The sequence below is a fragment of the Cupressus sempervirens genome, chromosome 8 (genome assembly GCF_028749045.1).
Source record: "Cupressus sempervirens isolate cs-2001-9-10 chromosome 8, ASM2874904v1, whole genome shotgun sequence".
Taxonomy (NCBI): Eukaryota; Viridiplantae; Streptophyta; class Pinopsida; order Cupressales; family Cupressaceae; genus Cupressus; species Cupressus sempervirens.
The window spans coordinates 45,370,312-45,514,490 of record NC_143125.1 but is presented as its reverse complement, the minus strand read 5'-3'; the positions used below and the strand labels follow the sequence as shown (position 1 = coordinate 45,514,490).

The following is a 144,179-nucleotide window of genomic DNA, read 5'->3' as shown; positions in this document are numbered from 1 at the left end:
GTTGTGAGTGTCTTAGTTTGGACCTATGTAATTAAGTGTACGTTGGAGAAGTTCTAACATGTCAATCTAATTACTTATTTCAAAAAATGTCCACCAGTGATCCCAAATATTTTTGCACACATCGCCTCATTGATGCATCATTTATGGATAATTTGGGTTTTTTGGGCTCAGATTTTAGTGTAGTTTTAGGGTTTACAAATATGTATGTTATTTATGTTTTGATAATGTTAAGGGTTGCATCCCTATCATAATTAAAACCACCATCAAATTGGGCATGCATCTCCTTACACCAACAAAGAGGAGCATTATACTACTCGAAAAGTATCTCTATATTATCATAATGGTGTTTAGGGTGGATAGTATGGGAGTCAATATAGAGATATTTTTATGTCTCTTAGAAACACCTCAATCAACCATTTAGATTGTTTTCAATCAAACCTTCAAATCAATAAGGGTTTTGAGGGGCTAATGGTTTGGAGTGGCTGTGGAACATTTGATGGTGGTTGTGGAATGTTTTTAGGATCATTATTTTTTGGGGCACAATTTAGAGATTGGTTGATGTTAGCCATGCTTGATTAAATTGCAAATAAACACAAAGAAACAAATTGAATTGGTAAATTATAATAATAAACACAAATAGATATTCATTAAAACCCTAAATTTCAATTAAAAATGAATAACAACAAATAAAAACAAAAAATGAACTTATTGGTGATAAAATGCTTAAAATTGATAAAAAAATCGATCGTATACCTTATAGAGTTTGAGCACCCAAAATCTATAGCTAGAAACAACAAATAGGTATAAGGAAGAAATGAGGAGAGTTGCATTCATATTTAATATTATATGTGTAGGTTTTTGGTCCCTGTTAGCTATTAGGTACCTGATATGGCTTGACACTTTCTTTTTCTTTAGTAATAGTATTGGTGGGAAAAAGTTAGCACAATTTTTATAGCACTTTTGGATATTTCAAAACTTGTTTCATTTTTATATCACCACTTTTTGGGCCCTTATGATCTTGCACATACCCATTTAAGAATAGTTTTGAAGAGGCATTTGTGTAAGAATTTTACTTAGGGCCCAAGATCAAGGAACTCAAGCACAAGCACAAAAATGGATCAATAAAGTATGATCACAATAACAATATGAAATTGTATTCATGTAATGTATTGTTATGCATATATACACACTAGGAGTGCCTGTATATAAATGCATCTAGGATGCTTCTAGAATGTCTCTAGAATGAGCTAGAAGATAAGCATTACAACTAAGCACACATCCACCAGAAGTGGATTATTCTCCATTGTGCATGAGAGGATAAGTATGACAAGGTGTATCTTGTATAGAGATGTTGTAGACACCATGTGATTAAATTAGATGCTAACTCCTGTGTTGTAGATACCATGTGCATTAAAGAGTTGCTAACTCCTATGTTGTCAACAAGACAACTCATATGAGTATGCATACTCCTAGGTGTCTAACTAATAAAATAATGCATTAACCTCAGTCAACTTAAGTAAAGTGTAAATAGTAAATACTTATTCACACCAACACCCTCCCTTAAGTGCAACTTAGGGGAATGCACTTAAGCTCACAAAAGCTAGGATGAAAATGCATGATGGGTCCCGGCTACTAGGCCATGTTAGGTACCCATGTAACAAAACAATGCAATGAAATCTCTCATAAAGCAAAGAAAGAGAGAAAACCTCATGGGAAAATCCCTTCCCCAAAAAGAGAGACGAAAAGACAAGATGCATGGATGGATGGAGTAATCAAGACCCCCTATTACGACATACACCATGTATATAAAATAGAGAATTATGAGAAGAACACAGTCCTAGAAGAGGAAAAGGTCCTCCCATAAAAGAGAAGAAGAAAGGAGACAAGGAAGTCCCCCCCTCCCCCAAATGTAGAATGCCGATTAGTGATAGTTGCTCCAATGTAGAAGTTGATCCATGACTGCTAAATAATGTTCCTCCCTTTGGGAAGAAACAATATCATAGGTACATATGACATGCTTCCCAAATGTATAGAAAGAATCCTGAAGGTGAATGGTGTCTCTTGAACCTTCTCAATTGTCCCTGTGTTGATACTAATGGTCGTCTCTTCCAATACTGTTGAAAAGAATTAGTGTAGTTCTAGCAAGGATGGATGTAGAACATATCCCAAAGAACCAATTGTCTCCTCAAATGATAAAGAGACCTCCTGCAACTATTGTACATAAGGATTCACAATCATATCAACCTGGTAAGACTGATCATGTAGAGAACAAACAAGAGGGCCAGAGTATTCCCTCGTAACAACTGAAGAAGGATCTTCATCATCAAAGAAAAGATGTATATCATCAATGATATCTCCCAAATCTACTATGTATGACTCCACAAATAAACCTAAAATATCTATTCTGTAGTCATCCCTTGATGTTGAAACTAGAAGACAAGGTGTACCCATCTGTACTGAATTACATGGACTATCACTGTAGCAATGTATGCATGTGGAATGTGTTGATGCTATTACCTTGTTTTGCATCTTTCAATAGGATCCCCCATATCTAAACTTTTTGAATCACTATCACTGTTGTCACTATCAGTTTCCACAATGTATGAAGTACAGAGAGGATTAGAGGATAAGCTAGGTGAACTTTCCTCAAAGTGAACATTCTTCTCTATGAATATCTCATCACTCTTGGGATCCATAAGTCTATATGCCTTAACACTTTTTTCATATCCAATGAAAGTACAAGGCCTTGGTGGTGAAGCCTTACATTCCCTTGAAGATATTTGTGTCCATGTTGGACAACCAAAAACTATGAAGTGTTTCACAACTAGTTTTTTTTCTGCACCATGCCTCAAAATGAGTCTTTCCATCTAGGACATAATGAGGAGACCTATTAAGCATGTGATCAACACTACTTATAGCTTTAACTTCAAGTGATGGATCAAGAGACTTAGTTTGAATCATGCAACTTGTCATTGGCTTAAGAGTTCTAATCCTCATGGTTGCAACATTTGTCTTTTATGGACTAAATGTTATTGGATTCTGAAGATGAATATCCTCAATTTCATAAAAGTCTATAAGTCTTGAATTCATATATCTACTTTCATTGTCCATACAAAGAACCTTGATGGCTTTCCTTGATTGCTTATCAACATGAATCTTGAAGGCTAGAAACTTATCAAACACTTCATTCTTGTGATCAAGAAAGTAGACCCATGTGTAGCGTTGAGCATCATCAATGAAAGTGAGAATATAGCGACCCTTGCTAACTGACGTCATTGCAAAAAGACCTACTAGAACAACGTGAACCAACTCAAGAACAACTAATTCTCTTGAAGACTTCCTTTTGTCATACTTTTTGTCTAGATGCATATCCATTGAACAAGTTGAACATTCACCCTTAGAAAAGTTGATTGTAGGGAGACCTTTGACCATATTTTTTGAGCTAAGTTGATGAAGATAGTGGAAGGGAAGATGTCCATACCGCTCATGCCATAATTTTATTTGTGCTTGAGATTGTGTCAACAAGGCATGTGAAGGAGACTTAGGCACAAAGTGGGAGAAGGAATAAAGCCTTGTGTCATGATTGACTTTACCCACTACAACCAATGAATCATCTTTAAGATTGCACACCATTACTAAATCATGAAGGAATTAAAGTTTATTTCCACCTCCATAGTGAGTGATTTGGTAAATTGAAAGGAGATTAGAGGTAAGGTTAGGAACATAGAGAACATCTTTGAACTCTCCATTTTCCATCTCCACTTGTCCTTTCCCTTCAACTTCCATTTTTGTATCATCCCCTACAAAGATGTGAGGTATCTTAGACAATTTCAATGAAGAAAAGTGTCCTTTTGAAGAGCCCATATGATATAAGGCACTTGAGTCAAGAATCCATTCCCCTAAAGAACTTGAACTTTCCATAAATGCTTTCCCTTTTCCCTTTGAAGTGGATGGATGTGAATCCTTGGAAGGATTTGGCACATTGATTTTGTTCTTCCTAAGTAGGTTTTCAAACTCATCGATTCTCTTAGTCTTGAAATGATGCTCATCATGATTCGGTTTCTTGTAATAAGCACAAAATAGTTTATCCTTATTATTGTTGTTTCCCTTCTTGTTGGAAGAAGAATTTCCTTGTTGTGAGGAGGAGGATTATTGTGTTTGTGATTGTGATTTTTGCTTCCACTACTTGTTCTTACTATTGGTAGAACTTTTTCCACTTTGATTTGTTTGGTTCTCATTGCTAGCCACCAATGGTTTGGTCTTTGATGATGTGAGAATTACCATATCTATCAAATTGGATTGTTCCAATATCAACATTTTTGCAAATGCATCAAATGTAGGCTTAGTGAAGGCACTTCCCATGGTCAACTTGTGAGTGTTGTAACTTGAAACAAAAAATGCATACTCTATAGGTAGCCTCTTCAAGATGTGATGAATCAATCTATCATCCTTCATGGGATTACCACAATCTTTTAGTAGTGCTCCCAATTCATTAGCTTTGTTGACATAGTCTTAAATTGTGTCAAAATTCTTAGGATCTGAGAGAAGTATATCATCCTCAATTTGGAATCCCTTTTCCTCATCCACCTTACCATACAACCCTTCAAGTTTGTCCCAAGCACCCTTGGCATCCTTAAAGCTAGAAATGTGGAAGAAGAAATCTATATGAACACAACTCCTAATAATTCCTAAAACCTGGTTGTCTTTAATTTGTCAATCAACTTGTGCAGTAGCATTAGTGGGTTTTGTAATTGTACCATCAACATATAGATTTAAACCTTTTTCCATTAGTCTACTCCATACAATATCTTTTCATGTAGTATAATTGTGTGAAGTTACAAGTACAAGAAAGAAGACAGACACAAGAACCTCTCCCCCCCCCATTCACTCAATCAAAGAACCAACCCAAAAATGATGCTTTTGGCACTTTATATGTAGTGCATTTACAATAGACCACTTATCAAAATGGACAAAAGTGGTCTTCTGATTTTGCTATTTACAACTATCTTTTGAAGTTCAAATCTGGTACTAAGCATTGTAGCTCAGATGTACAACAATTTTGAAGTGTAGTCAAGGCAATACAATGGAAAAAAGGACCTAATTTTGAAAGTGATATTTCTGTCCACACAAGCCTATAATCTGACTACACATACCTCTTTAATATTTTTATTTAATTAACATTAAAGTATTGTTCAAATTTTATTTCTATGTGTTTAGAACCTTCTCATCATTGTATTTAAAAGGTAGCCCAACTTGGAAAAGAAACATGTTGATGTCCTCACTTATAAGATTAAAACTTAGAGATTAAAACATGTTAATGTCCTTACTCATGTAAATTGGAAAAGATAAAGAGAAAAAATAATTTAACATAGTAGCAATCTCAAACATACCAATGAGATTCCACTTTTACATTGGTACAACTATCATATTGTTAATGATGGTGATGGATATTGTAAAAGTGTACAAGAATAATCAAAGCATAGCACAATTCTAGTCATACAAATCATCATTTCTAGGCATGATTCTTATTGAACATTAAATGTGAATTATTACTATCAAGTTTGTATCCATATACGAATATTTCTACACACATAAGTGAACTTAAAGAATCAAATGCATTCATCTTAGTGAACCATATAAATATAGAATATTGATAAATTAGTTCCTAACATCTTCATTTTTTCATTACAAATTAATGAACTAATTATCTAGTCATATGAATAGTCATTTCTAGACATGATTCTTAGTGATCATTAAATGTGAATTATTACTATCAAGTTTACATTCATATAAGAACATTTCTACACACATAAGTGAACTTAAAGATATAAATATAGAATATTGATAAATTAGTTCCTAACATCTCCATTTTTTCATTACAAACTAATGAACTAATTATAGAACTATCACATGTAATTCATTTTAAATTCACGCTCAACTATCACTATTTCAATGTGATTCTTGTCTCTATGAAATAGGCTAATTGATTTCTACTTCATTACATTTTTAAAACTTACTTAGAAATTATTTCATTGTAACGCCTTGCCAAGGGATCCAAAAGAATTAACCAAAAGTTTTACTAAGTTTACCAATATTTTTTAAAGAAATAATAACATACACATCAAACATAAAGTAGCAGAAGCAATAACATGCAATCATACATAAGCAACCATAATATATTACATTCCTTAAGGATCCCAAGACGTTGAGTCACATTTAAATTTAATTAATACTAAGTATAACAAATACCACGTCCACATGAAAGAATAATTAAAAATCCAAAGTCCATTTAAATAATATACATTTGTTTCGAATGCCACCTGGCAATAAAATTTGGAATGCTCAATCATCCATTGTACACGTCACAAGGTATGAAAGGCTAAAAGAATATACATTTATAAAAATAGATTACATCATTCCTTTCAGATCCATGAAACAAAGTACAATACAGTAAGTGAAATAATCCATCATAAAGATATAACCATCCATCATAATATGCAAGAATAGAATGAAAGGAAAAACAGACAAGGAACTCCAGCCACAATATCAACGAATGGATATCAATGGTAAGAGTAAAAAGGACTACCACCCGACTGCGTGGTAACCCAGAAAGGCCCTCTCACATCACGCTAAGGAGATAATCTCAAGTCCCAAACATGATATCAATCCAAAACTAAAAGTAATCTCTAAGTCCAGTAAACCCTAAAAGTAATTTAACTAAAAGGTTCCAAGATACAATGGACATCTAGACCCAGAGGCACACAAATACACGTAGGAAATCTATACTGTTAGTGGGCAAGTGTCATCACACCAATCAATGCTAGGGTTACCTAGCTAGTCTTTTAATCCTCTGGCCCCCTAGTGACTCTATGCAACACTAGTATCCTTTCATACTAACAAGGCATACTAACGAGTCAAATCTAACCTGGTTAGTCTTTTAATCCTCATGCCCTTTAGTGACTTTTTGTGGTACCAATATCTTATTAATTCATTTTAAATCCATTTAATGAAATGTTATCACTTATTAAACTACTTACAATGGGTTACCATGGCAGCCACTTTTGGCCCCGGCCTCCATTGCAAGCCACTTCCCAACTTAACATACAGATTACCTACCCTAGGCTCATAAAAGTACATGTAACACCCCGCCAAGGGATCCAAAGAATTAACCTAAAATTTCACTAAGTTTGGTAGCATTTTTTTTAAAAAATATCATGAAAGTAAAAACCATTTACAACTTATCCATAGCAACAGAAGCAATAGCAACAATCTAAATGAAAGTAAACATACTTACGTAACAGATTACATTCTTCATGGATCCCTTAACGTTGAGTTACATCTAAACTAATTATTAATCTAACATCATGTCCTCATGAATTACTAATGATTCCAGCTAATACTACATCCACATAAAATAATAATGAAAAGTCCAATATTCATAAATTACATTTCCGATTGCTCCATCATCCACTGTACATGCCACAGGGTATGAAAGGCTTAAAAAAATATACATATGTGAAATAAAGTACATCATCCTATTCTAATCCATGATGCAATAACATAAATGAAGCCACTAATTATACATGATACATCATCATAAGAGTTAACCATAAATCACAACATAACTAATTAAGTGCACAGTTCCTTCCAACAATTTAGCATCATTAGACCATCATGGGCCCTATCCATCCCTCCGTGTGTAATATTCCAAATCATCGAAGAGATCATCGGTATTAACATAGTAGGAATGTCACTCCTAATCATACTACATCATATGCAGAAAAATAATCTAACATGCAAAGTAAAGCATAAGATACCATCATCTAACATATGCAAATCATCAATATAAGGATACATGTCCACCATCATAATCAAGAATGCATCAGCCACGGTGTCTCAAACGGATCTCAATTGATAAGAGTAATAAAGCACTACCACCCAACCACGTGGAACCTAAGTGATCCACTCCCACCGCGTTGAGCAGATAATCTCAAGTCCCAAACAAGCTATCAAAATCACATAGCATAAATACTCTCTAAGTCCATGAATCCTAAAAGTATACTAACTCAAAGGTTTCAATCAAAAACTGACATCTAAACCCAGAGGCACAACAAAGACATGTAGGAAACCTACTACACAAGCAGGAAAGTGTCATCGCACGGATCATGCTAGAGTTACCCTGGTAGTCTCCCAATAGACCCCAGCCCCCTGGTGATCTCTGTGTGGCCACTAGTATCCTCTCATACAAACGAGGCATAGTACGAAATGCAAGCTCGCAACCAAGCGTTCTCTCTACTCCCATCCTAGTCTATACTAGCACTCGAGGCATGGGTGAGAACAAAACAATTATCTTTTTAAGTTCATTAAGTCAGTATTAGGTGTGAATGTTTTCACTTATTAAGAAAAACTTACAATGAGTTACCCTGGCAACCTCTTAGGGCCTCGGCCCCTATTGCAAGCCACTTCCCATCACTACAAGTAGATAACCTACCCTAGACTCATGGAATCATAAATCACAAAATACCAAAAGATAATCCACAATATAAACATCAAATCTCCATGAGTCAACTGAAAAGCATCCATAGATAATCATGATCACAACAGTTCTGTATTGGAAATTGAAGGTATCCCTGATAATCACAATAATCATTGGTTCTCAATAAGCAACCAAAAAGCATCTCAAAATAATACTGATCGAAGACTCCAAAATGGTTGAGTCAAAACATGTCACAACATGACATCATCAAGATCAGATAACAATTTCAATTCCATCAAATGACTGAAAAATAACTCAAATATAATTGATCGATGACTCAAAATGGTTAAGTCAAGTGTCTCATACATATGATTCTCAGCTTCACACAAAAAGACTGAAAAGCAATAACAAGCAATAAATACAAATATCTCATAGAGCATTCCATCACATAACCATGGTTGGGTTTATAAAGATCAGAATCAAAAGACATCATCATGACATCACAATCATAACCCCTGAGCCTCTGGTAGACGTCCTATAATTGGTCAACACTAGTCAACCCAAAAACGCAAAACAGATAGCATAGAGAATACACACTGCAAGCATATGTTTTGGTTTGCTAAAGTTACATAAATGAATTAAGTGTGGAGGTCTTAATTTTTTCGTTTTCAAATTTAGATATTGAGTGAAGGAATTTGTACATTTACCTAACCCATGTAATGGTTTCAAATTCCCATAAGTCTAAAATCAGATTTTCTAATTTTTCTAATGATATATTGTTAATTGACAATGACCCCCATCGAATTTACATTTTAACATGAGAATTTACCAATTCTTTTCATTATCATCTTTTCTTCATAATTCAAGTCAATTTAAAATAATTAAATTGAACCTATATTACTAGACTATATTATTATAAAATAATTTATCGTTTTTAAAGAATGATCCATTAATTCAAATCATTTTTTTAAAAATATAATAATTATTTATTATTAATAACATATATATATATATATATATATATATATATATATATATATATATATATATATATATATATATATATATATATATATATATATATATATATATATATATGTATACATACATAAACACACACACACACACACACACACACACACAACATTTAATTACAATAACATTTAAAAGCATTATAAAATCGAAATGCAAAAATCATTTTTCGCAACTTATTTTTCCACTGGCTTTTTATATATATTAACCTGTGTATGCACCTGTCGTCACTGTTAACAGCGACAACGCCGTAGCGTAGGGTGTTGTGCAGTCTTGTTGACGCAAGCTTGCGACAGTACACTGTCGCAGAGCCTGTGGCAGCAGTGTCGCCGGCCACTGTCATTCATTAAGAGGGGGTGGGGGTACGGGTTTGTCCCTCCCCGCCCCATTATAATTCACAATTTTTTTTTTAAAACGTTTTAAAAAAAACGTTACAATCATATGCAATTGCGATTCAGATTTAATTTTTTTTTAACTGCAAATCAATATTTGATTTTTTCCCCAGTATATATATATATATATATACTCGCAAAATTTTATATTAAACATCACAACATATTAATAATAAACACACACACACACACAGATCTGAAAAATATAAACATGTATATTTCTATGGAATATATACACAATTTTTTTAAAAAGGGTTTCAAGAAAAAAATTTGTTCTCTAAATTTACTCAATAATCCTTTTAATAGGTTTGACTAAATTTTTTAATCCTAGCCCCATAATTTCCTTGGATCTATGCATGAGGGGTTTTCTCACATAAGAATTGAATATTCATGACTAGATTGAAATAATTGGAACAATCACACATAGAATCCTCAGAAAGTATTCAGAAGACAAGAAGAAGATAGGAAGTGCAAGAAGCGGAAATAACATAAGCAAAATCACAAGTGTCTACCCGAATACTAATGCTAATTCACTTCTCCTCAGAACTCCACAGAGCAAGCTCCTTCCTTCTCCCACGTTCCCGGGTCTTCGAAACATGCTCTCCAAAACACTCCCCCTAAGCCTCTAAGAAAGCCTGAATATAAAATTTTTTTAAGAAGCACCTAGAATGTCTCTAGAAACAACCAGAAGGTGTTGACAACTAAGCATGAGCCTTTTCCAACCTTCTAGATGAGTCCTAAGGTTGTAGACACCATGTGCTTAATTTGTGCGCTAACTCCTGTGTTGTTGACATATGTGCAATCTTATAACTTTTATTCTAATTCTTTTATAACTTTTATTATTATTATTTATTTATTACTTTATTATTATTTTTATTATTATTAATTTCTAATTTCTTTTATTTAATTATTTTTCTCAATTAATTCTCATTTAATTAATTATAATCAAAATATCAAAGATCATGATATTATATTAATTTTTTCCAATTAATTAATTAATTAATTAAATCTATTTATTTAAGACTTAATAAATAGAAACTTCACTATGGACCTCCAAGATAAAATATGAAAATCCATCATAGAACAATTCATACAAAATCAGTCTAAAGGGTTAAAAATCATGAATTATGTCATCTGACACATTCGGAAGGTAAAATATCCAGATACTTGTCATACTCACTACACACACAACGTACCCACTACACTCACCGTAGTCCATATTCACCTCAGTGTACGATAGTCTCACCAGTACGATGTCATCTCCACTGTACGGTGGACTCACCCTATGGTGAGACATTACTTCCTAATTCCAACAATTTGTATCTCATGCATTAAATTGTGTCACTATTAATGTCATGATCAGATTAAAGATTTGTATTTGTATTTCATACACGTTATGTTGATAATCATATGGTGTATATTATGATAAAGAGATACTCTAGTTGTTGAAAAAATCCTTCATTGATGCCCAAAATTCTTGTAAAACATTTTACGCTTCTACATATTTCTTCCACCATCATTTTTGTCTCCCCCGCCACCAAAATGCAAGCCAAGATGCTAGAGCTGAAGCCAAGAATTTTTCTGATGACGTGGACGATTAAGTGATGTTTGTATCGAGACACTTGGTGGTTGTCACTAGCTTTGTCTGGATATAAAGTAGAACGTAGAAAAATGAAATTACAATGCTTCCTTGTAGGGTTTTTACAACTGGAGAAAAACTTGTGTGATGCTTCCGTGGAGTGCAGATAAATAGGTGTCTAAAATACTTCGTGGTTGTAGCAAATATGACAAAATTACTAGAGAGCCCTAGCAATCTATATCTTGTAACATCTAATATATTAACCATTTGAAACTGAATGACTTAAACATTATATATTAAAACTTAATTCTTAAATTAAAAATGTTAAATAATTAAAATTGATTAATTTTCTTCAAGTTTAATTTTTCCTTTATATATAATATTTAAAAGTAACTAGTTCTAACACTGAAGATAGATGGAATCAGAATTATGCTAATTTAGCCTCTTTGCTTAAGATTGCAACTTCAACTTTTCATGCTCGTGAAAATAATTGTTAGAAATAGTTCCAAAACTCACTACATCATTTTTTTTGAATGGATGCTGTCCTCTCTGATACTCATTTGATTGTCATCATAGAGTATTATTTTTGATTGTCAAGAAATATATCTCGCGTTAGACAATATGTGGAGTGGTTTGTATGGTCTCTTATTAAAGTCCCGTCAAAGTTAAAAAGACTGAACAAAGGAGTTGAAGGGCATAAATCAAGCGACACCCCAATTTCTTGAACGAAACTATCACATACCCACTTAACAGTCTTGTTTTCCTTTCAAAGGAACAATAGGTGTGTGTGGTGAATCCACCCACATGGACATGTACAACAACTCTGTTAAACTTGCACATGGATTAGTGTCCATCGTGTAGTGATGCTCTCAGCCAGTGACTGAAGCATCCATGTCACCGAAGGAGTCCAAGTGACTAAGGCATCCGTGTGACCGAAGTGTTTGTGTCACCAAAGGCGTTTGCGAGACGTATACCGAAGGGAGTGATAGGATATTCGAAGGTCACTGAAGTAACTGATGCCGGTTTCCATGGTGGCTGACAGATAGTAAACAATTCTGTAATGTAACTATTTCTTTACCGAATTTCGCAATGAATTGCAGTGTGCATAAATGGCTGCAAGTTTTGTGAAGAAAGCAGTTAAAACTGGGTTGATTGTAAAGGCAATTTGAGCCTGTGCAAAAATCAGGGTTTTTTTTTTAAATGTAATTTTTTTTATTGTAATATAAAGTTGCTCGGGTTCTTTGTGGTCGTATCTTTTTTCCGAAAGAGTTTCTCATGTTAAATCTTGTTTTTTCTATATCTTTTGATATATTATTTATCTGCACATCTATGCAATTTTGTTCTTACATATTTTCCTATTAATTTGACATTTAGAAAGCATTTCCGTATTTTTGCTTTCCTAACACAAATGCACTCTGAACAACACCACCACATTATACATGAAGCACATAGTGTTTAAATCGATAACCTTTGACTAGGGTTAATCCAACATTGATCATGGATGGAGAACTCAAACTGCTTGCGTGATGTCTTTCATCTTGAACAAATGCACACAAAAAATGAATGTGGCTGTAACTAACAATAACATATGACAGTCACGATGTTGAGACGACATGAACAGTTTCTATTGAATCATAAATATACAACAATCATACTACCACAAACGACATTTATAAGATTTATTCAGAGAGAAGATGAATGCTTAAAAATAAAGAACCCATCATAGCATTACCAATTGAAAAATAAAATTATAAGATGTGCTCTCCTTTGACATCATAATTTAAAGTTTTATTCTAATCTAATAGTAAAGACCAAACCTTAAATTCTCCACACTAATTAACTTCTAATGCTACCGGTAAATTTACTAATTCTGATCATTATACTATTGATGCAGAACAACCCACCATGATTCCAAATATGACCTCCAGTTATATTATATTGTTCTTTTGTAGATTTATGGACTCTCTTCTTTCATACTTTCTCAATTGGAGGTTGACATGTCAACAAAATCTTTTGCGTGCTAGGAAAAATTATGAAGACAGTAGTTTTATATCATTTTAAACGAGTTCAATGATCCATCTGGGAAATATTTCCCATCTTCACGTATTTAATAGACACAAAATAGCTTTTGTCACTTCAAAAAATTGATTACAATAAAAGAAATTTGTTAGTATTTAGGACTTTATACAGAATAAAAATTTAACAACTTAATAGATTACACCTATTTACTTTCAAATAGTGTAAATAAAATATCGATAATATTAAATATAGTCTCCAATTAAATAAATTAAAATAAAATTATATACAAATACTCACAACTGAATGAAACAACAAATATCAAGTTCAAATTATTATATAGTCATTAATCAAAGCTCTTAAACAAGGTTGTCAATCATAAAACATATACTAGTGTTTTTCAAATTATCAACTTACAGACTGCAAACTTATTTTTCCTAATGACATCCCTAACCACATGAGAGGCAGTGTTTCGTTACACTACAATATTAGATTACTATTTCCTTAGAAACAATCTATCTATACTATACAATATGAAGCCAATGCATCTGACACTATTCTATATTACTGTCTGATTGACAATATATTTACAAAACCTGCGACATATCCATCCAGGATTCGAATGTATATCATTCGCCATTTCTTTTTCAGAAAAAGAACTCCAAACACTCCCCAGAATCCAGCAGCAAAGCTTGCCATCCAACTAACATACCAATACCATGGGATTTCTTCTTCCTCTTCTTCCTCTTCATCTTCTTGGGAAACCGGTGGCATACCCGCAGATGAGCTGTGCTCACAACTACATGACCTCTTGTCAACTGGAAACCCACACAGACCGGGGTTCTCTGAAAAGTAAGTAGAATTGAATGTGGCGAACTGACGTCCTGTTGGGATTCTTCCACAGAACTTGTTGTTGGACACAATGAAGAAACTCAAGAAGGAAAGTTGTACCATCTGATTTGGGATTTTTCCATGTAATTTATTATTTGAAAGATCCAATGACTCTAACTGCTCTAGCGAACCAAAACTTAAAGGAATCTCTCCTGTAAGACTGTTACCTGACAAATTCAGGACATGCAGATGCTTGAGGTTTCCAATTTCTGAAGGAATCTCACCTGAGAGCTGATTTGAAGAAAGATCAATGGCTGTGATAAGTAACAGAACAGAATCTTCATAGGCGAGGTTCAATTTCTTGTTGCTCACATTGACCTCTTCCTTATAATAGTATCGACGGCCATAAATGGACTGACCATTTAAAACATTTGATTCTCCCGGTTGTCCAGCAATAATGGCCTCAAATCTCCCCAGCTCTGGCGGGATAGCGCCAGTCAAATTATTGTGGGAGATATCTAAGACATGGAGACTTGAAAGATTGCCCAATACATGTGGTATCCACCCTTTGAAGCTGTTGGACCTCAAAACAAGTATCATCAATTCAGGAAGCTGCCCTAACCAAAGAGGTATGTTCCCTGACAAGGAATTATTGGCCACGTCTAAAATCTGCAATTTCCAACAGTTTTGGAGACCAGATGGCAAGTTTCCCTCGAGCATGTTGTCTCTGAGATGGAGCTTTTCGAGTTGGCTTAGGCTTCCAATCTTGGATGGGATCTCCCCACTCAATTTATTGTTTGCCAGATTTAGTCTTTTCAAATCTGAGCAGTTGGTGATGCTTGATGGTATTTCACCTTCAAAGCTGTTGCCTGAGAGATCCAGATCCTGTAGGTATTGGAGAAGACCAATAGAGGCAGGAATATCACCTCTTAAATCATTTTGAGAGTATAACAGGAACTGAATGAAAGGAAGAAGCGAGGCAATCTCTACAGGGATAAAACCGGTGAATCTATTCTGGGACAGGTCCAATATGTCTAAATTTGATGCGCGCATAGAGGGAATGGGAAGAGATCCAGTCAACATATTGTCACCCAAATATATCTGCGAATAGTAACTTATATCAAAGGTGGAAGGGAATTCACCTTGCAAGTTATTAACTGACAGGTCAAGACATGCCAAAATTGAAAGGTCACCTAACCAACCTGGAATGTTTCCAAAAAGACTGTTGTTGGAGAGATCCAATTGGCGCAAGCTATATTGTGTTGAAAGAAATGAAGGAATGGGACCCCCGATATTACAAGAACCCAAACCCAAATATTCAAATTGCATTGGAGGTATCCAATCGGGCTCAATATGAACAGTCAATTTAGTGCTGGAAAGTGAGAGCTCAACAAGCCTGCTAGCATTCTGAAAGAAGTGAAGAGAAATGTAACCTTCTAAATTGTTGTCATCGAGATTAATTCTAGAAAGTCGACTAAGACGTCCAAGAGAATTAGGAATGGTACCGTTAAGCTGATTGTCGTCTAGATAGAGAACTTCCAAAGAGGGAATCCCACCTAACTCAGAAGGCACATTGCCGGTGAGCGCGTTACTAGAGAGTCTGAAATAAACCAAGGCTGAAAGGAAGCCAACTGAGGCTGGAATTTGTCCATTCAATGAGTTTCCTGCAAGATCAAGGTATTGAAGGGCAGACAGATTCGCAATGCAAGGTGGCAAAGTTCCAGTAACATTGGAATACGAAAGTGTAAATTTGGTAATCTGAGGCCACGCATCACATGACAATATTTGTCTTATGTCTCCAGTTATATTTTTGTTGCCGACCAACATGAGCTCTTTGAGACGAGGCAAACGGGAAAGACTTGGAGGGAATGGCCCTGCGAGGTGGCAGTTGTCAAACTGGATGGAGACTAGAGCAGTCAAATTTCCCAACCATTTTGGCAACATGGAAGTAAAATTATTCCAGCCAAGTTGGAGATGCGAGAGGGAGGTGAGGTTTTGTAGCGCATTGGGGATGTGGCCCGATAGACCACACGCTTTGAGGTTGAGATGGTGAAGATTATGGAGCACAGAAAATGGAGCTTCCAATTGCTCCCCCGTCATATTCAGCTTGACCCCTTGAAGCGACAAATGCTTTAACTCCCGCACATTCGCTGTCCACTCCAATGTCGAACCGACCAAGGGTCCGCAAGAATAAATGTAAGTGAAAGACTCGCCCTCGAAGAAAATCCTGCTGGAAAGATCTAGAGCTTGCAGTTGGGAAAGATTTCCCTGATGCCATTCAATACTACCGTCCAGATCAGGACCAGCACAGGACAAGTTGAGGTAAGACAAGCTGTGAAGGGAGGAAATATGCTTCAAATTCTGGCCTTGAAAATAATTGAAGCTGAGATCGAGATGCTTCAGTCGGTGTAGATCAAAAAGCTCTGGATGTCCAAGACCAAGAAAACAATTGCATTACAAAAAAAATGAAAAAGCATAAGCTCAAAAACAAAAGAATACTGCAAATTAGAAGTGTCTATACCAGTGGGGAGAACGCCACTCAAGTAATTGGCTCTCAAATCCAAATGCTCCAGATGCTTCAGTTTGAACAGTGCTGGAGAAAGTATGCCATTTGTCAGATAATCTTCATGGTAGTCAACTGAATATTGAGAATAGTTGGAAAGATGAAGTTTGATGACGTGGGACGTCTCTCTGCTGCATTCAACGCCACGCCACTGGCAACAATTAAGCCCATTCCATGAACTAAACCTAGGTGAAGGATACAACTCGTCCTTGAAAGCAACGAGGGCATCTTTTTCTTCTTTTAAGCACATAGCGTTGCAACTAACCATCACCCAACACCATGTCAATGTAGAAAAAAAGCATAAGTCCCACAAGTATCTCTCCATCAAATCTAAAAACAGCACTTTCACCTGTAACCACAGATGTATTAACATACTTATAATTGACTAAATGTATAAAAAATTCAACTAAATAGAAAATCCCAGGTCTTTTCAAAAGTTTGTTTGATTCACTGCAACCACATGGATCAATATACTCAGAATTTGATGTCATTACAATAAGGAATCCATGTTCCAACACTTTCTAATTTGAATCCATTTCGTGTCAGGAAGTTCTCACTATCTATCTGACAGATAAAGTGTCTAATATACAATCCCCTAAATGATGAATCTAGACTGCCCAATCATCGGTATAGTAATTTTGCAATCAAGGATAGTCAGTTTATAACTGACCGGGTTCCATTTATCATTTTTGATCACTCGAAATTATGATTAAGCATAGTCATCTCATCTATATCAACAAATCCAGGATTTTGTTAGCTGTAATCCCAAACTATCAATCAAACTATATAGTTATTGTCCTAGACCTTTGAAATGATGCATCCTCGACTATTCAATATTTAGGACCAAACAATTCACAAGGTATCGTTGTATCAACAGAGTATTTTGGAACTGATCTTCGGACAGTTGTGCTTTTCTGTTATGGACAAGCCTCAATTTTGGTTGTTTCTTAATTTAAAAAACAGAGTATTTAGAACAAATCAACAATGTCATAAAATAAATACATATGGGTAAAATATCCAAGTCTCACATCGCTCATCATTTTAGATCTCCACTCAGATCTACACAAGATTTTCCATGTCATAAAATAAATACATATAGATAAAACATCTAAGTCTCACAGCGCTCATCATTTTAGGTCTCCACTCAGATCTACACAAGATTTTCCATTAGTAAATGAGTGATGTATAAATTTAAAGTAAACCAATAATTCTCAACAATTCTTTGTTTGTATCAATCTTTATCATGGTTATACACATGTAATATCCAAAGGACCATCTTAACATTTTTCATTGTATTACTTCAAGCCAAATATTCGCAACATACAACATAGATTTATTAGTCCCTGCCTTACCTATAAGGCAGGGAACTAATGTTCCTGGTGGTGGTGCATAATTTATTTTTATAACACAAGTCACTACAATACTAAAGTTAAAAAATGATTTATTTTTTAATTAATTTTTAATCAATTATTTCTGTTTTTTCATTGTCCAGCCTCTTTTTTGCTAGAGGTAAAATTGATTTGCTGAGATCAAAAATCTAGAAAAATAAAACTCTAGGTTGATAGCAATTTAATAGATTGTATGTGGCTTCCTCCATTGAACTGAAATCAATTTAGTCTATAAACACAATACCACTTACAAAGATCAAACATAAACCAGAAAAATAATGAGCAGCAGCAGCCTGGACACAAATACCTCAGAAACGACATTCATGGAAAAAAATCATTATAAATGGGCAGTCCTGAGATAAAACCCCGTGATTACTATTCATAGGAAAAGAATCAAAGATTTTTTTATTTTCCCTAAAAATGGGCAGTCCTGAGATAAAACCTCAAAGATTTTTTTAGCTACAGCTCCGCCCGCCTGCCGTGCCAACCTCCAGCTTACAAACCCCACAAGCATTCAACTATAAAAAAATAGTTAATAATAAAATCAAACATTGTGCTTTCTCACAAACTCTCATCAAATTTCCCAAGAATAATTCAAAATAGATTAGCGTCAAATCTAATTCTCACAAAAAAACGAAGCAGATGCCGCTCAAATTCATTCCTTCCCATGCTTATCAGGTTTGAAAGAAAATCCATGAAAAAACACCAACAATATTTTCGTAATGATTTTAGTGCAATGAACATACAATAAAAAACGATAAATTATCGCTGGCAAGTGCAGATGAGACTGCAACACACAAAGAAAGGCAGTAAATTCGGGGAGAGAAAAAAAACAGTAAATAGGCCTATGACATGGAAATTAATTTAATGGAAGTGTTTTTCTCACCTGAAAACTATGAGAAAAAGGACATGCTAATAAAGATCATTTAGTATTTGTCAGTACAAAAAGACCTGCCTTTAATTTTTTGGGGGCAATATAGAATAAAATCTATAATACTAAATATAAAACAGTTAACAAAACTTTAAAAATATATAGTAACTAAAAAATATAAATTTAGTAATTTACAAGTATGGGTGATGATAACAATGACAACCATCACAACTATTTTCTACAAACCTAAATCTATATTCTACTTCTCACAAAAAGCAACCTAAATTCATATTCTACTTCCCACAACAGACAAAGACTCTAGCTCCTTCAGAACTCCTGTTTACTGATCTTTCCCCTAAAATATTTTTTACCCAACCCATTATAATTGAATAAAAAACCATCAGCAAAAACCCAAAACAGAACTTGGAACACAAACCTCAATGATAATGATTACAGCTACTAAAACAACTAAACAAAAAAGAACAGTGAGTCAAAGATTAAACTAACAAAAATTTTCGAACACAAGAAAAAACTACAGAAACAACAAACCAGTACCGAAGAGCACCGAAGATAGGACTGATAATTTCAGCAAGGTAACTCAAATTCTCACCATGATTAGAATTATACTCAACCAATATTGCTCTGTAAACCGAAAAAGAAAATCAAAATAAATATCAAGCACACATAATCACCTTATAACCCCAATTACGTACTTATAAGCCTAAACAACATTATTTGTTTTCAGAAGATCCATACTTATCTTTTCAAATATAACAATTTATTGTTCCAATTAGCATGCTCGGATTAGATGAAAGCTTAAAAATTAAATGATTCACTGGCTGAAACCACATGCAGTAACATACTCAGAATGGATAAAATTTACTTCAAAAATCAACAAGATAGCAAAACAAAACTTAAAAATAACTTGCCTCAGTTAAACCTGAATTTCATCCAAGGTTTGAGCAGGATAGAAGGGATGCGTATGGTAATGAGATTATATAGGCATATGTGGAACATGGAAAAAAAAAACATTGTTCTGTGTGAATAGAAATCCAGGTTGGAAAGTAAGTGGAAGTGTTTACAGTGACTTGACTTGGCATTTAGTGGTATGTTCTTTCACTATTGACTTCATGTATTTCATTTATTGGTATGTTCTCTCACTATCTACTTCTAGTATACTTACATTTGTTATAGAAAATGATGATAAATGCAATACACATTCATGTATCATCATTTTCATTATACCAATAGTACTTATGATTTATGTAGATTTTAAATTAATACATTTAACATATGACAATTAATTTTTATTTTCAAACTTTTTTTTATTCTTGGAAAAAAAATTTGTTCGAAAAAACTTCAAATCATTTATATTAGTTTTGCTTAAGAATATTTACATAGATTCTTAATAAACATTAGTAGTTCCTTTAGATTATTTATCTCATTTCATTTGTTTAGAATTCAATTAAGATCTAATTTTAATAATTTTATTAGATTTTATCAAGATATTTGATAATTTAATCAAAATTTTAAATTTAAATTAATTGAAAGAAAATAGATTTGTAGATAATCATTTTACAAAAATAATTTGATTACATTTATACTTGCGATATAATACATTTATTTAAAAATAAAATTAGCATATACTTAAGCAGTTTATAAAAAATGTCAAAATTATAATATAAATATATTATTAAAAAGTAGTTATGTTTTTAATGCATTATAAAAATAACATTTACTTCAATTTATTTTAGATATTTAGTAGTAATTTTCCTCTCATTTGATGGCACCTAGAAAATCACTAAATACTCTCCAATTCACTTTGGTTAGACTACTCTCAATGCCATTTTTTACATGGTAGATGTGGTTCATATAAACATATAACAATTAATTTATCAGCAAAAACTTTTTATTTATTGCATTTATATATTTTTCTAAATATACTATGAGAAAATGCATAATAACCTTTTTACTATTGCAATTGCCAATATAAAACAAAATTTTCAAAAATCAAATTTGTAGTTTAAGTGTATACCTCATACAATAACAATATGTGACACTTTGACTATAAAGTTTAAATCAATTTCTACGTTGGTAGGAACTAGACACTATGTATCCTTGTTTCTCAAAGGAAATGAAAGTTTCTTGTTTTCAATACCAAACAGTTTTCTTCTTTCAAACTACTCTTGCAAGTGTTTTTGTTGTGATTTGCTTCTTTATATCTTTTCACAGTCTGATTTTGGGTTCATATTTATATCATTTCAAGGCAAAATTATTTATATATCTAGGTGAGAGGATAAAATTTCAAAGGTATTTCTTTTGTGCAAGATGATTAATTTATTGCAAAACTAAAATGAAAAGATACAATTTCTTCTTTCTGTATAGTCACTAACATCTTCTTTTGTGTTGATGAAACATATGAGGGATATTCTCTTTAAAGAAATAGATGATAACCATTAGAGTTTAATAGTAGGGAACATTTTGTGTATAGATTTTTTGATTTGTCTTCTCTCATTTCAAGCAATATCAGGTATGTATCTTCAGCAAAACTCCAGTCAAGCTCCTGATAAAATTGTACTCTTGGAAGCAAGAAATAGTGAAATATATTTTCTTTCAGTCAGCTTCTAAATTAAAAAAGTTGTACATATTTTATCATAGTATTGTAGAAACATGTGATTTTATCTTCTCATAAAGAAGGGCATTCATAACAAGGGCAACTTGTTTCAGCAACATGATTAGTGATTGTGTTGCATCCAAAATGATCTTTTTTCACTAGTAGAATGTTATAAAGAAGCTTGACCATTTTTTGACAGTTTGAAAATTGGATGCTTCTTCAATTTTATTTTAGTTAAACCTTAATAGAGGGTTGAGGCTACATATGAAAGAACAAGTCTTCTACTTTATGTAATATAATTTTTTAAGGACAATATTTTTTAGTCCCTGTTTATCAGGAAGAATGATTAGTTTTTTAAATATTAGTTTGTGAATAAATAGTTGGTTTCAATTTTCTTGAAAGTAGTTGCACAAAGCAACCTATATTGTATAATGAATGAAAAACATTATGTCTATATGTCCCTATATAAAGGAATGTGTCTATGTAATAAATACAATAGAGGCATATTTCTTTGTGTATGGAATACTTGACCGGGATATTGAAAGAAAAATCTTAAAGTTATTTATGTGCATAAGTGTGTGTATATGCTACATAAAACTGTGTAAGTGATTTGAATGAAAATACTTTGTGAAGCAAGAAGGCTTGAAGCCTAGGCAATTGAAGTTGCTATTGTAAATGGGAATTGTTACTCAATAAAATTATAGGTTATATGGAGTGGTTTTTCTCCCTATGATGAAACTGTAAGGATTTTTGAGAGTTTTCTACTCGACACAAATCTTGTGTATCTTTTGTGAGTTGTGATTTTTCCTATTGTTACTTGATTTGAGTTCATGTTTATTACTTTGAAATGAAAGTTATACTTGATGTTTAATTATGCATAAAAGGGTTAAAAAGGAAAAATAATTTTAGTGTTTTAATTCACCACCCACACCCCCCGCCCCGCCTCAAAACAACATCCACTTCCAACAAGTGGTATCAGATCCTACGGGTTCCTTTCTAGGTCTACCTATAGGAACTATTCTTGGGATTCTTGGAAGTATAATACTCAAGCTGAAGGTGCCTCTCTTAATCGGGCTCCATTATTTAATGGAAATGACTATGTTTTTTGGAAGGTTAGGATGGAAGCCTTCATACATTCTTTAGATGTCAAAATGTGGGATGTTGTTGTTACTAAGTATATTGTTCCAAAAATAGTACCTACTAATCCAAATGATAAACTTACATATGAGTTGGACAAAAAGGCAAGATATGTTGTTTTATATGGTCTTACTAAAGATGTGTTTGCCAAAGTAGTATATTGTCAGTCTACAAATGACATTTGGGTTAAATTAGAGACCATATATCAAGGAGATGAGAAGGTAAAAGAATAAAAAATGATAACTCTTAAAAATCAGTTTGACAATCTTAAAATGAATGAAGATGAAAACATAGTAGCCTATTTCTTGAGAATTGATGAAACAGTTAATGCTAGAAGATGTTTAGTAGAAGAGATTAAAGAATGAGATATAGTTTCAAAAGTCATAAGGTTTGTCCTACCAAAGTTTGAAACCAAAATCACTACCTTGGAAGAGAAGAAAAACTTCTCTAAAATGACTCTACATCAGTTACAAGGAACCTTAACTGCATATGAAATGAGAATTAACAATAAAGCTAGTTCTAAATCAAATGAGACAACCTTTAAGGTTGAGAAACAAGAAGAAAGTGATTCAAATTTAACAGAAGCCTTAGAAGCATCACTGGTTAAGAAAATAAAATTAAAAATATCAAGGAAGACGAAAATGCTTTAGCTGTGGTCAATTAGGACATCTTGCTACAAAATACCCCTAAGTTTTTGAAGTAATTGATAACAGCCAAAAGGATGGGGGTCTGACCCAAAAATGCAAAAAGGCCAAACAGTCAGCTGGAGGTTACCTCTCAGTCATCTAACCGATGCTAGATCTAAACTTCAAAAAACATATAATAGCCAGAGCCAATTAAATATATCATCAGTCCTGAGACTAGCAAAAAGAAAAAACCAAAAAAGTTCTAGATCCAATCAAACAACTTGTTGCTATCTATCCCACATATCAACATAAACATAAAATGTAAAACCCCGTAGGGTATTCAGTTCATAGTAAGAAACATCATCATCAAAGGGAAAGAAAATTAGACCCAGGGCTAGGTACCCTCCTTCTTCCCAAGATCCTCATCCTTGTCCTCCTTAGGTGTGTCCTTGTTCATGTCCTCCCCCTCCACCTTGATTGGTTTGTCCAGGAGTGTCTTCAATCAGTCCTCTGCTAGGAAACCATAAATAGATCGGGTTGTCTCGCTCTCCTTGCCCAGGTCCTTCTCATCCTTGTTCACCTGTAAAAAGTTAAGGGTGCTGGCCGTAGAATGCATGACTTTGGTGGAGAATTCCACCAAAGTTTCAATTTTTTGACAAATACTAGTGTGATTATTTGCTAGGTCCCTCATTGACTATTCAAGCCTATTTGGTCTAGCCTTGTTGTGGCTCTGGCCATGGCTATGCTTACCCTTCTTCCCTTACTTTTAGGAGTATCTTTTTTGGGGGAGGTGATAATGATCAAGATGATAATGACATGAGAAAACTAAAAAAATTTCCAAAAAGAAGCCTTGGAATCAAAACAAAAAATTTAAGAACTTTATAAAGAAGAGTTTCTTGTCAAAAGAAGACTCAAATGAAGAATTAAGTGAACCAAATGAGGAAGAAGAAATATTATTTATGGCTAAAATAGTCAATATTCCCAATTTTCAAAATCAAGCCTATGTAAATCGTCATTTGATTTAGTTGAAGAAGTTGACCTTAAGGAAGAACTTCTTCAATCCTTACAAGAATTGAAGAGATTAAAGAAATTAATCTCAAATCATGAAATAGATAACAAGAAACTTCTTGCAGATTTGGAGGAAGCAAATAAGTCAGTTGAAAACCAAAAGTTGTCACTTGATGAAAAGGATAAGAAGCTGATTTCTTTGCAAATTTTGATTAATGAATTTGATTTAAACATAAAAGAAGAGGAGGCTTCAAAAGAGAGGACAAAATATACTTTTAAGGGTCATTGCTTCAATTGTAATATCTTTGGCCATAAGGCATTTAAATGTAATATGTAGTGCCTCTCCCATTTGATTTCTATAAGTCATCCTGATGGATGCAACCTTGTCAATCCTTCCTTGTGAAGTGATTGTGATTAGGACCATGAGTGGTCTGCACCCTTGAAGTGATTTGATTTATGTTATTGTATCAGTTGTTTTGATTATGCTTATGGTTGATTTATGAGATTATAATGTCTTAGATGGTTTCACTGAGGTTTGTGTTAATGGTTACCTAGATAGATGTGGTATCATGAGGTTGTTCCATGTTTACCCTGAGATGTGTGCAGAGATTGCACTGTGTATTATTATCTTGCTACACTGGACTAGTTTCCTATAGTAGTGTTTAGTCATGTATTTGACCATGTTCACTTATGTGTTCAAGTTCATGTTCATGTTGTTTAAACAATCATTATTAAATGCTTAAATAATTAGAAATGAATTGTCCATGTTGGATTCATTGGTTATGTGCTACAGATATTTACCTTGTTCATTTCAGTAATTTATGCAAAATGGGTTGTTTAAATAAATGATTTTAATGTGGTTAAATAAATTATTATTTAATGTGATTTAATGCAATTATCACTTCAATTATATTATTATATGCAATTACACTTGATCGTGTTGTTTATTGTGCAAGATTTATATCCCTGGTAGTGACACATGGAGTTAGTGATTTAGCTATTCATATTTAACCAATGTTTTCCTTGTATGGCCGATGCATCATATTTAATTATTTAAATTAAATCTTCCAATAATCTAATAAATCTAGATTCATTTGCATTATGTGATTAGACTTGTGAGCATGTTTGTGCATTTAGAGGTTCGCATTGTTGCAAAAGTTATTAAGGAATTCTATGATTTTGGTTTAAGGCTTTTCAGGCTTTAATTGATTTAATTTAATTCATGGCAGCTTTACCATAGTTGAATGCCAATTACTTGGAACAACCTATTTTCATTTGGGTTGCTTTAGGGTTTAAATATGTTACCTAGTTATTTACCCTAATTCATTATTCACTCGTAAAGTGAATATATATCCAAAAAGGAATTTTATTCCGAATTTCTCACTTTGGAATTAGAGAGTAAAACCCAAATTCCTCTTCATTAGAAATTATTGTTCTATTCATTTTGGGTGCTATGGGCATGAGATCACTATGAGGATGGTCTTGTTGGATCCAACACGAGGAGACCTTGGATTTTTGTGATTTTTGGCAACTTCTGTGGGATTTTTATTTTATGGTTCAGATCCCTACTTTGCCCCTTTTGGCTATGAGGTAGTGCTATCCTGTTTTAATATTTTTGCTTCATTTTTGCTTCTATTTTTGGTAGACATTTCTTAGGAGGTTGAGAACTAGTGTTCCTCTTCATTTCTATATGTTAGCTCTACCTAGTTAGGTGGGTATGAGCATTTCCCTATTTTTTGGGATAAGGGTTTGGGGTTTTACACTGTTATGCTAGTTATTTTTGCATACAGATTCCAAACCTAGATTTTATTTGATATTCATGGCTTTTGTGCCCTACGACCATATGGGTTTTAATTTCAAATTTTTTGAGTTTTGAGGTTTTTACCTTGATTTATGTGCCACCTAGTTTTCTTGAGTTTTCTTGGCATGATGTTGGTCATGGACTTGGATTATCTGTAGGATTTTAGCTAGGCCATTGTTGTATCTTTTGTTTGCATTGGGGTGCATGCCACATCTGTACTGCTGATCTTGTGTTCAGTTGAGTGATCTTTAACCTGGTGTTATTATTTCTAGTTTAACCCTTGTTATTTTGTGGACACTAGGATTCATGTGGAATCCATACTCTCAGATTTAGGCCGGTTGAGTGAGCTCATGGTGTTTGGTTTTGTTGCATCATTGGGATTCGTGCATAATCTATACTCTTGGATTGAGGTCAATTGAGTTAGTTCATGATGTGTGATTTTGTGTTCTTTGAAATTTGTGTAGAATCCGTCCTCTCAAGCTTGTATTCAGTTGAGTGTTATTTTGCTTGTGTTCTCATATAGTCCTTGTGTTATGATCTTCGTGATGGTGGTGCACCACACACGAGTATGTGCACATGCATTTGTCAGGTGACTTGCAAGGCTTGACCTCCCATGGTATTTTTGGGAGTTATGATCATTGGGGTTGGGTTGGGAATATGCATGCCTATGAGCACTCATCGTTGGATGAGCATGGGTAGGGTAGGGTAGCACCATGGAGGGGGCTTCTATTTTTGTAGCTTGGTGACTATTTCCTAAGGGTTGGTGTGTAGAAGTTTTAATCAAGTGATAACTAAATAAAATATTGGGTGGTAATAAAACTAAGATACTTAAAGACTCTGGATTTTTTGCTTCCGTTAGGAAGTGTGAGCTGCCAAAACTAGCTTGGGCTTTCCAATGGAAGGCGACTCTTCATGTAGCAAGCCCCTACATAGTTATCCATAAAGTGTCTAACCAGGATCAAATCCACTTCCATTATCTCATGATCTTGGTTACAGTATTCCTCTTTATTGTTTGGCGTGAGTGTTAGCCATGGATGTTTGCTTTATGTGTGTTTGTGGCTAGATCATTATCTCCATCAGCATGACGGGAGTGGACCTATGGGTTCCACATGGTTGGGAGGCGTAGCTACCTTCACCACTACTAGGGACCGATGTACATAGATGGTCTATTTTCCAGTTGAGATTGATGCTTGATGTTCACTTGGTATTTTGGGTTTCTAGAGTATGTTTTCTTGTGATTTGTGCTAGAGTATGTTTTCTTGTGATTTGTGCTTTCATTAGAATGTATGGATATCATTTTTAGATGATATTAGTTTTATTGGTGCTTTCCTTTATTATGATTTTATATCATATGGCTAGATGATGCCATTCAGTGCTAGTTGGAATATCTATGCTTTGTTGGATTAGCGTGTTAGATCTGCATGTTCTTTTGATGTTAGTTACTTTTGTAGTAGTAACACCCTCACAAGACAATTCCAACTATTTGGTTGGTAGTTTGGGATGTTACATGTGAGGGATGACTAGGACCTTCAAGGTCTCATGATGCTATTATGGCTGGGAGGAACCATGCATGAGTTTTAGTTGTGTTGGTGCTTAGATGTTCATGATTTCCTTCATATGATGTTTGGTTTATGAGCTATGTATGTGCATTGCAATATTTCTTTTTGCATGTTTTTTCATATGGTGTTATGGATTTGATGGGTAGATGTTATCTCCTTGTTGCTTGGTGTCTTGCCTTTTATGCTCTCGAGTGATCATTCCTCAATTTAAGTGGATCTAGTACTCCTTGGTGTGGAGGTTTTATGTTGTTATGTGTTCTCATCTTATTTTCTATCTTGTTGTTGTAAATCCTCATGCGAGATTGTACTTTCTCATGTGAGAGTGCAAAGTCTCATGTGGTGTGTTGAGTTTCTTCGCATGACTTATGGTGTTTCCTCACGCGAAACTCAACACTAGTGTAGTGTGTTTTGCTACTAAACAACCATTTCCTCATGTGAGTGGTTAGTCCCTCACATGGTATGGTGAGTTTTCTCATGCAAAGAGGTACTTCCTCATGCAAGACTATCAGTTATATTTTTTCACACGAAAAATAGGAGTCATCTCTATTATTTTTTGGAGAATGCAATTTGGTGATTTGTGTAGCCTTTTGAATTGCTTAATTTTCTAGGCTTTGACAGATTAGATATTTTATGTTCTATTGTTGCCTTTGGTTTTTGTCTTTCGTAGTTTTTCGTTTTGGTTCAGTAGTGGCATTTGGAGATCCATTAGTGTTTGGATGTTTGTTAGTCTTCTATTGCAATCTTTTTTATCCTGTTATGGTGATTGTCATGTGCATCTATATTTGTTTTTAAAAAAAATTATCTTGATTTATATTTATTCTTGTTCCAAGGATCTCTGGGCAGGGCATTACATAAGATGAGCAGTACTTGTTATGCTTTGAAGAAAATTGTCAGGTGTTTCAAATGTTTCCATTATGGTCATTTTGCTAATCAATGCAAATTGAATTTAAAGTCTAAATAGGTATGGAAACCTATTGTCAAGAAAATTGAAAAATCATTAATTGTTGAAACAACTTTATTTGCTCATAAACCTGCAACTTGGGTTCTTGGCAACAATTGTTCTCATCACATGACTGGCTGTAAAAGTAAGTTCAAAACTTAAAGGATTTTGATGGAGGATTTGTTCATTTTGAAGATAATTTAGGTGCATATATTATAGGTTTTGGTTCAATAATAATTAATAAAGAAACACCTTTTCGTGATGTGTATTATGTAGAAGGTTTACATAATCTTCTAAGTGTCAGTTAATTTTTTTTTATAGTAGATACTTAATCTCCTTCAATGCTCAAGGATGCTCAATCAAAGATGAGAAAAATAAAGTCATTGCTAATGGTCTAAGGACATGAGGAAATCTTTACAATTTGATTGATTCTATAGTTCAGGAATCTCTATTAATCAATACTTGTCTAGTGAGTCAAGTTGAAGAAAATCGGTTATGGCATAAATGATTGAGACATCTAAACTTTGATAATCTTACTAGAATTAATAAGAATAAGACACTGGCACATTTTGACTTATTTTTTGATGAAAATTGGTCAAATGTTTTACAGAAGTTGGTCAACTTTTTGACCAAATGCTTTATGACCATTTTTATCATTGAAAATTCAACCAAGTCTTGTAGGTGTTAGAATTGTGATGATCTAGTTGGTCAAAAATGATGTCCCTTGTGAATAAGACCATTGGTCAAAATTTTGACTAAGTTTTATCGAAATATCTACCAAAGCATTGACCAGGATGGAAAACCCACGATGACATCCTAGTCAATGCTTTGGTTGAAATTACCAGCAAAGATTGGTCAAAATTTCGACCAATGTTGGCTCTTAATTGACCAAGATGCCAAACCCACGATGACAATTTTGACAAATATTTGGTGGAAATTGCGACCAAGATTAGTCAAAAGTTCCACCAATGTTGGTAAACATTGGTGGAAATTTTGACCAACATGTTTTTTTGAAAAAATAATTAACTAGAAGATAAATATGCAAAGTAATCACTGATGAAAGCCTAGTTAGTGATTAGTTTGGACATTTATCTTTAGGTCTTTGGTGGGTCTACAACCACCTTGAGATAAGATTTCACATACCTATATTGATGGCACTGCAAGTAGCTATAGATGGATGAGGTTCCCACCTATTAGGGTGTCTCATTCCCTACATCTAGACTATGGAGAGGGAGAGAATATATGTTATTGCTTAATTAAATGAATCTAACTACAAGACAATTGCATTGCCTCAAGTAGTCATTTCTTGAAGAGATGTAACCTCAAAATCACAAGTAACCTTAACACATCATCAAGTCATTCACTTTATTCCTCTGAAATAGTACATAGTATACAATTGTAGTAAGAACTTAGAGAATCAAAATCAAGGAAAAATTTAAGTATATCACATGTGCATTGGCTGATCTACCAACTATTGGCAAAATTGGACTTTATACATAGTCCAAGAGAGTGGGCTTAGTTACATCTTAAATTCTGCTAGGGAGAAATGTCACACCTCCCTAACATTGACAGTGACTTATTCCTTTATGAAACTAAAGGACCTCAACTAACTAATAGGTGTCTTAATCATGTTTGAACTCTTAATCAGTAGACAAAAATACATGAACATGCAAGAATCACTACACAAGTTAATGAAACATGATATTATCACCCTACAAACTCCTCTAGACCCTATGGGTGTTAATTCTATCCAAGATAGAGTCAACAATTTTTTTTGGAAATTGCATTTGGTCTGTGTCCTCTAATTTATTCCACATAGGTTACAAGGGTCCTCTAAACAAATAAGCATCCATTCGCATTATACCATTAATAACAATATGATAGAATACTAACCATGGACAATCACATTCCATAATAATTCATTATATATAATATATATATCATAATTAAGTGAAAAAATTGTCCACACATTAAAGTTTGATGGAAGTAACGATTATAATAAAGAAGCTAAAATAGTACCAATTTTTAAGGGTTTCAATGTTTGCCATCTCATCATCAACATCTTTTGCCTCTTCCCGTACATCACAATTCTCATGGTCCTACCAATACACAACTTAACTTAGAACATTTAAAACCTCATATCAGGAACTACTATTATTTCAACCTTACATGGAAAAAATGAAAATCAATCATTACCTCATGTTGATGTCTAGAAAATAAGCAAGAATTTAGTATTTACTAGTTTATCTAAAACAAAACTTATAAAAATTGAACTAGACTTGCACTAAGCAACATATCATTGTTGGACAAGTCATATTCTAAAGCAATATCATGATTTCCTCTTCCTATCACCTGCATCTTCTGCCCAATGAAAACTCATAATTTCTTGCAACATCAATTTATCATTCCCTAAATATCTCATACCAAAATGTATTGTGCCCTTCAATTGAAATAACTCATTGTATCTACCTTGATTATTTCAAAGACTATTTCTAACATGGCTAATAGATGTGTATTGTATGTCAAAATATGAAACAATATGGCATGTTCTCTAGAACAAAACATACTATGGTTGTTTTGGGGAAGAAATCATTAAAGCGAGTGCTCTTCTTTGTAAACACCGCTCATTTGGAAGTTATCAATTTAGGAATTGGCCTGGTAATGGGTTCTGAAAGACCATCTAGCTATAATGAATTCCCCTTCTTTGGAAATAAAGATGTAAGTTAAATTATATTGGCACCTCCAACCTTTACCTTAGAGATTTGACTCAAAATCTGGAAAAATTTTCCAACCCCATTCCAAATACTTGTGCCAAATAGAAGAGAATAAGATAACAAAATCAAACTTGATTGCCATCAAGTAAAATATATCTAGGATAATACAATCACCAAAAGAACAAGAAATATATGTACAGGTACATTAAAAGTGAGGTAGTAGTAGCCTTGTAGTATTCTCTTACCAAGTATGACTCTCTAGGACACTTCTTGGGTGTTAGGATTTAAACCTCAGACAGAAATAACAATTACATGCAAATACAAACAATATTAAAAATAATAGATCACATAGAAAAGAACACAAGACACCAAGATTTAACATGGTTCACCCAATCCCTGGGCTACGTCCACCAAATAGCAAGTCCAATATTATTACGATCTAGTGATTACAACTTGATTACAATCCATAATCCCTTACAACTCAATACTACTATAAGAACCAATTTTCACATCACACCTTATGAGACAATCCCTAACCCTAAGCCTTTTTATACAAGTATTTTTGCACCTATAGGGTTAAAATTAGTTACAACATGTCAACCATAAATTGGTGAATAAATAATAGCCAATTGTCAAATATTAGCCATTGGTGAATAGTAGTCTAAATTTTTTTTTTCGGGCCGATGCCTCAAACTCCAAAGAATTTATGAAGTATGTATAGTACTTCCCTATTCAGTCACCACAAACTAAAAATCTCCCACTTGGGGACCAATCAGACTCCACACTAGACAATAATCTCCCACTTAGAGACTGATCCTATAGCAATACCACTACCACATGGGGCTTCTACTGGATCAAACCACCTTGGACTCTACTATTCTTTTATTTTGTTTAGTCTAGAAGACCAACCGAAGCTAAAGAGGAATTCAACTTCTCCCTTGTCACTACCTTTGTAAACATATCTACTAGATTTTCATCTATATGTATCTTGTCTAACTTTAACTGTCCATCATCCAAAACTGATCGAATGAAATGGTACCACAATTGTATGTGTTTTATCTTTGAATGCAAAGTAGAATTCTTTGCAAGATGAAAGAAACTCTGACTATCTGTAAACAAATAATTATCCCTCTAAGGGTGTGCCAATTCTTCCAAGAAGAATTGAAGCCATATCATCTCCTTGGCTACCTCTGTAGCAACAACATACTCTACCTCTGTAATGGATAAAGAATTAAGCTTCAGTAACCTAGAAACCTAGGTCACTACTGCCCCACCAATAGTAAATAAATAACTTGTAGTATTTTTCTTGGTATCAATATTCCTTGCCAAATCTGAGCCAACCCTATAAGTCAGTAGTAAAGTCCCCAAAATATAAATAGTTACTAGATGTTCTTCTCAAATATCTGACAATCCATTTAACTGCATTCTAATGCTCAATTCCTGGATGACTCATATACTTGCTAACGACTCCCACTGCATGTGCAATATCTAGCCTTGTACATACCATAGCATGCATCAAGATTCCTACAACTAAAGCATAGGGTACCTTGGACATCTTATCCTCTTTTCCTTGTGTCTTTGGATACATCTCCTTAGTCAACTTCAAATGACTAGGTAAAGGTGTGCTGACAACTTTAGTATTCTCCATAGAGAAACATTGCAACACCTTCTCATTATAATCAGCCTGAGATAAAGTCAATTTCATGTTCTTCCTATCTCTACAAATCTTCATTCCAAGGATTTTTTTTGCTACCCCCAAATCCATCATAGCAAATGCATGTGCTAACTAGCGTTTCAACCCCTTAATATGATCTATGTTAGACCCAACTACAAGCATATCATCAACATATAAACATAAAATAATGTAGCTATCATCATCCAACCTCTTAAATTAAACACAATGATCAGAATGAAACTTATTATATCCATGCTCATGCATAAAATTATCAAATTTCAGATACCATTGCTGAGGTGCTTGCTTTAAGCCATATACACTTTTCTTCAATTTGCACACTAAGTTCTCCTTACCTGTAACCTCAAATCCTTGTGGCTAAGCCATATATATCTCTTCATCCAAACCACCATGAAGGAAGACTATTTTAACATCAAGCTGCTCCAAATGCAAATCTTCAGTAGCCACAATACTTAAAACAGTGCAAATAGAAGTCATTTTAACAACAAGACATAATATCTCATCAAAATAAGTACCTTTTTTCTGTGCAAAGTCTTTTACAAATAACCTAGCTTTAAATATTTTCTTACCTCTATCTTCTTCTTTCAACCTGTAAACCCATTTATTCTATAAAGCCCTTTTACCTGCAAGAAACTTCCATAAATCCTTCTGATAAAGATAATCCTCCATTTGCATCTTCCATAACTGAAAGTTCTACCCATTAAATTTTTCAAGTCTAACAGTAATTGGTTCGTGTGGTATTTGTTGTTGTGGTTTTTGCACATCATGAAGAATTGCTAGAACATCAACTTTTGGAGTATCATCCAACACTACATAATCATCTTCTTTCTTCTCATGTTGCTACAATAGATCTTTGTACAACACTTTCTCATTGAATATGACATCCTTGCTTCTTACAATTTTACGATTGTCAAAATCCCAAAGCCTATAACCAATTTCATTAATGCCGCATCAAAAAAATACATATTTCTTTGACTTAGCTTCCAGCTTGGTTCTATTTTTATAATTTATATAAGATAATGCTTCACAACCGAAGGTTTTGAGAAAAGAATAACTCACCTTCTTACCAGTCCATACTTCCTCTAGAATACTACAACCCAAAGGAGTAGAGGGACCTCTATTAATCAAATATACAATAGTATTGGTAGCCTCTATCCACATGTATAAGGGCAACCTAGCATGCAACCTCATGCTCCTTGCATGCCATTATAGTCGTGTTCATGTGTTCAACCACTCTATTTTTTTGTGGAGTCCTTGGAACAATTTTCTATCTACTAATACCATTAGTTGAGCAATAATCTTCAAATTCATGACTGTAATACTCACCACCATTATCAGATTTGAGACATTTTAATTTCTTACTAGTCTCATTTTCAACCAAGCATTTCCAATTCTTAAAAGTTTAGAATACATTAGATTTTTGTCTAAGGAAATAAACCCATAATTTTCTAGTTGCATCATCAATAAATGTAACATAATAATGAGACCACCAAGGGAAGATACTTGAGCCGGTCCCCATACATTTGTATGCACAAGCTCTAATTTCTCTCCTTTATTTTTCTTCCTAGTCTTCACAAAGCTCACTCTCTTTTATTTTTCATACACACAACTTTCATAGAATTTCATATTAACACATTTTAGACCTAGTAAAACTTTCTTTAAATCAAGTACTTTCATACCTTTCTCACCCATGTGCCCAAGTCTTTTGTACCATAGCACTATATCAAAATCTCTAGCAGTTATTTGTTCTCCTTGCTTAATTGTAGCAACTATTCCTAAACATTCATGTTTCTATGAAATAATTAAAGTAGAAGGAACAATATGACCCGTAAAAAGATATAAGGTGCCTAATTTGACACCTTTTGCTAATACAAGGGAACCTTTTGAAACCTTCCAAATTTTATCATTAAAAGTAACTATACAACCCTCATTACTGAGTTACCCTACTGAAATTAATTCCTACTTAGCCTTCGAATATGCCTTACCTCATGTAGTAGCCAATGATTCCCATTTTTCAACTTAATCTTAACTTTTCCCTTTCCAACAATTTGACAAGGTTCATTATCCCCTAAATAAACAAGCCCAAAATCCCCTTGGACATAATCAATGAAATAACCTCTATGAGTTGTAGCATGAAATGAAGCACCAAAATCTAAAACCCATAAATCATCAACACTTTCTAAAGACAGAAGCAAAACATCCTCTTTGAATTTGTTACTTACCACATTTGCCTCCTTGTTCCATTCTGGCTTATCTCTTTCATTGTTCATTTGAGTCCAACAATCTTCTTCTTATGCATTGTTTTACCATAGTACCAACAATCTCTCGATCCTCTAGATTGAGACCTCTTCCCTTTTGACTTTCCTCTTGATTTCCCATGATTTCTAAAATTATTTCCTCTTTCAATTGTTTTGCCTCTTCTTTGTGCATTCAAAGCACTTCCTGTTGTAGATCCACCTAAGGTTTTCTTACGAGTTTCCTCACTCAAAATAACACCAACCACATCATCACATTTTAGGGTATTAGATCCAAAAACAAAATTATTCACAATCATTACCAAGCCATTCCAACTTTCAGAAAAAGAACACAAAATTGAGAGAGCCCTAATTTCTTCATTAAAATTAATATGCACGGAAGATAACTAACTAGTAACAGTATTAAACTCATTTAACGGATCAGCAATTGATGCACCTTCTGCCATTTTCATATTAAATTAATACTTCATGAGAAATACCTTATTTGAAGTGGAGGGCTTTTCATACAATTTCTATAGGGTTTCCATCAACTCTTCTTTTGTCTTTTCTTTTGTTATATTAAATGCCATAGATGGTGCTAGGCATAATCAAATGCTTCCAAGTGCCTTTCTATCTAAAATATTCTAGTCGTCATTTGTCATAGATCCCTGATTCTTGGTTTTTCCTTCCAACAACTTCCATAAATCCTTGTGATAAAGATAGTCCTCCATTTGTATCTTCCATAACTAAAAGTTATGCCTATTAAACTTGTCAACCCTTAGCTTACCCTCATTTACCATCACTCCCACTCAACCATGAGACTTTCCTGGAGAGAATAAGTGAAAAACAACCTCACTTTGATACCACTTGTTAGGATTTAAACCTCAAATAGACATAACAATTACATGCAAATAAAAACAATATAAGAAATAATAGATCACGCAGAAAAGAACACAAGACACCAAGATTTAGTGTGGTTCACCCAATCCCTAGGCTATGTCCACCAAACAACAAGTCCAATATTATTATGATCCAGTGATTACAACCTGATTACAATCTGTAATCCCTTACATCTTAATACCACTACAAGAACCAATTTTTGCATCACACCTTATGAGGCAATCCCTAACCCTAAGCCCTTTTGTACAAGTATTTTTTCCGCTTTAGGGCTAAAATTAGTTACAACATGTCGGTCATAAATTAGTGAATAAATAATAGCCAATTGGAAAATATTAGCCATTGGTGAATAGCAGTCCATTTGTTTTTACCCCAAAGAATTTATGAATTATGTACAATACTTTCCTACTTAGTCACCACAAACTAACATTGGGTTGCTACTTCATTTTATGTTTATTAAATTATAACATAGAAAAATTAAAATCAATCCCTTACATTGTCTGGGCTATTACTTGGGCTACTGTACACCCCAATGGATAATTTTTTTTTCTATTGAGAAGTCCACATTATAAAAAATAATGTCGAATATGATTTTAGAGTTATGTGGTGGAGGCAATCTATTTCCATATTTCTACTAGGCCTTTAGAGATGTTGACTATGTTGCAGAGCTTGGCTATATTCAGTTATAGCCTACAAAACTCTCTGAATATGACCTCACATTCATCTACAAAAATTTGGGAGAAGTGTCATTCCTTAAGATTCAAAGGTTGATCCTTTCTATTTGTGTCTCTATTGTGAGTTTTCTTCATCATAGTAGAGGCTCATTCAAATATGTGATAATATTTTAAAACTCTCTAAATACAGATGAAATGTATTGACTTTTTGTATAGTCTTTTCTCCTTCTTCCAAAAAGATGAGGATATTATTTAGTTGATGGAATAAAGTATGACTAAAATCATCTTCTTTCCTTTTTATTAAGTTACTTTAATGTACTAAATTTACTAAATTTCTTCTGAACAAATCATTGAAACAGTCATAGAAATTGATTCACATTTTGGTGCAGGAGCACCTAGGGTTAAAGGTGAAACCCTAATGAAAATTTTGGTTTGTAAATTTTCTAGCCAACCATTAAGGTAATAAGGAATAGGAATAAAGTCCCAAGGTGAGTTTAGATAGTTTTAATAAGTAGGATTTGGAATGTGAGTCAAGTTTTATCAATTAGGTCCTGATAGGCAAAAATTGCTCAATAAGGAAAAATGTGGCAAAAAGGCCTAAAAGGAGACAAGATGTGTTGGAAAGTAGAAATTAGGAATTTTAAGTTCATTTCCTAATTCTTGGGAAAAAATTAGTTAGGTTTAGATGTCCCATTTGCAAAATTGCAAAAGTTTAAAAATGTTGCATTGACAACTTTACAATTTTTGCAAAATTGCATAGCAACTTTTTGCACTATTTTGAAGAATGAACTACATGGGTAGTTATGGTTTGGACCAAATGCCAAGATGGAGGAGGGAATCTAATTAAAAACTTTTCAACTCATTTTCAGGGGTTGGATACTAAGTTGTATGAACAACACATTCTGAAGGAGACTTTTATGTGACAAAAAAGGTTTGAAGGTTTGAATGAGATTTTTTGGATGAGATGGTGCTTTGCAATCATGCTTTGAATCTATGCATGCTAGTTTTGGTCTTAAGCATTGATTTTGTAGGGTTTTAAAAAGTACTTAGATTTTGCATTCCTATAGTCCAGTTTAGTGTTTCTAGCACTAAAATGGCTATGGCTTGAACTTCCATGGTCAAAACACCATGGATCTTGTAAATCATGTAATAGCCTTTGTATATAGTGTAAATAGTGATTTTGGGGCTTGTGGAAGATGAGTAGCTATTTTTACAAGCGAGCCCTAGGCAAGCAAGAAAGTTTTGGCAAGGTGCAATGAAGGCTTGTAATGAAGTTTTGTTGTAAACAAACGATTGGCATGTGCCAATATTGCTCAAGAAATGAGGGAGTAATGTACTAAGCGTCCAAAATATAGAGGAGGATTTTGTAAGTGTATTTTGGAATAAGTTGTGGAAGATTTATTAACATTTCCTTTGAAACCCTTAAAATGAAGGTTTTTTGAAGTTGTACTATATGGTCATCATAGGAACCTAAGACCTAGAAAATCTTCAAGTCTAGGTAATTAGGAATCAAAGTACTGAAGACACCAAGTGGCCTTGTTAAGATTTTTTTGGAGTTATAGCTTGTTCCTTATTTTTAGGAGGGCTAATAGGGGCTCTTAGGGCTACAAGGCGAAACAGGGTAATTTGGAGTTGTGAGTGTGTGCAACTTGAAAGAATGATGCAAAATGGTAGGTGATGTGTCAAAAACCTCATAATGATGGCCCAAACTTAATTTTTTCCCTTAAGGTGTACTTGGTGAAGATTTGACATTCTAGACCAAATAGTACAAAGTTGGTGAATTGAAGGTATATGATAGAAACTTGAATTGTTGGGTGAGTTTCTTGGTGAAAGGGGATTGGGAAGGGGTCCTCTAGGTTAGGGTTTGGAATAGTAACCCTAAGTAGGCTAAGAGTAGCCTTGGAAGAGCAAGATATCTTTGAAGTAAAGAAGCTCCCCATCACATTTGACATAGAAAAAATTTAAAAATATAGTAAACCAAAAAATAGAAAATAAATATTTATATAACTTTATGATGGTAGCACATTAAAACATTTAGATTTAATGGATATGAAGTAGGAATAAGATCATTAAGAATTAATTTATGAATAAAATAAAATGAATTGTTTATCACTTTATTTAATATTTGATTCTTCCTAAACAACACTAATATATAAATTTGAGACAATTCTGAAAAGAACATATAGGATCATCATCTAAAGCGATTATTGATTTTTTCTAAATTAAGACATCACTATAAAACAAAAATCACTCCTCTAAAAGTATTGTTCACAAAATCACCCAAGTTAAAAAAAAACATTTGCATTAATCAGTTGGAACTGCTATGAGTAATAGCAATAATAGAATGCTTATTTATTTAAAAAAAGCACACTCTTTTCAGAATAAGATATCATTTCTAATGTTTTTTCAATACCTAATATAATGACAGAGAAGATAACAATTTTTCTTATCAGGTCAAATATACGCATTAAAAATAGTATGGTTTGGTATAGAACACTCATTCATAAAAATAATAGGAAAAACTTTCCATTTTCGATGACTTTGCTGGCTCCAAACATTCTATTTTCTCTCTCTTTGGGAAATTCATCATTTTAAAGTCAAACCAATAAAGATTGGGAGGTCTTTTATCTGGAGATAGTTATTTTTGAGACCACTAATATACCTGATCTTCTTCAACAAATTGTAAGAGTATATTCATATACTATTAAGAGACAATGGTAGTGTCTTTGTTAGTGAAGATAACATTTCACAACCTACAAAAGTTAGAACTTCCAAGTGCATCAAATGACTAAGAGAATTAGGCAACCTACTCAATTACTTGCAAAAGCTCAAATAAAAAATTTTCAAGCTTGCTAAATTACAAAAGCCATTAGGTAGTGAAGATAGCATTTCACAATATCCATTGATCGATCTAGGTCTTGTTCCTATTTGAATTCATGAAGATATTCTCATTTATGAGATTATAACTATAGCTATAGCAATGAGGCATTAGATGTCGAGGTATCTTTCAATGATTGTAGTTTGGGTAGCTTGAAGTAGGGTATGCTATTGCTATAGCATATAGCAATTGGATTCATCACTGTGTGGAGAAGACTCATTATTGATATGGCAATGAGTGATGGAATTGAATTATCACTATAACTTATAGCGATATATCTCATCGGCGAGCAGAGGATATGGAATTTTAGTATAGCAATGAGCGATAAGTCTTCATATATCATTGTATGTAATAGAAATCATGATCTATCACTAAGCAGCGAGAGTACAAAAAGGATTTAGAGATTAGAAATGAAACTTGAAGATTTCTATAACTTATAATAGCGATAGATGGTTGTATTATTAAAATGGCATCATTGTGAGTTGGTGCGATAAGTTGAATGTGATTTTTGATCGCATTTTGTGTTATGGAGATATAACAATCAACGATGAGCTGTAGAATATTGCTATATGTTATAGCGACATTTGAAGTGCCAATATTGAAGGCTGAAGTTTTGATATCACCATACCTAATAGTGGTAAGGTGTATTGGAGATTGCAAATGAAGGGTTTCTGGCATAGTGATCAGAGACAAAGTTTAGAGATCGTTGTAACTTATAGCGATGGATGGTTGTATTATTAAAAGGGCATCACTTTATGTTATGACGATAAGTTGAATGTGATCACTAATTGTATTCTATGTTATGGAGATATAGTGATCTGCGATGAGCTATGGGATATCACTATATGTTATAGCAACAATTGAAGTGTTAATATCAAAGGGTAAAGTTTTGATATCACCATACCTAATAGTGATAAGTTGTATCAGAGATTACAGATGAAGGGTTTCTAGTATAGTCATTAGTGATGAAACTCAGAGATCACTGTAACTTATAGCGATGGATGGTTGTATTATTAAATGGGCATCGCTGTGAGTAATAGTGATAAGTTGAATGTGATCGGTGATCGCATTTTGTGTTATGGAGATATAGAGATTAGCGATGAGCTGCAAGATATCGCTATATGTTACAGTGACATTTCAAATGACAATATCAAAGGTTGAAGTTTTGATATCATCATAACTAATAATGAGAATGTGTATCGGAGATCACAGATGAAGGGTTTCTATTATAGAGATAAGCGATGGTGATATCGCCATTGCTATAGTGATAGACATGAAGTTAAACACAATTTACTATTTGTGAGAATAGGCTATAGCAATTAGAATTTCATATATTTGTATCGTGGAAATAAGTGCATGAAATGACTTTTGATAGCCAATTCATTTGCTACAATGATAAAAAATAGCTTTATGTTTTGATTCGTGTGGAAATTAAATACATGAATACATGATATTTGGTAATAAAAGACAATCATTACTGGTTTGAGCTCATGAATTCTTAAAGGAAACTTGTGAGATTGTTATTTGTATTCATTTTTAACAAAGACTTGTACTCAGAGAAAGTTTCAAAAGGTGTGATGGAGAGTTCTAATTCTACATAGAAGAGGAAAGTTGAGAAAGTAAAAAAGGGTAAAGTTGATAAGAAGTAGAAAGTAGATGATGAAGTGCCACCAAGGAAATTGAATGAGGATCTCATTAACCAAATGGATTTTGTAAGTCCTAAGTCAAGAAGAAGAGAATTCATATCACCAGACAAAATTGAAGACAAGTACAATGACATTGGAGATGTATGGACTAGGAGTAGGGGTTGTGAGCTCTTTTATATATCATTATGTGAGGAGAAATCACAAGGCACCTATTATGATCCTTGGGAGATGAATTCAAGAAAGTTGATAGTGGAAAATGTGTTTGTGAATGTGGAGTTACTCAAGGTCATTATAAGACAATATAACACTGAAGATAGATGCATATACGACAAGGATGGGGAAAAATTCATGGAGATATCTATTCAATTTTTAATTGAAGATTTTAGACTCACTAATGGTCTAACTAAAAGGTTGTCATTCATAGAATTGAAAAATGACTATCAAAGGTTAGATATTTCATATATGCAATAGAAATTGATGTTGCACAAAATAAAAAAGGAGCCTCTAACTGCAATAGATGGACCTCCATTCAACATCAAATTGTTTAAGGCATACTTAGACATGACATACCAATCACATGGACATGTAGGACGGATGGAAGTTGCACCTAATTTAATGGAAATTGAGCCGATGGTGTTAGCATCATACATTCAAATGCTGGAGCACAGACCCTATGATTACACAGAGTATGTTGTTGCTAACATTCATACTTCTTTTGTTACTTTTAAAGATGTTGAATACCCTACTTTTAAACATTATTCCTTACTTATGCATATGGTTTTATATTTTGGGGAAATGAGAGTACTGTGGGGTCAGGATTTGAAATTGAATTTGAGGGAGTCTAATGGGGAAATGAAGCCTATTCAAATGTGGACACCAATATGAGATTATACATTCAGTGCTTCTTGTTACCTTACATTTGAAGGTCATTTTGTTCAACCTTTGTACACTTTGTTTGGACACCAGTATTTTCCCTCAATTAGGCCTTATATTAAAAGAGTTTTAAGACCTAGGGACAATGGGTTAGGAGAGAAAATTAAACACAATTGGGGAGACTGGTATGCATATGATTACTTCACTTGTATCCGAGTATTTGGATTTGAAGGAAGGCCATACCGATTACCAACATCAGTGCATGATAGAATTACATATCTAGAAATTATAAGGTAGATGTCTAAATCTAGAAAACAACATTTTGGAGGTAAAAATAGAAAGAAGACTTTCCTTCCAGCAACTTTGTCTTTTGGAAACTTTATTATTTGTGCAACTAAGTCATATGACAAGATTGGATAGAAATTGTAGAATGAATATCACATGTGCACCATGGATTCCTGACATCATTATGATCCAGAAGGATCATTCATGCCCATAGGAAATCACAAAAATTGGGTGATTATATTCAGCAATGCATTGAATATGAGGAAGGTTTCAAGAATTTGGAGTGGGAAGAATTACTACAAAAGATTCAGGAACAAAATAGGGAACTTAAAGAATAGAGGGTAAAAAGCCAAAGAACAGTTTAAAGAAGACATTTAGAAGATTCCAGATTCCCCTGTTCTAATTTCGAGAACTATAAAAAGTTGATACTTCATCCCTTGGAGCATGATGTGCAGATCCTTGACAGGATAAGTGATGAGAAAGATGAAAGACTTTTGCAGTCAAGAAAATTTGTAAATGTGACGCTTTTATCAAATCCAAGGAGTTTATGGCTGTTTTGTATAAACACAAATGCAAATTATTGAGATAGAATATCAAAAAATCTCTCCTAAGAATGAATGAGAACTAATGACAAATTTGAAGGAAGATATCAAAAGGGAAATTGAGCATATGACTCTGGTGAGAGGAAGGCAACTATTGAATGAAGTAGGGGTCATGGTTCTACCTGGTTGAGATTTGAGTGCATCATACATTTTTGATAGTTTAATTAAATCTGTTGAACATGATATGAAACTTGATTTATAGGAAGTCAAAGATATCATAATTGGTTCAAGATTTGTGGAAAATGAAAAACCAATGTTGTTGTCAGCCTTATAACCCCCCACACAAAAGGCCACAAATTATTGATGTTGATTAGGCTTTTGGCCATTTGATGACATTGAAAGCAGGGGTGATAGACCCTAACAAGGCTACAAATATGCAAGTGGATATGACATTGTTTGATCAAGCAAGTGTGAAGAAATTGACATTTGAGAGGGATAATTGGAAGACATTAAATATGAAAATATTTTAAGTTAAAGCATCCTCAAGTGCAACCAATGATACAATCATCTACTAATTCTTTGAGAATTGAATTAAAGAAATTGCAAGAAGAGAATGTAAAATTGAAAGATGTTTCAATGATTAGAAGAGAAGTCTCTGACACTCTGATAAGAAATCATTTTAAGAAGTTTCTTGACAAATTAGTTTAGGTTTGAGATATTTACAATACTTATAAACTCCTAGCTTTGAGACATAATGAGATATATAAGGGCTTGGTCAAAGAAAAGAATACCCTCAAAGAAGATGAAGATATTTAGGAAGTAGAAAGGTTGATTGAGGTTCATACTGCATATTCATAGGAATTTAAGTTTTCTCTTAGGTTAATAGAGGAATCTATTGAAGAACACAAAGTTATATCTTGGCATGATGAAATAAGGGACACCATTGACCAAGAGAGGTGGATGGATATGTGTTATGTGATGTAGGAATGAGCCCTAGAAGCTGCATAGAATGATGACTTGGAGATGTCAAATGCCAACATGCAGATGGAGCAAATGTTCAAAATTGAGATCAAGGAAAGAGAAGTAATTAGTGATGTAGATTTAGTGGAAGATATCAAATATGCAGAATACATCAGTCAATGAAATGATTTTTTTGTATCACAATCATCAGACTCAACAACATAAGTCTTTGTTCTATAAATTTGTTTTATGTGCATATAGTTAATTGTTAACAAGCCAATTAGTTGGATGTTTTGTGGACAAAGGGACATACCCTTTCACAATGTAATCAATCCAATGACTATAATTATATGGGCTGGATTTAGAATATGATATCATATCACATAGAATTATTGTCAAGACATTATTCTTATAGTTATACAAAGAGAAGTCCATTCTATTGTCTACTTTGGATTTTGTCATATTGTGTGATTTATTACAAGTAAATTAAATAAAAAGATTAGATAAGCTCTAGTTGTATGCTTACTATAATCTAATTGAACTTTTATATCAATTTATCTTGTATAGAGAATGCAAGAAAACATATTGCAAGTTTCATTTTCAAAATTAAAGTATAAAATATAGAATTAGCAGAATAACAATATCAAATAATTATGATGAATAGTGATTGAAATGTAAATCCATATCTCACAAGAATAAATGAAATAATGAACACTCAAATTGGATTAGGCGATGTACATATCTAATTATTATAAAGACAAATACATGTTTTGAAGGGAGACTCATGTGTTTATATATATATATATATATACTTATTTTAATTTTAACTTTTAAAGGTTTGTTATGAGAAATTGAAAATTGGCTTCAAGTATGTTAACTATCTTCAAGATGTGTATGTAAAATATATTTAATCCATAATAAAAAATCTGGTGTTATAATAATTGGCCCTAGATGGCTCCTCCATGGTCATTGAGAAATCAAAATACCAATATGTTATATCACTGCCCTTAGACAACTTCCACAACATAGGAATATGATCTTGTAAATTCTATGGAGACAAGACAACTTGCTATTCGACAAGTGAATTTTATTAATGGTGTGTCAAGATACCTGCCTAGTTTTTCTACAAGATCATATACGCCTTCATCAAGCATCATGTACATACTACTATAAACTTTAATAAACAAATAACATTTAGGAACTTATTGAATTGGATATCGTTGCCTTCTTTTGGCCTCTACCACTATTTGCTAGCTTGCAATATTTTGCACCATTATTCTCATTAGCACTCCCTCTTCTCTTGTGACCCCTACCAAGACCTCTTACCTTAGGCTATGGAACTTTTTCATCACCATTCTCATTTCAGCACTACTTTTCCATGATAATTTCAGAAGACTAGTGTGCAACAACTACGACTAAAATAAAAAAAATAAAATAAAAAAGGGAAAATATTCACCTCATTTTCCAATACAAATATTGGTGAATCAACATTTCCTTCAACCTTGGCAGCCACAACATTAAGCATTTTCAAAATCTGCATGACCCACAATGAATGAAATTGATTAATTAATGAAGGTATGTTACTTTAAGCTTCACTTAGTTTTGAGAATACTTTAATATTCTCTACTTAATGAGGCCAACAACATGAAGGTGGAAGCTCATCTGGCATCACCCCCCCTCCCCCTAACATCAATCTAAATTCATATAATTACATACTTCATTCATTCATTCATCCATTCATTTATGAACTATAACATTCAATTAATACAATCACATGACATTCATTAATATGATATAAAATTCATTAATACACAATACTATTCAAGACTTCATTAACACATAACAATGTTCATTAACATGACATAAAAATCAATATTAATTCGCAACATTCATAGATAATTACTCAAAACAACGTTCTTGCATTATCCAATAAATTTTATCAAACAACATTTATCAAAGAAAATTTTTAGAAATCATTTTTTTTTTTTTCTTAGCTTTCTTAAGGAAAAGGCATATACGAGCATCAATATCTTCCTCATTCTCCTCATCTTGTGGCACATGTAATGTCAAATTATGATGCCTCCTATTATTTTGAGGAGCATGAGGTTGTTGCACTAAAGGGGGCTCTGTTGCAATAACAAGTAAATGGGTTAAATTGGCATACTCTTTTTCTTTATTTTACTGTTACAAGTATTTCATTAACTAGTAGAACATAACATACATTTTCTTACCTGACAATGCCACATCATGTACAATAACATTTTGATTTGCTACCACCTCAACATGTTGAACACTTCGAACATGCTCTACTCCTTCACCATGATGTTCAACATGCTCTAAAATATTCAAAAAAATGTTACACGTCAAATTGCAATTGAGGATGTTAAATTTTATTCATAATTGCATAATTACTTTCTAATAGAAAATTAATATGTCCACCACTATGATGCACATCATAGCCTTCATCATGTGCAGGCTTTGTGATAGGATTTGAAGGTCATAGTGAGATGTTATATGCATTGTTACATAGTTAGTTTATGTTGGAAACTAACAACAAAAATGAAATTTCTCGACTATTCAATTTGATTTACTTTTCATTTGTTCAATTTACTTGTGTCTCATTTTTTGCACTAGATTCTTGGCGTAGGTGTGCAACCACAACTTAATGGCCTTCCTTCAAGAAATTTTGTATCTTCATCCATGGAATCTACATTGAATTTTGTGCCCTGTACTTTTGCTTAATATAGTCAGTATTGCATGTATGATTTGATCAAAAAAATTTGTTTGTAACATTATATTAGAAAATTTATATGAAATTCCATTGTGGTTACATACAAGTTGAGAGTAAAGATTCATATAGCCATCAGAGCCAAGTTTGTGTTGGCCAACCTTTTGTAGTATTGCTTTTGTAGCTTTTGATGTGTCTTGTAGTCTATGGAAAGTTTGAAACATGTTAGATTATATATTTACAAAGATCAATAATTAGTGCATGATTACATTCTACGTAATACTATCATAACATACCTTCTTTTGCCCTTTTCTGGTTCATTTCCTTTACCATGTAGTCTTTTCTCTTTTGCATCTTCTATTGTTTTATCCCACTCCATCAGTGGAATCATAGGAAGATGCTCATACTTTGGGTTATCCTTTAGACCCTTTCTATATTGGTCCCTCATAGTCTTGATATGTTTGGATGCTCTTTTGAGAAGTAGGGCACTGTGAAAAATATTTTTTCCAAAATGGTCCTCAAAAGATGTAATGAGCTGATTTTTTTTTTTAGGACCATTTTCGTTCTACATTAAAAAAAATAAAAATTTGTTAGATCAATAACTTTAAAACAATACAATAAATGGAAGAAAATAAAAATATTGTAGAAATGATATGAAACTACATACCTTTACGCATGGGGGGTCCAAATAGCTTCAATGTCATTTCAAAAATATGATCATAGAAAACATCATTTCCTACAAAAACATCATGGGATTATCAATCCAAAATGAGTTATGTATAAGTAAACTATAATTACACTGTAAATGGTAACAATTTTAAAGAACCTAGAAGCTTTGGTAATTTTAATAGAAACATAATTTTCTTGTCCAACAGCAATGTCCCTGCAAATGAACTAGTACTAGTCACATGGGCTACTCTGGGAAATGGTTCAGCTTTAGTAGTATTGGTCTCTATTGCTCTATCAACTGATGGTGTATCTATTAGTGCACAAAATAGGTCCATGAGTATAAAATCCACCCAACAAAAAAAAAAAGTATGATTAACACATTACAAAATATATTAAAACAATGTTTTACCTGTTTTACTTGGCATAGTCAAAGATGTATGCAAGCTCCTTGTTATTGACAATGGAGTCGGCAATATCAGAGTGAGGAATGAAGAGGTCATCTACACTTCATCATGAGATGAAGAATACATTGTTAGTAAAGACATTTGCAATATATAAAGATCAAATGGGATACTAGCTAGAAGCATCCAAAAATCAAAGTTAAGTGTTATAATGTTGATGGAAACAAACAATGTTGCTCTAGCAAAGCCACAACCTTTTGTTATTTCTCATATTATTTCACATGTAGCTAGTGAACTTCATGTACTCATTCTTTCATTTGGAGCAAAAAATCTAAATCTCTCATCATATCAATATGGAATGATTAGTTTCTATGAGAGAAATGGATAGCTTATTAGTGTGGTTGCATATATAGATGATATGTATGGAATGATGGCAGTTGTAGCTATGATTGGTTTCTATGTCTGGAAAGATATAATTCTCACATTTCATTTTTTGGCGCACTAGAGTTAATTTGCATATGAATACTAGGGTCATCTTTGTATAACTGTAGTAGTGCAAAAATTTGATGTAGGATTGTGGTGTACAACTGTTGCATTCTTTCTTCTCATAGGTTTTGTTTTATGGACTTTGAAGCATAAATAAAACCATGATTTTCAAGGACATCCAAAGGAGAAAGCCACATTGTTAGAAAAGACATTTGCAACATTTTTTATTTTCATTTGAATGGATAAAGATCAAAGTTAAGTGTTATAATGCTATAACTTGAGAAACTGTTACTTACATGAAGGTTGCATGCTACAACCCTCACCATATTGACCACGTGGTCTCATAGGTATCACAAAATGTTGTAAGAGAAACAGATCATATTTTAGATCATGATCCATAAGATACTATAAAATATAAACATTTATTGAACCTTTATTATTGCTTAAGATTAATTACTTCTTACCTTCAAAGAATTGACTCTAAGTATCAATTCTTCTTTCAGTGCCTCTATCTCCTCAGTTATGTTTTCTTCAAGGAAAAGGTTAAGAATTTCGTCACTATAATTTTTTATAAGTTGAGGGGCCATGAATACAGGGTCAGCACTACACATGATGTCATCTATAAATGACACCTGAGTTTCAAATTGCATTTAATCTGCTATCATTTTTTCTTTTCCCTATCAATAAGTATCAATTTGTAACATCAATATTAGTAAAATTCCATCAAAATAACTCCAAAACCATAAAGAAAAGAGTGTAATAATATAACATTTTTTATATATAATTTGTACAATTACACTAATTAAGGTTTACCTTTGCTGAAGAAGGTGTGTGAGCTAGTACATCCCTACCTATGCCTTGTGGTGTATCCATGTCACCCTATGAAAAAGATTAGTAATTCTTAGAAATCAGCAACAAAATGAACGTAATAGACTTATAGAAAAAATAAATTATTAATAACATAGTAATTTGTATATTGGAGTCAATATAAATTGGAGGCAATTGGTTTAAGTGTTATACTTACTAGTCCCATGAAAGGGAACTTTTTTGTATATACACAATTAAAATTGTAATCTATCAGAAGCTCTTCCCCTACACTTGTTAATTTTATTGCACATACAAAAATACAATTTCCTTTGCGTGCCTTGAATATACAATTTGACCACTTATTAGTTGACACAAGTCAAGAACTATTTATAAATCCTGCAATATTCCCTGTTGCTTTTGGCCTTCCATCAATATACATAGCAAGCCTTTTAATTTGATCATTTTATTTGCATTGTATATAATTTAGTGACATTGCATATCTACACATACTTTTTTTATATTGCACAATCCACACCCAATTGTTGTAATTGTAGCAACGTCCTACATACTCCATCAATTCAACAACTTTATTGTAATATACATTTATGCCATCCATGGAAAATATGCCCAAACCATGTAATAAAGATGGAGCTATGTGATATATCCTTTCAATAATAGAAAAATCAATGTTAACTAGAGGTAGTTCCTCGGGTACCCATTCTTTCTGAAGATGTGTGTACCTTAAGGGAACCTTCCTATTGCCTTCACTCTCATTATCATAAGAAAATGACCCCCCTTAGCAAGAAAAAATTGCATTAATTTATTGAATTTTCTTCTAATCTTTTGACCTCTAGTTGATATCCCTATTTTAGACCTACTAGATGTCTCACTTTTTTCTTCTATTCCCACATTTTCCTCACTCAAGGAAGATAGATTAGACAAATAACTATTTGGTGATACCTACCATCCATAAAATGAGAGACATACTAGGACTAAATTTTATGTTGATGATAAAGAGAAGATATGCAAATAGAAAATTGTATCTATAAGGTCTATTGACTTATAATTGCCGATCCATGTGATTGTGCAAGATCTCGATTGAAATCGTTAAATAGCCTACATATATAAATCATTTCACTTAAGTTAGCCAAAAATTACATGATATATACTACAAATGATAGTAGAGTTAAAACATAATAACTTAATTATAAAAACATACAAGTCAAGCTAATTTCTATAAATAAATCATGACCCCATCATACTTGACATCAAGATCATACGTCAAAATACATTTCATTGATCATCATCTTCATCCATGTCATCATCACCATCACCATTATCCTACTCATCACTTTGATCATCGTCGTCACCACAACCATCTTCATCATCATCATCATCATCTTCATCACCATTATCATGACTATCATTGCCTTGATCATCACCATCTTCAACAACATGATCACTATCATGATTATCATGATCACTATCATGATTATCATGATCATCACCATCATCATTAGCATCACCAAAATCATCATCTTCTTCTTCTTCATCATTGTGTAATAATCATTTGTGAACATCATTTACTTCATCTTCTAATACTTTAGTATCTTCTTCTTCCATCACATTATACTTTTCTAGTCTTCCTCTTGGATCATGTCTAACAAAAAATGACTGACCTAGTTTATGTGAAATGCCAAACTAAAACAATTGCTCACATTGGCTTGGAAGAACATATAGCTCATCTCCAACTGGCTCAAATGACCTAGTATTAGTCATTGTAAATACAAGATCATGTTCAATATTAGTCATATTAGGATCATTTTGATTCAGCTGTAGCCTATAACATTTGATGAAAAATAGAACTAATTTGAATGAATTAAAGTCATACTTAAGTATATCATCCAAAATGCCATAGTATCAATTTTTAGATTATTGAGGATTTATGTCATTTCTAGACAAAATATTGGTGACCTCGAAGATTGCACTTGTCCTAGAATCACAAGTTTTTTTTCATTTTGTTTAACTTTTTAAAGAAAAATGTATGGCAATGGTAGTACATAGCATTGTGGTGTTTGATCTAAAATTATTCAAACATGTCAAGATTATTTGCATAAATCTATGAGTTAATATTAAAGTTATTGGTCATGATTAGTGATCTTGTACATATCTTTCTATCTCTTAAGCCATATGCTAGATCAAGTACCATTGGTGTAACATTTGGATCTCTATTATAGTGAGCTTCTTTAACCAATGATAAAAAAGTGTCCCATGTTAATGAGCAACCATCTACTTGAGACTGTTGAATCCATACCATCATCCAATCAAAATTGTTTGTAATATACAAATGTAGTACATCCCACTCACAACCAACTGTAAAGAAAACAACTAGACCAATTAGAAACAACTTAGATTTATGATAGATAATAATTAATTAACTATAATAACATCTCATAATAAATTCTCACTTTCAATTCAATCTACCTTTCCTTGCTAAGTACTCGATCCCAAATAAGATCTACATTAAACTTTGATGCAAACTTGGGAAGATAATCACTAATGTACACCATGGTCTAGTATACTATAAATCTCTCTACCATAAAACGCTCAGGATGTGCTTTTTGTTGAACCAAGCCCTTCATAAATTTCAAGTGCCTCTCAACTTTCTACATTGACCTAGTTTGTATAGGTCTACACAATTCAATCTCCTCAACTTGATGTATAAGGTAGTGTTCTTGAGCATTGAAAAAAGTTGAAGGTAGACACTTTGCATTTCACACATAAGTTGTAGAATTTTTCTCTTCCAAAATTTTATATATTTTTTTAATCAATTTCTTTAGATAATAGCCACCTAAAGAGATTCAATATGCAAGGGCATATAAATGATATTTTAGATAAAAATATACAATAAATTACATAAAAAGTAAAGCAAGTCATCAATATATTATAAGTACAACAAATCTAAGAAATAACACTTTTAACCTCATATACTTTCCAAAATCATATACAAATTGTTTAATACCATAGGATGTACTAGAATCATTAAAAAAAAAAATTTAATCTATTATGAAATAATACAATAGGCAGTACATACAATTTTACAAATATATCATAAATAGAGAACACGACTTATCTTGACGAAGGTATGCCAATCATGTGTTTTCAATCCTGACCCAAAATCACCTTACTTTGATATAAGACTACTTATATTTGTAGCAAATTCTATTAGAATTTTTTTTATGACTTCTTTTAATGCATCACTTTGTTGTTCCGTTAATAACCAAGGAAGGACACTCATATTTATGTAGTCTCTATTGCTATTTGATTCACTAAAAAATTTTAGTGTATAATTGGATTAATGAATGTCATTACAAATTTTGGCATTTTTTTCTCTATCATGCCTTCCATCCAATATTTTTCAAAGTGTCTTTGTTCCATTCTTTCCAATATACATAACATCAAACAAATGCAGGACTGAGAGATCCTTGTAGTATAGTAACCTAATAAATTGATTAGGATAATTTTTTATTCCTCTAGAAAGTTGGTCGTTGATGCCTTGATGACCTTCATGAGCATCAATTACATTATTACTAAATAAAAGATGATATCAAAATATAAATTTCAAACTTTAGACTGCAAGCTGGACATTATCTTAGCAGTCTAGTCAATTGTATTCCAAATTTCATAGATGAGGTGTCATTCTTCATGGCCTTGATGTTGTCTCTTCTTTCCCATTAAAAAGATATTTTTTAGTAATTTGATACTTATGATTATTTTTAAGAAAGTGCCTAAACTCATCAAACACCTACTTTCTTAAGCTTCTTGAATGACGAGATTTCATCTTTAGACAACAAACTAGACATGCAAATTTTCTCTTTGTCTAAAGACCTAAAAGATCATGTGCAATTATCATGCGCAACTTAAACATATAAAAATAATGTGTAAGCACTATAACAGACCAAAAATATGTGACCTTAACAATATAACATATTGCAAAAATGAGTTAGCCTAGAGGTATCATGTATTATCCATACAAGCATTGCATGGAATTGAAATTTTCTTTGTCCTATTGGTCTAGAGATGCCATACATAGTGACCCAATTCCATAACTTCAACAACTCATCAATAAGGGGCTCAATATACACATTCATATCTTTAACTTGATATTTACCTAGTAATTGAATGAACATAAATATTACATAATTATTATGACTATTTTGATGCACTATTTATAAATTAATCTAGATAACTATTAAATAAAAAAATACCTCGCACAATCATTGACAACATTATGTGCTCCCTCTTTATGGACATCCAAGGAGGAATGTTATTGTTAATAACAAAAATAGGTCACACTGAGTAAAAAAATCTCATATCTTCAAATGGATTGACACCATCCATTGCCAATGTAAGCTTGAGATTATGAGGTTCTTCTTTAAAGTGTGGCCATGCTTTTTCTATCTCTTCAAATGAAGAACCATTCATAGGTATTCACATCATTTCATCTTGACTTCTATTGTGTGCATGGTAATCTATAAATTGTGCCAAGCTAGTACACCTAAATAATTGTTCAAGACATGGAATAATGAGAATGTACTAAAGAACCTTGTGAGGTATCTTTTTATTATTTGATTTGACTGATATCTACTAATATAACAATTAGTGCATTTTGTTGCAAATTCATGTTGTTTATGATATAGAATATGATTATTGGGACATGTATGTATTGTCTGATACTTCATTCCAACTTGATTTATAATGCTACATAATTATCAGTACAAATGAGGTACAATATTTGATGGTGGTAACAAAAACTCACCTATCAACCTACAACTAAAAAATAAATTATTAATATAATGAATAGTAATGGTATGCTGACATTGAAGATGACATAAATGGCATACCTTATCATGCATGGTCCATTGTTACATTGGATAAACCATTCATAACCTTAAAGTTTACCAACAACACTATAGTAGAGAGAAGAGTTGTTTGAGAGCCTTGGTATAGGGTTCGTGTGCCTTCTCAAGTATAGGTATACCAAGACCATCTTTGTCATCTTTATTAGATGTGCTAGTACCATCATCATGAGCATCTTTATTAGCTATGCCAATACCATCGTCTTCAATCATGTCTTCTGGTACATTATCATCTTATTCCATGGGAGTGTTATCCTCATCTTGGATATTCACACCTCTATGTTCCTTTAGTTGGAAATCCATATTCACCAATCGAGAAAAATTGTGGCCCCCTTCAGCATGACCATGTTTCCTATAATAACTCTGGACTTTTGTGATTAAAATTCTTTGATTCTTTAAGCCCTTACACTTTTTGAAATGACAATTACATTTATCAACTTTTCTTTGGAACCGAGACCACAATCTAGCAATTATCTCATTATTTTGTTCTAGGTTCATATTGTGAGGCATGGTATTCCTTCATAGGAAAATATAATTGAAAAATTATTGGACATTTTATACATAACATGTTTATACCTACACATATGGTTTTGAAAGAAAAATTTGGTGTAATTACTATGTATATCTGCAAAAATATTGGACATGTTTTACTTAATGTTTATATTTGAACATATGGTTTTGAAAGAAAAATTTGGTCTAATTAATGTGTATATCTACAAAAATATTAGACATGTTCTATTTAATGTTTATATCTTCACATATGGTTTTGAAAGAAAAATTTGGTCACTTCGCTCAAATTCACCCATATTATAATCAATGAAAAGTTGTCCGCTTACAATGCTCTTTGTTAATTGTATAATATGCAATACTCATTATACAATATTTAATCACCAAGCTCATCACCTTGGTATTTAATTGTTCATCTAGAGTAAGTTTACAATCAACATGGTACACATAAGATTTCAGTATAGCATAGTGGTCTTCTACGAATCATTGTGCCCACAAGGAGTACTTGAGCTCACTCGAGGAGAACATGTTAGCCCAAATTTATAATCAAAGTGTTTTATCTCTTAGCTCCTCATGTACTATTGCACAATCTAAAATTTTTGACACCTATAATAAATTCTCATGGATAGTTTTTGAAACTATACCTCTCCACGTTGAAATCAAATTTCAAAGATTTGCCAATTTTGCTTCTCACTAAATCCTACATTCATATCACTCAAAGCTTTCCTTTTTGGTGAATATTAAGAAAAAAAATAGTAATAAATGCAACTCTATACCTTGAACTAATTAAGAATTTTAGATGAATTGATTATACAAGTTTAAGATATAACTAAAGCTAACCCTAGAGTGCCCCTAGATTTTTGAAAAAGTTGGCTTTGTAATATTTTTTAGTTATATTTACTTTTAGGATTATGAAATTTTGACATTAGTAGTAGAATCCAGGCATAATTTGGTGGACTTTAGACTTCTTCTTTTTAAAGTTCTTTTTTGGACTCTTTTGATCAACTCAACACTCCAACCCTAAAATAGACAACTTAAAAATAACGAATTATATTAGAACTAGGAACAATTTACTCTCTAGTATAGCATATTCATGATTAATTTACAACATATTGCAATATGAATCCATGGATGATCATTGGAGAGAGGCCAAAATCATAGGGAAACTAAAATCTGATTGAATATAAACAATTTCATTTCAATGTTTGATGGGAAGGATAAATAGAGTTATATCTATAACTTGTTTGAACTAAAAGACTTGCTTATTCCCAGATTTTAATGTCTCAAGACTTGCAAGAAATGAAGGAAACCAACCTCCACTTGGAGGCAATCTATGATTAATTTATTCTTGCTCGATATGTAGTTCATTTCAAGATTTGTAGGAGGAATGATTATTTCTTTGAAACTTGAGTCAATCCATGATCCAAGGCCAATTTTGATATTAATGCAATGTAGTCTTATAAAAACATCCAAAGTTTGTCATTCGATAAACACAATTCTTTTCTATCCTTTTTTGCAAGGTCAAAGATGTATGGTTTGGGAGGTGGAAGATGGAGATGATGTTACAAGCTCAAGTGAATTCATTTTTGCCAAGATCTTAGCATTGATAAGTAAACTCAAAATAATCTCAATGCCCATTCTCTAGCAATCTATAATAAAAAATGAAGCTAGTAAGATCACTTTCTATTCTTTTAATTTTGAGTTGCATACCTCTTACAGAGTTTTAGGTGTTTCAGGTGCCTCTTCAAACAATACTTGAGACTCAATAGCTTCCTTGTACACAAGTTTATCTTTAAAGTTTGCTGCACTAAAATTGTATGTCCTGACTACTACTCCACAAGCAACAATCTACATAAGGAAGAGATCAATCTTATTCGTTATTGAACACAAATCATAATCCCACAAATATATAGGCATATTTAAAGAGCACAAGAAAATTATATTGCTCAAAATCCTTCTATAATTAAACATAGATGAAATATTTCCGAACTTTGAGCTTCTAATACATTGGAAGATAAATTTCTTTGAATGCCTCCTTCTCAAACAAAAATGCCATCATCGAAGGGGAACTACACCACTGAAGTAGAGCAATAGGGGTGCATCTTTTAGTAGAAAAGCTGTACACTAAAAACCTAACTCTCACTATTCCCCAAAATCAAAAGCCCTACCCTATTTGCAAGTTCATTTCCTTGGAATGCAGACCTCCAAAGTGCATAGACCTTCAAAGCAGCTCCTGCCCAAAATGCTCAAACTATGAAATAAATCTCACACGCTACTTTTTCTTGTTTTTTTTTTTTTTTTTTTTCATGAGGCCAATTTAGTCAAAATTTTGACTGAATTGGGCTCATACACAAAAAAAAGAATTGAACATGCCAAAAAAAGGCCTTGGTTAAAATTGACCTCAAATGTAGTAGTGAGAAGGTCAGAGGATTACCTCAAATTAGTAAACTAGACATAAACAAACTAGAGTATCTTTCAAAACAAAAGAATAGCTATAAAATAGGCCATTAGAACTTGTCCACACTGATTTATGTGGACCAACTTAAACTCCATCCTTAAATGGTGAAAAATTCTTCATGTTGTTTGTAGATGATTATTCAAGAATGGTTTGGGTAACATTCTTGAAAACCAAATGTGAAGCATTTGATCATTTATCAGTCTTTAGAATAATGGTGGAGAGATAAATAGATTTGAAGTTGAAGTGTTTGAGGTCAAATAGAGGTTGTGAATTCACCTCTCAGGAATTCATTGAATATTGTGAGAAACATTGCATTAAGAAGCAGTATTCAACTTCTTGTACACCACAACAAAATGGTGTTGTGGAAATAAAGAACATAACAATTAAAGAAATGGCTAGAACTATGTTGAATGAAGACAAATTACTTGACAAATATTGGAAAGAAGTTGTTTCTGCAACTATGTATAATTTAAATAGAGCTCACATAAGTGTAAGGAGAGCTCACAACCCTTATGGGTTGTGGAATAGAAAAACAAGAAATGTAAAGAACTTTAAAATATTTGGCTATAAATGTTTCGTTAAAAAGGACAATGATTCTTTGGAAAGTTTTAATACAAGATCAGATGAAGGAATATTCCTTGGGTATTCTACACATAGTAAAGCTTTTCAATGCTACAATAAAAGATTGAATAAGATTATAGAAGCTATAAATGTAGTTATTAATGAAAGTTCATTTTTACATAGTAATAATATTGATGATCTTGAAAATATTTCTTTTCAAAGAATAGAAACCATATCTAACGATAAAAAATTAGATGATGCTAATTTAGATACACCTAACAAAAATGAACAAGAAAGTTTTTCAACTCCTAAGATAACAAATACTAGTATGAAAATGACTAAAACTCCATCCAAGATCATTGCTAAAAGACTTATCAAGTCTCAAGTCATTGGAGATGTAGAAGGAGAGATTCTAACTAGAAGAAAAGCCAAAATAGATGAGCATGCTCATATTGCTGAACATTGTTTTTTTTTTTTTTTTTTTTTTCCCTAATATAAACTTTCGAACCTAAAAATGTGACTCAATCATTGACATATACTTGCCGGTTAAATGCTATGTAGGATGAAATAAATCAAATTGAGAAAAATAAAACATGGGAACTTGTTCCTAGATGTGATGATAAAAATGTCATAAGTGGAAAATGGGTGTTTCAAAATAAATTGAATGAAGATGGTAAATTAATAAGGAACAAAGACAAATTTGTATGTAAGGGATATGCTCAACAAGAAGCTATTGAGTTCGGTGAAACTTTTGAACCAATTACAAGAATGTAATTCATTAGAATCTTTCTTGTGTATGCTAATTATAAAGAGTTTAGAATCTATCAAATAGATGTTAAAACAACATTCTTAAATGGATATCTTGAAGAGAAAGTCTATATGGAACAACTAGAAGGTTTTGAATCTTCTAATAAACCTGATCATGTGTATCATCTTAAAAAGGTGTTATATGGTTTAAAACAAACTTGTAGATTTTGGTTCTTTAGGTTGGATAAGCATCTTACTATTAATGGTTTCACTCATGGTAGTGTAGATAACACTTTATATAGTAAGGTTTTCAATGATGATATTTTAGCAGTGGAAATTTATGTGGATGACATTTTTTTTGGGTCTACCAATGATGAATTGTCAAAAAAAATTTCAAATCTCATGGAATCTGAATTTGAAATGTCTCTTTTAGGAGAACTTACCTTTTTACTTAGCTTACATGTATTATAGCTTTAATATGGTTTGTTTCTCTCTCAAGAAAAATATGCTAAAGAAATTTTGAAGAAATTCAATATGATTGATTGTAAACTAGTTAGTACACCTATGGAAATAGGTTAAGAATTGGTCAAAGATGATGATTCACCTTTAGTAAATCAAACTACATTCAGGTCCATGATTGGTAGTTGTTATATCTCACAACATCTAGGCCTGATATAATGCAAGTGGTTTGTCTAGTTTCTCAGTGTCAGTCTGATCCTAAATAGTCTCATCTTAATGCAAAAAGATGATGATTCACCTTTAGTAAATATCCTAAACTACATTCAGGTCCATGATTGGTAGTTTGTTATATCTCACAACATCTAGGCCTAATATAATGCATGTGGTTTGTCTAGTTTCTCAGTATCAGTCTAATCCTAAACAGTCTCATCTTAATGTAGCAAATTGAATTCTAAAATACATTCAAGGTACTCTTAATTTTGGTTTATGGTATCCACACAATGATGATTTTACACTTTTTGGTTATATAGATGCTGACTAGGGTGGTTTTAAAGATAAAAAAGTAGTAGTGGTGCTACATTTTTCCTTGGTGATTCTTTGATTGCTTGGCACAGTAAAAAATAGGAGGGTAAAAGCATAAAACCATGTCACCCTTTTGTAAAGAAAAAGGCTAACAAAAGTATAACTGTTCACCTTCAATGGCATAAAATTTGTATTATTATTTTGAATTTGAAAATGAAGTAAACTAATGAAATGTGTAGAAATGGATGAACTTTAGGATTATAATTTTTAATAATTATTTGGAATAAGAATTGACATATTTTCCTAATTTTTATAGATAATTTTTTAGCTACTGAAAAATGCTAAAAATTAGGGGTCTAGTTCCCACCACAAAACTAGATGGGAATAAAGTTATTTCCTTTGATCTCAGACTATGGTATAGATAATATATCATTTCAACTCACTTGAAATTGATAGTTTTCATCTCCCACCATATTTTTCAAAACAAATATATTCTAACTAGGAGAAAAATTATACATTCTAAAAGAGGACTCTCTCCTCTAGAATGCCATATAATTTATAATTTTTTTGATACGATTTAATATTTATTTTCTTTCTCAAAATTGACAGCTTTTTGAGTGTTAAAATATGTACTTGTAGAATTTTTTAATTATAATATACTATATCTAATTAAAACACTATAAACTCTATATGAGAATATTCTTGACTCGAAGCTCTATATAATGGTGTTCATATGTTATTAAAAACATTCATAAAAAATGTTTAGAGTTATTGAAATGCCACTTTTTAAAAATAATTATATTTCTTTAGTAATTGGATACAAACTAGTATAAAACATGCATAAATAATAGACATTTCCAATTAGAAAAGTGTGAGACCATATATAACTTAGCTAGAATAAATTTATCTAAATTATATGTTTGGAAAAAATTGATTTTTAGATAGAAATACACAAATTCAGCCATTTTGATAAGTCAGCCTAAAAGGTGACAGAACTTTGTACTTTTACCCAGGAGCATGTCACATTATCTACTTGTGAGTTTGAATTTGTTGCTGCTACAACATGTTGTACTCAATTAATTTTGATGGATTATAATTTATCTGATTTAGGTATTCAAGTTTCTAAACCTATCACCATATTGTGTGATAATATGACTATCATTAGTTAAGTAAAAATCTTGTTTTACACTCTAGAGCTAAGCATGTTGCTATATGAAACTTCGATTTCTTCGTGATAAGGTCATTGATAATGAATTTCAGTTGGTATATGTTCCTACTCAACAAAAAGTTGCAAAAAAATTTAGAAAGCCTTTGTCTTGAGATAATTTTGAGCAATTTCGAGCACGGTTGGGAATTGTCTTTCAATCTCTCTTGCACTAATTCTTTAAATTTGGGGGAGTTTGATATAGGTCTCTGCTCCTATTCAAACATGTCAAATGTACAAAAGTAGTGTTGCTATCCATACCATGGTATATGACAGTAATTATAATCAATTTTTTAGTCCTTGATGCAAAATGGGGGAGAGTGTCTTGCATTTCTCATTTTGTTTTCCAGGTTTGTTTATCAGTTGTATGGTGATGAATTTAGGTGTATTTCTGATTTTTTTAATTAGATTTGTTTAAAAAAATTATGGTGATTAGTTCAGGTTTATGGCACTGATCGGTTCAATTTTATAGTATTCAGTCTTTGGTTTATTGGAACAAGTTTTCAAAACAATATAGTGTCTTAAATTTAGTCTAGATCAATATGCTTATTTATATGACCATCTTGAAATTTCATTTATGATTTCCTTTATGATATATGAAGCAATGTAAGTGATTTTTCCCCAAGGACAAATGGTGGAATTTGTTCATAGTGACTTTGTCCTTGATGCAAACAACTACCTGTTAGCATGTTTGAAAAGTCAACTCTTTCGGATGCTTTTGAATCAAAATATATTTTTGGGCAAATGTTGATTCACTAAATGCATGAGTTATAACTACTATGGTTAGTATTAACCTGCATCACTTAACTTGGACAAACTTTTTCCACTTGGAAGAATGGTATGGTGGACCTCAAAACATATCAAATTTAGTTTGATATCTCAAAGAAAATGAAAGTTTCTTGTTTTCAAAACAAAATAGTTTTCTCCTTTCAAACCCTACTCTTGCAAGCATTGTTGCTATGATCTTCTTCTTTGTATCTTTTCACAATCTGGTTTTGGGTTTATATCATTTCAAGGAAAAATTATGTATAGATCTGGGTGAGAGGATAAATTTTCAAAGGTATTTCTTTTGTGCAAGATGATCAATTTATTGCAAAACTATAAAAAAAAAGATACAATTTCTTCTTTCTATATAGTCATTGGCATCTTCTTTTGTGTTGATGAAACATATGAGGGATATTCTCTTTAAACTAGTAGATGAAAACAATCAGAGTTTAAATTATAAGGAACATTTTGTGTATAAAGTTTTTGGTTTTCCTTTTCTCATTTCAAGCAATATCATGTATGTATCTTTAGTAAAATTCCAATCAAGCTCCAGATAAAAGTGTACTTTTGGAAGCAAGAAATAGTGAAATATCTTTTCCTTTAGTCAACTTCTAAATAAAAATAGCAGTACATATTTTATCAAACATATGATTTTATCTTCTCATAAAGAAGGGCATTCATAAAAGGGGCAACTTGTTTTGACAACATGATTAGAGACTATATTGCATCCAAAATGATGTATTTTCACTAGTAGAATGTTATAAAGAAGCTTTGCTATTTTTTTAACTGATTCAAAATTGGTTTCTTCTTTAGTTTTATTTTAGTTAAACCCTAATAGAGGGTTGTGGCTATGAATGAAACAAAAGGTCTTCTACTTTGTGTAATATAAATTTTTAAGGACAATATTTTTCAGTCCTTGTTTATCAGGAAGAATGATTAGTTTTCTAAATATCAGTTTGTGAGTAAAAAATTAGTTTTTTACTTTTACTTTTCTTAAAAGTAGTTGCACAAATGCAACCTATAGTGTATAATGAAAGAAAAACTGTATGTCTGTATGTCCCTATATAGAGGAATGTGTCTGTACAATAAAGATGACAGAGGCATATTTCTTTATGTATGGAATACTTGACTTGGATATTGAAAGAAAAATCTTAAAGTTATTTATGTGCATAAGTGTAGTGCCCACCCATAGTTATTTTTCTATTATATTTATTAAACTCTTTTATGCCTATTTCATGGATGTGTTAGTTTCAAGGATATTATTTCATAACTTGGACTAGAGATATCAATGATGATTACTTAGTTGACTGTATTTTATGTGTTGTTTAATGATTATGGTTATTGGTACATTAATGATGCTTTAATGATTCATATTTAATAAATGTGATTTCTTTCATAGCAATGTTAGATGATGCTTTAATGATGTATTATTTTATTTGAGCATATTGATGTTTGACTTATAATTATTATGGTATCTACCCCATACTTAAATGTGTATGGTGCATGTGTTTGTTTTATCTTTCTAATTGTCACACATGTTTGACGTGATTAAGGGAGGGAGTCATAGTCACTTGCTAGTTAGGATTTACATGATGTACCACTCCCTATCATTTCTTGTTTAGTTTAGATATATTTATATACATGTACATGCTTGTCTTTTATGCAGAATGTAGGTACTAGGCATCAACTTCCCTAAATTGCTAGGATGAGTGTGCCCGATCACAATAACTAAATGGTAAGAATGTGGAGATAATGTTCAAGTCCAATGCCATACATAGCCTAAATACTTTTGTTGCAAAGAGGACTTGTAACTAACTTTCCACCCTTTTTAAAACCCGTGAGCTTATCTTTGTTTGTGTTGTTTGATTTTGAGGTTTGGTTTGTTTTGGTAATGTTGCTTTTATGTAGATTTTGCTATGTGATTTATTTGGTAAATGATTTAATTATAATATTTGGGTCAATCATATAATTAAATACTATTTGATTAAAAAGAAAATGTTAAAGTATGAGAATATTTAATTAATTAAAAAACTAATTAAATATGTGCTTTAATTTAAAAGTCTTAATTTAGATGTCTAAATTTAGAAAATTAGTTAAAGAGAAATTAGAATATGATGACATTTAATTATAAATTAATTAAATATGTACTTCAATTTAAAAGATTTAAGTTAAAAGTTTAATTTAAGAAGTTGGACAAAAAGAGAATTAAAATATTAAAATATTTAATATTTAATATTGCTTTATTATAGTTATTTATTTAATAATTATTAAATTAGAGTTGCATTTAAACAATGAGCTTTGATTATTATTATTAATTTAAATAATAAAATATGCTTTAATTAGTGCTTGTACTAATTAATAAACTAGAGGAAAATAAAATATAAAAGAATAAAATTTAAAGATAAAGTTCTAGTTCTAATTGTGACGTAGTTATATTTATTTAATTTAATGATAATTATTTAGAAGTTTTATTTTGATAATAACTCTAAATAATATTATTAATTAAGTTAGTAAATATATTATTAAAAACACTTCAAAAATTAATTAAAGAGAGAAATCTAATTAAAAAAATTAAGATATTTTATAATTAAATATCTAAAAGAGCTGTGCATGAAAATGTAAAAGGTAATAAAGTAATAAACAATAATTGATCAGTGAGTTCCCTCTCGTGATTGCACAATTAGAGTCCTAATTTAGGGCAAAACTCTTTATCAGAGATCTAGAGCTCATTTTGTAATTACGTAGGTTTTAAGGAGAAAAATTTGGAATGGGATCAAGAGAATTGTTGAGAGTTTCCAAGGGTTTGCGATTTGCATGCATTCATAGATTGTCTTAGATTTTAGTTGTGGTTTTGAGGTTTTGGGAGTGAAATTTTAGAATTGGATCAAAAGAATTGTTGAAAGTTTCAAAGGGTTTAGATTTGCATGTGTTCACAAATTGTCTCATATTTTAGCTGTGATTTTGAGGTAGGGTTTGAAAACCCAATTGTAGAATTTTATTGAAAGATCTGTCTACTTCGTGCCTTCCTGGGTGTTTGTATATTGCTTATTAATTTATTGTAGTGCTTGTTGAATAAGGAATTATATTGTAGATTTTGAAAAGGAAAACTTATTAATCAAGATAACTTGACTGCAAGAAAAACTGTAGAAAATTATTATGATTGTATTCTTTTAAACCCCTTTAGATAATATAGGGAATATTTGATCATGGAAATTTGGAAGAAAATAATAAATTGAATAGTTAGGGTTTCAACTTTAAATTTGTCATTACAACCATGAGATTATCATGCATTTTTTAAATATAGATAAATATTATTCTTATATCTAAAATAATTTAATTGCAATATTTATTTGGAAAGCAAAAGATTAATTGAGAGGAAAGCACATTGTAACTAAATGTATACATGCATGTGAAAACAAATATGCTAAAAATAGAAAGATAAGTATAGTAAGGTTACATGCATGTGAAAACAAATATGCTAAAAATAAAAAGCTAAGTATAGTATGGTTACATGCATGTGAGAACAAATATGCTAAAAATAGAAAGCTAAGTATAGTATTGTTGCATGCATGTGAAAACAAATATGCTACAAATAGAAACCTAAGTATAGTATACTTGCATGATTTAAGAGATCAAAAACATGCAAAAATACTAATTGCATGTGTATGTTTATTTTATATAATTTAATTTTTAGATTTATTTATTTAAAAAATAATAATAATTTATTAATTTTTAAAATTAAATAAACATTATCCATTTAATTATAAAGTGAATGTTAGTATTAGTGATTATTTAAGTCTAATTAAACTCTTAGTTGCATATAAATGATTTTATATTTATTAATGCAAGAGAGAAGTTATTAAATAAATATTTATAATTTTATTATCTTTTAAGAGAAGTTGTGGTAGAGTTTACTTTGTAATCATTTAGCTAATAACTATATGGCTTTATGAGAGAAATTATAAATAATTAAATAAAATTTATAATTTTATCTCTAGTTGCATTATGAATTAAAAGAAAAGTAAATATTAATATTGGACTTAAATAGAAGTGAAATTAATGTTTTAGTAATGAAATTGATATTAGTATGTAATCTAATAATATACATAAATGTTATTAATTAAATTATTTATGATTTTAAATTATTTAAATTAATAACATGATAATATTGCATGATCTTTTATATGCACAAAAAGATTGGATATTTAAATACTTATTGTTTTAAATAAGTATATTAGCATAACCATTTATATTAACACATATATATTCTTATCTTATTTCTAAACACATCCTTATGACCCAAACTAAATAAGAGAAATTGGTGGAGTTAAATCATGTGGCTGAAAATAATGCATTCTATTTATAGTCTTGTGATATTTATTTTCTTCATAGTTTTTCTTTGTGGGCTGTTTAGTTGGCCAAGTTAGGATGTGCACTAGAAGAATTTTTTAGGTTTCTTTTATGATTATTTGACTGGATGGCATGATGAACTTTATGATTTTAATTGAGATTTATGTTTCATGAGCTTTATGCTATTGAACATTTATGAGAACTTGGGTTTTAGGAACCAATGTTATTTTTTGGGTTGCCTATTAAGGAACTGAATTCGATCAATATTACTTTTGTGGTATGGGACACTATTGTGGTTTGTGATTTTTGGGAAGGTAGTCTAGGTGCATGTCTATGGGAGTGGCTTTCAATGGGGTCCAAGACTCAAAGTGGCTACTAGGGTAACTCATTGTAAGTTCTGTAGTAAGTGATAACATAGTAATTAAAATATCTTGCCTAGCCTTTTTCCTTGTGATACATAAAAGATGTGTTTGTCTTGAGTACTTATATAGGCTAAGGATGGGAATGAGATGATACCTAGTGAGAGGTATGACTAGTTTCTTCATCATCACAAGAGGATATTTTGGGTCTACATAAAGTCTCTAGGGGGGCAGGGTCTTGAGAGACTACCAGGGTAACTTTAGAGTTGGCTCATGTGATGGTACTCCATAGTATGTATCTTGAGTCTCCTTCATGGTATTGTTTTATATTTTCCTCTAGTGGTATACTTGTTGGATATTACTTTTAATGATGCATTTATTGTGAGTTGTTACTCATTGATTGGATGTCATTTATTGTTGACAGTTGACTTTTATTAATGAATGATCAATTATTCATTAGTGATATTTTTATTGTTGGAGTTAGTGATTAGTAGTATACTTTTATTGATCATAGTTGTTATATGTTGGTCATTGTGCTTATGACACTTGTCATTGATTTCAAGGTGGTTGTATTTTTTGGTCTTGGTATTTGTATGTTGACTTGGTATGAGATGTTAGTATTGGTATGAGTGTCCTTTCGATTTTGATTATCTCTTCTTCTTGAGTAGTTTGTGTTACCTTTAAGGTAGATTTGGTTATCATGATTCATTTTCTAGGATGTTTTATGATTTGATTATCTGTGTGGATCATATATTATCTCTCCTGCACAGTGGGAGTGGGAGCCTAATTAGGTGACCACGTGATTAGGAGGTGGTGTAGTCTTACCATTTGGGTCTCCCTTAGATTGATAGATGTTGGATGCTCCTTGATACAATCGTACCATTATCATTCTTCCTCTTATCTTGAAGGCTTCTATTCATTTGATGTATCTATGTATCATTTGTTTTGAGATCCTATGGGATATTGTATTGTATATTGATGTACTTGTATCTATTTTCACATACCCTGTGACATGTGTAGTGGATGTTATTCATTAGAAGTATTTTCATTTTATTAGTTGTACTTATGCATTTTCTTATATGACTATGTATGTGTTTAGTCATTTTATGATTATGGACATTGTAATTGAGACTTAAGCTTATTAATAAAACTTTATTAAATGTGACTCCATGTGAAGGAACCCTTAAGGAATTAAAACTATATTTGTAATTGATTATGTGTTCTTGATGTGTATGTATATATTACTTCCGCATTATTATTACTTTGATGTTATTTAAACTTTTTTTAAAAAAATAGTTCAGAAAACTTTGTAGCATATTAGGTTTATTTCTTTTGGGTTCCCAAGCGAGGCATTATAATAAGTGTGTGTGTGTGTGTATTTTATATACAAATATGTATATAAGTGATTTTAATGAATATACTTTATGAAGGAAGAAGGGTTGAGCCTAGGAAATTGAAGTTGCTACTGTAAAAGGGAACTATTACTCAATAAAGTTACAGGTTATATGGAGTGGTTTTTCTCCCTATGATGAAACCATAAGGATTTTTTAGGGTTTTTCACTTGGCATTAATCTTTTGTATCTTTTTTGAGTTGTGATTTTTTCTATTGTTACTTACTTTTAGTTCATGATTATTTACTTTGAAATGAAAGTTATACTTGATGTTTAATCCTGCATAAAAGGGTTAAAAAGGAAAAAGAATCTTACTGTTCTTCTTCACAGCCCCCCTCTTAGAACAACATCCACTTCCAATAGGAAGATGGTTTCCTACCCATTAAAAACTAAAATAAATTAACTATGTGATGTCAACGAACAATGTCAATTGCTTTGAAGACTATAAATGGAATGGGAAAATGATGTGAGAGAAAGTCACTATTCAAAGTATTGTATAAGGTGGGTTCAAAACCATAACACTAGAGATGGGAAAAATAAACCCTAGCCAAGTTTTCAAACTAAACCTTTTTTGAAATGATAATAGAGGGTTTTAGTTGAATTTTTTTTTTAATTATTAAATTTAATATTTAATTAATAGTGATTATAAGATTCAAAATTCTGGTCTAATTTCTTATATTATCATGCAACCTCTATAATATCAATTTGAAGTTCATTGTGATTTATATTTCATGTTTTAAAATAATTTAATTTAACTTTTTCCTTAATTAACTTCAAGTGATCAAAGGTATGAGATCCTATGATTCCATTTGATATGCTATGTTGATTTAGCTAATCATATAATCTAGAAATTATGTCAAAACGTATTATATGTTAGAAAAGTGTAAACCTATCATTTTATTTTGACTTGTATAGTAATCGTATCATAAGAGTGAGTGATAAGTCAAATCTAATAGTCGCAATTTTTTTTTTAAGGAGATCATTCAAAGAGGTGGCTAGTCTAATTGGTGAAAGATTATTTCAAGCAGTAATGTTCAAACTTTCACATTATTCATTATTTACACATGAACTTAAATTTATTTGATTGGAAAAAATTCTTTAAATTATATATGTATTGGAGCAATAACATATGTATAAGGTATTTTCAAGTAGTTTAGTCACCTTGTATAAAATGTACATTTTTTGTTGAGTCTAATAACTTGTTAGTTTTATCATGGATACACATAGATCAAATTTAAGCAGCCCTAAAGACTCATATGAAATAAAACAAAATTGGAGATTGAAAGAAATGGTGACAAGAGAACATTTTTCACCCTACGCTGGTTTCTCACTTAGGATAGGTGATTGCATAAGAAGAACCTTTCTTAATTCATCTTCCTTTAGGATGTAAGGGAGATTATGATTTTTTTTCCATACATTCGATGTTTCTATATTGGTTGAGGTTGCTTTGTACAGTAGAGGAGAGACTATATTTAGAATATTGGAGGGAGTTATTGGCATATCTTGAGGAGATACACATTCTCATAAAAGAGTTATTATTTCATTATAAAGCTTAGGAGTTATTTTGATAAACTTGAACAAGATGTGAGATTTTGAAGGAAATTTGTTCTCTCATAGTGCAAGGAAGATCGAGACAATTTATTACCTCCCATGATGTGTAGAGGTTTACAAGTTTTACAATTAATAGATTTGTCAACATAGTTAATCTATTGTTTCTTGGGTGAACATGAAGAATAGGTGAATATGATTCATTAAATCTATTGAAGGGTCACATTTAGCTCTTACTATGTTCTACCCTACATTCCTATTAATATAACAATAGGAAAATGTTGGGTTATAACATTAATTAAATATCTTTATTTAGTTTATATTTATTAGTAGTCAAATAAAATAATTTTGTCTAATTTGGGAGTGGGTAGAAGGTTACAAGCACCTTATATTTCGGTCATGCTTCTTTTGTCTCAATTTTTGGCTACATCCTTCCTTGTATCACCTTCTCAAATCTACTTTATGTTATTATTTTTTTATACTATAGCATTTTATTCTTCAATATTATCAATTTAATCATCATCAACATAATTCATTATACAGACTCAACAATTATTATCACATGCAACAATGGAAGGTGTATAACTCTTCCTTGAAACAGTGATGGATTAGTTCTTAACATCTAGATTATCATTTTCCATTATCAATTAGTAAACTAATTATAGAACTATCACATTTATGTTATTTTTAATTCTTACTCAAATTTTACCATTTTATATGTAATCAAAACTCTATGGCATCAACCAATTGATTTTTGTTTCAATCTATACTTTTATTTGATCTAGAAAGTTTGGTATAGTGATTTTCAAATTAACAATTATGAATCTATATTCTAAATTCAAATTTGTCCCTTTAAACTAATATTATATTACTCTATGGGTTTTTTGACATGAAAAAATTGGTCATGCCTCTCAGGGTTTTCATATTGTGTATACTTTTATGTGAATTTTGGTATCTAGAACATGTGATGTCTTTTGATCTAATAGTGGGCATTTTCTGCTATTATGTTCTAGCTCATTGTATTGTGGTAAGTAGGTGATCATTTATTTATTTGTTCATCTTTGGTATGGATCCTTTCTAGGTGTATATCAATGATAGGGTGGAGATTTTATATCTTCTTGGGTTAGTTGTTGCTTATATATATATATATGTTGGATTTCCTTCCTATTTGTTTTATCGTTATTTGTTTGATGGGTTTTCCACTAAGCAATATTTAGGTCTTCACAATTGTTGTTCCTTTAATTACACGTAAAATTATAGATTATTGGCCACCCTAACAACTTTTGCACTAGTGAAGACTATTTGTCTACTCTTACTTCATCTTGGTATCAATGGAATGAACTTCCTCTTATATGAAGATTCTTGGTCATCTAGCCCTTGGCGCATTAGTTCTATCCTTTTATGGAAGATCTTGGTCATAACTATCTTGTATTACTATGTAATGACGTTAATATTGTAATCCATCCTATGGATGGTCTTTTGGAGGGTAAGATTTGTGTTCAATATATCCCTCTAAGTAGTAACTGATATTGACAATGTTATATTGTTGTCTGCTTATTTTGTAACTATTAGAGTCTTATTTTTTTAGATTTCTCTATGAACAAGATGAGAGGTTTTTACTTGGTTGTTTCATATGGATACTCCATAAAATAAAATTATAAAGAATAAAATATAAATTTATATATAATAATATTTAATTATGCATATTATCACTTTTATAAATATAAATTAAAAAAATTATTTTACTCTAAGCCTATTATCCTACTTTCAAATATTTAAAAGTATCTTAAGAGTTGTCAGCTTCTTGTAAATAAATGAGTTTTTCTAGATCCACAAAAGTGAATAGAGCTATTATGCTAGTCCTTATTAGTTCCTGCCTATGGAAGGTAACTATTGTATTCATTGAATACCAAAATAATAAAATCCAATCAATCAAATTACATAATTATTGGAAGACATATGGATATTATATATTTTCATGATTTAAATATATTTAAAAAACTTAAATAGTCCTATTTATTTATATTACTATTGGCAAAGAGGGTAGACATGATGGCAAGTGAAATTTTGGTCTTTGCTAGGGCTTGTGTTCCCTAGCCTGACCTACAATGGGGACAGTTGGGCTTTTGGGTGAGTTTTTCTATAGATTCGGGGGTAAGAAATCTTTTGCTGAAGGTGTCTATTGGTTGGGCAGGTGGTTTGTCCTACTTCAAGCCCATGCGTGGGCTTTTTTTGGATCAAACACCACCTTGGGTGCATCCTTGGTGGGGGACCTATGATATTCTATGAGGTTGGGGCTTTTGCCCTGTCTTCCTTTCCTTCTTGTTATGTCCTAGTTCATTGTTGAATGGGAGATTGAGGTATAACCTGTTCTTAGCCTTCTGTCACAGATATGGAGATGGGTGAGCTGTCTTCTTTTTTGCATGTCAATTATAGGGCACTGAATGGTAGACCCCAACCGGGGGAAGGTGATTCGCCTCCAAAAGGGATGATTTGCTTAATAAAATTTAACAGATGCTTGCAGAGATCAGAGGACTGGCTAGCTTTGGTTATTCAACTAGAGCAAGTTTCAGAGGATATTGAATACTGGAGCAATCATGCTCTTATTTGTAATTCTTGGGCCTTCACCTTTCTTTTCCTGTGCTAGAATCTTGGGCACGCCGAGTGTGGAACCTAGAAGGAGATATGGAGATTATGTTAGTAGCTAATAACTATTTTATGGTTATCTTTTCAAGCATGATGTATAGGAATAAGGCATTTAAAGGAGGCCCTTATTTCTTTAACCAGGTGGGGCTCTTCATCAAGCCTTGGCACATGAGCTTCAACTCTACTGAGAAGATCCTCTCACAAGTTTTGGTGTGGGTTTGCTTGTTGAGGCTTCCTTTGGAATTCTGGAGGGAAGATATTCTTCACTCAATCTCTTTACTTCTTGGAAAACCTATGGGTTTGGCTACCCAAGATCGTAAGGTAATTTCTTTTGATCGTATTTGTGTAGAGGTTGATTTAAATAATCCATTGCCAAATTTGATGAATATTTACATGGGAACATCTTCCTAGATCCAATAGTTGGATTATGAGACCCTTCCTTTTAGATGTAGAATTTTCCATGAATATGGTCATTTATATCACAGATGTCCTCGGAATAAGTTCCCACCCTTGGCTGCCCCCAGTCCCCCCTAGGGAGGACAAGGGGAAGGCCCTTTTATCTAATGGACCTATTGATAGTGGGGGATTTATTCAGGTTAAGTACCATAACAAAGGCAAGGGTAAGAAGAGAACTTGGATGGATAGGCAGACTGATGGCACCTTTAACAGGTTTGATGCTCTCGGAGACTTAGTCCAAGAGAAAGGTAATCCAATTGAGCTACCTTCTAGATCCAAAGGTCAACATGAGATTTCAGTTGAAGATATGCAAAAGGAGGATCAATTTCTATCTCCAGGGGTCAACAGGCTGGACAATTGGATATTGATTTACCTCCTCTTATTCAAGATATTGGAGACCTTCGAGGGTTACAGGGTTTAGAGGGCTTAGTCTTGGTGGCTCTCGATCCTACTATGCCTAAGGGGACCTTAGATTTTGTAAAATGTAATAAGGCTCCTCCTATCTTAGGCATACAACATAAATCCTTCAAAAAGGGGCTTTTAGATAAATTGTCAAAGAGTGGTAGGAAGACTAATCAAGAGAAGGTGAAGATAATGGGTGAAAATTTAGTTGAGTCTAGGTCTGTGAAACCCATTGATTCTCATTTCGCCCAACCCCATAAATGATTTTTTTGTTATGGAATGTAAGGGGGTTGAACAACATCCCTAGAAAAAAGGTTGTGCATAGATTTATTGAGTCTTAGTCTCCTGATGTGGTCTTTATTCAGGAAACTACGCTTACAATGGATGGCTTGGATAACTATGCTTCACAAATTTGGCCTCGAGGCTCTTGGCCGGGGGTGGGAGCTTTGAATAGTGTGGGGGGGGAGGGGTGTCTTTCTTTTGAAACCCAAGGAAAGTTTCCCCCTTATGTTGGATTTTTAGTCGGTCCTCCATTTCTTTGGTTGCCTCTAGTTTTGAGATTGGAGAAAGGTGTATTTTATCCAATATTTATGCTCCTACCAATTTTTTAGGAAAGTCCCATTTATGGGCTCATATTAGGTTCATCCGGTCCTTGGACCCATATCTCCCATGGATTATGGCTAGAGATTTCAATGTTGTTACTAGTTTGGATGAAAAATGAGGAGGGTTAACTAGACTGGACCTATCTTCAAATCTATTCAGATATATGATTGACTCCTTGAATCTCATTGATCTAAAGCCAACCAATGGTGTCCTTACATGGAATAATCATAGATATGGTGACAAGGCTATCTTAGAAAGGCTTGATAGATTTTTGGTTTTCTGCTATTGGATGAACAATAGGTGGATCACTAGTTTTGAAATTATTGACTAGAGGGGCTTTGACCACTGGCCTATTAAGTTCTCTATCACCTCTTATAGAGTAACCAAAAATCCCTCTTTCAAATTTTAGTTGATGTGCTTAAGAGACTTGTCTCTACTGAACCTTATGTTGGATTGGTGGTATGAGGGTAATCTTGCCCATGCAATGACCATGTTTACTTTTAGTAAGAGGCTTCAACATGTGAAGTACAGGCTTAAGAGATGGAAAAAACAATATTTTTGGAATCTACATGCCCATAAGATTATTTCTCAAACCAAGCTAGATAATGTTACCCGTCAGATTTGTGACCAAGGGTTGACCTCTGATCTGAGTAAAGCTAAGTCCTCAACACTTAAGAGATTGGAAGAATGGGAGATTTAGGAGGAGATTTTATGGAAGAAAAAATATTTTGTTGATTGGCTATAGGAGGGGGATAGGAACATTTCTTTCTTTCATAACTCAATTAAGGCTCAGAGACAGGGAAATTCTATCTCCTCTCTTGTCTCAACTCATGGAGATCTAGTCTCTTCCTATGAAGAAATTTCTAGGGAAGCCATCAATTACTTTTATGAGGTTTTTCTTAGGGAGGATCTTCTTGCTAGGATTGAAGAGTGTGCCATCTTGGATTGTATTCCCCACCTAGTCCTTGCTGAGATGAATGGGGCCCTCTTAAGTTCTATCTTGTTACCTAAAGTGGAGAGGGTTGTATTTAATATGAAAAAGGTAAGGCCCCTAGCCAAGATAGAATTTTGATTGAATTTTTCAAGAATTTTGGAAAATAATAAAGTTTGATCTCCTAGAAGTGGTCCAGGCTTATAGAAACAAACAAATGTTAAAGACCTTAAATTCTACCTTCCTGGCTCTCATACTTAAGAAGGAAAGGGTTAATTGACTGGACCAATTTAGACCTATTGCGTTATGTAATTTTGTCTATAATATCATCACCAAATTGATCACTGAGAGACTCAAACCACTCCTTGGTTCTTTGATCTCTACTAAAAAGGGTGGCTTTGTTGAAGTAAGATAGATTTTGGATGGGGCTATGATTGAGTTAGTGAACAAATTGTTTTTTCAACTATTTAACAAATCCACTCTATGCCCAAGGTACAAAAATTACAAAATATGCACAACAGTTGAAAAAATATCATATTATTCAATTTTCTCTCTAAATTTTAAAGGTACAGCTCGCTTATGAAATTTGCAATGAATTGGAAATTATCTTTGCACTTTTATTAGAAAGTGCATAAGGATCTCTTACTTACTCTTTGGAAGTGAGGTAAGACTCAATACAAACAACAAAAATAAACATTCATCGAACCATACTTCCACAAAATATTTACTTCAAAGGAATGAATAACACCATAAACTAATATCAATCATCCAAACACCTTAATTGAAATTAACTTACAGTAAGAATAGCAATCAAATATCTCAAACCAATAAACTAGAATTCACAAAGTAATAGTGGTCTAAACACTTCGAACACCAGGTTTCCAATCAATACACACACACACACACACACACACACACACACACACACATATATACATATATACATATATATATGTATATATATATACATATATATATATGTATATATATATGTATATATATATACCTATATATATGTATATATATATATGTATATATGTATATATATGTATACATATATACATATATATATATGTATATATATATACATATATATATGTATATATATATACATATATATATGTATATATGTATACATATATATACATATATACATATATACATATATATATATATATGTATATATATATATATATATATATATATGATAAACCTTCTTCATGCACACAGTCATTCAAAAAGAAAAAAATCCATATACTATCTTTTGACTACTGTATTAAAGTATCTACCTATCAGAGTTTCTAACCATCTATATCTAAACTTAATTAGTTCAATACCCCAACATTTATAGTGTTGGAATATTCAAGTATGGAAAGAATATTGATGAGAGGGGGGGTTGAATCAGAAGTATTACACTTTATCCAATAAAACTTTTATTTGAAAGTAAATTGAATGCATGTAAATACATCATGAAAATATGAAACTAAGACATGCATCAACAACACATAACACTGGAATTTGGTAACCTAGAAACCCTCCAAAAATAAGAAGGTAAAACTGGGGTGGGGATGATACCCACAAAAATTCATTGTAGTAATATTGTTCAACCACTTCTGATGGTTTGCCTTGTTAAAGGCTTTACATTGTGTCAATAGTGACCTGGTTAGAGGATTTACAAACACTTAACATGAAGTGTCACCCTATTAAAGGATTTAATCACCTTTTGATAAGGATCTACAAATAGCTATTAAGCCAACCTATCTACATAGGATTTCCTTTCTAATACACTGGTAAGAGAGTATTAGGTATTATAAACTTGATAGTTTTCAATCCTTGATTGCTGAATGCAGGCACTTGTTCTGACTCTCTCTCTGATTTTGATCCTCTGAGATCTAATTTTTGTTCATCTCCTTTGCATTGTTCTGATCAACTGAATATTGAATTGCTGCTCTTACTCTCTATGTCTTCTTTCACTGAATTCCATTATGTTTTTCCCTTAACACTATTCTCCTTCTCTCATCATCATTACAGTGAATCTTTTTTCTTCTTTAAAAAGACTTCGAAGACTTAGGGTTGGATATGGATATATGATCCACATTGAATCTCAATTTCCCGCTCAATACTTCCCTTTTTGCTGATTGGTTGCATGCCTTTCCAATTTTCCAATTGGCTGCATGCAGATTGCATAGGAAATGTAAAAGATTTGTTCTTATCTCTAGATCTTTCTAGATTTACCTTATGTCAGCTACAAAAATGGTTTACATCATAGTTTGTGCAATTACAAACTCTTATGCTGATATCCTGAGTTACTTGGCTCCTGAAGCATTACTGATGCTGGGCACATGCTGTTTCCTAGATAGCTCGACACCTAAACAAAACTGTATCACTCGGCACCTTATGTTACTCGACACTTGATATTACTCGGCACTTGAATAACTTGGCACTTAATATCACTCAGCACTTGATATCACTCGGCACTTGAATTACTCGGCATGTATAGTGAAAAATGGTTAAGTGTATTGATACTCAGCTGTCAAAATTATTCTTTAAACCAACAATCTCCCCCTTTGACATGAGTGGCAAAAACACTTAGCTAAGATCCTGTGATCTTGGCATTATTTCATGCATCCTCTTATTTTCTTCAAAAAAATTTAGAAACAAATAACAATATACCTTATGACTCCCTATGAGTTGATTATGCCTTGTACACTCAGTGACTTCTGTCCTGTGTCTGCATTCTGACTAATATGTTATATCAAAATTTGTCAAAAATTATCTATCTCCCCCTTTCATCATACTTACCATTTCATTTTGTACTTAACTCCCCCATACTTAATCTCTACTTAACACTCACTCCATACTTATTCTCCCCCTTTTTGACACTTATGTCAAGGGTCTTATAGGGAAATGCCATACTTGGCCAAAAATGTACTATTTACTTCAAGGAGTACCTTTAGAGCTGCATCCCAATTTGCTAGTGTAACATCCAATGACTTATGTTGGATGGTAATCTCTGCTGCTAGGTGTACAAGTCCATCAGTTGTAGAAAGATTGGGGTCTTTCTTGAGGACTGTCTCTACATTCATCTGCTCCTTGTGAAGTATTTCCAAATGAGGAGTGATAGAGGATTGAATTTGCATCAATTTAGCTTTTGTGGTTGCCTCCTCTACTGCTAAGACAGCTAACTCTCTTTGTGTGTGAAGCGATTGGGAAAAATGCTTCTCACTCTGAGCTAGATTTGTGGGGAGTTGCATGCTAGAAATCTTCAGATTTTTCTCCAAGCTCAGCATCTTCTGGCTAGTGTCCTGTGTGAATGTGGAAAAGTCACACAACTTGTTGTATAGGGAAAATATGTTTCCAAGTACAATTTTGACTGTTTCAATTTTCTTAGCTAGCTCTACTTGTGATAGTGCTATATCACTAGATATTTTCTTGTTTACTACTCACCTAGTCAACTATATCAGATAGTTACTCTACAATTGGCCTTGACTCGTCTAGAGACTGTAAGCAGAAAGCTTCTGTGAATATGTTTTTGATTTCATTCAAGGTAAGCTTGTGCTTGTGTTCTCTTCTTATTGCTTCTTGTCTCCTTCTTCTGTCCAATGCACTCTAAATTTCATTGATCTTCTCTTCAGTGAGAGTGCTGGATTCATAATATGGAATCTTTATTTCTTCATCAAGCTCAATAATTCCATAGTGAAGTTTCCTGACTACCTTTGATGAGCTCAAGCCTGGTGTCCTAATTTGTAATTGTAACCTATCGATGCTCGAATGCTGAAGAGTCTGTGTTGGAGTACCAGATTTGGGTAATGAAACCAATGTTTGTATTGTAGACTCCTCCTTCTTGCTTGTCTCATCTTTTTCTTCAGCTTGTATATCCTTTTGATGATCACTAGGTGGGGTTGAACTTGCTGGCTATTCAGATGTTTCTTTAATTTCCCCTACTGCTGTACTCGACATTTGAAGTGTGTCAATGACTACACTTGGTGGAGGTGGTCTAGGAAGGAATAGAATACCAATAGGTTGTATGATCGAAGGTGGTTCTTATGTTTTCACCTTGACTTCCTTTTTTTTGACTACTGGATTTTGCAATTCATCAACACTGACCAATACAGGATTTGAACATAATTTTGCTACTAGTGTTGATTGGTCAAAGATTTCTAAATCCTCTGCAGTTAATGGATTGATGTTTGGACTTGAAGTGTCTATAAAATCCTTGATTTTGATAATTTCTATAGGTGTGATGGTGGCATGAGGAGGACTAGGAGGGGATATCTATGTGTCTTGCACACTTTGATCTTGTTGCACATCTGTATCTTTCTCTTCCTCTTTCTCCTCTGTATGTGCCTTTTCATCTTCCTTTTCTTCTTCAACCTTCTTCTCCACTTGTTCCTTTTCTTTTTCTTTGATTCATGATGCCTTCTTCTCCTTTATCTTGACACTTGCTTCTGCCTTATATTCTTCATTATACACATCTTCTATTTTCTTGTAAACTATCTTCCACAATCTTGTGGATTTTGTAACTACCTCCTCAACTTTGTTCTGTAAAATGCTGAAAGCTTTATGTTTGGGAGTGAATCTATTGTTATGCCTCTTGACTGCATCTATTACTTGATCCTTAGTCAAATTAGGCAACAATCTAGCTAATGTTGATTCCCTTATATCCCTTTCCCTTTGTAAAAAACAATGCCATTTATCCTCTACAATTTTGTACAATTCTTTAGGCATTGATTCATCTAATTCTAGAGGTGTTTTGTGATTGTATCAATAGGGGTTCGCTGATTGTATCAATAGTCATTCCACTATTATTCCATTTAGCACCCGTGTTTCTCTCTATTACTTCCCTTTTGTCACTACGCAGGGTCTTTGGCTGATCTATGGTTGGAATACCAGTAACCCTATGAACAGTTCTCTTGGTGAATTTCACTGGCAATGTTTCTAACCAAAAGGCTCCATCATGTATTCTGCTCAAAACTATGTGTACCCATTCAACTTTGAAAACAATAAAAAATTCTAGGGTTTTGGTCAATTCTTTTCTCTCGACTATTGAGAACTCATCTTTTAGTATCTTGTTCTCACATAGCTTGTCATATGCATTGTGAATCTCTAAATCTCCTATGGCTCCAATTTTGCAGTTATAGCATCTACGAACATCTTGGACCATTAAAACTTTATCAGGAATAACTGATAATGCACCTGCGAGATCATTCTTATATGCAACTTTTGGAATGGGCTTGAATTCTGGTTGCTTAACTTCATTACTAACCAACTATATCTCATGACTCTCTTTTCTCTTAGTGGTTCCAGACCCAGATGCCATTGTTTTCCAAACTAGGGTTTATAGTTTAAACAAGTTTATAAACACTACGTAGCTTGACACTTAAGTAAAATACTTCAAATCAATGAGACTCGTGCTGAATCGCTATGGAAATCTTCACAAATGGCTTCTAAGATGACCTTGATCTTCTACGCTCTTCTCATCTTTGCTTTATGTTTGAATGGTAAGAAATGATCAAAAAATAAACTATGTACTCTTCAAAATAGAGTAATTAATTCTTAGTGCACTAGCAACTGTCTACTCGGCACATGAAGGATTTTGACATGACTCGGCACTCATTGTGTTTCACTATGCTCGGCTCCCATTGATATTTCATAGCTTGGCATCATCTATCAACTTGATTGTTGTTAGCAACTTGGCACCTGAAGACAATTTTGGCAGATTTTGCAAGACTCTTAATTTTGACTTAGCATCTTTGCTTATGCTGATTACTTCTTTGCAATTCTTGTATGTTTTAGGACTGATGTATGATGTAACTTAGTTTATCAATCCCACACACCCATTCTTGCTTAATTTGATGAAGTGTGATCACTTGACCTATTAGGTGAAGTGATCTCTGCACTTGATGTACTACACTCATCTTTCTTCTTCCATGTCTTATTCATCTCACTTCTGATGCATTGAACATCTATCTTTGCCTTTCCATTGTTGAGCTTAGAACTTGGTGCCTTTGACCTTGTTTGGAAATTCCTGCTGATATGACCAATTTTTAAGCAACTGAAACATGTGGTTTGACTCAACCATCTTTTATAGTTTCCCCTAAAATGTGTTCTTATGCATTTTTGGGGTATATGTCCATATTCTTGACAATAGTGACAACTGTACCTGGTGTTGTAATCCCAAAATTCATGGTTTGGTGTATTTGCTGGTTGATTTGATGTCCACATAGGCTTTGATCTGCATTCAAAAGCTCTATGTCCATATTTATTGCAATTATGATAGTGACCCTCAAATCTTGATGTCTTAATAGTCTTGGTTCTACATTCATATGCTTGATGACCTTGATTCTTGCACTTATGACAATAGTTTACATTCTTAGGCTTATCATGCTGATGGGCATTCTTGCTTCTACATATATTAGATGTATGTCCTTTCTTTCCACATAAATGACATGTAAGTTTGACATTTTTACCTTTGTCGCTTCTTTGTTCAGCAATCTTTGATGATTCTCCAACTTCAGTGCTGTTGTATCCAAGTCCTGATGTATCATGGGTTGATCTTGAGGATTTTAGTAATTTCTCAAAATACTTGATGGCTTCATTGGGTTTGTTGAAGCTTTTTGAAATTTCCTTTTCTCTTCTTAAGTCATTTTGCAATTGTTCATTTTGTATCTTTAGTGTAGAGATCTCAATATCTTTCACATTAAGTTCATGATGAAGGTTCATCATTTGGGCAAGTGTATCCATCTGCATGTTTGAGATCCTTGTTAATTCAGTACATTTTTCTTCAATTCTGTTTGCAAGATTCCTTTTGTCATTTTCCATCATGACTCTATCTTCAACTACTCTTTTCTTTTGTTCAATGATTTCACATAACATTATGGCCTGTGATTCATGTTCCATCTTGAGAGATCTTATCTCATCTATTTGAGCTTTGTTTTTCTCCATCAGTTCTGCAATTGCTACATCAAACTCTTTAATATCTCCATTGGAAAATATATTTCTGGTATCAATCTCCTTGTAGTTGGTCTCATTTTTGGCTATGGCTAAATCCTTCCATCTTTTCAATGAGTTTCTCAACTTATCTCTAGATTCCTCCAAGCTATGCAGAGCAAGTTGCACATCTATCACCTGATTTTCAATGATCTTTCCGAGTTTGAAAACTTCCATCTTTAGATATTTTCCTCCAAGCTATTAGGCTTTTTCTTGTGAGAACCTAATCCACTCTGATACCAATTGTTGGAATATTCAAGTATGGAAAGAATACTGATGAGAGGGGGGGTGAATCAGAAGTATTACACTTTATCCAATAAAACTTTTATCTGAAAGTAAATTGCATGCATGTAAATACATCATGAAAATATGAAACTAAGATATGCATCAACAACACATAATACTGGAATTTGGTAACCCAAAAACCCTCCAAAAATAAGAAGGTAAAACTAGGGTGGTGATGATACCCACAAAAATTCACTGCAGTAATATTGTTCAACCACTTCTGATGGTCTGCCCTGTTAAAGGCCTTATACTATGTCAATAGTGACCTGGTTAGAGGATTTACAAACACTTAACATGAAGTGTCACCTTGTTAAAGGATTTAATCACCTTTTGATAAGGATCTACAAATAGTTGTTAAGCCAACCTATCTACATAGGATTTCCTTTCTAATACAATGGTAAGAGAGTATTAGGTATTATAAACCTGATAGTTTGCAATCCTTGATTGCTAAATGCAGGCACTTGTTCTAGCTCTCTCTCTGATTTTGATCCTCTGAGATCTGATTTCTATTCGTCTCCTTTGCTTTGTTCTGATCAAATGAATATTGAATTGCTACTCTTACTCTCTATGTCTTCTTTCACTGAATTCCATTATGTTTTTCCCTTAACACGATTCTCCTTCTCTCATCATCATTACAGTGAATCTTTTGTCTTCCTTAAAAAGACTTCGAAGACTTAGGGTTGGATATGGATCTACAATCCACATTGAATCTCAATTTCCCACTCAATACTTCCCTTTTTGCTGATTGGTTGCATGCCTTTCCAATTTTACAACTGGTTGCATGCAGATTGCATAGGAAATGTAAAAGATTCATTCTTATCTCTAGATCTTTCGAGATTTACCTTATGTCGGCTACAAAAATGGTTTACATTATAGTTTGTGGAATTACAAACTCTTATGCTGATATCCTAAGTTACTCGGCTCCTGAAGCATTACTGATGCTCGGCACATGCTGTTTCCTAGATAGCTCGACACCTAAACAAAATTGTATCACTCGGCACCTTATGTTACTCGGCACTTGATATTACTCAGCACTTGAATAACTTGGCACTTGATATGACTTGGCACTTGATATTACTCAGCAATTGAATAACTCAGCACTTGATATCACTCGGCACTTGATATTACTCGGCACTTGAATAACTCAGCATGTATAGTGAAAAATGGTTAATTGTATTGACACTTAGCTGTCAAAATTATTTTTAAACCAACATTATAGTTCCATTACAAAATTCAAAAGGCCTCCATCAAAACCTGATCGTTTCAGTTGAAACAAGAAATAATTATGAACAAGAAAGTAGTTATAAAACAAGTATCAAAACATAACTAAACAACTATCTCATTCAAGCCTCACCGCCAGTCTTCTCTTCCTTGCCCACAGTCGGACACACCAACTTCTAGCTTCTAAAATTGTTCATGAACTACTACAGGGCATGTGAATATGGATTTCTTAGGCCTAAAAACCTGGCCCTACACATGTCCTTCTGCCATTTGAACTCCTTTATCTTCAAACTTTGACACGACATGACATCCTTGTTGAGATGCAACATTGACTCAATGTTTGCCAACATTGACTCAATGTTTGCCAACATAGTGAAATCATCGGTGCTGGGTAATTTATTATCCCTAATCTCTCAATAGCATCATTGAAGCTCTTAGTTAGTGTCTTAGAATTAATGAACTGTAGGATTCCTAATGGTTTCACTACTTTCATATCTTTAAGGAGTTCTTCATGCATTCCAGTGACTTTGTTCTCAATGCTCTACACTTCTTTAATTTCCTCTTTGTAAGCTCACTCCTTCTAAATCATGTTGTTTTTCATGATAAACAAAATGCAAGGATCTACATTTTTCATAGGATTCTCATTCAAAAACTTCAGCACCCCAAACTTCTCGACTTCAGTTACTTGAAAAACAATTGCTTGACACTGGCTTTGCTCTGCTTCCCAGTTGGGGATCAAAGTTTTAATCTCTCCCAATAGTGATTCCCCTTCGGCACATACATTTAAAAATTCCAAAATAAACTTATTACCTTCTTTAATGATGACTTCCACCCAGTCCTTCATGGCATTTGCTAACAACTTTTGTCTTTGCATCTGTTTCATGAGCTGTTGACTTCCAATAGAATTTGGGTCAAAAGCTTGGGGAGCTTCAACAATTGGCATTGCACCTAGATTCATCAAGGAATCGATATATGTGGCCATAGTCATCACCATGCCCTTTAGTTCCTTTTTCTCTTTACTATCCTTCTCAAATTGAGTTAGCATGTGGTCAACAAAGAATTTGAAAATGTTATTACCAGTGCTTCTATTAATGGTCCCTAATTCAACCGAGGTAAGTTTGAAACCTTCATCATCAATATCTCCGAACTCTATTTTTAGTTTGTATGTGGCTATTTTAGAAGTTATCTTCTGGTCACTAGGTCCTTGGTTAGGTGGGCATCCGTCTTCAACTTCTTAACCTTTGAACCCCATGTAGCATATTTAGTTACAATGTCCTTCACAGGTGATGTATCTGGTTGCAAACTTCTTTTCTTGTTGATTGTGTTGGATAACCAAGCATGGATAATAGGGCCTACAAAAATTTCCTGGGGATCTCTAGTGGGAGTCATAAACTTGGTTTGATCCACCTTAGGAGCCTCAATGAATTATACATCACCATCAACACCATTTGAGAAATTGAGACTATCGGTTGAATCCTACCCTTGAGTTGACATCTTCTCTATTTGCACCTTGTGTTGCTTAAGGGCCTCAGATTTAGCCTGAGACCTAGTCCTAAGAGTCATGTTTTTTGTATGGATGGGCGTCCTTCTCTATTTACCTTGAACCAACTCACTTCCTGCAATAGGAGAGGAAAGTGGGATGTCAGAAGATGATGGTTCAAAAAAAGAAACCACCCCTGAAGAGGGTTCACTGATATCTTTCTTATTTTGCTTCTTTAGCCACCCTTCAATGTAAGTAAATATAAATCTAGCTCTTAGATTTATATCCTCTTCCTCATCCTGGTTTTAATCTACTACTAGTGACTTCGATTCATGAGATTCATCCTAGCTTGGTTCAATCATATCAGATCCATCCTTGATCACCCCCTCTATTTTGAACTTCAGCCTCAAGGAACCAATTTGCTGTAATGTTAACCTTGAATAATCTCTCCTCAAAACCTCCTCTTCATCTTTACAATCTTGCCAGAGATCTTATAACTATGGAGTTGCTGATGAGTGGCTTACAAGCCCAAGAATCTAAACTAGATATCCCTTACTATCAAAGTTTCTTCTGTTATGATAGGAACTAAAACTAAATCCAAGTAAATTGCTTCCAACAAATAGAGGCGTTAGTCATACTATTACAGACCAGAGAACCCAACTTAATTGGGAAGGTTGTTTCCCAACCCTCTTGTGGTAAATTATCCTTAACAACAGAGAATAATTGCCTACAAATCTTAGCTAAAACAAAGCAATCCAAAGTATAGAGTAGAAGTTTTACAGGTTCCTCTTCAAATCCACCTATTCTAAAGTAAGTGAACCTTGGAAATTGTATAAAATAACTTTTGTATTGTTGAACCAACCTTTGAGCTTTAGGAGATAGCCTAGGCATTGGTGTTTTCTTCAAAGCCATATGCACATTTTCAATTAACACATCATGAACCTTTCTAAAATTCTCCAGTGCTTTCTCTTTTTGTAGCAGAGGGCAATATTGGTACATCATTATTTCTTCACTCTAAACTCCATGAGGAAGAGAGGTAAGATCACAAACATAGGAAATACAATAAGTCAAGTAGGAAGCCATATAGAAATTTTCCCTGGACTCTTTGGCATGTTTACGCTATGTCATTAGTGAACTAGCAATAATCTCTTCCCAGTCCATCCATTGTTCACCCTTCAAAATAATTTTTATATATCTATACATTCATTCCTCAAAGAGGAGAACATTAGTAGAACCTTTGACTCTATGCAATAACATCACAAGGTTGTGAATAGGAGGTTTAAGGTGATCTTTAGTGATAACTTTGGGTAGCCTAGAACCTCCATCATACATGGTCTCAGTCCATTTTCTATCTAGGATATTGTGAAATTGGTTTGGATTTTCTTGATATTTGGCCTGGGCTTGAACAAGGGAGAATGCAGCAAAAGTACCCTCAGGAAAACTCAATTTGGAAGAAATAATGTCTCTCAAAATTAAGATTACCATTTCACCATCTTTTCTTACAATACATTTACTCCTAACATCATAGTGGTCAATACACATTTGGAGCAACTCAAGACTCAAAAGAGATGGGGAAAAGCTACAGCTTCAAGTAGTCCACTAGTTAGAACCTCCATGCACCCTTTCAATTTATTAGCATAGTTAAGAAAATTTTCTTGCAAATTCTCTACCTTAACACCCTCTAAATTTGTATCACTTATGATAGGCTTTCTACATTCTAGACTTGAAACATTTCCAAAGAAATGCAAAACAGACTTCATCCTTAATCAAAATAGCGAGGCTTCAAACTAATTTTCTTGAAAAACACAAAGATTGCAGAACAAAAATAAGGATTTCTATGTTTCTCACCTGTAATTTGCTGAAAAACAACAATTTTCCCTTCCTTCCTTAATAATTTCTTCTCCAAACTTCCAACTCTTTGCACAATAAACAAAAAAAGAAAGCCAAGCTCATTTTAAGAAGGAAAAGCATTTACATGCAGAAGTATAGGCTCATTATAGGGCATTAATGAAAGATCACTCCTTGTTAAAGATCACATGTTTGAAAGTCTTGTGATATGACCATTTCATTTAATAATTCCCCTTTTCAGCTATACCAATAATGATTAGCTTTATTGCAACATCCAATCTCTTTTCTGGCCACAGATTTTCCACTTTTTCTCATAATGATGATTTTGCATTGGGAATAAAAATGTCCTTTAAATCATCACTCTATGACATAACCATCAATTCCTTGCAAAATGATGGTGCATTGTACACCATAACCCAATTTCACCAAGATGACTTTGTCGTTGAATGACTTTGAACTACTTTGAACCAAGGTTACAAGTGGTTCAAAGTGATTCAGAAGAACACTGCCAGATGGGTGCACACCTCCTCAAGAAAACTCATTAGTGTAAGACCTTTGGTTGAACTACTTTGAACTACTTTGAACCAAGGTTCAAAGTGGTTCAAAATAAGGGACTGTGACAGGAAGCTTTCGAGATTTACACAACACTTTGGACAATGATGAATAGATGGAGCAATGAAGGAAAGACCTCAAAAATCCAAGGAAAGAGTTTTAAAATATGGTGACTCATGGACAACTAACAGATTGCAATGGAGGCTATTCACTCTATGATTGCATCTAAGGAGAAAGCTATGTTCATTAAACTCGATATGACTAAAGCTTGTGATCGACTAAGTTGGGAATTCTTACATAAAATTCTTTTGGCTTTTGGTTTTGATGAGGAGTGGGTGGACTAGGTTCTTAGCTATGTGACCTCATCCCCCTTCTTAGTTCTAATTAGTGGGGGACCTTCAGAATTGTTTGGTGCTTCTTAGGGACTTCAGCAAGGGGACCCTTTATCTCCCTATTTATTCATTATTATGGTGGAGGTCCTGGGCAGATTTATGAAAGCTTAGGTGAGGCAAGTTCTTATCCAAGGTTGGAGCTAGAAAAATAATCTTCCTTCCTACTCTCATCTTTAGTTTGTGGATGACACGAGGTTATTGGGCATGGCTAGAATTAGTGAGGCAATGAATTTTAGTTGAGCCTTGGATATCTATTTGAAAGCCTCAGGTCAGAAGATTAATGATGATAAGTCTTCCATTTATTTCTTTAATACTCCTTAGCTTATTCAAAATAGGATCGCAAGGATCCTTAGATTTCAAATCGGCTCCCTTCCTTTGATGTACCTTGGGGTTCCTTTAGTCTTGGGATCTCAATGTAGAGAATACTGGTAGGGGATATTGGATAAATTTTGAGGTAAGATTAGTCATTAGACTTACAGATGGTTAACTTCTACTAGGAGAGTGGTTCTCTTGAAGAGTATGGTACAATCTCTCCCCATTTATAGGTGTTGTGTTCAAGTTCCCCTTTCAAACTTTGTGAGGGATTTTGATGCTTTATCTTGACAATTCCTTTGGTCTAGAAACCTTCTATCCTAAAAGTGGAGCCTTGTCAAGTGGGAGTCTATGTGTAAGTTGAATCATGTTGGTGGCCTTGGGCTTAGGTCGATGGCCCTTGTTGTCATGGCTTTGGTTGCCAAGTTGTACTGGTAGTGGTGCAACAACCAAGATCAGGATTGGGCCAAGATTCTTGCCCACAAGTATTTTCCTGGTGCTAAATGCCTTGATGTGCAAAGACTTACTCTAGTGGGTAAAGGATCTTGTATTTGGGACACTCTTAAGAAGGGATCTCAACTTATTAAGGAAGGTCTCTTCTAGATTTCTAACAAAGGCTTTGATGCCCTATTTTGGCAGGACTCTTAGGATGGCCACCCTCCCATTATTTCTAGATTCCCCTAGCTTTAGCCTCTTTTCCATACCTTTACTAATGCCAAATGGTTTAAGGTGGAGTATTTCAAGATTGTTAAGAGTATGGGTCAGGTGGAGGTGACTTGCTAGAAGAACCCTTAGGAATGGCCCTTGGGTGGCTCTAATAAGGATCATGTTGTTCTTGCCAAAGCTTTGGAAAGTAGTTTTTGTAGCTCCCTTAATGAGCAGGATGCTTTAGCTTGGAGTCCTAGCCCAAAAGGGAAATTTATGGTGGCTCAAGGCTATGCTATACTTGATGGGAACCTACATTGTCCAGTTGAGGTGTACTAGTGGAAGAAGGTTTGGATTAATTCTTCTTGGCTCAAATGTAATTTCTTCTTATGGCTGCTGGCTAAGAAAAAATGCCTCACTTGGGAGAAACCTCGCAAATGAGGTTTTCAAGGACCTTCTATTTATTTTATTTTCTTGAACAATGAGGAATGTACCTCTCCCTTTCGAGAGAGATATGGCACCAATGGTGGGAGTCTTGGAACCATTGTTGTATTCATGCTACCTCTCTTATTGATTTTTGGGAGAGTTTGGGTAGAACTCCAGCAAAGACTTCTTTCCTACAAATATCCTAAATGATTGGACTGAATCTCATTCTCTGGAACGCTTTTTTGGAGAGGAACCATAGAATTTTTTGTGACTCCAAATCAGGAAGTTTTCAATTGTGATAGAAGATTCTCTATAGACTTTAGGAGACTATTTGTGCTAAGTGTGATATTTCTATAAGTATTGATCTTGGTGATCATGATATTGTGAGGAATTTGAACCTGGGTGATAGTAGACAAGGATGCACCTTTCGAAGAGGACCTCGCCATGTCAAGAAATGGGTGTGTCAGGATGGGAGGTCGACTTCTTTCCTAGTTGGGACCTTGAAGATTATTACAGATGACTCTTCTCATGGGAACCCTGGTCATGCTGGTATTGGGGGTATAGGTAGAGGCAATGATGGTGGTGTGGTTTTTCTCTTCTCTATTTACAAAGGCTAACACTCTAATAATTTGATGGAGGCCCTTGCTATTACTATTGAGAGAGGATGTTCTTTAGGTTGGAAGAGGATTATCTATGAGTCTAATTCCCAAATTGTTGTGGATATGTTGAATAACCAAAGTTTGGAGGATGTTAGTTGGCAATTGAACTCTTTGGTCAAACAAACTCTAAGTCTTTGTAGCTCGTTAAACTCTATCTCCTTTCATCATATCCCTAGGGAATGGAACAGAGTGGCTGATTGTTTGGCAAAATGAGCTTCTAAGGATGTGGATGGTTGGGATATTAGTGGAAGAGATTAGTTACCTTCTAAGTATCATGGGATTGTTGAATAACTGTTATTTGGAGACAAGAATATGTAATGTTGGTGTGGACCTTTGGCCTTTGCTCTGTACTTTGATTTTGATTGAATGAATTTTTACCCCCTTTTTCAAAAATATACTATTGGCTTCTATAGAAAATAACAATGAAAAAAATAATTTTTGGCAACTTTAATTAAGAAGAAAATTAAACCACTCAATCACTGCCCCTAAAAGGTCGTAGGCATTTAAGAACAATTAAAACATTTTGTCTGGATACATTTATCCTCCATTAATAAAACTTGTCTAGAATGCAAATTTCAACCAAACAATTGACCAAGTGGATATTATAAGTTTTTATTTTAAATAAAATTATTACTAATTATTATTACCTTTGAATTAAAAAAATGAATTATAAATTTAGTTTTTAGATAGACTTCATTTCATTATGTACATTTCACAAATGTAATTTAAATTTAAATTAACATTTAATAAACATATCTTTAGTAGATTATTAATTATTATAAAATAATTATCTATTATGCAACAAAATCTCTATATTTAGAACTATGATTCAAAATTCTATTTTTATTATCTTTGGATTCAAAATCTTTCTTACTTTGGTCCCATGATCCAAAAATCTATTTTTATGTCATTCATGGATAGTTGATTTATCACATACCAAAGCATGATGGATAATTGATTTCAAACTACAACTTTAGTTTTAAAGGTTTGATCCTCAACCTTAGTGTTCTAGTTGGCATGGATTGCATTAGAATCACTATTAAAAAGTGTCTTTGTTATCTATTGTTAATGATAAAGTATTAATTGAAAAATTCCTTGCTAAATTTGACAAATAATTTTTTGAATATCATATTTATACATCATGTGCACTATCATTCCCTCCTCCCCCTAATTTTCAAAAAGAATTATATAAATGAAAAATCCTTTAAGAAGAATGAAAAAAGTGGACGTTCTTATGTTGTAAGAAGAGATGGTAAGCATTGAATGTCAAATTGTAGATTGTGAAATCTATGTTGACATTTATAGACCCTTAGAACTTATAAAAGTAGATTTCATGCAGTAGATCATTGTGAACATCCAACATTCTATTTCAAGTTTGTAGTCAAATACATACAACTTCACTCAACTCTTACCTCAAAACCCACCCCATTAAAGATAGGAACTTTGGCGCTTGCACCCCTTGTTCTTGTTCATATTTGACCACTTTAATAACTCAAATTTACCTAATCAAGGTGAAAAAGGGCAGATTTCAATTTATTCCATCATATTTAGGTCGACCACTAAAGTGACAAAAATACTTAACCCTTCACACTTTGAGTAGCGAGAATAAAAGGAAAGCTAGATTGGGAAGTGGTTAAGTGAAAGTTTCGTATGCAAAATATAGTGGAGTCCATATATACCAGTCTAGAATCTACCAAGCACCACCAAAATGGTCTAAAGTGGGATATAATTGTTGATCATCTCCATTATTTTGTCCCCTGTTAAACAAGTGCCACATCGTGGCATGCACTTGCTGTGATAATAATTTGTATTTGTATTAATATTATTAAATATAAATTATTATTAACTAAATTTAATTTAATATAATTCAAATATTGATATAAAAGAATAGTCATTCTTTGATAATTTAATTGTGAAAAGTAAAATAGAGAATTTATAATAATTAACAAATTATAAGTATAATTATAAAATAAATAAATAAAATAATTTTAAAACCAATACTTGTTATGTATTGATATTAAAATTAAGACTGAGATTAATTGAAAAAGTTCAAATTAATATATCAATAATTTTCTCAAATAAGAAAATTTAACTAAAATATAGCTAATAAATAAAATTTAAGAAAGATGATAAAATAATTACCAAAAGATAAACAATTAATTGATAATGGTGTATGATCATTTTAATGTAGATTTATTAATAAAACTTAATATTAATCATGTTACCTAAAACCTTCAATGTTTATATAAGTGTTACTATTTATTTTAGTTAGACATATATAACATAAATATTACAATTATTTATCGATCAAAAAAAGATACACACACACACACACACACACACACACACACACACATATTGTAATTATTTAAAAATATAATAATTTTGGGCAAGTTCTAATAAACAAACAATCATTCCTACATAAAAGAGTTAATATTAAAATTATATATATATATATATTTATTGTGGTGTGTATTTCATAAATTTTAAATCTCATTGAGTATTTTTTCAACCATTCTTATCTAAATTTCTTTATTATTTGTAATGAGTGTAATATTTTTATAAAGTAAAATAATCATAGAAAATAACTTCCTATATTATAGCCAAATAAATTGTAATATGGAGAACCTCTTAAAAAGGGCTCCTATAACACACAAATCAATCTAGCCAATCATACAATTTATGTAATATATTAAATTTATAAATGAAAAGAAAAAAATTAGAATTATTTCAATTACTACAATATAATTAGTGCTCATCAGTGAAAATTAACTCAATTTTTGGACAAACTGAATGCAATGGTACATTACCTATGGAAAGTATAGAAAGAATGCTCATCAATGCCAACCAATTGAGTATAAATGATGAGAGCATCCATTCAAGAAATGAATGAAGTAACGAGTTTTAATGAAGTTAGTTGGATGATGTAATGAGTCTACAATGATGCAATACTATAATTAGTTGAAATCATTATTCTAAGAAAAGTTTCTTGCTCTATAATCAGCAGAGGTTTATGATGTGTTTCTTCATTTTGTAGTGTGACATCTATAAGAGATGTCTTGGGTAGTCTAGATTTAGTTTCGGTAGTCTCCAACCTTTGAAATTATGACTCCATCCATCTTTAATATTAGAAATGGTTGAATGTGTTGGGTTTTTCATGATACAAGAATGTGTTTTAAAAGGCTTATTGGGACTTTCCCCTCACTTCTATGTTCTTTGCTCATATCACAAAGCATTTTAGATACTCCTAGTTTTGGGATTGTGGGTTTAAATGACATCAATTTAGAAGCATTGTACAGAAGTGTCACAACTCACTTTTTGACTTGTTAATTATTAGGACATGTTATGAGTTTGACTCTTAGGCTATGTTTGACTATGTATGACTCGACTTGAGTCTAATGCCTTTATATTTTGTTTAGACTTTATTAGTCGATGATATAAAATGGATAAATTTAAACTTGTTAGTCATTATTGTGATATTGTTTTATGTTTGACATTATGGGTTAGCAATGTTTTTTTTATTTTATTCTATGATGTAATCCTATTGATATGGTTGACAATACTCATGCATTGGTATGTTTGAGGTTGTGAGTATGCAAGTACTGAAGGTGGAAGAGTGGTTGAGGTAGAGGAGTTTAGCTCCTCAATAGGGTTGGTTCAGATGGTACGGTATATGCAAACACAAGTAGTTATTTTATTTGTAGTAAATCTATTATCTTTTGATTACAAAGTTTGTTTGATTTCAAAATAAAAATGATGAATAAAAGTGTGGATTTGTTTATTTTCTAATCTAGTCAAAACATTAAATTTATATATGTATAATTATGAAGAAAATGTATTCCTTCATTTATTATTATTATTAGTAATTAATAGTTTTCAATTTTAAAAGAAAAAGATTGAAGTGGTCATGAATTACATAAAGATGAATTTATTAGAACTGTAAGTTTTAAAACTTTGTAAGCCAAGTGGAAGATGAAATCCTTAATCAGTGGGTAGTAGGAAATTAAAGTAGGAGCCTTTTAATTAATAATAATGATTTTGGTTGCATAAAGTAGGGAAGACCATTTCAAAGAAAAGAGAAATGGAAGTGTTATTTTAATAAGAAGAAATTTTCATCGAGGGTGGGGGGAGGGGCACGTTTTTGTTTTGGAAAAAAGATCAAACATAGAAGAAAAATAACTTCTTTTGAAAAACATAGGAAGGGAAGAAAATCTATGGAGTTTCTTGTTTCATTTGGAGGAGGAGGTTTCAGAAGTCTTGGTGTCATACTTCGATTATTTCTAGGTTCCTCTTGCTATTTTATTTTCACTAATTCATTAGATATAACTCTTTTATGTTCTAGTTTTTATGAGAAGTTATGTTGTATGCAAAAATATACCATCATGAGCATATAAAATTACTTATTCCAAAATCTACTATGAAGTGAATGAATCAATTTAATGCTTGGATAGAGGACAAAAATTTAAAAATGTTCAAAAATATTTTTGAGCAAAAGCTATTAACAATTTTACAATTTTGTTTTGGGTTGAGCATGCTAGTAGAAGTTTTGGACGTAAGTGCCAAATGGTGTAATCAAATCTTAAGTTGTAGATTGTTTGAATTTTGTTTTTTTTAAGCTATGTATTTCTCACCATATAATTATGGAGAGTTCTCTATGAAATCAATATCTTCTGAGAAATTGATGTCCTTTGTGAAGTCGATGTCTCCTATGAATCAATGCTTTATATGAAATTGGTGTCTTTTGTGAGAATAGGTGGACAACCAAACTTAGTATTTATTTTTTCCTATGATGTTACATAGAAATCTAGACTTATCGATTTGTTGCTAGAAGTATAGGTTTTGAAAATGTTGTTTCCATAGTTGACCTTCCACTATTAATGAAGATTCTAACCTATTTCATTCACATCTCTAGGTTGATATTTCCTATCTTGCATTAGCAGATGAATAAATAATAAAAATAATAGTTATAACCCCCTCATGCATTCCTTTTAAATCTACTAAGTCCATCATGTGGTGTAGTAGCAAGTGCAAGAGATTTGGTGTGTGATGGTCGTTGGTTCAAGTCTCACCCATAACACAATTTTTACAGTTCACAACAAGTCTAGCTGTAAATCATGATTATAATCATTTCTCTAAATAGTAACACTATTCCTTATTTTCCAATAATATTAGAGAGGAAAGTATAAAATTTAACTTGTTGATTTATCCATTCTTGACATCCTAGGAAAAATTGCTTTCCTTTTATGTGTTAGTAAGTTTGAATTTGAATTATTTGTTTTAGTGTTAAATGTTTAAGTAAATTTTAAAATAGTAAAATTTTAACTCTCTCCTAATGATCTTGTATACTTTTTCACCTATTTTTTTTTGTATAAATTTGTATTTGGAAGTAAAATTTTAGGCTCTTGGGAAGGCTGTCGAATGTGGGTATAAAGGGTAGGGTAGACTTGATAAGAAAACTTTTGATGTTTTTCCTTATATGCTACCTACTAGTCTTTTACATTTTTTTTGCTAGTTATGATGCTTGGCCAAGATCATTAAGAAAATATGACTGAAATGGAAGGTTATTTAATTGTGTTTCCCTCTTCCACATCCATGTGTATGCTTTCTACTAGGTGTAGGTGTAAAGTAGAACTAGGCACTTTGTTGCACCAAATCTTTCCAATCTAATTATGTCGAATTGCTAGCATTCTAATGCCAAGGTTAGGTAGTTCTTCTTAACTAAAGAACCTCGAGGAGCTAACCACTCCATAGTTGGGTGGTAAAAGTGCCCGAACCAATCTTCCATCTCATGATAGCAGATGGATAGTGTTCTGATGGCTTGGAGACATGACTACATGCAGATGGACTCATAGGTCTAATGGCATGATATTTTATGTATTTTGTATTATCATACATTTCATACCATATGATTTATTGATGCTACGCTTATGTTAGGTATGTAGGTTGACATAGTTTGTGATATAAGATCAACATGTTATATGTATATTTCGATAATTTTAGTATTGAAATGTGGTTAGCTTTGTATTAGATTCAAATGATATTAATTATAAATTTTTAAATGACAACATGATTCATCTTTATAACTCATTTGAATGTCATTGTAATTTAAATTCAACTATGATTAAATGGGAACAAGTTCTTATGCATATGTAGTCGACATTTGACTCTTCAACTTTAGATTTCTGTATTTTTGGTTGTTTTTGCATATGTAGAAATGTTAGTGGATTTTGGTTCTTACAAGAAGCATCAAACAAATTTCCTCTAACAAGTAAGATTGTAAAATAACAAGTATGAAAAAACCTATTTCAATGTTACAACTTTCAATCTATATATATATATATATATATATATATATATATATATATATATATATATATATATATATATATATATATATATATATATATATATATATATATATATATATATATATATATACCTGTCAAACCCTCTAAGTAATCATTGTAATATATTTTTTTATATAGTCTTAGTTTTATGTTAAAATAAAAATAGTTCATTATTTTAAAACATAGAATAAGGGTACACATGAGGAAGAGGTAAAAAATAAACATCATTGTTGAATATTAGGATTTGAATGTAGAGACATTTTACATTTCATGCAATGCCCCACTCGAAAACCCAAAAGAAATCAACCTAATATGTTATAAAGTTTACTGAACTTTTTTTCTTCTAAAGTTTTAACAAAATCAAAGTAACAATAATGAAAAAGAAATATATACATTGTCATGTCCCCTTTTCAAATAATTAAAAATAATAATCTTTACTAAGGCAGGTAGGCCCAAAAAGGTGAAGTTTCAAAAAAAGGGGATAATCTTTGGAAGCTAATGGACTAATAAATGAAAATTATTATTAAAATATGTTTTAGTAATCCCTCTTGGACGTGAGTTAGGGTTATTCCCTCTTTCAAGGGGTTTGGAGGCATTCTGGGCTCATTCCAGAACTTGATTTTTTCGCATTGCTTTGTTGTTCTTTAGAGGCTGCCAAACCTATGAAGAAGGAGACCCAAGAATGGGAGTTTTCAGGTTTTCAGGAAGGCTAAGGATGGGAGTTTGAAGCCATTCCATGTGCATGCTCATGCAGAGTTTGCCTATGTGCTGAACAGTGCAGATTTGTGGGTTTTCGAGTGTAGTTTTTGGTAAGAGTTTGGTGTTTCCGGTTGAGTATTTCATATCAGTTTGGGTTGCTGCTGTGTATCAGACTTTTAAATATTAAAATAGAGCTGAATATATGTATTTGGATATGATTATACTTCTGTGATAGATTATTAAGTTTTTGTGGTGTTTTTGTGCTATTTTGTGCTATTTTCGGGAGCCTGATGAGCATTGTTTTTGTCCTCCATTTGGGAGCTATTGTGTGCATGTTATATAGATCTAAAAATATAATTTTATAGGCTGTTATGCTGCTCAAATTTTTGTAAAAAAGTCCACTTTCAGATTTATTAATAATAGGTGAAGTTGTGAAGCTTTTGGCACTATTTCTGGCATACCCGATTTGGGGTTTATTGAGAAATTGGTGGATCTTTGAAATATTGGTTGTTTGATTTTTAAAGATCTAATTTGAGGCTTGAAATATCATATAAAATCATAAAAGGGACATTTTAGTGGTATCAGAGCCATGATCTTGCCAGCCTGAGGGTTTGTAGAAGTTTGCATGTTAGTTTTGACAACTACCCAGTTCTTGCATGTCAATTTTGACAACTACCCAGATCTTGCATGTCAGTTTTGACAACTACCTAGATCTTGCATGTCAGTTTTGATAAGTACCCAAATCTTGCATGTCATAATTTATGGTTGCATGTTGCTTCCAATTAGCTGGATATCAAAATTTATGGTTGCATTCTACTTCTAATCATTTGCATGTTAGTTCTTGGTGAATTTGGTGGTTGCATGTTGCTTCTAATCAGCTGCATGTCAAAATTTATGGTTGCATGCAACTAAGTGAAAGAGAAAAGAGATATTTACAGCGAGAAAAGAATAAAAAAAATTTGATCAAACCTCCAGTTGAAAGTAAAAGTATAAAATCCAAGGAAGAAAAAAGTATGGCTAATCTAGATGAGATGGCAAAGAAATTCTTCCAAGACATCCAAAATACTCAGAAGCAAACAGTGGATAGTTTGGCAAAAACTAGAGAGGCTTTGCGAATATTGATAAAAAAATTGCAAGGAGTTGCATCTATTAATGAGAAAGGGAGCACTTCAAAAGAGTCAAGAAATCTGAAACTCACACCCTCTCAATCAACAAAAACAATTTTTATGCATGCAGATGAGCCACCAGTGCCAAATCCAACCCTTAATACCATGGAAGAGGTTATAGGTAACTTGATTGCATTAAGAGCTACTTACAATGGTTTAGATGATCACTTTCGCAGTTTAGTTCCTTTTAGAGAATATGTGGATATGATGAAGACTTTGATGCCCAAGAAAGAGTACAAAAGGGAGCATGACATAAGTGGAAGAGAGCTCAAAAATAAAATAAGCAACTTTATAGCACCTACTTTTGATGGAACAAATAAAATTTCAGCTAAAGCATGGCTACAAAAATTACAGACCTTCTTCACACTTAACCCTATGAAGGAGAGTGATGCTATTCAAATTCCAAGTCTACACTTGGAAGATGCACCATATGATTGGTGGTATCATGGAATGACTACTCAAGGTCATGATCAGGTAACTACATTTGATGATTTTAGTCAAAAAGTTATAGATAGATTTGACCTCAAGGATGATGATTATGAGGATTTTGTTGTGCATGATGGTGAGATACCTGGTAGAGATGAGCAGACATTGAGCATTCATGAATTTTTTGAGAGAGAGTACCAGGCACAGTTAGATGCTTCGTCACATGAGGTTGAGGCTAGTAGTACTTCACATGATTTATCCTGCCAGCTGAAGGTGAGTGAAGACAGTATTGTGACTACATTATCTCATCATGACAGGCATGTGGAGTTAGTTGGTATTGCTCATATTACTCAGGTGAGGAGTTTTCTTGAGTTACTAGTTGATTCTAGTTTACAGATATGGACTCGAGATTGTTATATTGGTGTTTGGGATTCAGTTGACTGGAAATCTTTAACACTTTTTGGTAGCAGTGATTATTTGGGTGCTATCATGGATTTGATTAGCAAATTGCACAGTGTTGTCTTTTCTTGTGATAGCAGCTTGTCCAATGTTGTTATTAGTTTTTATACACCAGTGTTGGTTATTAGTTTTTATACACCAGTGTTGGGCTTTGTTCATATATCCAATCGACCATTTTTGCTGGAATGTGTTGATGATCTTTCATATTTGGTAGTGTGTACAGATGAGTCCCAGGGTCATATTGGCATTGATGACATCCAGGAGGATGTAGTGGGCAGTTTTGAAGACTTAGTTTCCTTGGCGATTTCTTTTGGTACAGAGGAGTTGGATAGCAGTGCTATAGTTTTTGATACTCCATTTGTTGATATGAGCTTTAGAGTTGATTCACAGGATATGGATGGTAATAATCTAGAGACTAGTAACTTTGAGGATACTCCTTTAGACAGTGCATTAGAGGAGGTTTGTAGGAGACAGTCAAGCCAGTGCCATCATGTGCCTAATCAGTTGAGAGTTAGTGAGAGAGACATTGCTATCGCTTGTCAACATTTCAATGCTGCTCGTCAATTGTTAGCAGTTTATGGATGGGGTTCTCCTACTAGTGATGAGCAGGGAGGCAGTTATCTTTCCTTGATAGAGTTCCACTCTTTATGGGAGGCTATCCAGATTCTGAGATAGGATTATATGTAGTTGGTAGTTGACAGAGATTATCTTATGGAGTGGGGCAGTACATCATATGATGCATTGTTGGCCAAGGAAGATGAGGTGAGTGAGCTTACTGAGCAGCTTGAGGTGACTTCTAAGATTCTTGAGAGTACACAGTTGGCTTTCAAGGAGTCATAGTTTCATTTGGCTAAGGTGACCATGGAGTTAGAGTGACTACATTCTTTACCTAATTCTATACAGTCACAAGCTGTGGTGTTTGGTGATCTAAGGATGTCCATGGCCGAGATTGTCAGAGATAGTGGAGATGGGGATGCATCCATCCTTGATACTAACATTGGCATATCAGGTTCATTCCCACTAGAGTCAGGTTCAGTTGAGTTGGGTGTTATAGCAGATTGTTGTATGCCTGACATGGTGGTTGCCTCTAGTACTGATGGCACGGAGACTAGAGATGTATCAAAGATCATGTGTGATGTTGGTGAGTCGGTAGTTGGCATGGTTCCTGCTAGTAATACTACTCACTTGGTGATATCTTCGGAGGTAGTAGTCAGTTCCAACATGGTTAATGATCAATTGCAGTTAGTTTCATCTGGATTACAGTCTGAGCCACTAACTGAGATTGGTGCATTCTATCGGCATTACATTGTGAGGTAAGCTCATCAATTTACCTTTGATGACCATGTTGATGAGATGATGATACAAAGATGTACTTTGGTTCTTAGTGCTTGTCATCAGCTATGGGACAATTTGACGCCTCGGGATGAGAGTTGTGATGGGCATGACATGGTGATAGGTTCTGCAGTTGACAGCTTGATAATACATGACTTAGAGCAGGAGTTTGGGAGTGATGCTTCAGTAGTTGTTGTTATTGATTCTACTCCTTTGGCTATAACATCTCCTAACTTAGCTGGTATTCAGTCACAGTGGGCTATATCACTTGTTCATGGCAAATTTGGTTTGGGTTCCATTTCTTACTCTTTATCTTGTAATGTCTTTTCACTATTAGCAGTGCATGGGAGTTATGGTTATGAGACAGTGGCTGGTGATTTGCAGAGTTGTGTTGACTGCAAGAGTTGTACAGTGTGTGGATTCTCTATACTTGGTACAGTTTCATTCGAGAGCGTTCACCATTGTTGCAGAGTTGGATTGTACATTCCGTATAGGCCAGTGGGATGTGTTGATGGTATTTACTATGTTGGCAATTTGATTTGTCCACTTTACTTGGGTTTTGATGTTCTAAGAGTTTGTGTCTCATGGGTTTCTAACTGTGGAAGTTGTGACTTTGGAGTTTGGTTGAGCTGTAATTGTTAGTTTGATTATGGATTCCTCTTGGTTATATTGCAGAGGATATTGCAGGAGCCTATGTTAATTGACAATAGTATAGTTCATTACTACATTCGGGATCTAGGTGGATTGATTGGTTTATTATTCATCCATTTTTTGAGGACAAGCAATATTTGGAAGGGGAGGACTTGTCATGTCCCCTTTTCAAATAATTAAAAATAATAATCTTTACTAAGGCAGGCAGGCCCAAAAAGGTGAAGTTTTGAAAAAAGGGGATAATATTTGGAAGCTAATGGACTAATAAATGAAAATTATTATTAGAATATGTTTTATTAATCCCTCTTGGACAGTTAGTTAGGGTTATGCCCTCTTTTAAGGGGTTTGGAGGCATTCTGGGCTCATTCCAGAACTTGATTTTTTTGCATTGCTTTGTTGTTCTTCAAAAGCTGCCAAACTTGTGAAGAAGGAGACCCAAGAATGAGAGTTTGTAGGTTTCTAGGAAGGCTAAGTATGGGATTTTGAAGCCATTCCATGTGCATGCTCATGCAGAGTTTGCCTTTTTGCTGAATAGTGCAGATTTGTGGGTTTTTGGGTGTAGTTTTTGGTAAGAGTTTGGTGTTTCCAGTTGAGTATTTCATATCAGTTTGGGTTGCTGCTGTATATCATACTTTTAAATGATAAAATAGATCTAAATATATGTATTTGGATATTATTATACTTCTATGATAGATTATTAAGTTTTTGTGGTGATTTTGCGCTATTTTGTGCTATTTTCGGGAGCCTGATGAGCATTGTTTTTGTCCTCCGTTTGGGAGCTATTGTGTGCATGTTATACAGATCTGAAAATATCCTTTTATAGGCTGTTATGCTACTCAAATTTTTGTAAAAATTTCCACTTTCAGATTTATTAATAATAGGTGAAGTTGTGAAGCTTTTGGCACTATTTCTCGCATACCCGATTTGGGGTTTATTGAGAAATTGGTGGATCTTTGAAATATTGGTTGTTTGATTTTAAAGATCTGATTTCAGGCTTGAAATATCATATAAAATCAGAAAAGGGACATTTCATACATACACATCAAGAACACATAATCAATTATAGATATAGTTTCAATTCCTCAAGAGTTCCTTTACGTTGAGTTACATTTAAGAAAGTTTTAATAATAAGTTTAAGTCTCAATTACAATGTCCATAATTGTAAAATGAATAAATACATACATAATCATATAAGCAAATGCATAAGTACAACTAATAATATGAAAGTACATCTAAAGAACAACATCTACCACACATGTCACAGGGTATGTGAAAATAGATACAAGTACATCAATATACAATATAATATATATAGGATCTCAAAATACATGATATATAAATACATCAAATGAATAGAAGTCTTCAAGATAAGAGAAAGAATGATAATGGTATCACTATATCAATGAGTAGCCAACATCTATCAATCCGAGGGGGACCCAAATGTTAAGAATACACTACCTCTCGACTGCATGGTCACCTAATTAGACTCCCACTCTCACTGTGTAGGAGAGATAATGTATGATCCACACACAGATAATCAAATAATAAAATAATCTTAGGAAAGGAATCATGATAGCCAAAACTACCTCAAGGGTAACACAAACTACTCAAGAAAAAGAGATAATAAAAATTGAATGGACACTCATTCCAATACTAATACCAAGTCAACATACAAATACCAAGACCAAAAATATACAACCACCTTGAAATCAATGTCAAGTGTCACAAGAACAATGACCAGTAGATAACAACTGTCATTACTAAAAGTAAACTACCAATCACTAACTTCAATAATAAAAACACCACTAATGAATAACTGATCATTTATTAATAAAAGTCAACTGTCAATAATAAATGACATCCAATCAATGAGAAACAAATCACAACAAATACACCATCAAAAGTAATATCCAACAAGTACACCACTAGAGGAAAATATATAAAAATCATGAAGGAGACTTAGGCTACATACTATAGAGTGTCATCACATGAGCCAACTATAAGGTTACCCTAGCAATCTCTCAAGACCCCGGCCCCCTAGTGACTCTATGTGAAATCTATATACCCTCTCATGATAAAGAGGAAACTATTCATACCTCTCAAGGTACCATCTCCATCTCATCTTTAGTCTATACGAGAACTCAAGGCATGGATGAGGAAAAATCTCTAACTTGTCATTATAGTGTATATCAAGAAAATAGGCCAGGCAAGATATTTTAATTACTATACTATCACTTGTTACACAACTTACAATGAGTTACCCTAGCAGCCACTTTGGGCCTCGATTCCCATTACAAACCACTCTCATAGACATGCACCTAAAGTATCTTCCCAAAAATTAGAAAACACAATAGTAATATTGATTGAATTTGGTTCCTTAACAAGCAATCAAAAAAATAACATTGGTTCTTGAAAAATCATTATAAAAATAAATATCACAAAGAAAAATTATTATGAAAATAAACATCACAAGGCTATAAATAGAATATTAGAAAACACATAGTTTTTAGCCACATGATTTAATTCCATCAATTTCTCTTGTTTAGTTTGGGTCATAAAGATGTGTTTAGAAATAAAGTAAGAATATACATGTTAATATAAATTGTAATGCAAATATACTTATTTAAATAATAAGTATTTAAATATTCAATCTCTTTGTGCATATAAAATATCATGTAATATTATCATATTATTAATTTAAATAATATTAAATCATAAATGATTTAATTAACATTATATATATATATATATATATATATATATATATTGGAAAAACATTATATTTATATTAATAATAATTGGTTCAAAAAAGCTCCCAAAGAAAAGAACCAGAAAAGAAAAACTCTGGTCATCACCTGATACAAAAAAGGATGCAGAAGAAGTACTGCATCAAGAGAGAGTATCTATCAACACTAATGAATCTTGTCCTAGAGATTCTTAGATTGAGAATATAGTGATTACAAAGAGCCCAAAACTCATATGAATACAATTCATTGATTGGTGCTAGAGATGAGACCAAGAGCCCAATCAAAAACTATCATAGAGATTACCATCACTAATCTACATCTAAATCTTCAATTAAGACCATGATATTAGAAAGCCATATGATGAAAGTGCAATCCAAGACCCTGACCTACATACAATATCTCAAAAGAACAAGTGAGATCCATAAAAGAAAAGAAAAACATGTGAAATCATAGAGATGTCATGATTTGCTATCAAATAAAATATGAGGACTTGGCCTTATACTAAACATATTATTTTCTCATAATATTAACCAAGTTGGGGAGATCAAGGAGGTTAAGTGGGGAGAGTAAAGAGTTAATATAAACCCCATTAGTACCCAAATTAGCCAAACAATCAGCTAGAAGATTGCCTTTTCTATAAGTATGCATGATGTAACATTCAAAGATTGAATTAAGAAGAGACCATACTTGATGCAATATATACTGTATAGATTGATTATATACATGTCGTTTAATATGCACATTAATAATGATGGATGAATCCCCTTGAACATGTAACTTAGATATAGAAAGTAATTTTGCAAGTTCCAAACCAAAAAGTAAGGCGAAGGCCTCAGCTTTGTTATTAGTACACTGAGGGAGAGAAGATGCTTTTGCTATAATCACATGACCTTTAAAATCTCTAATGACTATGCAATAGCCATAGTTGCCTAGATTTTCTCTAGAGGCCTCATCAAAATTAAGTTTACAATAACCCTCACTTGGAGGAATCCACTTGGTTTGTGCTCGAATAAGAGGAATCTTGGATGGACACAATGGAGCAAGAAGATAAGGAAAAAGTAAACCCTTCCACTGCTAAATAACATAGCCATACCAAGGAGAAAAAACATGTTTACCCTTATATTTACTTACTAAATCATTAAAAAGCTCAAAAATTGATCATTCTAATCCTTCCAAAAATTGAGGTATTGGAGATGACGCCTATCTAAAAGTTCTCTTGTTTCTTTCCCACCAAATTGTCCATACTATAGATGTAGGGATGTAGTTTCAAAGAGATGAAAACATTGATTTAGAGTATAAGATTGGCCATGCTTGGAATAAATCCCATAGAGAATTAGGTAATGGCATATGGAAATTAAGCTTATCAAGGACAAAATGTCAACAATCTTGGGCAAAAGGGCAATTTAAGAGAAGGTGATCTATTGCTTCTATAACTTGAAAATAGAGCACATAATTAAATGGTTTAGAAATGTTCAATTTGTGAAGATGATCACTTGTTAAAATTTGGTTCTTTAGAGCAAGTCATGCAAAGGATCCTGCTTTTGGCAAAAATGAGCTATTCCAGTAGAATTCAAAAACATGATATGAGGCTTGATTATACTAGTTGTGTTGAAGAGCCAAGTATTCTAGTTTAATAGAGTATTTACCATCTTTAGTTGGAACCCAAAAGAGGCAATTTAGATGATTATGTTGAAATCTGATTGAAAAGATCACTCTTGAGAAAGAAATTGTTGAAGAAGAATGTTTTCAATTATTGTTTTGTCACTAATGTCAAACCTACTATTTGATGGAGAGACAATTGCTTATAAGTTCCAAGTGTTGGGTGATGCGACGCGCTCCCCTGCCCACAGGTGGTTAATTATGTGGTGTTCCATGTTCACTAATAGTCATGGCTTTTGGTGCAACGGCAAATGGGCCCTACAAGTGGTATCAGAGCTATGGTTTTATTATTGTAACCCTAAATTGAATCCATGGGAATGCATGAGAGGATAAAAGAAAAGGGCAAGATATATGAATGATTTATTGCAGATCTGAGGGTTTTGGATTTGCTGTTATGATGGGATGTTAAAAAATTTGGGCATGTGAAATTTTTTGGACAAAAAGATTTTTCGGATGTTTCATTTAAATAAGGGTTTTGGGGGGTAGCATGCAAAAATGACCTCCTGGGTAAAAACAGACCTCACCATTGGATCAGAGTCAACATTTCCATAAATTTTGATATATAGTATGCCCTAGTTTGGCCATGTTTAGAGGAAATGAAAGAGTTTTTTGGTTTCAGCCCATGATGGCCGTCAAATTTAATCCCGTCGGAATTTTCGTCACTGAAAAAAAATAAAAAATGAAAAATCGTACAGAAAATGGTAAAAAGACTGTCTTAGTAAAATGACCATAACTTTCTCTCAGAATATCGGATTTCAGAGTTCTTATAGGCGTTGGAAAGCTAATTTAGAGCACTACAAGATGCTATAGGTTTGGTTCTATGGTTTTGAAAAATTTTCAAGTTTTAGGAGCCCTAAAGTCAGATGTTGTTTATTTTGAGCACGGATTAGGGCATAACTTGGGCATACGGAGTCGGATTTTGGACTTCAAGTAGTCAACAGAAAGCTCTTGGAAAGCTCTACACATTGGTTCAGATTTGGTGCAAGTTTGGCATGATTTATTTGTTGATATATTGATCTGAACAGTTTATAAATATATTTTGACTATGGTAACATTGTGAGTTTATGGCATTGGAGATTTAAGATTTGATGTCATTGTATACTCAGTTCATATTTTAGATTGGTCTCATGATGATATGGTTATCAGTGTTTGGTTTGGATATGCATGATGACTTGTTGGATCTACAAGTTGTGCAGTGTTGTAAGCGGTCTATACTTATAGGTTGCATTTATAGCTTGGTTATGGGTTGTCTTTGCCCATTGATCTTTCATTATTGATGCATATTCAAATTGGTGGCTTGGATTTGGGTTGTCTATGCCCCAAGTCACATGATTTTATCTTCATGTAGAAGGGATGAGATGTTGTTACCAGGTACAGTCATGGTGGAGGATTGTGGTTGACTATTTTATGCTGACAGGTTGGACATATTGAGAGCCAGATGCTCAGTTCATGGATGTGATCATGGTGTCATGGATTTTGGCATGACATGATTGGTTATATAGGTACATCCTTGATGTTCATTAGTTTGGATTTCTGATATAGTTATGGTGGTATATCTTCTTGGTTGAGGATCATGGTTATTTGGTTTCTTTTGAGGAGCTCATGATGTGCACATTGAGTTCTTTGATGGTTTGATGCCTTGGTTGATTCTCATGGTTAGAGGATGGTTTTTCATCATTATGTCATGGATAGCTTGGATACACGGTTTAGTGGGAGCTTGTGACAGTGATGGGGTGACAGTGCAGGATTAGTTCCTAGTTTGGTTTATATCTTCTTGGTTTGGAGAGGATAGATTTTATGATGCCATAGGTGGCTTGGTACCACAGTTGAGTGGGAGTTGTTGGCATTGATATATTTATTGAGTGTTTGTAGATGTTGGAGGTTTGTCTTAGATCCTGTTGCTGCAGAAGCGTTTTTGACATTTGCATGGTGCACTTGTTATCTTCATGGTGTTTGAAAATGGATAGATCTTGAGGACTCATGGAGTTCTTGGTTATCTTCATGGTGTGTGGAGATGGTTCTTCCTATTATATGGAGATGGTTTTCTTCATGGTGTGTGGAGATGGTTGCATCTTGAGGACTCACAGGGTTCTTGGCAAAGGTGTGGTTTATGCTTTTATTTGGCATGTTATCCTTGGTATGAGGATGGTTTCATTATTATGTCATGGTATACTCTTGATATGCGTTTAGAGTTGTGACATGTTATGGTGTGTTCATGTGGAGCATGTTATCTCTTTAGTTGAGATGGTAAGATCATGTTGTCATGTTTATGTTCCTAAGGCCATGGTTGGATCTTTGACATTGATCTTGGTTTAGTTTCTTGGTATTGAGTACACTGATCATAAGTTGGATACTTCATGATATTGCTATGTTGCATTTGGAGTTGGCATGGATTGATTGGTTACAAGTGCTCATGGATACTTAGAGACGGTGGTGATGCTGATTTCTCTTGGATTAGAGAAGTATTTGTTGGGACGGTTGATGGTTTCAGCAGGAAGTCCGAGGGGTAGTCACCTAATATGGACTTGAGAGGAGATTGTTCTTAGATGAGTCTTGGTTGGAGACTTGGGTATCTTGATGAGCATTTTCATTCCCCACTCTTGGTCTACTTGGCAGTTTGCTACTTGAGAGGTATAGCCCATTGTTTCTCTCAGTTGCATTATATTTATGCTTATCTTTCATGAATATGGATCTTGAGCTATGGTACATGAGTTAGTTCTGGAGGGTTCATTTGAGAGATGGTTTAGCATTGGTTATCTCCATGTGCATATGTTGTTATGCTGGTTTAGTTTGGGAGATGGTTTTATTGGGCATATTCCTTGGATTAGGAATGGTTATTCCTTGGTTTAGGAATGGTTTATTGAGTTTGATCTTCTTGTGAGAGGCTTACATCCATGATGAGTTATATGATATGGTTTGGGTGTTGTTGAGGCTTCTTGTTGGGGTTTTATGGTGGAGATCATACTTGCACAGTTTACATCTAGAGGTGTGTGTAGAAGGACATGATACAGGTTATGATTTGCATGGTTTCTCTGGTCTTGGTTATCTTCCTGGATGTTCAGTTTTGCTTACATTGGATTTGAGATTGGTTAGAGATTGTGATTACTAGTTTGTGCTCATGTATGTCATGTGAGAGATGACATGGTTATTCCTTTATCTCTTTCCTCTTTTGGTTGTTGTGAATTTGGGAGACTATTGGAGACTTGTTATGAGAGTTGTTCTTGCAGGATATCAATTTATGTATTGTGGATGTCCTTGATACTACATGGATTTACTTCTTTGAGATGTTGTGAGTGGATTGGTTATAGATTTGACATTATCTTTTGCAGTGGGAGCTTCTTGGTATATATGTGGCAGGTATTGCTCTTGAGGCTTGTGATTGCAGGTTATAGTTTGGATATGTCGGTGTTATGAGATTCACTTGTTATACCTTTGAGGTATGGAGAGTTGGATGGGTTTGGCACTTTGCTGTGGGTGCTATTTCAGCTATGGATATTTTGACAACTACGGATACACGTGATTACCTTTGGATCAGGTTTTTTGTGCTTGGATTTTAGTTGGTACAGGATTTTATGATCTTCTAATGCGAAAGGTTGGGTGGCTTTCTCTTTGGATGGCTTCTATGTATGTCCAGTGGGAGTGGCATAATAGGAGGTGAGATCATTCATGTTCAAGATGCTGGATACTTTGATTTTGTTGCGGGTACCAAGATGGAGCACTTGGTGTATTTTGATCCATGATGGTGGATGTGCTGGGAGGGATTGTTCCCTTGTTCATTTATGTGGCTACGGATTGACCCTATGCAATGTATACAACAAGTGGGAGATTGTTGAGATAATGAGTGTTGCACACATTGCATAATATTGTTATTTTATTATGTAATGTTGTACCTAGATGGACGTGCAACATGTAAAGATTCCCATGGAATATTCTTGATGAGTTGTATTGTAACATTGTAAAAATATTTCATGTAATTATTTAATATTGGGGAAAAGAATTAAATGCCCAATATTAAATGTGGGGTCAATGGGTTAGGTAGCACATGGTTTATGTAATACCACTTGGCGGTTTTGTGGGACTTGCTACTATATAAGCAGCCACAAGGGTAGTTGTTGTGAGGGAGATAGAGTAAGAGAGTGACAAGGAGAAGACAAAAGGCAAGAGTCGAGCAGGACAAGGCTTGACAGGTTAGCCAAGGGAGCATTTGTGAAGGTTGAAAGCATGGCATGGGATGTGTGGATTCATGCTTGTTCACATAGTTTGCTCGGTTGTGGCTATGGCCATGAAGACTTCCATGGTTGTATGGCAATGGTATTTTTTTGCTGAATAATACATGATGATGGATGCTTTTGGAGGCTGGGTTTTTCTCTCAATGAGGGTTTCCCAGGGTATATCTTGTGTCACATTTTGTGGGTATGTTGTCTATTCTCTTGCATGTGAATTTTTAATTTCATGTTTATTTCAAATTTATTATGGGTTATGTGGAAACGGTTATATTCTTTATTGCCAAGTTTCCTTACAAGTGGTATCGGAGCCTGGTTTTGGCCTGGTCATGGGTTCAAATCTGCCCGGTGCCATCCCGACCCGCGTAAGCACCTGGTATGCGCGTCGAGGGGGAGATTGTTGGGTGATGCGACGTGCTCCCCTGCCCACAGGTGGTTAATTATGTGGTGTTCCATGTTCACTAATAGTCATGGCTTTTGGTGCAACGACAAATGGGCCCTACACCAAGTACTATGACTTAGTTGATTAATGAAGAGGGTTTAATCAATAAAATGTAATAATAGTACCTAAGGGAAAGGTTGAGTTCTGATTATGTAATGAAGTACAAGGATTAGTTAAGACAGTGGTAAAATAATGTATTGATAATATACTTGAAGATACAAAGGTTGGCCACACTTATAAACATTAGAAGAACAAGAAAAATTAAGACTGTCTGCAAAGCTTGACAAAATTTGATAGTGGGTGCCGAGCAAGGTTAGTTCATGGCAAGCAAAATATTAGTTAGTGCCAAGTAAAATTGAATTCTAGTGTGTGCCAAGTAAAGTAGTTGGTGTCAAGCAAGTTCAGGTGCCAAGCTAGAGAAAATGTAATAGGTGTTGAGCATCAGTAAAATGTAGTTGATGCCAAGTGAAAATGTAGTAAGTGTCGAGTAGCATTTTATGTGTTGAGCATCACAAAGTTAATAGTGCTACGTTGGGTGATCCCACAATAATGGGTTCCACTTTTTGACCAATTTTGACACTGAAATCAATATTTTTGCAACAAATGTCACGTTCAAGTGACTATATCTCCAAAACTATAAATAATTTTGAGATGACATAAACTAGTGATTTTGAGTACTTTGTTCCTACTTTGTAACAATATTTTTTAATCTATTTTTTTTTTTATCTCCTCCGAAAAGTGGTACTTAATAAAATTCAATATTTTTAAAGAGTGACAGTCTATTTGACACACATAACTTTTTTTTAGAAATGATAATGAAGTAATTCTTTCGGCATTAGATTTGTAACGTCAATATCCAGAGGATGCATTTGGTTTGATTTATTTTGGTTGAATATTGTATAGTTTATGAAGTTTTGAAGTGATACGAATCGTAATTCAGACATACATTCCATTTGACATAGATAATTTGAAGTCAATTTATCATAAACATTAAAAATAAAATTTGAATAGAAAGGTATCTCAATAAGTTAGTTCTTATATATTTTTCAAAAAAAATTTGACCTGATTTACTAATTTTCCCGAGGTGTCAAAGTCGGTTGATGTTCAATTGGTAATGAACCTATAATGAGCTAAACTCATATTTGAAAGTCTTAATGACTAAAATATGTATTACAATTATAGTCATTGGAAAGCTTGCTCCGAGATGCACATTTTGACATTTTTAATTTTACAGCAGGAGATCATTCTCTTGCAATTATGGGAGTCAAAAGAGCACAAAAAAAAGGGTTAAAATTTTCCTAATTTTATATGTTAGCCCGAACAAGGCATTCGCGCGAACATGCCCAGTAGAATTTCACTATCGTCGGGAAATTTAAAAGTTTAGTTCGGGAAAACATGCCTAGATCCATTGTGTTCATGCGAACATTCAAAAAACATTAAAACTATCAATTTGTAAAGCTATTTGCCATCAACCTGGTAGTGCATTGTTTGTCTTTGCGACAAATTTCGTTCGCAGAAGTCAAATCAAAGGCAACTGAGAGATTTCTCAATATTTGCAAATTAATGTTCTTCCTATCTTCGTTCATGCTTCCATCAATATTTCTTATCTTCGTTCACAATTTGGTAAAAAAATTGTAAATATAAATTATTTATTTATTTCTTTCATTAGTGAAGTTGTTTAACAGATGCATTGAAGTTAAATTAAAAATTAGTAACACATTCATGGTGTTAAGAAATGTATATTCTTATTGGTTTTTTCATTTTTTAAAATATTGAATTTGTTTAAAAAAAATTGAACATCTAAATTATTTCTTTCTTTCTTTCATTAGTGAAGTTGTTTAAAGGTTACATTGAAGTTAAATAGATTCAAACTAGATACTTTTAAAGTGTTGTTACATGTTAGTTTTACTTATCTCACTTTAATTATCTTGGTAGTTACATTCAACTGAATTTTTTAATTTACAACTTGAATTAATGAAAAGTATTTAATTTTATTTTCAAATCAAATTCATTCAATAAAAATAAATGTGCCATAACTCTTTATGAATTTTCAATTTCTATAAAGAAATAATCTTTATAAAGAAAAAATCTTGGTATAAATAAACATTTTTTTTTTAAAAGAGAGAATTTAAAGGATGTAAACACAATCCTTACTCAATTATGTGTTTATAATGGAGAAATGAAAAGTAACATATTTGTAAGAGATAACTATTTTTCAATTAAATTTTGTAAGGTTTCTTTTAGGACAAAATGCTACATATGTATTTATATGTGGTGTTATATTTTAGAAGGTTCATTTTTTTTTAAAATATATATTTAAAAAATAATAATGAACTTAAAATAATTTAATGTTTCAAATTTTGTAATATAAGTTTTCTTTGGAGGAACATCAAATGTAAAACTATATTTCCTTTTAATTGATTTTTTATAAGTACATTTCTTTTATTTGAATAATAAATAACTTAGCATCTCACATTACCAACTGCACCCAACTGGGCCCCAATTGTGTCATTGACACAGTCTGCATTGTTCGGGTGCACTTGGGGGTGTTCTGAGCCATTTTGGCCTTTTGGGGTGTAATCTTCTCTATCAGAGCACACCTGGTTCATAGTGAGCACATACATAACATAGAATCTACATCTAAGGTTTTCATTTCCTTCTAAAACATAGATTAGATGATTTTGTGTTACTAATGGTCTCCTTGCAGCATGTGGCAATCGTGGGATGAAGACATGATCATAACAAACTACTAATTCTTACTTTGCAGGACATTGTCGAAGACCATTGTGTATTTGTCAAAACCATGTGTGTGGATTTATTAGATTAAATAACACTTCATTTGGTGCTTAAAATGAACTTTTCATTTTATGCCTAGTGTGTCTACAGTGTTTAAATCCCTAGGAGTTACATTGGATGTATCCTCTCCCCTCGCCATTCGTGGATCTTGGGTGTAAGAGAAATCCATGTAACTTCTATAGGAGGCTTGTCATGGACCAAGATACTTGATATTAGGTATGTCAGGGGATGACCTGAGAGTGATAATGGGCCAAAAGCTAGGTCAATGTTCTAGCCACTATATAAAACTCGATCATGGTGAAAGCCGTGTCGGCGGTATTGCTAAGTGATAGCTCTCCTCCAGTACCCTTGTGGTGCATCAAACCCTGGTTCTTGGGGCTAGGAGACCTTCTGAGGAAGTTTATCACTCACTTTCTGAACGGAATGCCCTTACTAAAAACCATGTTTTAGTGGCCAAAAACCTTTCTATCCACTGGCTCAAGGGGTCACCCATGCCCATGAAGACATCCTACATTTTCACGGTCCTTAGTAGAGACAATAGTCCCTTGGAAAGTCATGCCCCTTGGGAAGCAGATCTTGGTAGCCCCAAGAAGTGAGTGCATTGTAAGGGGGAGCCTGTGGTGCAAAGGTCCTAAGTTGTCTACTCTGGATAAGTGCAGCTGAACTTTGGTTCAAGTAGGAATTCAGTGGATACAGTCCTAAAGCCTAGGTTGTGGTGTGACTATTCACTTTTAAGAACGACTATTCTTGTCTTAATGTGTCTTGTGTGTGTGTAAAACATAATCAAGATAAAAGCCAACATTCAAATTTACACCTTGTAAACTTGCAAAACCTTGTCAAAACATCAAACATTATCAAAACCTTGTCAAAACATTACAAACTTTGGTTCAATACATTCAAACCTTGGAAAACATGGCAACTTGTGTTCCTAAACGTGCTTGGCAAAACATAGATTTCACTCTTGCATAGCATCCACTTGCATTCTCCATAGTTTGAGCCTCATACTTGCATTCTCCATAGTTTGAGCCTCATACTTGCATCATATAGACTTCATATTGCATCTTTTTAGTATCCCTCATATTGACATTGCAATCATTAGCATTTAAGCTTGCATCCTTTGCATTTCACCTCCAAAATCATCACTTTGCATCTTCCATCTTGCATCTTTTCATACCCAACCCTCATCTTCACCACTTTAACCATCATTCCGAATGTCCTAGACATCATTTTGAGCATTCATTCTGGTCTCAGCATTGTCCTCTGTTGTTTACCTCACTGTCAAATCCTATCAAACCCTATCAAATTGTCCATCAACCAACTTGTCTTCTTGATCAACTATCCTCATTTTGCATAGCCTAAATGTCATTATCAATCCTAGGAAACCATCCCTTGCATAGTCCACTTTGCATACACCCACCTTTAGCATCCTTACCAAGTCCAAAACATAACCCTAACCTTCATTTTGCATATCATAATCTTCATCTTGCATACCTTCAAAATGACACCTTGCATTTGCACTTTCATAACATCCCTAGGAAATTTTCACTTTGCATATAAAAAAACTAGGTCATTTAGCATTTCCTCACATTGCATAACATCCCTAAACACTTAAAAATCCCAAAAACACTCATATCTTGCATACCCATATTTTAATTATCAAGTTTTGACCTCTTTTACCAACTGCAACCCTGTTTTACCAACTGCACACTTCATGGGCACAGTTGGTAGTTTCAGGGCACACTTAGTAGTTTTAGGGTGCATTTGGTAATTAGGTGTTTCATTCTAGGTTCCAAAACCCTAATCTACACTTCCACACCTTGCATTGCATCCCAAGACCTTAGGAAACACTCTAAATCACTCAAAACATCAAAATTTGCATTTTAGGCAGCTTTGGAGCTATGTCATTTGGAGAAGAAAGAAGGACATGGGAGCTACAAATGAAAGAGGGGGTTTCTAACCTTGTGTTTGCTTCTTTTGATTAGTTTGGATTTCATGGTAGACTAGTGGGTGCTAATGTATGTTGATTGAGTTTTGTGATTTCTCATAGTATGTTATGCATTTAACTCATTTTTCTAGTCCTACAATAAGAACGAAAAAATTAAAGAGACAAAACAATTATATATTTTATAAGAAAGAAAAAATTATTTTTTAGGAGAAACATTCTAGTGTTCATACCATGTTATTTGTTTGTGATTCAATGATGGCTTAAGAAGGATTTGGTGCTTTGCCACTTGTAAAGAATGCGACTCATAGATTTTAGTCATATAATGAAGAATATTTATGCCTTATTGTAGACGACTACATTCTATTGATTTCTGTCAAACAATTTAAAAGTACTGACAGTTATAGACAAATCCATACAATGATTTTTTTATCTAGTTATTGCACGAAATTTATCTTGAGGCAAGGGATAAATTATTATTTTTTTGATTTTATAATGGGAAACAAGAAAGAAATGCAAAACAAATATGCAAGGAAAAGATCTGATGAAGCAGAACAGAGAAATATTCAGAAGATTGCGACACGTTATCATCAAACTAAACAAGGTGAAGGAAATGTTGAAGAAGGCTCAATAGAAGTAGAAGCAGTGCATATGGGAGAGAGGTCAGGAACACTCCCTATGGAATCTCAAACAATGAATGTTGAAGAAGGCTCAAGATCACTCCCTACAGAGGTTCAAATAACAGAAGTCGGAGAAGGGTCAGAATCTTTCCCTGTAGAATCTCAAACAATGGATGTTGGAGAGGGCTCAAGATTGGTCGCTATAGAAATTCCAGTAATAGAAGTCAGAGAAGGGTCGATATCAAGTGCAGGAATTGGTATGGATGAACTCTTAAATACTACCCAATTCGTAAAAAATAGTATTTCTCATAAGAATTTAGATCATTTACTTAAAATGGATGTGGATAAATTGAGAAAACTTGCAACTAGTGCTCAATCATTAAGTTTGTCTAAGAAAAGGTCAATGAATAAGAAGATAAGAGAAATTATGACTCAATTTGATAACACTAAAACACTTGAATAAGCTCAGTTGCTTTCACATTCGCTTACACAAAAGAAGTTGCAAGAGGCATTGACATTGTTAGGTGTAGACACAACATCAAAAAAGAGAAGATTTTCTAACATGCAAACTGATCTAATTGAAAATGTTAAACAAGGTTTCAGAAACATAGGAAAAAACTCTCGAACTAAAGATAAGTCTGTAGCAAGAAAAGTGATGTTGATGTCTGTTGTAAGTAAGAATATGAGCCAAAATAGAAAAATATTTTCAATTTCGTCTAAAATGGGTTTTAGTAGGAAAATAATGAGAGAATATGTTAAGAGAAGATTAATTGTGGATGACAGTACTATGGAGGGCAATTGGGCAATCATGTGTAGAGCACCTCATTCTGATAGGATTTAAGAGTTATTAAAAAAAAATTCATATCATTTTGGATTGATAACACTCGTCCTTCATCAAATAGTAGAGATGTTATCAGGCATAGGATTGCACCTGATCAATATGAACATCATACAAAACATTGGTTGGACACAACACAACATGAGTTATATGTGTCATTTTGCAGTGAACATCCTAATGTAAAAGTTGGGCAAACATTATTTGAAAAATTAAAGCCATACTTTGTGAGGTCAAACAAAGTGTTTGAAACATGTTGTCATCATCATATTGAGTTTGATCTCCACTATTAGGTATTTCAAAAGTTTGTAGAAGACATGTATGGTTTTCATGCCACTCCTCCTAGTAGGAGAATTGAGTTTATATCATCCATTTTGTGTGACAACATAGATGATCCAGCTGGTCAAATAAATTGCATCAAAGGATTATGTGAAACATGTGGTGAATTGGCTCTATTTCCTTTGAAAACTGAAAATATTGATGTAACAAAAATATTGAATTGCAAAAGTTACAAGTATGTCAAGAATGAAACATAGTTGGGAAAGAAACAAAAAGGTTGGAATATGTTGAAGAGGAGTTTCCTGTTCTAACATTTATGGACAGATTTAAGAAATTGATTCAACCTTATATTCCTCATGCATTTTTTATAAAGTGAAAAACACAACAGTTTCAAACTCTAAGAGATAATTTCCCACTTAGAACAATTGTATCAGTTGTTGATTTGCATAGAACTATTCCTTTGTTCATCAAAAAGCAATTCAATCAGATTATTACTTTAATAAGCAGGTCACTATTATGGTACATGCTTGTTATAGACATGCACAATTAGATTTGGATGGTGTTCAGAGTACAGTTCAAGCATGAGTAATTATAAAGGAATATCATTTTTATATAAGTGATGATAAAGAACATGACATTCACTATGTAGAACATTGCTTCAATATGTTCTTTTCTTATTTGAAAGAAAGAAACATAAATGTTGATAAACATTATGTTTGGTCTGATGGATGTGCCACACAGATTAAATCATCTAGACCATTTTATGCATTGTGTAGATATCATCGCAATGAGAATATAAAACACATATGGAATTTCTTCGAGAGTGGCCATGGAAAAGGTGAACATGATGGTGTTGGAGCTTGCATCAAACATGCTTTGTGAAAGTATCAAATGAATTATCAGGGAGTTCTTGTAAATGATGCACATGATGTTGTTAAATGGTGTAAGACTCATTTTGCATTAGATGAGGTTGGGACATCATAACCACGAGTTGAAAGGTACCATATAGAGTCTTCTGGGAGATAATAGGTATGGATGTGTACATCTGTTTAACTTTTATGCAATTAAGTTATAAAATTTTATTGTTAAGTTTTATTTTTCAATTCATTGAAGTTTAAATTCAATTTGTCTATATTTTCAATTTAAATCAAACTTTCAAGTGTTAGTAGAAAGAACATGCATGGTTGCAAGAAGATAAAAAAGACACGTTCCTTACATTCAGTCATGAGTAGAGATAATTGCAATTGGACATTGAAGACAAGAGAATACTCATGTTTTTGTGACAGTTGCCTTGATGAAGACTATGAGGAATGCATCAATCAAACATGTGGATATATAGGTGCATTGATTTTGGTACCACTTGATGTTACCGATACATTTGATAAAAATGATGAAAATTTTGATGATATTCCATTGATTTTTGATGATTATAATCATATCTCTGGATTGATAAAAGTGGGTGAGTATCGTAAAAATTAATCTCAACTTGTTAACTAATTATTAATTGATTTCAACTGTGTTATATATATTGTACACATACATTCAAGTATACTTGTTATGCAAGAGATTTCTTTGCAGTGATTGCTAAGCCTGGAAATCATGAAGGTATCAATTATTATTTATTGAGATGTACTGCAGAGAGGACAAAGTTATATGACCCTGAAGAAAGTGATGGAATGTTGTTCCCCATAGGTAAATTATACATATACATGTATGCACATACATATTTAAATAAATATATATATATCTAGGTAACTTTATATCTATCAAATTTTAAAATACTTAAATTTGTGGTGTAGGTTCTGTTGTGATAGAGGGAACATATTTGAAACAAGACAAAATAGTGCAACATGGAATACACTTTGTTGATTATCAACCTGACAACAAGGTTTTACAATACAACCACCTGGTCATTACTACCGGGCTTTGTCTACATCCAGTGAAACTTAAGCATGTACATCGCAAGTGGAGACTAGATAGTGAAGATCATGAAAATATATTACATGTTATAAGTGTACATCCTGGTTGATTAGACCTTTGAGATTTATTTTATAATAATTTGAATATCAACTTTGTTGAAATGTGTTTTTAATTGTATGATCATAATGTTAGTTATCATCAGTTTATTAAAAAACTATAATATTAATTGTACTATGGATGAATTTAATAATTTAACAACAAGTGATATTTAAATATGCTAGAAGTTAGTTCAAACTTACACAATTTCATTATCTATAGATATGTACCAAAAATAATTTAATATGTTACAATTCTTAAATATCAACTTCTTTTCAAACTATTGAATTTCATCTTGAATTAAATGTGTTTTGAATTGTACGATCATAAGTTCTTAATTATCATTAGTTTATTAAAAAACTATATGATTTAATAATTTAAATTAATTGTACCACATGGATGAATTTAATAATTTAAGAACTTGATATAAATAGGCTTTAAGTTAGTTCAAACTTACACAATCATTATCTCTCAATTTATATCAAAAATAATTTAATAGCTTACAATTCTTAAATATCAACTTCTTTTCAAACTATTGAATTTCATCTTGAATTAAATGTGTTTTTAATTGTACGATCATAAGTTCTTAATTATCAAATTTAGTTTATTAAAAAATTATATAATTTAATAATTTAAATTAATTGTACAATGGATGAATTTAATAATTTAAATTCATTTATCAACTTTTTTTCAAACTAGATTGAATTTCATAAGTGAAAATTAAACATGTTTTTTTTTAAATTGTAAGATTATAAGTTCATAGTTATCATTTAGGCTAGTTTATTAAAAAACTATATATTTTAATCTTACTTTATTACATCTACGGTCATGTACTCTTAAAGTTTAAATTAATATGTTTTTTTAATATTATATTTTGTAAAAGTTTTCTAAAATAATGTATTGGCTTATCTAATTAACATATTTTTATCCACATAAAACTAATATTTATCTTTAGTGGGTTAGTAATTGATAATTTAAGAAATATGTATATTTCTAACTTCCTACTAATTGATAATTGATATACACGTACACACGTCTCAAGATCATGTTCTATAGCTATAACACAAAAAAAAATACACATATACATGTCTCAAGAATAAACATCTATAGATCTAATATATCTCTATGTATCTGAAATGCAAACTGTAAATCTCGAATAAATACACATATGTAGCAAAATATAAAAAGTCATATATATGTACATGTGATGGTATCTAACTACTAAAATACTCAATAATCAAATAAATAGTGAAAGTACACATATGTCATCAAGGCACTGAAATACATGTGTACATGTAAACTGGACCTCCAATATATAAATGCATCAAAAAATATATAAATTTGATCTACTACTAGAGGGACCCCTCAAGACATACAAACATAACAACCCTCTGATCGAGTCTCCTATACATCCTCTCGCCGAGGCGCATCAACCAAGCCCTGCAAATATATATACATATATACATACATGTGTTAGAGTTCTATCTTTAAAACATATATATACATACGTGCATCATGTACATGTACATTCAAATTAAATACAAAATTGCATATATATAGATATATATCTAGTTTTCAAAATATTTAAATAACTTTAAAAAAATTATTTAAAACTCAAGTACCTGAGCACTGCCAGGTGCCTCAATAGAATCATCTCTCTCATGTACATGATGCCCTAAACCAACAGCATGTGTAACCATGTGCTTAGCGACCTGTGCCTACATGATTTATTATGAGTTAAAGATTAAATTAAATATCTACATATATATCTGAACTAAATTTTTCAATAAATGAAAATAATTTTTAATTTCATATATATTTAAAATTAAAATTAAATTATATATGTACCTGGGTCTCCGGAGGTGGAGGATGATCAGCAGACTCCATCATATCATCTACTAATGCACCTGAGCCTGAAACTCCATGTTCAACTGCTAGTAAATCTGAGTGAAGTGGACTGTGTAACTGGCTAGGTAATGGTGTACAATCAGTGCTGCCAAGTCTGAACAAGATGTCCATGTACGATGAAATACCCAGGCTCAAACTAGTATCAATCTCAGACAGGCCTCATAATTGCTCACCAAAATCATCAAGACCCTCAGCTGTGATATGGACATCTCCAACTCGTATGCTCGAGTCATCTGTAGAGTGTCATGAGCCTAGTGCCAAATGTTGTTAGCTATGCATAGGTGTATCATCTATCACTGGTGTGGCGGCCTATGTTTTTGGAACTATGCTGGGGCTCTGATGCTGTCTAACAACATCCATCATTGAGTGTATTGGAATCCTCTATGTGTCAGAAATATAGCTAATAAAGTGCAACATATCCTGCAAAAAATACAGTGCCATATCCATATGTGTCTGCTATCCTGAAAGACCATAAATATCGCCTGGCAGTGGTAGCCCAGCAGCTCTATATGCATCATCAGAGGAGGCACCTGAAGTGCTACTAGATGCCTGTGAAGATGGTCGACCAAGTGGATGAGGATGTCGACTATGAAGATAACGACCAATCGAATCTGATGTGATACTAGCCGCCATAGATGCAATGTGCCCAATAGTGTCAATTGCTCCCCTTTGGGAAGCAATGACGACTCTATCTACAATAGATGGATGTGCAGGAGTCACAGGAGGCATCCTCGGTCCAACAAACTATCTAAGATTTGTAGGTGGTAGATGCTCTACACTATGGTACTGGTCACGATCTGTGATCTAACCATGCCCCTATCTGCAATAATCAGGAATATCCAAGTAGTTGACGTTGAGCCCTATATGAAACTTAGCGTACAACTGTTGTGCAAAATAAAGGGGTATCTGGTCGTTATTAGGATAATGACCATGTGTAGTTAAAAATTGTGGATAGATCATGCTAGCAATAATAGGGTCTCTGCATCGTGTGACTTTGTAGCCTCTCACCCTACCCTATGTTCCCTCATACACTGGAAAGAGCTCTCTTTGGATGACGTCTTTAGGGGCTACCCTCTTGACGTCATCGAATAATGCATTTCCTAAAACCTCAACCTAAGCTCCCTAGATATGGAAGCTAATATGGCAGGAGTAAATGAATGGTGAGCTCTAAACCTAGCTGTCAAATCCTATAAATTCCTACATATCATAGTACATATGTCTCTATAAAGACCATCATCAAAGGTCAATATAGAGTGCTATAGTCTAGCAACCTCCTGCTCTGAAAACGCAAATAAAGCATCAATATCGATGCATGGAGGTGGTGCAGCAGGACCTTCAGTAGGAGTTGTAGGTGTAGCCTAACTTGGAATAGGAGCCGCACCAGGAGCCACAACAGGACCTACACCACCAGGAGTCACACCAGGAGCTGGAACATGAATTGCACGATGAGCCCTATGTCAAGGTACACGACGAGCCCAACTAGAAGCTGCAACATGAGCCCCACCACAAGCTGCACAAGGAGCCAGATCAAGAATTGCATCAGGCGCTGCAACAAGAATAGTATCAACTTGTGCCACAATAGGAGCCACAATAGGAACTACATCAGGTGTTGCACCAGGAGCCTCATCAAGCTAATCGTGTGAAGCCATATCTATAGAAATGTATGAAGAGCTAAACTGCCTACTGTACACACAATTTTTATTTTTAAAATTAAAAATTATACACATGTAATTGAACATACATCACACATCATGGACTAGATAATCTGTAACACATCCAGACCTAGATTACTTTGCATATAAGTATAAGATAACTTAAAGTTGAGAGTTTTGTTATGGTTAGAGTTAATTTATTGTTCTAGGATTTTATTATACTTTGGGGGGTTATTATTAGAGAATTCAATTAAAGGGTAATAAATTATTTATATTACTCTTAAATGATAATGTTTCGAGGTTTAGGTTTCAAGTTGAGTTACATATATATCATTTAAAACAAGGGTCATACTTCATGTATGTACATGTGTTTGAATGTATGTGCATGTATCTCAAATGTAATTTTTTAACAATTTAGGATTAGGGTCAACTTGTTTTAATTTTATGTAAGTTAGGCCTCAATTAGGTTTTGAAATAGGGTTTTAGTGTAATTAGGCTCAATTTTAGGGTAAGGTTTAAGACCTTATTACATTGTTAGGGTTTACACGAGCTTACATAATTTCTAGCATTAAACTTAGGAGTTAATATTAAGGTCCATGGTTAAGAATTTAGGATAAGGGAACTTAGCATATGAAGTTTATGATTTGGTTCAAGATTATGATTTAGGGTATTTATTATCATTTATAATATTGGGTTTAGAAATTAAATTTTAAGATCAAGGTTAGGGTTAGGGTTTTGATAATGGTTAGGGTTAGGGTTTGGTTAGGTTAGGGTTAGGGTTTGGATGTACATGTATGTTATATTCATACCTAGATATGCAAATTAATCTACATTCTTATATATGTATAATTTAAGATCTCCCCTTAAGACATGTCATTGAATTATATAGTTAATTATATACTTCTAATTATTAAGACATTAATAATAATAACATATGTACATTTAAACATGAATATTGAAAACATATGTATGCACGTCTATATCTAACACATGAACATATTTACATGTACATTTATGAAATAAAATATACATTTTAATCTACATTCTTATGTATAATTTAGGATCTCCCCTTAAGACATGTGTTATTAAATATAGTTAATTACACTTAGTTATAAGATAAATTAAGATCAATAGTTAACATATACATAAATTATACATATAAAAATGTGAATTTATTAAAAACATGTACATACATCTACTTTTAACCATGAACAAATCTACATGTACATCTATGTTCAAAATAAAAAATTATACATTATAATCTATATTTTTACATGTACAATTTAGGATCTAGACCCTTAAGATATGTCATTTAATTAAACTTCTAAGATTAAGACATTAAGGTGAATTTGAAATATATACATAAACATTAACATATGTATGTATGTATGTATGTATGTATATGTGTGTGTGTGTGTGTGTGTGTGTGTGTGTGTGTGTATGTATATGTATATATATGTATGTATATATATATATGTATATGTATATATATGTATATGTATATGTATATGTATATGTATATGTATATGTATATGTATAAGTATATCTATAAATATACTATACATATATGTATATGTATACATATATGTATATGTATATCTATACATATACGTATACGTATATCTATACATATACATATACGTATACGTATATCTATACATATACATATATGTATAATATATATATACATATATATGTACATACATCTATATATATATATATATATATATATATACATATACATGTACATGTACATGTACATGTACATGTACATGTATATATATATATATATATATATATATATATATATATATACATACATGTACATGTACATGTATGTATATATATATATATATATATATATATATATATATATATATATATATACATACATGTACATGTATGTATATATATATATATATATACATGTACATGTATATGTATATATATATATATATATATATATATATATGTATGTATATATATATACATGTATATACATATATATGTGTATATATATGTATATACATGTATATATGTATGTATATATACATATATATGTGTGTGTGTGTGTGTGTGTGTGTGTGTGTATTTTAATTTTTTTTTTCTAAAATTTATATTATTATAAATTTTGTAATGTTTTTCTAATTTTTTAAAAATATTTTTTCTAATATTTTTCTAATTTTTTTTAGATTTGTTTTCTAAATTTTATATTAAATTCTAAATTTTCTAATGTTTTTGTAATTTTTTTTAAAAATTGTTTTCTAAATTTTATAATGTTTTTCTAAATTTAATTTCAATTTTTTTTTTAATTTTTCTAAATTTTATATTAAATTATAAATTCTCTAATATTTTTGTAATGTTTTCTCTAAATTTTCTAATATTTTTGTAATATTTTATTTCTAAATTTTCTAATTTTTTTAAATGTTTTTTTTCTAAATTTTCTAATTTTTCAAAATATTTTTTAAAAAAAATTCTTTCTAAATTTTATATTAAACTATAAATTTTCTAATGTTTTTTCTAAATTTTCTAATATTTTTGTTATGTTTTTTTCTAAATTTTCTAATGTTTTTTTATAAATCTTCTAATATTTATTTAATGTTTTTTAACTTTTTTTCTAAATTTGTTTTCTAAATTTTATATTAAATTATAAATTCTCTAATGTTTTTGTAATGTTTTTTCTAAATTTGTTTTCTAATGTTGTTCCTAAATTTTATATTATACATTTTCTACTATTTTTCCTAATGTTTTCTAAAATTGTTTTCTAATATTTTCTATATAATATTTTTCTATTTTCTAAATTAATATAAATAAATAATAAAAATATTAAATTAACATTTAGATATGCTTTCAAATCCATTACAAACGTAAATAACTTTCAATATGCTTTAAAAACATTTTAAAAATGCATTGAAAATATTAAAATATACTTTAAAAATGTTCAAAACATTAAATTAATAATATTTTGACATACCCGATGGTGAGAATCAGAATGAAAGTGACAGGATGATGCTGACGAAGGTAGTGCAAATCACATGTTCACCCCAACACTTGAAATGAACAATACTCGTTGTGAAAATGAATTGGGAAAAGTTAAAAAAGCATTTTAAATCACCAAAAATCAACACGATACATGTTCGCGCGAACATATGACATTTGCATGTTCGCACGAACATATCGCATGTTCATGCGAACATGTCTGTGAAGTTCGCGCGAACGTATGGTGTATTGAATTCTAAAAATTTCCCAACTTTTCAAAGTTTGTTCGTCCCACTAAAGCGGAACCCATTATTGTGGGTTCACCCAGCTACTACATTATTTGAAAAGTCAAAGATTCAACAAATCTGAGCTGAAAAGTTTGTTATCTTGAATTTTGTGGACTAGGTGGAAGCTAAGGATGGTGAACTAGTGGTACAAAATTTGAGATTAACCATTTTTAGGCAATTTCAAATGGATTCTACATGAAGTTTCTAGAAGAAACAAGATAAGGGATAGATATGTTGTATCTTTCCTGATCCATTGAAACCTTAATTTAGATGAGGAAATTTAGAGTGGGAAAAGTATTCCAAATTCCTACTTAAGGAATAACTAGTCAAGAAGCAAATGGGTTGTGTGTTGGAGTGTGTAGAAGAGAGAAAAATTGAGAAGGTCAAGAGGACCAAAGGAAGAATAGAGTACAAAGACTCTACTTCGTCAAGTGACCATAGGAGTGACTGCATTGGCACAACAAGCAAGAGGCTTAAGGAGATAGAAGCTTGAGGAGTGAACAAGCTGTTAGAGTTGCTAAGAGTGAAAGCCAAGTAGAATTGTGAATTGAATTGAGATTTGAAATCTGCAAGATATGTTGTAAGTTGTATCAGATCAAAAGCCCTTATTGAATACACTCTAGCAATTGTATCAGTCAGGGAAAAATCCTTTGGACTAGGTTTGGTTTAACAACCATTAAGAAATCCTTTAACAGGGTGGCATTCCAAGTGAATGGCCTAAAGTCCTTTAACTGGGCTCACTTCTAACAAGGTGATTGAAATCCCTTAACCATGTCACACTTAACAGTGTGTGTTGTAACCTTTAACAGGGTTGGCCTTTCATAGGGCATCACTTCAGAAGAGTGAGAAAGAAGTAGCATGTTATTGGTGGTTTTTCCCAAATTGGGTTTCTATATAAATCACTGTGTTATGTGTGTTAATCTTTCATGTCTTACTATTGCATGTTGATTTATTAGTAACTTGCAAGTTTGAATAGTTAGCTTGGATGCATGAGTAGTTTAATGGGTTCACTATGCTAAGTGAAAAAGTTTTATTGGGACATCAGGACCTTGAATAACTGATTCACGTCCCCTCTTAGTTATTCTAAAGAATTTCTAACAATTGGTATTAGAGCCATCTGTTGATTTAGTTTGAAGGTATTGTTGTCAATCAAGATTGCACCTATAGTGAGATAAGAATCTAGCTATCCTATTGGAACATGGAAGCGTCTCTCGAATGGTGGGCTTAAGAATGAGGGAAGAATCGTTGGATTCTAGGCTGGTTCCTATATGCTATCACCTATGAGACTAACTTGTACTTGAGAAAAGGATAGAAAATGTATGTGAATAACTAGATACTAAAACTTAAACTAGGTGATGCACCAAAATCTGAATATAACTTAACCCAAAGAACCATAGATTAATATTGATTTGAAAAGGTTCACAATACTTAGACAACTTGCAATCACATAAATATTTCCTTATTAGGACCCAAAATCTGATGCTTTGAAAGGAAAACTAAAGTTTTCACAATTTTCTACAATAAAAAATAGGACACAAACAAGAATCTATAATCACAAGTATCATGCTTCAACATGCAACTAGGAAGGTAGCTTGAATGAAGGATGAACATAATCATAAAAGCAAGGAATTCACAAAATTGCACAAGAATCAATGAGAAGGAACCGTTGAATCTGTATTAGTCATTGATAAATCAATCTCTGCTACAACTAGATACAATAACTTGATAACACAATAATCTCGCAAGAAATCAAGGCTCTCATCAAATTCCATTCCTTTCTCATGTAAAATGAGAAGCATTTATTAAATCTAACTCCTAGATCAGTTCCTAATGCACTGGTCAAATTTGCATAAATTTGACCACTAAAATGTACTAAAAATATTAAAAATCATGCAAACTATATGCAAAACTGGCTAAATCATGCATGTGCATGGTTAGACTAAAAAATCTACCCCTCTGAAAGCCCAAAATAACCCCTCAATAGCTTGTAATTTGTCAAATATATCTGCCATGCAAATTGCGCCATTTGATCCATGTAGCTAAAAAATAGCACTAATCAACCCCATTACTGTAGGAGAATCTCAAACTGCCTTTAACATCCTAAAATAGCTCCATGCAAGTCTTCATGCAAGAGTTAACTGAATGTCCCTTCAAGTGTTAAAAAATAAACACAACTTCCCCCTCCTTGCATTTAGGCAAAAAAATTTGAAACTCTTATAATTCCCTTTAATTAATTAATAATATCAATGGTTTTATAGTTACAACCACTTGATATATTAATTTTACAATCAAAGTTTTTTTTTATTATATTTATAAATATTAACGTGTTTATTTTAATATTTTATTAATTTTAAACACATTAGTATTTATAAATATAATAAAAGGGAATATTAAATATTTATATATTTTAATAAGTGCTACAAATTATGATATATTTTTAAACTCATTAGCCCTTATAAAATATATTCATTTATTTTTATATATTTATTTAAATTTTAATATGCATCAAATGAAAAATATAAGATTTATTCATTTAATGTATACAAAAAACTTAAGTAAATGTATAAAAATAGAGTTTCTAAATAGATATATTGCATAACTCTATTTATGGACCTGAAATGTTTATGCAATATAACAAAGGCAATAAAAAATGTATGAAAGGCAAGGCATTTTGTTTTATTGTTTGGCTTAGTTTGGAGTTAACGCATGAGAGGAAAGAGGGTTTATGAAACCCTAGCTACCTGCATTTCCTTGTACCTATGATTTTCTTTGCCATTCTTGGATGCCATGGATGTTGGTCACCATATTCTTGCTGGTTGGGCTTTCGTTTGAAGGGTGCCATGAGTATTTGGGTACTTGCTAGCTGTATGAAGCTTTTTGGATGCCACATTTTCTTGACTGCGGGTTCCTTTCATGGGTTTTATTCTGGCCCTGGATGACTTCTTCATGTGCTTTGGATGCCATGATACTAGTCTAGGCCACAAATTTCTTATGGGTCTAAGCCTGCATAAGTTTCTTTCATGGCCGTGAGCTACCATGAGTTCTCTTCCTTTGGACGTGTTGAGCCCTCCATGCGTGAGCTTTGATTGCAGATTTTTTTATGGTTTATGACTTGAGTTGTTGGATTTGCAACTTGTATGGCCAGATTATGAGATATAATGGTTTTCTTTTCCTTTCAAACGGATGCCATAATAACTTTGGTAAGTTCTCCTTTCGTGGCCATGAATTTTTTGGTTAAAACTCCATATTTCTTTCAAATCTAGGCTTCTTCATTCAATGGCTTGAGCTTGTTGTTTTTGCATATTATACCATACTTTTCCATGGTTATATGGAAGGATGGGTTTCTGTGCTATTGAATTTTCCCATCCATGAGCATGTAATAGTATTATCTCCACAACACAATATGAACCATAAACAAGCAAACATCCCCCTCTCTTATCTTTGTTACTGCATGTTGTATTATGACTTTATCTACTAATACAATTTTCTCTTCCATGATTTACTACACTCTCATACTTTTATATAATGCCATGAATGAACATACTTTGTCTTGGCTGTCTATACCTTCCATTTCACCATGACTAGGCATGGTTGTCTTTTACTAAATGTGCATTCACTTGTAGCATGTTAATGTGAGTTTATTTGTATGAACAAGGTTATATTTCAAAACTCTTTCTTTGCTATAACATACCATAGCATGTTTCCTCTGTCACTTCTTGATATTTAGAAATTTTGCATAAATACCAATTGTCTATTTTGTTGGATGTTTTCTATCCACTACGTCATTATTATATAATTGCCATCTTCAATTGATTCTATGCATAAAAGAATGTGTCCATGTATGATCTGTATCTCTTATGTCTACCTTGAATTTTCAGCTAAGCTAGCATAATATTTAAGAAATTTTAAAATTGTTGTTCCCTTATGAATAAATGATGTATGATATCTTCCATTCACTTCTTAGCTGCTCAATCCTTTTGTTCTTGATTTATGCATCTGTTTTGAGATTAGCATCATAACCTTCATTGAAAATCAGCACCAAACTTGAAATAGTATCAACACTTAAGGATTTCATGGATGATCCTAGTATACTTGATTAAGCACCTTTTTAGTTCTACTGATGATATTGTATAATGGAACTCACATTGTATGATTATCAGATTTCAATGCCTTGATTGTTTTGGATCTATAGCACTAGTATCACAATAGTATCAAATCTATAATGAATTTAATCTGAAAGTATCAAGTCATTAACGTCTGTTAATGAACAGGGATGAAACTATCAAGTCATTGATGTCTGTTAATGAATAGGAATGAAATTGTTTTTGTACAATATCTTTGAATTTGTCTTCGATCTTTGCCCCTACCTGATTTGACCAGAAAGTTTCATGCATGTAACTTATGCATGTCCTTTTAATGATCTCCTTAGTATCTTTAATCAGCTACATTGGTTTAACCAGAAGGTCCCATACCTAAAACTTATGTATGCCCCCTTGACAGTCTCCTTAATGTCTTCTATCTTTGCTCGAACAAACTTAGCCAAAAGGCTTCATGTATATAACTTATGCATGATCCTCCAATAGCCTCAAGTCTTCATACCTGTATCTACACATGGAACAAACTTGATTAGCACAAAACATTGTTTTATGATCTTTTCTTCTTCTTCTTTTGGCACTTCTTGATTCTGATATCTGAATTGACATGTTATGATTGAATGATATGAAGTAAAGGTATATAGGAATGCTTTCATTGCTTAGTTCATATGAACTGATTCCTTTCTTCATCATTTTTTTTGTGGGTTGTTCCTGAGTTGGATGTGGGCCCGAGTCTTCTTCAGCTTCAACCGTCAGCCTCTTGCTTAGGCAATGAAGGCTTTTCTTCTATCTCTTCTTCATGTCATTTACTTGTAGCATGTTTTTATTTAGCTTTGTAGTTTTATTTCCTTCACAGGCTGTGTGGATTCTTGAATGCTCTATAAATTACTGTATATAAAATGTGAACACTTGTAGATTACCTGAACATTTCATATTCTTTTATATCAATATGTTAGTTCTAAAATGAAAGTGATCAAGTTTTCATTACATTAGTATTTTGTAATTTCTTTTTAGCATTCAGTTTACTCTAAAACATATGATATCTATAATGTAAAATATAGAGTTTAAATCCAATAGCAACTTGATAGTTAACCATTTAGGTGGTAGGCTAAATAGGTAACAAGTACTAGAAGCATAAAGATCAAGATGTCTAAGAAAGAAGTTCCCAAGCTCAACAGGGATAACTTTGATGCATGGAAAAGTATAATGAAGCTACATCTTGGAGGAATAGGGGACCAAGCACAAACCTCAATTATAGTGTAACATGTTGATCCAATTGGTGTGCCTACTGCTAAAGATATGAAGAAAAAGAAAGAGCATAGTTAGATAATGCTGGAAATTGCCTCTGCCCTCAGCTATGCAAAATTTGATGACATCAAGGGATGTGACACCGCATTCAAAATGTGGGATGCCTTACCAACTATTTATCAAGGGGATAAAGATGTACAAAGAGCCAAGTCATGAAATCAGAGGAAATTTTGATGACATGAGAATGGAGGAAGGTGAGAACATTGCGCAGTATGTTTCTAGAATAAAAGAAGTTGTAAGTGCAATAAGAAGTGTTGCTGGTCATTTAGATGATGAAACTATTCTTAGCAAAGTCTTAAGAACTTTACTACCTATCTATTATATTAGAGTCTCAGCTATCCAAGAATTAAGGTGTATTCAAGGGAACAAACTAAGCATTGAAGGTTTAGTAGGAAGACTCACGACATTTGAGTTATCCAATTTTGACAACTACAAGCCAAAAAGTCTTGAATCTGCTTTCAAGGCCAAGTTGTTGTTGAAAGATTTTGATGAAAAGAAGAACAGGAAGAAGAGAAGAATAAAACATGTGTCCAATGACAGTGGCACTAATGAAGAGGATGTCAATCAACTAGAAGCATTGTTGGTGAGAAGATTCCACAGAGGAAAGGGTAAATTTAAAGGTAAGTTGCCTATTATTTGTTTTAATGGTAATGAAGTTGGACATATTGCTACTAGGTGTCTATAAAAGAGAAATTGCAAAGGAAATGATAGATATAAACGCAAAATAAATGATGATAGTAAAGAGTACAAAGACAAAGGCAAAAAGTGCTACATTGCAGAAGAAGATGATTTAGATCAAAATGATGATGAGGTGGTCTATGTTGCTATAAAGGATGAGTTAGATGAAGATAAAGAAACAACACTTGTAACCTATGTGAACAAAAATGACAAGTGGATCATAGACAGTGGATGCTCACATCACATGACAGGAGACAAAAGTAAGTTTGTCACCTTAACTCAACATGATGGAAATAGTGTTAGATTTGGAAATGATGCCCCATGTCTAATAAAAGGAAAATGTTATATTAAGATTACAAAGAAGATTTCATGTGATAATACATATTATGTTGAAGGATTGAACTACAATCTACTGAGTGTGTCACAGTTAAACAATGTAGGATGCAAAGTAGAGTTTGGAAACAAAACTGCCAAGATTTATGACCTTAATGGAAATCTGATAGGAAAAGGAGACCAAACTAGAAGCAATCTATTTTACCTAGATATAGAGGATACTATCTATCTTATTATATGATTTGATGATGTGTGGCTATGGCATAAAAGGCTATGTCATGTCAAATTTGATAATTTGATTAGTATCAACAATATGAAGAAGGTTAGAGGTTTTCCTAAATTGAAAAAGCCTGACAATGTAATGTGGAAACAATCTCAGTTAGGCAAGATGATCAAGTCAAGTTTCAAAAGAAAAATCTATACTTCCAAAGAAGTATTATGATCCCACAATAATGGGTTCCACTTTTTGACCAATTTTGACACTGAAATCAATAATTTTGCAACAAACATCACGTTCAAGTGACTATCTCTCCAAAACTATAAATAATTTCAAGATGACATAAACTAGTGATTTTGAGTACTTTGTTCCTACTTTGTAGCCATATTTTTTAATCTAAGAAAAAATTTATTTATGTCAATTTTTTTTATCTCCTTCAAAAAGTGGTACATAATAAAATTCAATATTTTAAAAAGTGACAGTCCGTTTGACACACATAACTTTTTTTCTAGAAATGATAATGAAGTAATTCTTTTGATGTTAGATTTGAAACATCAATATCCAAAGGATGCATTTGGTTTGATTTATTTTGGTTGAATATTGTATAGTTTATGAAGTTTTGAAGTGACATGAACCATAATTCAGACATATGTTCCATTTGACACAGATAATTTGAAGTCAATTTATCATAAACCATTTTTTTTTTTGAATAGAAAGGTATCTCAATAAGCTAGTTCTTCCATATTTTTCAAAATTATTTTGACATAGTTTACTAATTTTCTCGAGGTGTCAAAGTCGGTTGATGTTCAATCGGTAATGAACCTATAATTAGTTAAACTCATATTTGAAAGTCTTAATGATTAAATTATGTATTAAAATTATAGTCGTTAGAAAGCTTGCTCCAAGCAACACATTTTGAAATTTTTTATTTTATAGCAGGAGATCATTCTTCTATAATTATGGAAGTCAAAAGAGCAAAAAAAAAATATCTAAAAAACGGGTGAAATTTTTTGTGATTTTGTATGTTCGTGCCAACATGGTGTTCATGTGAACATGTTTACCATGTCCGCATGAATGTATGTTCATGTGAACATGCACCATAAAATTTTGCGGCCGCCAGAAAAGTTTGGGCGTATGTTTGCCCAAACATATGTAATTCAACGTGTTCGTGCGAACACTCAAAAAAATTCAAAAAAGTTGCCATTTGTCTTTTTATTTTCCATTTGTATAACTATTTTCCATCAACCTGACCTACGTGCATTCTTTGTCTTTGCCATGAATTTCATTCGCAAAATTGAAAGCATCAATTTGGTAAAAATATTGTACATTTAAATTATTTATTTATTTCTTTCATTAGTGAAGTTGTTTGATGGATGCATTGAAGTTAAATTAAAAATTAGTAACATATTAATGGTGTTAAAAAATGTATATTCTTATTGTGTTAGTAATGGTCTCCTTACAGCATGTGGCAATTGTGGAACAAAGACATGATCGTAACAAACAACTAATGCCATTTTTGTAGGACGTTGTCAAAAACCATTATGTATTTGTCAAACCCATGTGTGTGGATTTATTAGATTAAATAACACTTCATTTGGTGCTTAAAATGAACTTTTTATTTTCTATCTGGTGTGTCTACAGTGTTTAAATCCCTAAGAGTTGCATTGGACGTATCCTCTCGCCTCGCCATTTGTGGATCTTTGGTGTAAGAGAAATCCATGTAACTTTTATAGGAGGGTTGCCTTGGACCAAGATATGCGATATTGGGTATGCCAGGGGAGAACCTCAGAGCGGTAACGGGCCAAAAGCCAGGTCAACATTCCAGCCACTATATAAAACTTGATTACGGTGAAAACCATGTCGATAGTATTGCTGAGTGATAGCTCTCCTCTAGTACCCTTATGGTGTGTCAAACCCCAATTCTCGGGGCTGGGAGACCTTCTGAGGAATTTTATCACTCACTTGCTGAACGGAATGCCCTTACTAAAAACCATGTTTTAGTGGCCAAAATTCTTTCTATCCACTAGCTCAAGGGGTCACCCATGCCCGTGAAGACATCCTACATTCTCACAGTCCATAGTAGAGACAACAGTCCCTTGGGAAGTCATGCCCCTTGAGACACGGATCTTGGTAGCCTTGAGAAGTGAGTGTGTTGTAAGGGGGGAGCTTGTGGTGCCAAGGTCCTAAGTTGTTCACTCTGGATAAGCATGGTTGAACTTTGGTTCAAGTAGGAATTTAGTGGATACAGTCCTAAAGCCTAGGTTGTGGTGTGATTGTTCACTTTTAACAATAGCTATTCTTGTCTTAATGTGTCTTGCATGTGTGTAAAACATAACCAAGATAAAAGCTAACATTCAAATTTACACCTTGGAAACTTGCAAAACCTTGTCAAAACATCAAACATTGTCAAAACCTTGTCAAGATTTCACCTAAGTTCAAAAAACCTTATGTATACCTCTATCATTAGCATAATCATATTCCTAAATGTCATTTTTGACTTACCCTAGTGGTATACCCCCCTCATATTGCATTGTGCAAACCCTAGCATCATTTTCACTATCAAACCCTATCAAATTGTTCATCAACCAACTTGTCTTCTTGATCACCTATCCTCATTTTAGATTGTCTAAACATCATTATCAACCCTAGGAAACCATCCCTTGCATATTCCACTTTGCGTACACCTACCTTTAGCATCTTTACCAAGTCCAAAACATAACCCTAACTTTCATTTTGCATATCATAATCTTCATCTTGCATACCTTCAAAACAACACCTTGCATTTGCACTTACATAACATCCCTAGGACATTTACACTTTGCATATCAAAACCCTATGTCATTTAGCATTTCCTCACATTGCATAACATCTCTAAACACTGAAAAATCTCAAAAACACTCATATCTTGCATACCCACATCTTAATTATCAAGTTTTGACCTCTTTTACCAACTGCAACCCTGTTTTACCAACTGCACACTTCATGGGTGAAGTTGGTAGTTTCAGGGTGCAGTTGGTAGTTTTAGGGTGCACTTGGTAATTAGGTGTTTCATTCTAGGTTCAAGAACCCTAATCTACACTTCCACACCTTGCATTGCATCCCAAGACCTTAGGAAACACTCTAAATTATTCAAAACACTCAAAATTTGCATTTTAGACACCCTACAACTCTATTTTACCAACTGCAACCTTTTTTTATCAACTGCACACTTCAAGTGCATAGTTGGTAGTCTAGGTACGCACTTGAGAGGTATAAAGTTTATTTAAGTTTCCCTCCACTGCATCTACATTTTGAGGTATCATGCTAGCACTCACTAGGACACAACCTTTGGAGTTATCAAATGCAATAATGGCACCTATAAGGTCTCATCAAGAATCAACCATCAAAATCATCTAAGGTACATTTGAACACATCAATGTTAATCCCCTATTTGATGAGATATCACCAATTCCTAAATATCCCAAAAGGACGTTAAGACTTGATTTTAGGACTCACATCATTTGGAGAAGAAAGAAGGACATGAGAGCTACAAATGAAAGAGGGGATTTCTAACATTATGTTTGCTTCTTTTGATAGCTAATGCCATTGTCTTTTATGTAGCAATTTATTCTTGAATAATATTTATTATAATGTTTATTCTTGATGAATGTTTGTGACTCACAGATTTTAGTCATATTATAATGAAGAATATTTATGCTTTGTTGCAGATGACTGCATTCTATTGATTTCTGTCAAACAATTTAAAAGTGCCAACAGTGACAAACAAATCTATACAGTGCTTTTTTTATCTGGTTATTGGGCAAAATTTATCTCGAGGCAAGGGATAAATTATTATTATTTTTTATTTTATAATGGGAAACAAGAAAGGAAGGCAAAACAAATATGCAAGAAAAAGATCTGATGAAGCAAAACAAAGAAATATTCAAAACACTGTGGAGTGTTATCACCGAATTAAATAAGGTGACGGAAATGTTGAAGAAGGCTCAATAGAAGTAGAAGTAGTGCGTATGGGAGAGAGGTCAGGAACACCCCCTATGGAATCTCAAACAATGAATGTTGAAGAAGGTTCAAGATCAGTCCCTACAGAGGTTCAAATAACATAAGTCAGAGAAGGGTCAGAAACTTTCCCTGTTGAATCTCAAATAATGGATGTTGGAGAAGGCTCAAGATTAGTCCCTGTAGAAATTCTAGTAACAAAAATCAGAGAAGGGTCGAGATCAAGTGCAAGAACTGGTATGGATGAACTCTTAAATATTGTCCAATCTGTAAAGTATGATATTTCTCATAAGAATTTAGATCATTTACTTAAAATGGATGTAGATAAATTGAGAAAACTTGTAGCTAGTGTTCAACCATTATGTCTAAGAGAAGGTCAATGAAGAAGAAGATAAGAGAAATTATGACTCAATTTGATAATACTAAAACACTTGAACAAGCTCAGTTGCTTTCACTTTTGCTTACACAAAAAAAGTTGCAAGAGGCATTGAAATTGTTAGGTGTAAACACAACATCAAAGAAGAGAAGATTTTATAGCATGCAAACTGATTTGATTGAAAATGTTAAACAAGGTTTGAGAAACATAGGAAAACACTCTTGAACTAAAGATAAGTCTCTGGAAAGAAAAGTGATGTTGATGTCTGTTGTAAGTAAAAATATGTCTCAAAATAGACAAATATCTTTAATTTTTTCTGAAATGGGTTTTAGTAGGAAAACAATGAGACAATATGTTAAGAGAAGATTAATTTTGGATGACAGTACTATGGAGGGCAACTGGGCAATCATGTGTAGAGCACCTCGTTCTGATAGAATTGAAGAGTTATTAAAAAATTTAGTCATATCATTTTGGATTGATAACACTCATCCTTCATCAAATAGTAGAGATGTTATCAAGCATAAGATTGCACTTGGTCAATATGAACATCATACAAAATATTGGTTGGACACAACACAACATGAGTTATATGTGTTGTTTTGTAATGAACATCCTAATGTAAAAGTTGGGTAAACATTGTTTGAAAAATTGAAGCCATAATTTGTGAGGTCAAACAAAGTGTTTGAAACTTGTTGTTGTAGTCATCATATTGAGTTTCATCTCCACTATCAGGTATTTTGAAAGTTTATAGAAGACACATATGGTTTTCATGCTGCTCCTCCTAGTAGGAGAACTGAGCTTATATCATCCATTTTGTGTGACAACATAGATAATCCAACTGGTAAAATAAATTGCATCAAAGGATTATGTGAAACATGTGGTGAATTGGCTCTATTTCCTTTGAAAACTAAAAATATTGATGTAAAAAAAATATTGAATTGCAAACGTTACAACTATGTCAAGAATGAAGCAAAGTTGGGGAAAGAAACAAAAAGGTTGGAATATGTTGAAGAGGAGTTGCCTATTATAACATTTATGGACAGATTTAAGAAATTGATTCAACCTTATATTTGTCATGCATTTTTTGCAAAGTGGCAAGCACAACAGTTTCAAACTCTTAGAGATAATTTTCCACTTGGAACAATTGTATCAGTTGTTGATTTTGCAGAGAACTATTCATTTGTTCATCAAAAAGCAATTCAATCAGATTATTACTTTAATAAGCAGGTCACTATCATGGTACATGTTTTTTATAGACATGCACAATTAGATTTGGATGGTGTTCAGAGTACAGTTCAAGCACGAGCAATTATAAAGGAATATCATTTTTATATAAGTGATGATAAAGAACATGACATTTACTATGTAGAACATTGCTTCAATACATTCTTTTTTTATTTGAAAGAAAGACACATAAATGTTGATAAACATTATGTTTGGTCTGATGGATGTGCCGCGTAGTTTAAATCATCTAGACCATTTTATGCATTGTGTAGATATCATCGCAATGAGAATATAAAACACATATGGAATTTCTTTGAGAGTGGCCATGGAAAAGGTGAACATGATGGTGCTGGAGCTTGCATCAAACGTGCTTTGTGAAAGTATCAAATGAATTATCAAGGAGTTCGTGTAAATGATGCACATGATGTTGTTGAATGGTGTAAGACTCATTTTGCATTAGATGAGGTCGAGACATCATCAAAAATGAGTCGACAGACACCATATAGAGTCTTTTGGGAGATAACAGGTATGGATGTGTACGTCTATTTAACTCTTATGCATAATTAAATTATAAAATTTTATTGTTAAGTTTTATTTTTGAATTCATTGAAGTTTAAATTTAATTTTTCTATATTTTCAATTTAACGAACTTTCAGGTGTCAATAGAAAAAATATGCATGGTTGCAAGAGGATAGAAAAGACACATTCCTTACATTCAGTCATGAGTATAGATAATTGCAATTGGACATTGAAGACAAGAGAATACTCATGTTTTTGTGATAGTTGCATTGATGAAAACTATGAAGAATGCATCAATCAGACACATGGATATACAGGTGCATGGATTTCGGTACCACTTGATGTTACTAATACATTTGATAAAGAAGATGAAAATTTTGATGATATTGCATTGATTTCTGATGATTATAATCATATCTTTGGATTGGTAAAAGTGGGTGAGTATCATAAAAATTAATCTCAACTTTTTATTTAATTATCGATTTCAATTGTCTTATATATATTGTACACATGCATTCATGTATACTTGTTATGTAGGAGATGTCTTTGCAGTGATTGCTGAGCCTGGAAATCATGAATGTGTCAGTTATTATTTATTGCGATGTACTGCAGAGAGGACAAAGTTATATGACCCTGAAGAAAGTGATGGAATGTTGTTCCCCATAGGTAAATTATACATATACATGTACCTGCACATATATATTTAAATAAATATATATATCTAGGTAACTTCATATCAGTCAAATTTTAAAACACTTAAATTTGTGGTATAGGTTTTGTTGTGATAGAGGGAACATATTTGAAGCAAGAGAAAATAGTCCAACATGGAATACACTTTTTTGATTATCAACCTGACAACAAAGTTTTACGATACAGCCACTTGGTCATTGCTACAGGGCTTTGTTTGCATCTAGTCAAACTTAAGCGTGTATGTCGCAAGTGGAGACTATACAGTGAAGATCATGAAAAAATAGTACATGTTATAAGTGTACATCATGGTTGATTAGACCTTTGAGATTTATTTTATAATAATATAAATATCAACTTTGGTGAATTGTGTTTTCAATTGTACTATGGTGACATTGTGAATATCAACATTGGTGAAATTGTGTTTTTAATCTGAATATCTGAGTTTCAGTTATCATTAGTTTATTTAAAAACTATAATATTAATTGTACTATGGATGAATTTAATAATTTGACAACTTGATATAAATAGGCTAGAAGTTAGTTCGAACTTCCACAATTTCATTATCTATGTTACAATTCTTAAATATCAACTTCTTTTCAAACTATTGAATTTCATCTTGAATTAAATGTGTTTAGATTAATTGTACGATCATAAGTTCTTAATTTTCATTAATTTATTAAAAAATTATATAATTTAATAATTTAAATTAATTTTACCATGGATGAATTTAATAATAATCCGCCTTAAAAAGTTCGAAGGAAATTCAAGTAGTTGCAAACAATAAATATGGTGATTTTGTATCATTGTAAAAAAAAATGCATACTTTCTAAGCCCATGGAGGTCCTCCAAAAGTTATAATTAAAAACCATCCGTTAAAGAAGATCAGAAACATTATTATTATGATAAGCTTCCACAACAAACCACTTTAGAGTCAGTTCAAAGAAATTCGTTGGACAACTAAAAATTGAACTCTCGTTAAAAAAAAAGTATTTTCTGATTGTAGACCTTTATAAAATTAATTTGAAACCGAAAAAAATTACTATTCTTAGTTAGGGTATGTAATCCTTTGATTTGACAATTTAAAATAAATAAAGAACATTCTGTTCTGGTTAAAATCCTTTTCCATTTTTCAAGTAGTCTATTAGCGTTGAGTTATTTACAAAAAAAATGAGCCTACACATTGATCAAGAAAAATTATTAGCTGAGGCTTTTGAGTGCATCATTTCTCTCACTTCCATCACAATGTGAGGAAACTCATAATTTAAAATAGATACAACACAACTTAAATGTATTCCAAATCGATGAAGAGCAACTTCTGCTCCACCAATACAAAAAAAAAGAGAAAGTACTCTGACGCCATCAGGATATAATGCTTTCAAGACTCATAAATGATATGCAATTGTATCTGTTTGGAATGAATTACCCAAACAACACAAGCAGTCAGTCGGACAAGAAGTTCCATGAGTGTGATCTCTATCAAATTTTAATATAAGCTCTATCTCATGGAGCTCTAGAGGGACAAGGTCACTTGGCCCCACCCATACCAAATTCCACTCTTCACACTTTTGAAGTATATATTTTTGTGCACTATCTTGCAGTTGCCGTCGTGCATTCTGAATCATAACTCTTATTTGATCAATAAGGACTGTCCCAAATCATATTGAGTCTATGGAATTTTTTTTTGTTGTCTGATCCCATGAAGGCCAATACTTTTTTATTTGTGGAAGTGCTTCCTGAATAGTCATGGGGGGGAAGGTTCTTCTTGAAATCACTCTTCTATTTGAAGGTTATGCACATACCCTCTTGCTCTTCTGGAAGTTGAAAAGAACATTGAGTCCACCAACACTGGTTCAACAATATTAAATTGTTCGGATATTGTCTTCCAAATATCCTTCGATGCGAAAGCATCATTCTCATAGTAGAAGAAAGGTGGCCCTTGCATGAACACATTGATTTCTTTTGAACACTGGCCAATAGGTTTCCCAGGAACTCCAAAACCAATTAGTTCCTTGGGACACAAATTAGGGATTGCATCACATACTTCAAACATTGCTTGCTTGTCTTACATACCCTCTATGTATTTTTCATACTTTAACACTTTCATTATCTATGTTACAATTTCGAACTTACACAATTTAATTATCTATGTTACAATTCTTAAATATCAACTTTTTTTCAAACTATTGAATTTCATCTTGAATTAAATGTGTTTTTAATTGTACGATCATAAGTTATTAATTATCAAATTTAGTTTATTAAAAAATTATATAATTTAATAATTTAAATTAATTGTACCATGGATGAATTTAATAATTTAAATTCATTTATCAACTTGTTTTCAAACTAGATTGAATTTCATAAGTGAAAATTAAAGTATGTGTTTTTAAAATTGTAAGATTATAAGTTCATAGTTATCATTTAGGTCAATTTATTAAAAAACTATATATTTTAATGTTACTTTATTACATCTAAGGTCATGTACTCTTAAAGTTTAAATTAGTTTAAATTAATATTTTTTTTAATATTATATTTTGTAAAAGTTCTCTAAAATAATGTATTGGCTTACCTAATTAACATATTTTTATCCACATAAAACTAATATTTATCTTTAGCAGGTTAGTAATTGATAATTTAAGAAATATGTATCTTTCTAACTTCTTACTAATTGATAATTGATATACATGTACACACGTGTGTCAAGATTATGTTCTATAGCTATAACACAAAAAAATACACATATGTATACATATACATGTCTCAAGAATAAACATCTACAGATCTAATATATCTTTATGTATTTGAAATGCAAGCTGTAAATCTCGAATAAATATGCGTATGTAGCAAAATATAAAAAGTCATATATACGTACATGTGATGGTATCTAACACTGAAATACTCAATAATCAAATAAATAGTGAAAGTACATGCATGTCATCAAGGAACTGAAATACACATGTATACATGTAAACTGGACCTCCAATATATATGCATCAAAAAATATATAAATTTGATCTACTACTAGAAGGACCCCTCAAGACGCATACGAATAGAATGGCCCTCTGGTCGAGTCTCTTGTACATCCTCTCACCGAGGTGCATCAACCAAGCCCTACAAATATATATACATATATACATACATGTGTTAGAGTTCTATCTTTAAAACATATATATACATACATGCATCATGTACATATACATTCAAATTAACTACAAATTTGCATATATATATATATATATCTAGTTTTCAAAATATTTAAATAACTTTAAACAAACTATTTAAAACTCAAGTACCTGAGCACTACTAGGTGCCTCAATAGAATCATCTCTCTCATGTATATGATGCCCTGAACCAACAATATGTGTAACCATGTGCTCAACAACCTATGCCTACATTATTTATTATGAGTTAAAGATTAAATTAAATATCTATGTATATATCTGAACTAAGTTTTACAATAAATGAACATATTTTTTAATTTCATATATATTTAAAATTAAAAATAAATTATATATGTACCTGGGTCTCCGAAGGTGGAGGATGATTAGCAGACTCCATCATATCATCTACTAATGCACCTAAACCTGAAACTTCATGTCCAACTGCTAGTAAATCTGAGTGAAGTGGACTATGTAACTAGCTGGGTACATTTGGTGTAGAATCGGTGCTGCCAGGTCTGAATAACAAGTCCATGTATGATGAAATACCCAAGGTCGAACTAGTATCAATCTCAGATAGGCCTGGCAACTGCTCACCAAAATCATCAAGGCCCTCAGGTGTGATATGGACATCTCCAACTCGTATGCTCGAGTCATCTGTAGAGTGTCGTGAGTCTGGTGCCAAATGCTGTGAGCTACGCACAGGAGTATCATCTGTCACTGGTGTGGCAGCCTATGTCTGTGGAACTGTGTAAGGCCTCTGATGTTGTCTAACAACATCCATCATCATGTGTACTAGAATCCTCTGTGTATTAGAAATATAGCTAATAAAGTGCAACATATCCTTCAAAAAATATAGTGCCATATCCATATGTGTCTGCTGTCTTGAAAGACCACGAATATCGCCTGGCAGTGGTAGCCCAGTAGCTCTATATGCATCATCAAAGGAGGCACTTGAAGTACTACTAGATTCCTATGTAGATGGTTGACCAAGTGGATGAGAACGTCGGCTATGAAGATAACGACCAGTAGAATCTAATGTGATACTAGCTGCCACAGATGCAATGTGCCCAATAGTGTCAATTGCTTCCCTCTGGGAAGCAATGATGACTCTATCTGCAATAGGCACATGTGTAGGAATCATAGGAGGCATCCTCGGTCCAAAAAAATGTCTAAGATTTGCAGGTGGCAGATGATCTACACTGCGGTACTAGTCACGATCTGCGATCCGACCACGCCCCTGTCTGCAATAATCAGGAATATCCAAGTAGTTGACATTGAGCCCTATATGGAACTCAACATATGACTACTGTGCAAAATAAAAGGGTATTTGGTTGTTATTAGGATAACAACCATATGTAGCTGAAAATTGTGGATAGATCATACTAGCAATAATAGGGTCTCTACATCATGTGACTCTGTAGCCTCTCACCCTACCCTGTGTCCCCTCATAAGTTGGAAATAGCTCTCTCTGGATGACATCTTTAGGGGCTACCCTCTTGACGTCATCGAATGATGCATCTCCTGAAACCTTGGCCCTAAGCTCCCTAGATATGGAAGCTATTATGGTGAGAGTAAATGAATGGTGACCTCTAAACCTAGCTATCAAATCTTGTAAACTCCTACATATCATAGTACATATGTCTCTATAAAGACCATCATCAGAGGACAATATAGAGTGCTGCAATCTAGCAACCTCATGCTCTAAAAATGCAAATAATGCATCGATATCGATGTGTGGAGGTGGTGCAGAAGGACCTCCAGTAGGAGCTACAGGTGCAGCCTGACCTGGACCATGAGCCACACTAGGAGCTGGAACATGAGCTGCAAGATGAGCCCTACATCAAGGTACACGAGGAGCCCCACCATGAGCTACATGAGGAGCCATATTGGGAACTGCATCAGGTGCTGCAACAGAAACCACATCAACCTGTGCTGCAGTAGAAGCCGCAGTAGGAGCTACATCAGATGTCGCACCAGAAGCCGCATCAAGCATATCATGTGAAGCCATATCTGTAGAAATGTATGAAGAGCTAAATTGCCTATTGTACATAATTTTTTATTTTTAACATTAAAAATTATACACATGTAATTAAACATACATCACACATCATGGACCTAGATAATCTGTAACACATCCAGACCTAGATTAATTTGCATATAAGTATAAGATAACTTTAAAGTTGAGAGTTTGGTTATGGTTAGAGTTTATTTGTTGTTCTAAGATTTTATTATACTTTGGGAGGTATTATTAGAGAATTCAATTAAAGGTTACCTAATAAATTATTTATATTACTCTTAAATGATAATGTTTCGAGGTTTAGGTTTCAAGTTGGGTTACATATATATCATTTAAAACAAGGGTCATACTTTATGTATGTACATGTGTTTGAATGTATGTGCATGTATCTCAAATGTAATTTTTAACAATTTAGAATTAGGCTCAACTTGTTTTAATTTTATGTAAGTTAGGCTTCAATTAGGTTTTCAAATAGGGTTTTAGTGTAATTAGGCTCAATTTTAGGGTAAGATTTAAGACCTTATGACATTGTCAGGGGTTACACAAACTTACATAATTTCTAGCATTAAATTTAGGGGTTAATATTAAAGTCCATGATTAAGAATTTAGGATAAGGGAACTTAGCATATGAAATTTATGATTTGGTTCAAGATTATGATTTAGGGTATTTATTATCATTTATAATATTGGTTTCAGAAATTAAATTTTAAGATCAAGGTTAGGGTTAGAGTTTGGATGTACATGTATGTTATATTCATACTAGATATGCAAACTAATCTACATTCTTATATATGTATAATTTAGGATCTCCGCTTAAAACATGTCATTGAATTATATAGTTAAGTATATACTTCTAAGTATTAAGACATTAAAAATAATAACATATGTACATTTAAACATGAATATTGAAAACATATGTATGTACATCTATATCTACCACATGAACATATTTACATGTACATTTATGAAATAAAATATACATTTTAATCTACATTATTATGTATAATTTAGGATCTCCCCTTAAGACGTGTTATTAAATATAGTTAATTACACTTAGTTATAAGATAAATTAAGATCAATAGTTAACATATACACAAATTATACATATAAAAATGTGAATTTATTAAAAATATGTACATACATCTA

The 144,179-nt window shown here is 32.8% G+C and overlaps 1 protein-coding gene across 1 annotated transcript; it reads right to left on the bottom strand.

Moving 5' to 3' along the window:
- Positions 1–14,059: 14,059 nt before the first annotated feature.
- On the bottom strand, positions 14,060–17,259 carry LOC149541523 (uncharacterized). The gene is made up of 2 exons (XM_089796751.1): positions 16,848–17,259; positions 14,060–16,749 (listed from the first exon to the last, which is right to left on the bottom strand). The coding sequence occupies exons 1-2, from the start codon at positions 17,212–17,214 to the stop codon at positions 14,060–14,062; spliced, it is 3,057 nt and encodes a 1,018-aa protein (XP_089652877.1). The 5' UTR covers positions 17,215–17,259.
- Positions 17,260–144,179: the final 126,920 nt, after the last annotated feature.

What these genes read in the sequence shown, in the direction of transcription:
- LOC149541523 (XM_089796751.1), bottom strand. Translation starts at nt 17,214, where the DNA reads ATGGAGAGATACTTGTGGGACTTATGCTTTTTTTCTACATTGACATGG. An exon ending in GAGTGGCGTTCTCCCCACTG is followed by an intron (nt 16,750 to 16,847) that starts GTATAGACACTT and finishes TTGGACATCCAG; the next exon opens with AGCTTTTTGATCTACACCGA.